A 127,157-nucleotide genomic window follows, 5' to 3' on the forward strand; every position below is an offset into this window, starting at 1 on the left:
GTCCGAGCAGCCAGACAGTTTTGTGAATAAGACCCAGTGACTCTTGCCCCCTTTTTCTCTGCCTCTCTTTCTCTCGATGGAACACACCAACAGGGTTTGGAAAATGACTTTGCTGTTGGGCCGGAGTGGAGGGCCAGACCTTGTTATTTTCTACCACTGCGGCGTTCCCTCCGCTCGCTCACACAGAAACGAATGTATCGTGGGCAGTCGCCGGAGTCAATGGGCCTCCGCAGACAAAGGAGATTAAGTTTGGCAATTTAACAGTAACAGGTGTAGTTTGAGTGTGCTCAGACCACACAGGGGTGACTGCCGATGCCCGAACCGCCGCTCTGTTTGCCCTCCTGTTGGTATTTGTGTTGCTCAGAGAGAAAGATGAAATTTGTGTTTTGAGGCGACTTCAAGGCTTTAGTTGAGAACGTGTTTGGTCTAGCTGTCCGGCACTGGCCTTTTATCATTTTCTGCTGCTTTTGAAAGTGTTTCTCAGTTTCTGCCACATTTCTCCAGTGATTTGCCAAGTTTTCTCTGAAGGGCTTCTGCAGATATCTTTAGATCTCGAGCTGTGCTCACCCAGGGGAGCGAGTTAAGGGTAAACAATGCGGGCGCAGAGAGGAAGAAAGAAATATCAGAGGGGAGCGTGGCACAGCATCGTAGCACAAATACATTTTCACATGTAGAGCAGAGACAGTGATGTTTTAAGAGGGGAAATGTCTTTCAAAGTGAATGAGTGAAGCCCTTGCTGTCCATACATTCAGTATTTTCAACCACAATAAAATCAAGCCATTCAGCAGGAGTACAAACAGAGCCACTCTGAGAGCCAGAGCAAAACAGTACATGCATTTGTTTGTTTCAGTCGTTAATAAAGCTTTTACTGAGAGCCTCAGTCCTCAGAAAAAAGCCCATTCTGGTGAAATGACTTGGCAAAGCATCCGATGGAGGGTCTGTTCAGACTGAAGCTGCTCCCACTGCCATTGTCTAGCTCTCTCTCACACACCTACGAGTCCAGAGTGAGCACACAATTTCATTGTTGCGTGAGCTGTTAATATCAGAGGCTTCACAATAGAGCCCATTCGCCATATTTGCATAAGGCACTTTTCCAACAAGGACCCAGAGAGGGCTTGAAAGCTGGCCCACTCCAGTGCCAATGGCAAAAAAATGTCAAGTGCCAATTAGGAGAGGTTTGCCACCATTCAGCGGTACCCCACCCCTGTAGTCCTTCCCCTCCCTGCTTACCCACCCCAACTCTCTCACACTCCAAGTCACCCCTGTTTTTACCACCTTATTCCAATTTCAGACGTAGCCTTCCCCTACTGACACCCGGAGACAAAAGCTGGCTCCCTCCTCTGACAGCTAATGGAGGATCCTTTCTGCTGGACCCCAAGTATTAGCACAACGAGACGGTGGGCTCTGTTCACCGATTAGTCAGCTTTCTTTGTTGATTTCTTTGAATGGAAGGGTTCAGGAGCTACGTGGCTCAACCTGTGAGATGCAGACTCCACCTGCTCGTGAATATTGAACTCAGTCAGCTGGAGACATTGTGCTGCTCTGGTTTTAGACTGGCAGGTTTCCGTGGGCAGGTGCGAGTCATTAAGGGAAGGTTTTAGGGAAAGGACGGACACAAATTAAAAGAACCTCTTTCGTCTGACATCCTCAGTGGTTGGCGTACGTTAGTGCTAACAGCATTTAGCCACCTCGCTTCAAGCTAGCCCTGTTTATTATTTTGCATGGATGCACACAGCCAAACACTGTTATGGAAATGGCTGCAGTCAGGGAGCTTTGAGTCAGCTGTTGAGGCTAAAAGAAATGCACAATAACGCTACAGTCGGATTTACTGGAGCCACGTCAAATCCGGGTTAGCTTAGCCGGTGAGTGTCAAAGTGCTGAACAGCTGTTTATGGTTCTACTGATGCTGAAAAAGCGGCATTACTTCCACAAACGCTAAAGTGCAGCTGTCAGATGCAAAGTACGTGGTGACAGGAGCGTGGATCATCATCAGGGTCCTTGCATTCCAGCAACGCTGTGTTTACACTGGGGGAAGCCTTTGGTACAAAAAGCTGAGATGTCAGATAAATACTGATTTAAAAAACAAAAAACAAAATCCCAACTGCGTCCTCTAAAATGACAAGAATGCAGGAAATTAAATAAAAAAGAAAAAGTCATCGAGAATAAAAGAAGGTAATCGTGTTTGTCCAATTGGGCCACCGTTGTTTTCCACAGAGCATTTACCTAACTTACCGCCTCCTGCCACTCAAAAGGATTTTTCTCTTGTCCCCTTTTCTCTTTCATTCTTTCATTCAATCTCTGTGTCGAGTTTTTTTTTCTTTCCCACCCTTGATTCTCAGATGGTTGGATCTGATTTGCATACATTTGCATAATGAAAGTCATTTGCATGCTCAGGGGCAGACTGTACCATGAGAACAGATTTGAAAAGGTGTGTGTGTGTGTGTGTGTGATTGTGTGCACGCATGCATACATGCATTTGAGTGTGTGCGTGCGGCTTGCCTTCGTATGCTACCGTGAACTGTACACGTGTGTTTTTAAAGATACACCACGTTTTTTAAATTTTGCCTCTCACCCTTCTGATATCCCCCAACCCCGCTCTCTGTGCAGGCTACCACCACCAGACCACTGAAGGAAAGCTGGCAAAAGGAGACTGAAAAAGAGGAGAAGGAGGAGGAGGGGTTGCTGTTGATTCTGCCTTCCCTCTCTCCTCGCCCTCCTCTGCATCGCCTCTTCCCTCCTCCTCCTCCTCCTCCTCCTCCATCCTCCATCCTCAGCAGACTGCCCCTTTTTCCTGTACAGCAAGACGCAGTCCGCGCCACCATCTTAGAGCAAACGCTGGCATGAAATGGAAGTGGGAAGACCAGTCAGTGCAGGTAACACAAACCAAAGAAAGAAAAGAAAAAAAAAACCCTCTTCGCCCGCCATGCTGCATCCCTCTCCACCAGCGCCAACCCCATCCTCTCCTCCATCCACCTCCTCGTGCCCTCGCCGCTCTTCTCCAGCAGCTACAGTCTGCGTTTTTTTTTTTTTTTTTCTTTTTTTAATCACCTCGGATGTGTTTGTTAATTGCACGATTCACGAGATGCGGCGATGGGTGGGGGGTGGGAGGATGAGTTGATGGAGGCGGAGTGTGTTTTGTATGTGTGTTCACATTAAATCACTCTGCTCTCAATGCCTCTCTCAGGAGGCTTTCAGTGGGCATCTGTCCTCTGAAGCGCAATGTTTTCTTTCCCATTTGGGAATTCTCATGCCATCCTCACATGCGTGCCCCGACATGGCGGCGGCTGCCATTTTGGAGATACGATGCAGCACAGTGGCACAGTCCGTAACCCGGTGTAGCTGAGCACTGAGCATTTTAACACAAATGAAATAGTGATTTTATTTCATAAAAAGCTAAAAGTTTCTCTTGAATGCCCCGAATAAGGTCAGGATAAAATGTCAAGGCAGGAACAGCCATCGAGTGGGAAGTGATGGTATCCATTAACCGCTATTCACATTCTCATACAGAGACACTGCAGCATGTAACAAAACACACACACAAAGCAGCAGAGAGACAGACAGAGACGGACGGAGACAGACGGAGAGCGGGTGAAATAATAGATAAGAGGTGGTGAAGAAGTGAGGAAAGTGGAGAGCTCAACAGGCAAAGCCTCGGCGGCTGGAAAGCCTCTTTTTGTGCGAGTGGCGAGTTGTTGGAGGGCAGTCAGTCCTCAGACAAGTCGAGTATTGTTCTGGCCTTGAGCGGACTTGTTGTGCTGTGGCATTATTCCGACTGGGGAGCTCCAAACTTTGAAAAACCGCTTAACCCAAAACACCAATTAGCGTCAACCAGGCTTGATTAAGTAAAGCAGACAGTAAACAATGCACACCATTGTCCCCCGCAACAGAGAGCTCCCTTTGTTTGTGTCCGTGGTGTGGAGGTCAGGGACATTGCTAATGCTAACTTACAGGTGCCAGTCTGTGGCGCTAACTGGAGCCTACTGACGCCCCCGTTGGGTCAAGGTGAGGCAGGGAAAGGAGACTGTTGGTAAACGTGGGAAAGCATCAATGGTACACCTTGGAAAAAGTGTTTAGTTTCCCTTTAACCTTAAATTTCAGCATGAGCTGATGCTAATTCTCAAACTGGGTCACGCCAAGCTTTTCTGAATTCAAATGTTCGAGGACGCGGCCTTTATAAGCAGAAGCGTCGCTTGGCTTTGCTGAAAAAGTTCTGTGGTAACTGTGTCAAACCTAAGGCACCCTAATCACAGCCAGGCCTCCATAAACAGGTGGTAGATTGAGCGAAGGGGGCTGGGGCCGTTCTCAATTTACTGTGTAAATTATGCAGAGCCCAAAACAATGCAAACAGTAGACAGTGGAGTGGCTGGCGTTGGCTAATGAGATGATGAGAAGCCTGGGAGGGCTGGGAGCTAGTCGAGGTGAGGGGGTGGGCACGTCCGGCAGCTTGTGTCTGGATCTGTGTGTGTGTGTGCGAGTCTGTGTCTGTGTGAGGGTCTAGAGGAGGCTTTGGCAGGGGAGCAGACACTGTCCTGTTTGCACAAACCCCACCATCAGCACCCCTCCTGCCCAGACTGAGTGCTGCAGAGGGAGGGGAGGGTTAGCAGGCAGCTGGGGCACCCTGCCCCCATTACTCCTCCGAGAGCACCAGCCTTGGGAACCTCTCTGGCAAGGGGTCCCCCCTCAACACTGGCATGTAGGGGCCCCCCAAAAGTCTGGCTGCAACCCCCCATCACCACCGTCCCTTCCTCCCTCTTGTCTCCCCAACCAGCACCACTCCTCCCACCCTAATGTAAGGCTGGGGGCCTGGGAAGGACTTCAAGTTCACGGCCAGACCTCCTATTGAGCTGACAGCCTGACTGTTTGCTCAATTCGGCTCCCTATTCAGGCCCGGGCTGGAGGAGGGAGTGCTGAGAAAGGGCTGGAGGATTGTGTGTGTGGGGGGGGGTGTTACTTGATGGGACACGGTAGCACTGTTATAGCTATTCATTCAGCAGAGGGAGACAAGTAAAGAGTGAGGGAGCGAGTGAAGAGGGACGGGGGGGTTTGAGTCGTGGCGCATAAATAAAAAGTGAGGAATCTGGGCTCAAAGTTTGCTTTGAGCGGTGTGCGTCTCTCTCACACTCTTTTCGACTCTTAATTACCGGCGCCTTCCACTTTTCTCTAACTACCCCCCCCCCCGCCGCCGCCGCCGCCCCCCATCCCCCTCTCCTCATCCCTATCTCACACACACACACCACACAAAACTGCAATCATTCTCATCATCCTCTCTATCCCCTGGTTTTATTAGGCCACATGCTGGGGCTGTAAATTTACCATTAACAAGCTTATTCACTGTAGTCCTCTCAACAAAACAAGACCATGATGCCAATAACTCAAAGCGACACCAATACCCAAAACTGCCTTTCATGCCACCAACCTCCGCTGTTGGCCACTCCCCGCCTCACTCCCGCCACCCCAACAAACGGAGCAATGCTAAACGCCAAGGCTATGCTTGCTAATAGCACGGATGATGACAATTAGCAGGATGCACGTTGATTTCTTGCTGCACCGGCTGCGTTACAGGTTCACCCTGCACCTGCTGACCCACTATGATATTTTAAGTTGCTTGTCTGAGGCTGTGGTGGTGGGGGGGGGGGAGTGGACTGAGGTTTGGTTGGTGGCCGTCTGAAGTCCAACTCAGCTGAGCTTAGGGTGTGTCACATGGTTCCTCTTTGTATTAGCAGCTCTTAGCGTACCAGGCTCCTGTTAGGGCCTTTCAACTCCAGCCTCAATCCCCTCAGCTGGTTCGTGGAGCTGGATTTACCTCGGCCAGATTTAGGACTCACAAGAAAATACCCCCAATAAGTCTCCTTTTTAAAAATTGGCATTCACAGTCAACCGTCTCAGATAATTGTTTTGACATTCATATGATTGGCCTCACCCTGTGACTCGAATCAAATCTGTATCTGAATCATCTTTTCTTTCTGTAGGTGAAAGACGTCGGTGCGGGAGGATCCAGAACGGATAGCTGATGGACAGCACGACTCCTCCTCCTTCAGCGGCCCCTTCCCGACTTTCAGGAGTAAACAAGGACGGCGACGACGTCTGCACACGACTCTGGGACTTTGGGACATTGCTGTTCGATACTGCTGAGTGATGCATTATGGGAGCAGACGGTTGAGCTGGACTGATTGTGGACCCGTGGTGGTGGACTGTGACTCTGGGAAAGTGAAAACCAGCAGCTGAGGACGTAGACCAGCTGGTCCAGACTTGTCACTCGTGTTTCTGAGGGTGTGGCAATGAGTTCTGTAATTATCATTAAACAATATTAATAAAGTGTCTTCAACTAATAACTAATGTAGGCTCCACTTACTGTAGCTGATATTTTGACAAGCTGTAGCCCAGTTTTGTTTGATTTGTTTTGTTATAGTTGCTAGGACTCGAAGACACGTGAATGTGAGACCCACGGCAGCAGTGAATAAAACTGCACTGCGATTGGACAGCTCCATGTGTCGGCTGACACAATGGTGAAGGAGTGAGCTGTCGTCTTTATACTCTATGCAACTGTTTTATCTTTATTTTTTATTTCTGTTCTTCTTTTATCTTGAAATTCCAGTTGGGCAGAAACCCTTTGGATTCTTTTCTTTTGTTGTTTTTTTTTTTGTTGTTGTTTTTGGAGGGGGGGGGCTGTAGTTTGTAGACGTTCCTGCTGACGTCACAAAGAGAAATGGTGGGTTTTTGTTTTTTGTCATTTTGTTTTTGTTGTGTTTTTTTTTTTTTTTGGAGCCTCTGTTCCTGTTGTTCATAGTCTGATAGAGAAATTGCAGTGGGAGTGTTGTGGCGAGTGTGTGACAGACGACAGAACGTGGTTGAAGTTTTCACAGCCGGTGTTTTGAATCTCATATTTGCAGCCTTAACAGACTTTGATTTGTCTGCGCAGCCATAAGCCACAGTCAAATGTGGACTCACACATTTAATTTTCCTGATGGCAGGAGTGTATTTGATCAGCAGGGAGCAGCTGAGCAGAGCTCACAGCTGTGTGTGTCTGTCTCTGTGCGTGCGTCCATGTTTGTACAGAAAACGCAGCACTATTAAAACCTTCCCAGAAAGCTTTGAGACGCAGCAGTTAGCTGCTTCGCTGTAATGCTACATCTTTGGGTGAGACATGACAAATACATTGGCTTCAAACACCACCTTAATTTCCTGTCCTTGACATTAAGACACACACACACACACCCAAATGCAATAAAGCAAGTACTATCAGCCTAATTCATTCTATATTAATTTTCAGGAAGTGGCAATTTTTTTTATTAAGATTGATAATCTATGCAAATCTTTTAAATATTACTTTAAACAATCTATGTCTATGCAGTGCTTTTTTGCAATTGATTCAAGGGAGACTATCTTGGTCTAATTTAGAAAATGTATTCTTTTGATAATCATGCACATCCCAGTGCTCAAGACAATTACTTATCTGCCTGGATAAGCTTGAAATTATGTTTTTAATCTCTTGCAAAAAAAAAAAAAAAGAAGAAAAGGAAAAAGAAAAGTCACTCCTCTGATATCAGTCCAGTGGCATGAAAACTATGAGTTGTGGTCTAAAATAATGAAATGGGTTGCACTAACCCCCCCCCCCCTCTTCCTTAAATGCAGATCAGATGTATCTGTTCATTCGGGCTCTTTATGTCGGAGCCTGTTGTTTTTAGACAAGCAGCAATCTTTGTGTCATGCAGTCTGATTGCTGTGGATTACCTGTTCACCACATGTGCCTTTCTGTGGAAAACTGTGTTGGAATAGTAATAAAGGTTTACACTGAAAACAACGGAAAAACCGACTTTTGGAACGCGTGTGTTTATTTTGTGTTATTTTTAAGTTGAATGTGCGTGTGATCAGGTGGGCAGATCATCGAGTGAGGTGGTGCGTTCATTGACGATCACTGGAATGTGTAAATGTGTTACAGGAGATGAGCTGAATTTAAACTCAATAAGAAATGGAAGTAAGAAATCAGATCCACCATGATTCCCCTCAGATTGAACAATTTGAAAAGACACCATCAGGGACGTGGGCTTGAGATGGATGGTCATCCTGTTTATATTTAAAATGAATCAGCCTCTGTGATGAGCAGAGAAATCAAAAAAATCCCCCCAAAATGTGCTCCTCGTTGGCTAAACCAAAAACAAGCCAATATTCATCTGCACATGTCATCAGCCGACGAAACAAAGAGCACAGTAGCATGCTCAGCCTTGATTGTGGTGCTGTGTGTGTGTGTGTGTGTGTGTGCGCACACAACACTTCCCCTGCATGATTTGCTGTCTGACACCACATATGGCAAACGCGCCAACGCTGACATATGGGCCCCTCACAATTCATTAGCATTATCATGTAAAAAAGGGTAATCCCACTGTAAAACAAATGAAATGTAACCCTTTGCAGTACAGGTTGATCACGCAGCTCTTTCCATTCAGTCCCCTCCTTTTTTATGGAGTCTCATTTAATTCAATGAAAGAGGCTTTTTATTTATTTCTTTTTTCTTTCTTTCTTTTTTTTTTTTTACACAGGGCCCTACGCAGCCCCCTTGGGTGTCTTACACGCTCGGTGCAGAACAGCGGAGGCTTTACAAGGCGCTCTCCTCTTGTTTACAGCTGTGCTGCGCGTCGAAATGAGCCTTGGTACACATAAACAGCAGCTCCATGCAAATATTACAGTGCCCTTATTAACCAGGGCAGGTTGCAATTACATTATGTCCCAGACGTTAACATCCAGAGAGCGGGCGCCGGCGCTCTGTGACAACTCCCCTCGCCCTCAGTGTTTCTTGGCGGCATTACGGTCCTCATAATCTGATTCACAGTTTTTGTCATGCTGCCAAGAGGCAAGTTGTATTAGCCAAGCACTATGGACCTTAATGAACTGAGTGCCAATGTTAAGCACACTCGAGCAAGCCAGAGTGACGGCGTACAACTGGGCTGTCATTTGCAGCCATGTTGGATCAGAATCTAAGTTATAGCTGTTGGCGCTTAAAGCTTTGTCAGGTTTCTCAGAAAGAAAAGAAAAAAAAAAAAAACACCAAAAAATGTTCAAGCCGAGTGTACAGGGAGCTGCTCCACCCGACAGGAACGTGGCTTCTTCTTCTTCTTTTTTTTTTGACATGAGACACAAAATGGCCGCTCAGCTGCATCAGATCATCGACGCTGAGGGAATCAAAATCCAAGATGGCGCCGCAATGACATTAATGCCTCCTCCTGGATAAGACCAGAGCATTAAAGAAAAAAAAAACACACACACACAAAATGGAAGGGCCGGACTTCCAGCCAGGAGTGTTTGATTGACAACTACACAAGGACTGATGGCAGGAACGGGGGCAGGCGGGCGGGTGGGGGTCCAAAGTGGGAAATGGCGGGTTTTGGTTCACGTCCAAGGTCTAGGAACTCGGGTGCTGCTCCTTTCACAAGTTCCTCAGAATCGTCATTGGTATGCAGGAATGCACCCCTAGGAGTCCATTCTGTGTGGTTTTGGAGGGAAATGTGTTTGCAACTGGTCGCTAGGACAGAGGATGTGTGTGTGTGTGTGTGTGTGTGTGTGTGTCTTTGGTCCAACTGTGGTCAGTGCCAAGAAAAAGTGGGCACCTGTCCAGATCTGTCCACCTCCTGAGCCGCCTCCTGGGTGCTGCAGTCCAGCAATTCTGCTCCGCGAGCAGAGACAAAATGGCTTCGGATGCTTTGAAGGGGTTTGTTTTTCCGTGAAACGCTCCAATTATAATAAATATAGATGATGAACAAGGAGGTGTGTGTGTGTGTGTGTGTCAGCACGGATACTCATCACAGATACATCACAGATGTACATACAGACCAATTTCTTTTTTATTTTTTTTGTTTCAACTTTAGTTCGTTCACTTACAATGATTGTTCTTCTCTGAGACTTGATTTTGTTCCTCGTCAGCATCAGCATCATCACGTACTAATGAAAATCAAAGGCTGGGCCGTGATGCGTTCAGGTGTTATCAGGCAGTTTATGGAAATGATTTCACTGAACCACAAAAGCTGCCATCGCCGTTCTTAATGTCAGACGTGCCGAGCAAACACGTCGGGAGCTTTGTCGGTTTAACAAGTGCTAGAAAAAGCTCACGGCATAAAAGAAGTGTTTGCAGGGGGACGTAAAGAGTGAGACACCTGTGTGTCGTTCAGGGTCTTCCGACTTTTACGTTTTTACAGGTTGGATTCAAACCTGTTCATGACAACACCTCCGTGTTACACGTCATGCCTCCCTTCTGTTTCTGTTGTGTTGTTAGTATTTGCACACGATGTGTTGTCACATTGATGAGGATGTTTATTTTTTCATCAGTGGCAGCTTCAGGGCCACCGTAGAATCTTCCAGCTTTAATTCCCAGCCGGCTAATGGAGGCATGTGGGCCATTCTGGTGTTTGATAGGTGAAGCTGAGGTCGGGTTAGGGCTGGATTCCGTCAATACAAAGCCTTAAAAACTTCTTCACATTTTCGTTGAAATGTATTTAAACCTGCAGTCAGATCCCGCGTCACCTGACCTCTTTTCTTCTGAGGGATTTTGAATTTTTTAACATTTCCCAGCAAAGACGGCCACAATATCTGACGGAGAGATAAAGAAAAGCTGCGCAGTTACGCTGTTGTCAGAGGGCGAACTCCCACTTCAAAACGTCTGCTTTGCACAGACCACTTGAAAAAAGCTCTTCATTTTAGAGGATGGTTTTGAGTACAAGGACTTTAAAGGCCTCGTTTAAACGTGAACGCGACCCACGGCAGCGACAATATTTCCAATCCGAGTGAAGCCATTTGTGCAGGTAACATGTAGCTCAAGACGGTGACACTAAGCTGCAAATCCACTTGTGCCCCGAAGCAATTTCTCGGAGCTTATGTGTTTCTGTAATGAGAGCAAAATACTCGAGCAGGAGAGGAGGTTAGCAAAACTGGGGCCTGACGAGTTGGACGTCCGGAACAGTGAGGATGCTTTTCCTGAAGGCGAGAGAGCCCTGTTGTGGAATGTCAAGTAGTTTGGCCGGGGCGGGCGACTGAAGCGGGAAGTGATTTGACTAATGTTTTCTCTTTCATAGTGCCCCCCCACCTCCCACCCCACACCCGCCCTTCTTCACCCCCCCCCAAAAAAAAAAGAAACTCCCCAGAAAACTTTACGGTGATGTCATTCATATGCAAAACAGGCGTGCTTTCAGTGGCTGAATGTGTGTGCATGCGCCTATGAGCGAGTGCGTACATGTGCGTGTGTGCATGTGTTGCTTGAGTGGCTGATTCCATTACTTGAAGGACCATTACACTTGCCTGTCAACAGCCAAAAGACCTGAGAAAAATTAGCAGATTAAATCACTCGGCTTCTCTCCTCCTCCTCCTCCTACTCGTCTCCCCCACCCCGTGCAAACATCCAGGCTGTTGTTTGCAGCACGGAGCTGTTTTGACAAAATCAAAAATGTAATGCATCTCCTTTGAAAACGGTATCAGTATTTGATCAGTGACAGGTCCTAATTTTGGCGACAAATCTCTCAAAAATGACAAAAAGTGGAAAACAATGATAATGGCGCAAGACACAATCAGGGCAGAGCTCCTTTGAAAGCGAGTAGCTAGGAGGTAAAATCCTATAAACAGGGGCAACCAGGGAGACTGAATCTAAATGTGCTTTTACAGTCTTGTAAAAATCAAATAACACCGAAACATTAGGGGTCCCAGTACATGTTTATTGGTGCAGGGGGGCGAGAGTTCAAATGTCGGGGAGGGTTCAACACATTCATGATTGGTTTGTGGGTTTTTTTTTTCTTCTTCTTCTTCTTATTTAGTGGATCCCCCCCGAAGAAGAAACATCAACTCTACAACAATTTTAATCCCCAAAGTCACAACACAAACATTAATCGTGATCATAATCCTGCAAAGGACCCCTGAGGTGGCACCTAGTTTTACTTCTCATGGTATGACAGAAATCCAGCAGAGTTTCTCCCCTTAAAAAAAAAAAAAAAAAAAACACAAAAAAAAGTGGAAGAATAAATCCCAGATCCCAGAATGTGGGAATGAAACCCCCTCAGGTCAGATTAGCATTCTGGGAAAACAAAATTCCCCGCTGGGGCGTTCGCCACAGACCAGATGGGTGTGTCCTGAAAATCAGCTACACAAGGGGCAGTGACTGAAGAAGAAGAAGAAGTGGAGGAAGAAGAAGAAGGTTGGAGAGAGTGGTGGAAAGAGGAGGAGGTTGAGAGGGAGAGCGGGTGGGGTGGGGGGCTGAAGAGTTAATGCCGACAGCTCAACAAAAGCCGCCACTACCACCGAGGGCAGAGAGGAGCACGGGAAAAGAGCTAAGGTCAAGGGGACCTCTGGGGGTTCAAGTTCAAGGCAACTGTCAGTGTCTGCATTTTAACCGCCGCGCCAACACATCAATGGCACCCTTCCCACACCCCCCGCAAATCCATGTTTGCTCCCCAGCATTAAATCTGCAGCCACACACAAACTAGCCATTGTCTCTGCGTTTGCCACATCAGTGCCACAGAGGGGAAAAAGGTAAAAAGCGTGGGGGCCGCCGGGGTAAGAGGTCTGAACGTGATGAGCCGTGGTCGTGGGTGGCATCGCGGCTGAGGAGGTCTCCAGAAACAGATAGAAAGGCAGATCCGGACTAGACTAAGGCCGCATGCAGCGGAGCATGTTGGTCAGATACGGCTTCCACATCTGGAACACCTCTGTCGTCCTCCGTCTGTCCAACTCGACTGATACGAACAGCTGGAATCCACCCAGATGTGGGCCAGACTGAGTATAGAAAGAGCAGCTTTCAACACAGATCGCGTTCTCCTCTGTCTTCATTTCATCTTTCATTCTTGCTCTATAATTTGATATTATCTGTCAGATAATCTGTATTTATTCTCGTCTCTCATTATGCTTTTTTTTTTTTTTTTTTGCGCTCCTTTCATTTCTGTTAAACACATCGAGTTACCTTTATAATGTTTACGATAATGGGCCAAACAAACAAAGCAGCCTGGCTGAGACAAGTCTGAGATGATAAAAGAGACGAGTGAAAACCGTGTTTCTGTTTTTGAAGGACCCCCCCCGATAAAATACTGGATAACTCGCTTTTGAACACATTAACTCCTTTTGTTTTCCCAGAAGTCGCTTCAGACGGCTGCACTCTGACTGGATGGTGTGCATCATTCCCGTTCGGCTCCTTATTGAAGCAGCTTCATGTTTCCACTCAGTAAAACACCTAACGTGTCTGTCGCACCTCACTCTGCGTTTCTTTTCCTGATCTCGTTGCACTTTGTCTTGTTGAACAGCGTCGGCTCAGATCAAGGTCTGCTGCTGCAGCTTCAGTGTTGCTCCTCACTTATAAGTCACTTTGGATTAAAAGCGTCAGGCAAATGAGTAAATGCTCAAACACAAGATGTTAAATAAAAAAAAAAAAAACTTTTCCTCCAAAATCTGCTTCATATGTGTGGCTTTGTTTCATTATTTCCATTACGGAGGGGGGGGCTGCTTCATTGTGACAACAAAAAGTCACAGAGGTCCTGACGGTCAGTTTTAAGGCCAATTTTCAGAATAAGAGAACAAGAGAGAGAGAGACCTGTGATCCTAAATCAGGTCTAGGTTCTATATCAATACAGTGAAAGTATCAAAGACCACATGCAGGTCTGCCTTTGGACTGTCATTGGACATTCAATTAGTTCAGTTTCATTAACGGTGAATAACCAAAAACACTCTTGGTGTATTAAAATGTGTCAACATATTTACATAAATAAGTTATAGTTTAGATCTTGATCTTCTAGATGGCTAAAGTGAGAGCATGTGAGCAGAAAAAAAAAGATTCTGCTGGAAGAGGAGCCTAATGAGCTTTTTAAAGATAATTATATTGATTATTTCTGCTTCTTTCTCGGGTCAAAGGCTTCACGAAGACGCCAAAATGATTCAGCATGGAAGGAGGAGATCCGCTATGGCCTTCAACTACGTCGTGTTTGTAATCACACACTGTGACACGAGTGATGGCAGCCGAGATGTGCTCCTGGTGACACAAAATAAAAAAAGCATTCACGAAGGACAAAACAAGGGCCGGATGATATTCACATCACGCAGCAGGCCTCCATGTTTGAATACACGACTAACAGGCGATGTCAGAAATGTACTGATATTGACCTTTGAACTCGTCATGAGAAGCTGCTTTTTTTCTGTTTTGGGGTTTTGAGCCTCGAAAATAGAAACATTTTAGTTTGAGTTTGGACCTGCAGAAACAAAGACAGTTGGAAATAATCACAAAGACGCCAATCTCTGCTTCCTGTTTGGTTTATTACCAGTATCCTTCTCATGATCTACATTTTTCTGCAGTCTTTAAGCAAAACAAAGAATTAGCTTGATCATAGTCTTTGGGGTTCGTGCATGATTTTGGTAAATAACGATGTTGTCAGCGTCGACTTTTTAATATTCAAGAGCACCAGAACTTTTCCCCACTGTTCTGGACAAACAATGCTGTCCATTTAATAAGCTTTCATTGAATTCATGTGAACCTTCTCAAAGAGGACTGAAACCACTTCAGAATGTCAGAATTGCACGTCTGGAAATCGGTACTTCAAATAAAACATGTCAAATAAAATAAGAAGTACATTTTCCACCAGAACAAAACAAAGTCGACAAAAGCCAGATGTCATGAGGCCACCTCCTCGGGGCCTGAGGTTACATCACCGCTGACTAATCTTGACCATGGAGCAAAAGTTCAAATCCATTTAATGAACTGGAACAACCACAAGTTGTCCCCCGTGATTTAGAGCCATTGAAAAAGAGCATATGTTTGTTTTCCTTTCTGTGACCAGGCAGAGGTCAAAGGTCAGACAGACCACCACAGTCACCCCATAAAACCCCATCGTGACTGACCACCCCCCCCACCTCTCCAACCTCGGGACAAAGGAAGGTCAATGGGGTGGAAATCAGAGTGTCCGCATCTTTTTGTCGCCCTAAAACAGACCAGACAAACCACAACACGTCCACAGCTCGACCTCTGACCCCTCCGCCCGGCGGCTGCGAGGTCTGGCGCTTGACTCAGCAAGGAGATAAATATCAAACTCAGACCATCAACCAGAGAGAAGTCCAGTCCAAAGACTTTTTCTGTATGTTTTCACACACAGATGCTGTGCGTTCCACACATCTGTTCTACCAGGATATAATATTTCTGATGTGCAAGTAAGAAACGATTTTAAAATCTGTGTGAAGAAAAAATGAATTCAAGGAATTGTTTGTGTCTTTTAAACAAAACAATGTTGGTTTTGTTGCCGCTGTAACGATAAATACATTCATTTGGAGTTGATTGAGTGGATAGTCATCAGCTCTGATTTAAATGGCTTTTACTTCATTTTAAACTGCATAAAGTGATGACTGTTATATTGTGCTTTTATCTTAAAGTGCCAACGATCATACAGCTCAGGGACCAAAGATGGACCCCCCCCGAAAAAATGGGACTGTGGCTACATGAGGCTTCCTATGCGGAGTTCAGGATTCAGATGAGGGCAGGAGTGGCGCTCCTGTGATCCAGGTTCAGTGATCTGGTCCTGGACATGTGGACTGAAGCCAACAGGGACAGAAACCTCCAACATGAGAGTGGCGTGTTGATGCCACGGACCGCTTCCTGATGGGTGTTTTCCCCCATTTGGACTGCAGAGAGACACACATCCAGGGGAAGGTGGGATTGGGATTCTGTTTGGCCCCTTGGCTGGACTGAGGCCCTCGAATTCTGTGGCAGTAAAAGCTTCCGTCGCATACGTTTCAAATGCATACGCACAAGAGGCTGAAAGTAAAGTCACAAAGGGAGGAAGGTAAATGTTTATTTCTGTCCATAAAGCAACGTCTAATTATTCAATTTAAACAGCGAAGTGTAAACCGGAAAAGCAGCGACGGTTAATGGACATGGCATCTTTTGTTATTTACTCTTTCTGGCTGTTAATGTCGCCGTCTCCCGCCTCCCCTGTCTCATTATGGGTCAACACAAAAATATGCACAAAGACACACATTACTACAACACCTTCACACACACACACACACACACACAAAGGGTGGCAGTTGCTTGTCAGACTGGTGCCATGCTCCACCTCTCCTCGCAGCTTTCATGCTAGCTCCTGGTTGCCTTGGCAACTGGCTGTGTGTGTGTGTTGGCACTGTGTCGAGTACAACATGGAGAGAGGAGACCATGGAGAGCAGCAAATGCAGATGCACATGCAAAATAACACACGCACACACACACACAAATTAATTTATTGAGATGTGAGAAGTGCAGGATTAGCATTACGCCTGGCGTTACTACACATCCACTTTAGTGGCCTGATGGTGAAATAGACCGCGAAAACCACATCGCCCAGCCAAGATGCATCGAAGCTTCCCTCTCTCACTAAATAAAAGCCTTGTTTTGGAAAAATGCATTAAAGAAAAAAAAAAAGGAAAACAGAAAACAAAAAGCTCTGATATTTTCTGAATGGCAGAAAATGCCCAATCAGTGGTAATTTAAAAGCGGTACGGGTGTAATTGGCTGCTGCTGCCTGTTAAGTGCCAGCAGTCATCTACGGGGGGGCTCATTCTGTTATTCTGTTGTGTAATCTTTGCATATTGTTATGTAAAAAAAAAATTGTATGCATGAAATTAATTTGACTCTGTAAAGGTGCATTACTGTTAAGTGTGACCACTAAAAGTGATAAATGGGAAAAGTATATTTACCGTGTTGGACTGTGCTGTCCTGGCTGTGTTCACTATCATATAGAATTATTATCTATTGCATTAGCGCCCTAGCGCCATCACAAATATAAAGTATGATATCACATCAGCTGCTCCAGAGGAGTTTAATTTAATAGATAACAAAATAAATCTGGGCCACATGTTTGTTTTCTTCTGGCCCAGCGTGAGCCAAGGCCTGAACCAGACATCCAGATCTGGAGCAGTTGTGCTGCACACACAGAAAATCTTGAAATGAAAAATAAAGTGTGCAGGCTGATGCTATAAAAATAAAGACAACAGCTGGATTTAACCTGAATGGGTATTTTTTCCTGAAGCGTTTTCATCACATTCTTCTTTTTTAAAAAAAAAACAAACAAAAAAAAAAACTTTGATCTTTTCTTGTCTTTAAAAATCCTTCAGGGGAAACATGAGAAACAGAAATGTAACACCAGAGTCATTTCCCGACATCACAAGTTAAAAAAAGGTTTCTCTTCATTTCTCTTCTGACTGGAACAAAATATTTAGACACCATCGTATATTATTAATGCTCTTATTATCCAACCAGTCCTCCGACCGAGACTGCACACTGACTTCGGTTTTCAGGGTCGCAGTCGTAAACTATGATCGCGGTCATTGCTGTGTTAGGTTGAGGAAAAGCTGGTGCTTCCTCCACGCCAGGCATTCTTTGTTGTGACAGTGAGAATAACGACACAGTAAACTTCCTGCGTTTTGTTTGTGGACTTAAAATACATCATACTCAGCGACAAAGCAGCAGAAATGTCACACAGTGGAATATGTTTACTCCTAAAGAAGGAGGGATTTTTCTCCCACAGAATGACGGCGGCAGCTTCAGGAGCTGGCATGCTGCCGAAATCAACCAGAGCTTCTTCAAGTCCACTCCGGGCTTCATTTTCTGTCACACTGCTTTAATATATACGAGAAAAGGAAACCCCCCACACACCGTGATAATATCACTGTCTCTGTGTCGGCTCTGCAGCCACAGTCGCTGCTGTTTTTCTGTCCAACCAGCTAATTGCAGCTGATTGCGTTCACCTGCTGGTCCTGGTGTGAATCAGCTTCTAATTAGAGGGTGAGGAAGAAGAGCTGCAGGACTGGCCTGCACACACAGCATCTTCACGCTCACATCCCTCTGAAGACTTTTACCCAAACTGCATTTCTATTTATATATGAAGCCGTCACTGACAGCGCAAGGCGGTTTTATGTTGGATAGTTTTTGATCGTGAGGGTAAGAAGGACTGTTCCTGGTCAGTGATGAAACGTTTCTTTAATGAAGCAGAGCTTTCAGAACTAGAATCGTCGCCTCACCGCTGTATTCTTCTGCCAAGTTGGAGGAAACAATCTTATTTTAGAGCATCCAGTAATGACAAAAAGATCTTTTTGTAGAATGTTATGATGTCACAGTCAATTTGACCTTTGACCTTTTGAATATTAAAATGCCACCATTTGAATCCTGTTCATAATTTGCATTTGAATTCATGAGTTATGGCTAATTTTACCTTTAACCTCTGCCCTCCAAAATCTAATCAGGTCACCTTCAACCGGATGAAAACGTTTGTGACGGATTTGAAGAAACTTAGTTTTACTGACTGTGATAATGTCTGATTAGTTTGGGTTTTTTTAGAGTCAAAAAATGGGAATTAGTGGAAAATAGAAAGCAACAACAAAATCACAGAAAAACAACAAAACACCAGGAAATGAAAGGTGTAAAGCAAAAAACAAAACAAAACAATTTGTACACAATTTATCAACCTAACTGTCCGTTCCTTTCATGAGTTATTTTCAAATCACACATTTCCACACTGCACACTTTATCTGCTGAACGTCTGTCAGCTCCGACAGAGGGAGGAAGTGGACGGTGGCAGAAATTCGTGTGTGAAAACATGAATATAAGACTGAAAAAATAACGGTACAAATTTGCAAAAACAAATATCACGGTTGATGCAAATCTGCAAATATTGATATGAAGATGGATCATTTGCAGATCATTCATTTTCCACTGTTGACTTTTTTAATCTCAACAACATAACATAACATAATGGATCAACATAATCCGTAATCCTCTCCAATTTCTGACATGACAAATGAGCCAAATATATAAAATCGTCCCTCAAGCTGACAGGACACTTGTGTCTGGAAATGAATTCTGGGAAACTGAGGAAATCAGCAGAAGTGAAAAATTAAAATATAAAAATGGACAAATGATAAAACGGAAACATCACCGAACAACAAAAGGAGTAGATCTAATGTCAATTTGATGACATGAAGTGCGGAATCTTTTTTCTTTTTCCGAAGCTCTAAATAAGAGCGTGAGGCCTGCGGGGCCTCCAGAGTGAGGCCCCGTTCCTGGGAGCGACGGTGTCAATTTATTTGATCCCATAAGGTTGTTGTTGTACACCTTAATCCACATGCACGCCTCCTCCCCCTTTCATTCAGGAGCTCTGATTGGATTACAACACAGCTCAGCCCAAGTGTGTGTGTGTGTGAGAGAGAGAGGCTGTAAAGAAGGGCATATGGACGGATGGAGGGAGGGCGTGCTCACAGGGATATGTGTGTGAGCTGCATTCAGCTCCTTTCACACACATCCTTCATTTTTACCACCACGTGTTCTCCAGCTGGACCGTCTATTAGCGCCATCGTTAGCAGGTGACACGTCTTCATTTCACCCATTTATTGATAATGATTGATAAAATAAACCTAGTATGAGGTTCGATCTTGTGTATTTAAAAGTTCCATTACATGAACCTTTAATGGCAAAAAAACCCCAAAAAACTGTAAATAAGAGCGCCGTTGTGTTTCCACTCGCTCGTTTCTTTTCTTCTTCGTCTTTTTATTGTTTGTTGGTTTCGGGGCTAATCAACCTCCTGCTGACGTCCAGCTGGAGCTGGTGAATCACACCAAAACAAAAGAAGCTCCACGTGATTAAAAAAAAAAAAAAAAAGAGAGTAAATAATGTTACGGTGTTTAAAAAAAAGTGTTCAAGTTCCTCGTGAAGCTGCTCTGATTCTGTGTGAATGTAAGAAAGCTGAAAAAAATGAATTAACGTAAAATATAAATGCCTCGTTTGAGAGGGTTGCTAAAGTCCCATGATGCATTGCAGGAAGGACATGGAGGAGCTGCTAATGACTGGGACAAATGAAACCAAATTAACAAAAGTGTTGGAACAATTTCAGCAACAACTCAAAAATTTTTCTTTTAATTAAAAAAAAGAAAGAAATATTTCGGCTTTTAATTGAATTTAAGTTTTTATTTGATTGTGTTTCTAATGCATTTTATTGATTTCATCATCTGGACTCACACTACAGAAACAGCTCTACCTTTTATTTTCTTAATGATCACATGGATCATCGTGGCTAAAATGGCAGAAAATAAAGCTGCAATATTAATTGGCGGTCAACTATAAAAACCATTTTGAGGCTTTTTCATGACAGATGGTGTAGGGTTTTGTTTTATCGTCGTCTTGAACCAAACAGCTGCTCCCAGCAGTGAGCACGTATTTAGATTTAGATTCACTCAAAAGGCAAAAGGAAGATTTTAACAGGTGGCAAAAGCAGCTCAGTTTTAACACTTCTCAAGGTTTCCAAACGGAATATAATCACCTGTTAGCAGGAAACACAAAGTCTCAGCTAATAGAGGAACTTTTAAAGAATTCAAACTCAGAGTGAGGAAGCGGAGGGAAAGGAATCAGTGTCAAAGCTGCAATCAGGTCTATAAATACGGCTTGTTGAAGGCAGTCGTGGCAGAGCCGTGCTGTTTATCCAGTTTAGGAGTGCGCGCAACACAAAGCTCTCACGTGGCTCGTATGGCTGAATTGTTGCATGCGGTTGCCTGGTGATAAGATAAAACCGAAGAAAAACGACGACTGTGAAGCCCCCAGCGCTGCTTCCCCTCGCTGAGAACGAAAGTGAAAAGGTTGTCGAATGCATTGTTCCTTACAAAGCCATAAAGCGCCAAGTGCTTTTACAGTGTGTGATTTGGTTTGAATCGGAGGTTTGAGCTATTGGCTGTTTATGGAAAACCTGCGTGACGCTGGATCTGTCAGGCTGCTGCTTTTGGCTGCGACCCCTGAACTCCCGAGGAAATTAACCGTGGCAACTCCTCTGTCGTCATATGCAAATGTCTGACCTTTTCTATTTTTTCTGCTCACCCAAGTAAAACAGCGTCAGTTGTTTCAGCTCAAACATGACATGAGAGCAAAGGAGCAAATGATACGATATTGTTGTACAGTATGTTTGCTTCTGGGATTTCTCTGGGACTCTCTTGTGCGAAGGTAAGAGAAACTAGGCGGAGGTTTAAATTTTTTCTGTGCAACTCCACGAATGCTCTTTTGACTTTTTGTGCCTGTTTTGAAGTCATCTGACTCGCCCCTTTCATTTATTGATTTGTCGTATCTTTAAAGGACGCAGACAGATAATGTGGTCGTGCCGCACACAACAGCTTCTCAGACCTAAAGAGCCGTGCAGGTTCTTGTTTCTTGGTTATGAGCCATTCGAGTGTATCACCTTCACCTACTTTCTGCCACATATCTGAGTCAGATTACAGCAGCAGCCGGTCAGACAGCAGTAGTCCAGACATCCCTCGCTCCCAGCGATGCCCCTCCTGGGGTGTGTCCCAGGTCTGAATAGAAATATTATCTTTCCACTCTGTTCCCAGTTGATCTCGAGACCTCCAATGGAAGGCCTCCAGGAAGCATCCAAGCCAGATGCCAAAACCTTTGCTCTCATCTTAATTACTTTGAGCAGAAGAAATAAACTGCTTCCTGGATGAAATTTGGAGTTGGTTCCTGTTGTACAGGTGGACGACCTCCTACGTAGTAACAACAGTTCATCATGAAAGTCAGTTTCACGCCCAAAAACCACACGCTGGCTGTTGGCACTTGGTAAACTGTGACTGTAAATTAGTCTGATACCGATATTACCCTCGGCTGCTGAAAACTAATCTGCCACTTGCTGCCACCGCTGCCGTAGCTCACGCCGACTTTTACAAGCTCCAACCTCCACCCCAGTATTCACCTGGATGCTCTGAGTGCTACGACCCCCCCGGGGTGGGGGGGGGGCAAGTTATTACCATCACTCATCGCCCCCTGCTGTGCTGAGCTCGGTATTTCCTTGTGAGGAGTGAAGGTCAAAGCCTCGGTGGCAAATATCAGCACTGCATGCTCTAAATTCACATAATGAGCGAGCTGTGATTAGCCCATTGACAAAAATGTTGATAATGAGTTCATCTTTTGTCATTCATCAAGCAAAAATGCCTAATTTTTTAGCCTCCCTCTGTGTTTTGTATCATTCCTGATATCAATTTTAAAACTATCTGAAGACTCCAGCAACACACAACGGATGTGTCAGATCTGTGAAAATAATCGCCCTTTAAATAAAACCCTCAACGCTGCTAAGGTGCTACGAAGCTTGGCTTGGCCTATAACCCGAAGAAGGGAAATTTGGGATTTTAGATCTTCTGTGTTCTCCGAAGATAAAGTAAAATAAATACAACCTGTGGTCAAACGCACAAGGTCTCTGTTCTTGTTTTCAGCTCCTTCCCTTTCCACCACCGACGTTTCACTCTGGGAGTCATGGCAACCATTTTCCTCTAAACCCCGCTAATACCACCTGAATGTACGAGGGCTGGGACTCACAGAGGACCCCTGAGTGTGCGTTATGCGCATTGTTGAACCACAAGACCACCCTAAAGACGCCAGGACAGGTCAGGGCCGGCACAAATGCTCCCTGACCTCCAGGATGTAACGGGGGGAGGGAGGGAGTGGTTGCTCCGAATCCAACCCTCCCGTGAAGGCAGGAAGAGGAAGGAAAAGGAAGTCGCAGTCAGTCACTTGACCTCTGCGTGTGTTTTCTGGCCGACTCCCCCGGGAAAAGATGGAAGGCAGAGGTCGGAGCGTCTTGATGGCCTCCTACAGCCAGCTCTGGTCTCGTCCAGGACAATGAACAATCAGTGGTGAGTGTTGGTGATTAGGGAGGCACTCAGGGCAGATCTGGCCTCTGGTGAACCTGCTGAACCCCCCCACAACATCATCAGCCTCCAGTCGCCTTCTCCATAATAACCCGGCTAAATCTGGAAACACATCATCTTGTTTTGACCTCCCGTCTGCGTCTGCCCCCCCCCCCCCCAAGGAAAAGAAATCAAACACAAATAAATCCTCACGTACACAAACCACCTCTCCTAAACTCTGACTGAAAAGCTAAAGGAGCCAGTTTCAATTGACCGTCTAAAGTTAACAGTCCAAGTTCAGTATCAAACCTGAGTCCTCATCAAGAAGCGTCTCCTGAAGTTTAAAGAAATCTCTGCTTTTACTTCCCTTTCTTTGTACTGAAGTCAGCGTGCTAACCAGCTAACTAGCTGTGGAGGGCACATGAGGGAAATTAATGCCATCAGCTACGTATCTTCACAAACCTCCTGATATTTGCACTTTATTGGATCAAAGGCCTTTCTTTCTATAAAATGTCTTGTTGGAATGTAACATTTCAATGACAACCAACTTAAAGTGTGGCTGATTTCTTGTCAGTAACCAGATTATCACGTATTGGGTGATTCAGTCAGTCTAAATCTGGAATGTAGCAGTTGTTTTTTGTTTTTTTTTTTTCAGCCAATTTGCATAACAATCCCCTAACTCTCATATGAAGTAACTGTGTGCAGATTTTGTAGAAATAATGTTATTATTAATAATGTTATTGGTTGATTCATCATCCAGTATTACCGTTAAATACTGTTGATTTATCTCATTTAGCTCAACGTTCTTATGTATTTCAGTGAAGACAGAAAACTTTAAGCTCTTTAGGAATGTGGGAAAAGCTTCTGAAACATTGTTGGGATGATAAAGTTAGTGGATGAATGAAATTCTTTCAAGGTTAGGAGCTTCTTTAAGGCCGTTTGACCCTCTGACACACACGTATTCAGTGGCTGGGATCTCGAGGAGCCATTATTTATATTTAAATGAAGAAATTATTTTCAAAACAATTACAGTTAGACACATTTTAGAAAAAAAATAAATAAAAAGATTGCCCAAACAGTGCCTGCTAAATGAGAAAAGGAAAAAGACAACAGCTGCTGAAATACGTCCTGCAAATCTCTGCATAAAAAAAAATTAATTAATAAAATCCAAAGTTCAAATAAAATGTCAGCAACGTCCGTGCTGTTAAAAACATCGTCAGCACTCTGTCTGGATGCTAATTAGGTGTTGCATTAAAAACAAACAAAAAAAACACAACATTGCTATAATCAGAGGTTCTTTATTGTTGAAAGCAGATGCAGCGATTACCATATGGTAACCGCAGAACGCACAAAGACGTTCCCAGGCTTTGATGGTAAAACAGAGGACGCCATTGATGCTGCCGTGAATGCGATGCACCGTAATATGCCGCATATGTTTCTCATCCCATCGCAACTCCATGGGATTAAGCCTCCAAACCAGACGCACACACACACACACACAGATATACACAGTCTATGGCTTCACCATCTCAGGGTCCCCCTAATCATGTTCCTTCCATGGGTCCCCCCTCTCTTCATTAAAACACAGACAAGAAAAGGGGGTGCAGACGGGAGCAGGGCGGTGAAGAAAGGCCGCTGAGACAGAGTCCTCCAGCCTGTCTGGTTAAGAGTGTGGGAGCGTGTGTGACGGTGTGTGTTTTTGGAAAAGGGGAGGGGTTGTATGGGAATTGACTTTGCTAGTAAACGACTTGATTGAGAGACACCCATCCGCCCTCCTCCCGTCCTCCCCCCAATGAAAGGGACGGGAGCGGCGGCCGTGCAGCAAGGGGATCTGCCGCTGCCACCGCAGCAATTTGCTGTCTGGGAGCCACAAAGGGGAGGTCAGAGGTCAAATAAGTGCACTGAGATGGAGGTGCTTTCTCATGTTAATGCCGTCACAAACAGCTCTGTGTCATTCCGGGGCTGCCGGAGAGCATGTCGGCACGCCGGATGATGGCATTTATGGATGTGACGCCGGGGGTGATGAATTACAACACAACTAATCTGAGTCTGCGGATGGAAAAGTGTCTGATCGAACCCCGACAGGATTCCTCAGTTTACTCTGACCTTTCAGAGTGTGACTTTAGTTACTTTAGTTACTTCGATTGCACATATTTGGCTGAAAACCAAAAAGAGCAGTGCAGCTTGTCAAGGTTTTCTGAGAAATGGGAAGACAATCGGGAGAAAGCCAAAAAGGTGAAAGTAGTTGAATGCGGATGTTTTTTGTTTTTTTTTGCCAGCATGCAGTGACCTTTGCTTTTTTGTTCTTCGCCAAGAACACAACAAGCCCTCCAAATGAAATGGCGTCATCTGTACCTGACCTCAGGATGACACCTGGACGCAGCTGAGCTGGTGAAAAATGTTTGATCACGTTATGATTTAGGTTCCAGTAGCAACGACCTGACGGTTTGATTCGTCGTGCCGGACCTCGGGGTGATGAGTAGAGCACCTGTAACACCTTCATCGCCACTTCTCCTGTCTGGACCACGTGAGACGCCCCCCCCCAGGGTCTGTGAGGGCCTGATGACAATGATATCAATATCGGGAATCGAATGCCATCTTCCTGTCGGCCCATCCGTTCAGCCCGTTCAGCTTCAACAACAAACAGCCGATTCCTTATATCCAAACCAAACTGTTGCTTTTCCCCGAGATGACATTTAATCTGGCTCTAATGTAGAAATGAAAGTGTCAAACAAACAAACAAACAAAGCTCCCAGATGAGCTTTCCAAATCTCCTGTCTGGGTGTATTTGTTCTAAACCATGTGAATCTGCAACGAACCAAACAACACAAAGAAGCTACAAAGTCAGTTTTCAACAACAGGAGGCCGTGGATCACAATCTCTGTCTGACACACACACACAACAAAACACCAAACACAAAACACACACATCCAGTCTTTTGTAGCTGACTGGCTGCCTCCCAGGAGGAGGCCTCAGGATCAGCACTGTCTGAGAGGCCACAAGCCTGCAGCACCTCCTTCCACCTCCACCACAGAGAAGGAGCGAGGGTGGGGGTTTGAGGCCCCTCCACATGCAGACACGATGTGTGCAGGCCGCCTGTCTTTCTGTCTCGATGGAGAGGCTGTTCAGACGCAGGCGAGGAAGCCGCTCACAGAGATCAACGCTGGAGTGTTTCTGAGCGACCGAGCTGGAATCAAACGCCGGACTGCGACTCCAGCTGGCGTCTCCATCAGACTGAGGAGCCACGGTGGGAACGGACAGACTTTCCAAAACAAGACGGGTCTAAAGCTGCACTTGCTGTTGGGTCAAGGCGAGGCGGGGTCAGTTCTTCATCATGGCTCTTGAAGTTTGACTGTATTTGTGTTGTTGTTCTTCGTCATGACCTAAAAGCACTCAGGTGTGCTGTGTTGGATCACAGCTCAGGCTCCACCCTGTGATCGTGTTACTGCCCCCTGGTGGCCTGGAGTGTAAATGCATTGACCAGAACCATCATAATCTTTTTCAGGAAAAAGAAAAGACTGAATTCTGTTCTACCTGATGGGCTCTTCTTTTAGCTTTCCTCACTCACACTTGTTTTTCCCGTCTGTGTATTTTACCTGATTTGGATTAAATATAAATCAGCTAATAACTTCCCTTCAAGCACTCATCTCACAATGATACTCCTCTCTCTATCACGACTGACAAAACACATTCATTCACATTCAATCTCATTTTTTCTGTATTATTTGCACTTCTCAACACTCGATATCCCTCCTGGGGATCCTCAGCAGCAAACGTGCTCGTCTTTGAATTTCCTGTCGGGATGTTTTATTCACAATCGAAGGCTTTGGTTTGGAAAAATGGAGCATGCAAATGACTTCATGTTCCACTGAGAGTTTAAATCAGAGTGCAACACAAGTACACGATGCCACCTGTTAAACAGAGATCTTGAGGTAGATTAGCAACAAAATAACCTTTTCATTACTGTACACACACACACACACACACACACACACACAGACGCACAATCTGATTATTTACCTACCTATTTACCTGCTGTACAGGTGTGACTGTACATGGCCAACACGCTCCGGATGAACCTGCATGAAATCAAAATCAACCCTCCTCAGTCACTGAAAGCTAATTCTCACACAAACGCACACTTACCATCAGAAACGTCACACAACAGGTAGGAGGTGGGACATGTCACGATCATGGCTGTCAATCAAACAAGCAAACGTGCAATAAATCATTCACCTTTAAAGGACCAAAAACAACACACACACATTCCAGGAGCTTCACGCTCAGCTTTTTTTAATTTATTTTTTTATGGAAAACATGACTGATGTTGCGTGATGATGGGATTGGATGAGATGGGCTTTGGGCGGGGCCAGTTTTCCCAGACCAGATCCCTAGTGGCCATTATTGGAGCTGCAACTTTAGGAATTCCTGCTTAGCTTCAGATTTCTCTTTTATTTCAGTCCAGCAAAAATTATTTCAATAATTAACAAAGATGTGGAATAAGATTTAAAGTATCTTTAAGATCAGGTTTCCTTTCAGTGCACCTGATTCTATTTTTTCAACATTTAAAAAATTTAATGCATCACTGTGTGTTTGTCAGAGTGCAGCTAAAGTTTGAATTCTACTACAAATAATAACACAATTTATTTATCTATTTTACCACCTACAAAGGATATTTTTTATTTCTGTATTTAAAATTTTGACCTTTCTTTATTGAGTGTGTGTGTGTGTGTGTGTGTGTGCAGGCCTTAAAGTTATATGAAAAGAAATAAAATCTTTCCACATTGAATGTATAAAATAAAATGTTAATAATAATAATCATGATGACAATAAGAACAACAACCACAATAATAATAATAATAATAATAATAATGTCCAGTTCCTGTGAACTTGAACATAAGTGTCATAAATTCTGATCCATATTATTCAGACGTGGTGAGTCATTTGAGTGTAATTGCAGTTTAAGCCGTGAACTAATCCAGTAATCAGCTGAAGGACAGAGAGTCTGTTCATTCTGAGCTGAACAATTACAGCAAAGGAAATAAAGAGCAGAGCAGCAGCAGCACATTATTCATTTTTAATTCATTGGATCATTTTAAAATAAAAGCTCTTTACTTTATTTTACGTCAGTGTTTCAGGTCAGAAGCAGCTGCTGAACTTTATTTTGTTCTTGTTTATCGTCTGTAAATATAAAACCATTCTGTGCTTTTCAGACTTTCAGACCTGCCACATCGTTGCATAATCAACACGTCCGATAAAAATCTGTAAAATTCTTTTCTTACGGAGCAATATTTGGTTATTTTATAGTTCACAAAGGTTTATTAATATATATACACCACAGCTATTATCAGATTATTTTAACTTGAGTAAATGAGCAGAAAGTGAAAAGTTTGTGCCATTTTTACTCATTTATCAGTTGAATTTGTGGTAAATGCAAACTTTTCTGACTTGGTTAACAAAGGACCGAGTTATTGATATTTCTGTAATAGTTTACATGCTGATATGAAAAATATAAAATAAAAAAAGAAAAAGTTTTTTTTGTTGCAACTTTCATACCAGAAAAATAAATTACACCTAAACGCAGACACATACATGGATAATACTGGATTGAAGGATATTATTCTGTTTATATTTTGTAGAAAAAATGTAATAAATTCATCCTATCCTATCCATCCAAAGAAGGTTTTCCTGTATGTTCTGTTTTATGATGATTTATAATATAATGATTCTGTTTGTGATATTGAAATGCAGTAATGAAAAAAAAAACCAAACAGAGAAGCGGGCCTTCGTGAGCAGGGTCTCCTCCCTGGGCCTTCTCATTCTGCACGAAGGCCCTTCTCTCTTTCTCCTCCTCTCTCCCTCCCTGTGTCCCCCACCCCCCGTCTCCCCCCCGTTGTTGTCTGCTGAGGGGTGTCTAATCAGGGGAGACAAGCGGCTGACGGAATGAAGATGCTTAATTGGCATGGAGTCGTGGGAACGCGTAAACAAACAGCTGCCATTTTCATTTTGCTTGTTTCCCCCCTCATCCTTCTTCCTCATGAATAAAGTGGAACAGCAACCTGGCAGCTGCAGGGAGACCGAACTGAACTGAAGGAACGAAGAGGAGAAGAAGAAGAAGAAGAAGAAGAAGATGAAGAGGAGGAGGAGGAGGAGGAGGAGGAGGCCCCGGATTGGAGATTAGCCCCACTTTAATCCGCCCTCCACCTCCTCCAGTTATGGAAGGGGAGTTAAAAAAAAAAAAAAAATCCATGCCGATATACCTTCAAAAATCTCCTTTTCACACAAAAGGGAACGCATTTCCAAGATAAGCTGTGCATGCGATTAGCCCTCTCTGGTACAAGCATGAATCTGCCCTGCAAGAGCAGAACCGCGCCCCCGAATAATGAGTCCTCCTGAGTCCCTCCACACTGAGGAGTCTGCAGGGATCCTGCTGTTTGTGTCATTATTCCTATAACATTCCCATAATATTCCTATATTCACTCTGAAGTCCGGAGGGACCAATTTTAAGATAAACTTTCCTCTACTCTTCTCCATTAAAAATTAAAATTTCACTTTGGCCCCCATTCACAGAATATTACAACAGTAAATAGCAAAAACTTAAGTCTATGTAAACAGATAATTAAAAAAAAACTTTTTAATGTGCTGTGTTTAACTCTTCTGATCATTGATTATTGATTGATTTGTCAACTCGCACAACACCAAAGACACAACGATGCTGATGAAACACAAACTGAACAGATCGACATTTAAAATCACCCTTAACCTTTGAGCTTCAAATCTTTTTATTGTCAAAATAAAAGTCTTCTTGTTTTTCTGGTGTTGGAGTTCGACTCTGGTGATACTGAAAGATTTCAACCTTGGAAGAATTTATGACCAGGAGCTCGCAGGAGTGACGGTTCGATTTCATTCAAATGGAGCTGGTTTGGATTCAACATCCAAACTTCCCATTTCCAGGGATCACAGGAATTAACCGGAACAGCCTGCGAAAGTCTCAGGTACAAAAATTGTATCAAGGGCAGATTAATCCACGTTTGGTGAAGCGTTGAAGCAGCAGTGTGTGTGTGTGTGTGTGTGTTTGTGTGGGTCTATTTAAAAACGCAGAGTGTGTGTGTGCATTCATGGTGATGAAGGAAAGGTCACACAAATCAACAACTTGACTCAAAGACTCCACACATTGCAGGAGAAACGAGAAGAATAAGGAATATGAGCAAAAAGTCTCCTTGAAGTTTTCTCCGCCAGCCCTGACCTCGCTGTGCACGTGAACCACGAGCGTGAGCGTGAGTCGCACGTTCACATTTACAAATGAATGGCTACCGGTGCTTATTAGTACGAGGCTGAATGGTGGAAAAGGTGGACGTGTCAAGGAGCCTGGCTTTCTTTAGGTGTCTCTTTCATACCATTGAGGATTTAAATCACGCCTGTCCGTCACGGCAGAAACGTACATTATTCATCTGACCTGCGGCTGCTAACATGTTCTGCTTACTTACATTTATCAGTGTGAAAAGCAGCCATTGAAGGTGTCCTCCTTTTCATTTTTACCATCAGGAGCAACGTCGGTTCAAGTGGAAGCTGCATTCTCTCTTTGTCCTGTTTTCAGGCGGACTCTTCTGTAATTTATTGAACTTCCATTAACTCATCTTTCTCTTCTTGAACTAAAATGCAACATAAAATATGATTAAAAACAATCCTTGCTTCTCGAGCTCAGGGTGGCGACTTTGCACTTTTGTGAAACATGTAATTCAACAATTTCCATATTAGCTCTTCTTCTTTGTGATTACGCTCTCATTAGCATTTCATTTTCAGTGTTTTAATCCCTGCATAAGTTCTCTCAGACGTCCATATAGTGCTGAGCTGACATTAAGATTAAGAACTGATTAAAAATGAGAATTAATTAAAGGTCCCATATTGTATAAAGTGAGACGTCCACGTCTTTGATTATAAAGCAGGTCTTGTTCCTATATTAATAAATTGAAAACATCGAAGCTCCCTGTACTCAGAGACCAAACCTTAAAACCAGCCGCCAAGACTTCTGTAACATTGTGATGTCACAACAAAGCAGTCAATCCTCTCAGCCAATCAGAAGAGAGGCGAGCAGAAACTACACTGAGAACTCTGGGAGGACCTTTAAATGCTTTCAAAGTTACCCCTCTCCTGATTGGCTGTTGTGACGAAGCAAAAAGCTTTGGGATGTTTCTTTATTGTAGTTCAGTTCTGGGAAAGTAAGTTTTAATTCCATGTCTAACGTTTATTTACATGAAAAACAAGACATGCAGGCTAAATGCATGAAATGGTTGATCTGAGGTGGAGTTCACCTGAAGTAAGGAAAATCAAGACCAGCAAGGCCGGGACAAGATCCCAGAAGCCAGAGCTGAGAGACGTCATCTTGCAGACTGCAAAGTGAATTTAAATGACGGCGATAACGGATTTTGATTTATATAGATCTGAAATCTCAGTTTATTAACGACTACAAATTATGAAAGATGTGATGGGAGGGATTCTGGACTCTGCAATTAAAGCAAAATTACAGCATTGGAGCTACGTGATTGGACGTCGGGCTGGAAAATTCGTGCCGTTTCTTTCACAGTTCGCTGATTGCCCTTGAGGAAGCTCATTGGTGGACGCGATCGATGGGTTTGAAATGGAGCCCAATCAACGAGCAAGCCCCCTCCTGCTCTGAGACAAACGGTACGTGGGTCGAACAGGGAGGGGTCGGCGAGCGGCACTCCGACTCAGCTGGAAGGATTTGAGGATTTGAGGCACCTTTGAAACGTTTCTTTGAATGACGGGGTGTGTTTTCCCTTTTTTGTTTCCCAGAGTGGTATAATTGAGAACAGCAGCAGAGAGAGACAGAGGGGCCGCCGCCGCAGAGCCGCAAATTACATCATCTGCGGAGTTGGGCTGTATTTACTGCTCGTAAGAAGGTGGTGGTTGTGGTGGCATCGGGGGCCGGAGGGGGGAGAGGAAAGTAGCACGGCCACAATTGGGCCAATGAAGCATATCACATGCATTCACTTTGCATTTGCCACTTCCTTCGAGACTTTTCTTTCTTTGATTCCTTTGAGGCGCTGCGGCACTCCTCACATGCTAATAATAGACTTGTCCATCAACTGTCCCCTCCCTGGGAGTTAATTGGCGCTGTGCAAAGTGAGCCAGCGCCACTCTGAAGTTGGGCCATCATTAGATCAGTGGATGCTGACCAGCTCGCACACACCCCTCTGATCTGCACACACTCCCCATCTCCTTTTTCACCACCCCACCTGCTCTCGCAGCACGCCCCCACCAACCTCCCCTCCTTCAACCCCGCGGGGCTGACCCTCCCTCTTGCCGCCCCCATGGCGCCGTCTCAGAAGGTCTTGAGAAGGCCGACCAGCCTCCTTTCACATCTTTCCCCCTCGGAGGGCGTTGTGATCTGACTAGATAGCTCTCTGTCCCGCCCACAGGAAGAACCAGGAGACCTCGTCCTCCGTCTCATTTCACCTTCGAGCTGCTACGGTCAAGCTCGTGCTACCTCCAGATTTCCCTCTCTGCTGCCTGTGGAAATCAGCCTGATGAGATCAGAGTGTTTTGCTTGATTGTGGTGCTTGAGTTCAACTTGTGTTGTCTTTGCCGAAATAAGAGACAGATTTAAACAGTTTCAGATGTTTGCACCTGTTTGAAACCAACAAGGCTCAGAGGACTCAGGCGCAAAATTGGCTGAATAAAGATGGATTTCTCCCACACACCCCCCTCCGAATTATAGTGAATTGGAATTTCGCATTTTTGTGCAAAGAGCGACACAGACACACAACAGTATAAGTTCTCACAAGACTGAGTACAAGAACAAACTTCTGTAAATAAACAGGGGAAAAAACAAAGAAAAGGCTAAGCCGCCTCCGTCCTTCGACGAATGTTGTGTGTCTGTGTGTGTGTGTGTGTGTGTGTGTGTGTGTGAGGGCCTTCTGTCCAGACAAACCTTTTCTTACTATGTGCATCAGTATCTATTTTTCTTCATTTATTTGGGTTCTAAACGGAAGGTGGCGAAGCATCACTATTGGCGTTCCAATTTCTAGAATATCTCGAGAAAGAAGAAGAAAAAAACAGTTCAGTGTACATATCTTTTCAACAGATCCTCCAAAGTGAGCGATAACTTCTATTTTCTTTGTCCCCTTTGGCTTATTAAAGCGTCTCCATGGTTGACCTTTGTTGTCATGGTGATTGTAATAAACAGACGGTGCAGTGTCTTTTTTTTTTGTCATTTGTAATAAATTGTCTTCACTTGAAGTGATTTGTGTGTCCTGAGCCTGATATTTCTTGCTCGTCTGTGCCGCCATTGTTGAACCAATGATAATTAAAAACACTCCCGAGAGTCGTACTGTTGCACGAGATGATATCACCACGATCGCACGCGATTCAAACCTAGATTCATCCGCCACTGAAAATAGTCCACAACAAACGGAGTATTTCGAGAAATGTTTTCAAGGAAAACATACTGTGTCCAACTCTTTTGTCAAATTATTATAACTTTTTATTCAAAAAGGAAATTTATATTCATAACCAATTTAAAGATTTTAATCTTCATCGGTAGAACAAAGGAACGTAAGCAGGGAAGATACAAACATCAAGCCGGTGTGCTGTCATTTAACGTTACATGATCTCGTATCTTTATTCCGAGTAAGAAACAATGTTTGATTGATGCACTGCTCAGATTTAATGTTTGAAAACGTGCCGTGAACGCGCAGCCACAATGTGCATTTCACTCTCCCGAGATAAGGCAGTTGTACGGAAATGGAATTGAAATGAAACAAAACATCACAATTATCTGCAGAAAACATCCAAAAATCCAGAATCAGCCTTCAAAAATATATGAAGCAGCTAAAACGTAGCATGCACAAAAACACAAAACACACACACACACACACGGCTGCATGTAAAAGAGTATAAATGTGTCCTTTTGGGGGTTTTATGTCTGTATATGAACGGGGCTGAGTTCAGAACACAAATGCCGCCTCATGCCCTCTTTAACCCCCCCTCCCTTTGCCCTGGCAGCTCTCCCATGATGCCCCTACCCCCGGCTTCCTGCCTCTAATGGCCGTCTCTGTGTGCCATCCCGGGAAGCCTGACATCCCCTCCAGAGGCAGAGGGCCCGGCGTTAATGAAGGCCATTGATGGGCGAAGAATGGCTCCTTTGTGGCGCCGGGGGCAGGCGTGGGCACCCGTTTGCTCACACACAGCTTCCCCTCTGCACACACTGGGCTGGCCGCTCAGAACTGAGTGCCAACAGCGGAGATCGAAAGACAGGAGCAGCAAAGTGCCCCCTAACTGGGGAAATGGCAGAGAGGGATGGGTGAAGCCGGGGGGGAGGGAGGGAGGGAGGGTTAGTGAGAATGAGAAAGGGAGGGTAACAACAACAGAGGAGCGAGTTGGCAACGGGGGGGGGGGTAAAAGCAAAGAGGAAGGAATAGGTGTGGATAGGCCAGAGCGAAAAGAAAGGCAGAGAAAGGAGCAGACGAGATTAACTGAATAAGACAAATTCAATTGCTGCCCAGGAGGAACGAATAAAACAAAAAAAGAAAAAAAGAAAAAACAAAAAAAGGACGTTAAGGAAATTGGGTACAAACCTCGCAAGCAAACACAGAGCGCCAAAGAAAAGAAACCCTGGAGAAAAGGGAAATTGAGCAGGAAAAACAAAGAAACGGAGGCTTGGGATCGCCCACATCATTGAAGCTGGGTGGCCCGGGAGGATGGAAAAAAACAGGGTGATGGAGGTCTCCCTCTGCCACTGTACGGCCTGTCACCCTCTCGCTGGCTCGCTCCCCTTTCGGTGATTTATAACACCTGAATTGTTCTCCTTTAACAGAGTTGTGAATGGGAGAAAAAGAGGGGAGCTGCCCGCATGCCAAACAGTACCGCTGTTATTGATAACCAAACAGATGTGTCCAGTTTGGAATGAGCATCTGACGCTAAATCTGGGCTAACGGTTTTTGTTGTCAGGCAGCCGGGCTCTCAATAGAGACGTGGGGTTACTGTGCTGTGATATTGTTTTCATTCATTTGGAATAAAAAACAAAACAAAACATGGCTGTCCAGGTGACACATCTTCTTCTCGTCGCTGTTGGCTCCATGAGAAACCCGAAATACACCTTTCTGCTTATATGCGGTTTGATGGCACCACAGCTTCTGAATTCTGAGACTTATGGAGGAGCAAGGATGGACAGAAGAATACGAAAACATTTAAAAAAAAAACAAAACAGCGACAACAAAACAAAACAAAAGAAACTGTTGTGCGGTGTCTGAGCTTCCTCGACTCAACATCACCACCTACTGGTTGGACATTCACGCCGTCAGCCACCTCTCGTCTCCCTGCTGCGGAGCACACAGCCTCCTGCATTGTTCGGCCCGCTAATTCATCCCAACAGCCCCTGCTGCTAATTTCCAACCGCTGGCAGCGTGCCATGGCCGGAAGTCGTGGCGTGCCCCCGCCTGTATCCGTGCGCCACCGTGGGAGAGCAGCGAGAAAGTAGTGCCATATTTGTCCCAGTATGTCATCTGTTTAATACGCCTGATTGGCTTTCACACCATAGCCTCCTAATTAATATGCGGCGGTCCCCCTCGCCCCGCCTCTCCTCGCCGTGCACTAAGACAAAAGCGTATTGTGTGAGCACCTCCTGTTTTAATTACGCTCAAAAGGGAGCTGTGTGAGGGTTTTTCTCTGTTTGTGTGCGTGTGTTTGTGTGTGCTGCATTTGTGAATCCATTAGCCGGACCTTGTGTGTGTGTGTGTTTGCATTTGCTGCATATGTGCGAAAACGTACAGTACGCGAAGGAGAAACTCATAAAACAAGAACATCCATCGTCATGTCGTCCCACACGTATGCTCTCATGCATGTGGGTGTCAAAGTGTGTGCGTTTGTGTGTCCTAAAACAAGAAGAATTGCACTGCCTCTGCTATGGGAGGAGCTGCTGCTGTCCTATCCCACAGGAGGGAGAAAAGTGTTGTTGCTTGTTGCCTTTATGCAAATTGGCATCCGATAAAGGTTTTTTTTGGGGAGTGCCACAAAGAGCGTTTGTGATCGGAGCGCTGAGGAGAATGGGAGAGGTTAGGAGGGGTTATGGGGAAAAGACAGGGACAAAATTCCCATCGGCAGACCCAGAGCCATCATGTTACATTCCTCTTTTCTCCTTTTCCCCCCACTCTCCGCTCTTTTCATCCCTCTCTTCCTCACATCCATGACCCGGTTATTAATTTGGTTGAGATTAGTCGCCTGTTAATTAACGCATGCCCCCCATCTTTTCCTCTCGCCCTCTCTTTCTCTTTCAATTGTATCGGATTCTGGGGTTTTTTTGTTCTTCCTCTGTCTTTTATCAGTAGCTTTCTTTTCTGTCATTTTTTTTTTTTTTTTGGCGCTGATGAGAATGAGGTAATGTGCAGTGTGAGGGGAGTAGGAGAAGAAGATTCGGTGGTACACCCGCCCTCCCCATCCATCTGTTTCCTCAGGGACCTTTTCAAACGCAGATAGCGAGAGTTTAACGATTCGGTGTGATTGATCTGAACAGCTGAATGATTCCATAATTTTATGCCATATTCACAGTCAAGAGCTGGATTCGGTGCTTGTGCTGTCTCAGTCTCCACCAAACAAACTGATGTCAAGGCAGCTGAGTCCTCACTGTTTCCAGTACCAGAGGTTTACTCTCAATCCCATTGAGTCCTTCGCCGCCTCCACACAAGTCTGATCCGTCTTTGTTTCTTTGCAGCATCGCGGTCCCGTGAAATGGAGTCGAGGGAGGAGTCGTCTAATAACATGAAGACATACGATGCAGCGAGGTTGAATAACTCAACTCTCTGATGGCAGCGTGATCTGATAAAAGCCGCTGGAGGCGATTCACAAAGTTTGATAGCGTAGCTCGAGCGAGAGGAAGGTAATGATAGTGTGTTAGCAAAAGTCCTGCAGGGTCGCGAGAGCTTGAGCAATCATTTCTGACATGTAGCAGCATCATCGCTCCGAGCTGCCAGCGGCTCTCAGATTGTGTGTGTTGGCTACATGATTAGATGGAGATCATATTTGTGCAAAGGTTAGCTACTGCTGGCTAACACTTATGCAAATAAGACCATATGGATTGAAATTGGGAGCTGGTAAATTTTGGGAAACAGTGTTGAAGTTCTTGGCATGAACAGGAGCCTGAACGTGACGGTGATGATAGAAGTCTCTCCTCCACCTTTGAGATGAGTCTGTTTCTTCATGATTCATCTATCCAGTCCTCCAACCATCCACCACCAGTCCTGTATCATCACGAACTCGGAGTTACGGGTACTGGTCTCCTTACTTTGGTCACTGAGGTCTTTTGTGCAACAGGTTGATGTATAAGATTGAGATAAGGAGAAAACACATACATAATTATGTGAAGGAGAAAATTTCAGTTTTACACAACTGTTGAAAGATCTTGAATTAACCCCTAAGTGGTTTCAATCTCAGAGGTGTAAGTGAAGGAGGAGGAGGAGACGTTGCCATCAGATGCCATCAGAGATGAATTTTGAGAGTCGTCAGGAGTCTTTGGAGACGGGAAGCAGCAGCGGAGGCCTGAGCGCCGTCTTGGCGTCTTTGTTTGAACCTTCGATCCTTCACGTCATCTCGTGTTCGAAGGGAACGGGATTTGTTCTCTCCCAGCTAGCCTGGCGTGACTTCCTGGCCGCCTGAGTCGGCTGCCGGTCCCCCCACCCCGGTGAGGCCACATGCTCCCTCAATGGACTTGCTCTATTAACGTGCCGTGAATCCCCGACCCCCCCGACCCCCTTGAGTCACGCACCTCCACAAAGGCCTGCAGCTCAGAGCCGTGCGGGCCGTGGAAGAGGCTGATTTGGTTGAGCAGGCGGACGGGTGGATTGGTGGTGGTGGGGGGCGGCTCAGGGTGGAGGTAAGGGTGTGAGGGAAAGAGTGATGGTGGTGTTGGGGGTGGGGGGGGTCAGTCAGTACGCTATTGTTCTGGTGGTGTCCGGCTTGCCCCCCTTCACCTCTGGTGTCTTTCATAAGGACTGTGTAATAACTGCCTTTGTTGGTTTTTCCTCTTGTAATGGGTCCGGGGGGAGGCCTTGTTAGCGCACGGGGTGCTGAGCCAGGGGACCTCGCAGGGACTCTGGGATTAGAGGCTGCTCCATTCTGCCCCAAATGTGATCCTGCCCCGTCACAATGGTCATTCAGCCCCTGGATGAATATGATTCCTTCAGATCTTCCTAATTGCGAAAAGCTTTTTTGTTCTATCTAAGGGTCTTAAAATTTTGGTTTGCTTAAGTCATCTAAGGCAGAATTAAAGACCCAGAATGCAGTTTGAGGATGGATAAAGAGACGTGTGAATTACAGAGTGGCACATCAATGATATAATGACCCCGAGGAATTAAAGTAATAGAGAGTCGGAGGATGAGGAGTGAGAAAAGCTTCTTATTAAAGCAGGAAGTGGCAGAAGTTGGTTTAATCTTTCTTTGGACGTGTTTCTTTTCTTTTTTTTTTTTTAAATCCTTGGGGCTTCAATTTTTTAAGCAAAAGATGAATCTTTGTGTTAAAACAGACACCAACAATGTATTTCGGTATATCTTTTAACACATCTTTGCGCCTGCATTGGTAACAAATTACTTTTGCTTTTTCCTAAGGGACTCTATGAAAATGGCTGGGGAGGGGGAGGGTCACTATTAACAAGAAACACCCCCCCGAAGATTTATTTAACTTGTTTGAAAAAAACAAAAAAACAAAACTGCACCACATTCCCTTCTAATGTCTTTAAGTTTTGCAAATGTGTTGAATCTCATGAGATATAGTCTAACCAGTAATATTAATATTATTCATCTGGGTGACAAAACGTTCTTCTGAAAAGCTTCAAACTTTTGTATTTCTTTCGTTACTAATAATTTTTTAACACTCCCTAATGCAGAATGTGTAACTACAACAAGATTTACACAGTAATACAAATCCCAATTGAGCACAAATACACAAAGCAGAGGAAGTTCAACAACTAAAACAATGATCAACTCCTACTTTCTGTTTAATAAATAGAGAATATATCCCCCCAGGTTGAATTCTGCTTGTCATGCACAGGATTTGTGGACCACAGCCGAGCTGCAAAGATGGCGAACATTTGAAATGAGCACCGTAACCGCCACTTTGGTTGATTTGGCATTCACACAGCTGGACGGCCGTTTTTCAGGGGGGGAATTCGAGTGAAGCACTTCGAAGTACTCGTGCAGCAGTCAAGGCAATTTCCCCTCAGTCAAGTGGCTGAAACCCTCTCCAACTGAACAACTTCCTGCATTTAGTCAGCATACCCCCCCCAACCCATCTACACACACACAAACACACCGATGACACCCCCTGCTCCATCATCAACCTGCTCGGTTGGCATCAGCCACCATCTCTGACTGAGTAACTGCTCCTTCCAAAGAAGGTGGCAAAAGCAGGAGGAGGGAGGCGGGGGGAATGACCGCAGCACAGAAAATCGCAGACTTCAGGCTTCAGGTTTTATTTGCTGCTGCCATTTTAAACCACACAGCATTGTTTCCAGATTTCCATATTTTTCAGTGACGATAAATTCGGAGTCGATTGGAGAGTCGGAGCGACTGTGAGAATGGCTAACGATTGTTAAATTAATGATGACTGCAGCACCAAAGTGTTGATACTGTGTGGGGTGATTGTGTAGTCAGAAGATGATCTCCTCTGTCTCGTGAACGGGATGTGAAGTGAGAGTCCAACTTACTTAGATTTTACTTTAACTCACTGCAGCTGGAGTTTCTTACCTTTCCTATCTTTGTTGCGACAGAAATTAACTTTTTTTTTTTTGCAGCAAAACTTCATGAAACTCTGGCTCGTCGTGCATCTCAGTTATTTCCACACGAAGCGATGAAAAGATGCACAAGTGTTAACCGTCAGCCGCCACTGAAGGGCTGTCAGCGTGTCAGATGACACGGTGGTTTTATGTGGGGCCCGTTGCGGCCTCCGCAGGGCTGCGAGCAGGCCGAGGGCTCCCATGGGGGGCCCCGGGAGATCCTGAGGGAGCCTATTAACCCATTATGTTCACCTCCAGAGCGGCGTTAAGGACAACAATCACAGGAGCGCTGGAGGCTGAGCCACAGGAGGCTTCAGCTGCTCAGAACAATCCTGCGTAGCCCGAGGCGCCGGCCAGCACCATTCCCATGCCGTGCCTTGCTCAAGGGCCACACGTAAAGAAGAGAAGTGATTAGGTCAAGATTGTAACGTGGTATCTTGGGTTTTACACTTGATATTTCAGTCAGGGAAAATGGGAAATGTTGTAAGATGATGTTATAATTAGGTCAGACAGCTGCTGTCATTTTAGTTTTTTTTTTTTATTTCCTAGATAAGACTGGTTAGTTAGCTTCTTTTTTTTTTTTTTGAGAAAAAAATGAAAGCTTGCCGTAGAGCATCATATCATATCATATCCAGACTCTTCAGCTCATTTAAAGATAACACCTTCAATACTTCACATCGATGAACAGAAGAAATGGTTACAGCAAAGATTTGGTCATATCACAGATAAATATCTCACACGCCAAAGTTTTAAAAATAAAAGTTTCATCTCACATGTAACACCAGATGCAAAAATCTTCACATCCTCTGTCGACACACACTTTGTGTTATTAATTAATATTGTGATTAGAAGTACAAACTGATAGAACTCATACAAATAAAAGTTGTTTTATTTTTTGTTTTTTTTTTATGACTGAACTTACAACTATCCCAAATCATCATTTAGGTGAAACTCCACAACAATTTGTTCTGCAGATTTAATTACGCATTATTATGCAGTTATTACACCAGGTGGTTACAGAATACTTATTAAGCAACAGAAACTAAAACAATTAACGTGCTGATTTCCTCCAGTGTAATGATAGCTGTGCTTAAAGTTTGAAGAGCAGAAAAATGTTTTTCATTTTTCAGTCTATAACATATTGCAGGTATGAAGCCAAAACAAGCACATCTCCAGAATAAGTATTAGACAATAGAATAATTACCATAATCATGATTATTTTTCTCTGCATTTTAATTAGCCCTATGAAGCTCAATTAAGCTCTTCAGTGTGAGCTCCTATTCAGTAAACAGCTGTCCACCTGTCTTCTTCTTTCTTCTTCCTGGGAAAAGGCTGCGACGCCCGTTCACGCCGAGGTACCATCATCAAATCCGGTAGGGGGGTCAAACGAGGCCCCCGCCGCCTGCAGAAAAGGGGCCCTCGATATGAGGGGCAATTAATGCCAAAGACGGGCAGCCAGAGAGAAGGGACATCATTAAGGCATGCTAATGACTTGCTTACACAACTTTAAAGTCAAAAGAGAACTTAAAATAAAATGACTGAATTAGAAGAGAAGGAAACATTTAGACAAACTGAGCTGCTAAAATAAAGATTTACAGTTTTGGTTGCAGGTTTTTAGGATTCGGCTGCTCATTTGACGTCTAAATGATTTTGGATTTTGGACCAAAAGGGCTTCAGCACATTCAAAGTTTTCCACAGAAACACGGAGGCCAAATGATAATTTAGTTTGGCAGCTCACCGTTTATCTTTTTCCTTTTAATCCTCCATTTGTCTATTTGATGCTCCAGTTTTAGCCGGTGATTTGGATCTTTTAGACCACAATCAGACTGATTTTGACTGATTTCACTTTCACTTCATATTTTAAAGTACAACATTTATTTCAAATTGTATTATGGTGAGGTTTTGTTTCTGTTACAAAAACAGAACAAAAGAAATAAACTTCATTATCTTGTCTTTGTCTGATTTTTAGATCACCCTGTTTGAGCCATGCCAACATGAAAGTGTCATTTTGAAAATGAACTTTCAAACAAAAGCATGCAGACAAAAGTTTTTTCAGGCTATTTTGGATATTTTTATTTAAAACTTTTTCTATTGTTTGAGATTAGTGAACAATGAGGCCAGGAGTAAAGTCAATAAATGCTTTTGATTGCATCAATTAGGGATGAAGATCAGAAAAGTTTTAAGATCTGACCAGAACTTTGAAGTCATCTGATCCAGTTTCTTGTCCACAAGTTTAATTATAAATCCCTGGAACAATCCAGACTGTAACTGTGTGTGTGACTCCTGAGGTGAACCTGCGATGCAATGAAATAACTTCTCAAAGTTATTTCCGTCACATTGCGCCCTTGCAGTTGTGTGTATTATATGATTGCCGTGTCCTGCTCTGTGCTGGTCGGTCAACATGAGACAAATCTGGAAAATGTCTTGGAAGTGGATCAATATCAAAGCATAATCTGGTGATGATCAACCTTCCTCCTCCTCCTCCTCCGTCTCAGTGGCACTAATCGCCCCTCATACACAGGCCCCGAGGAGACCATATCTAACAAGGACGCCTGTTTTCTTCGGCTGTTTGATCCCTGAAAGTGAAAGTGTGTTAATTACGCAGAGACAAACCCCATCTGGATTGGAGGCATTAACCCCTTCCTCCATGATTGCTACACAGTCATTAAGCCTTCAAGAAAAAATAAGGACTAATGATGACCAGCCTCCATCACAACAAGCTGAGACTTGATTGCAGAGCCACTTGCCTTCACATACTGTAATTACACTATATACCATAAAATTACTGAATCATTATCATGTCAACAGACTTGTGGTGTAAAATCAAAAACTACATTAATTGATCGAAAATGTAAATTTTCTCTTTATTGTGATTTAGCAGTTTTTACTCCGTTTTCATTCACCATCACTAGAAAACAATATTGACAGTTTAATATCAATTATTAAAGGAGACCCTTTGAGATATATAAAGAATTTATTTTGTGGAATTTAAGTTTCAAAATACTTTTCATTTCACAGAAAGTAGTTTCAAACAGAGAAGACAGTTATTAACAAATAAATTCAGGCCTGTTCCGAAATTGACTGAGTTTGTCTAAATACAAACGGGATCAAGGCACCACCAGGGACGTCTCTACTCTAAAGTTTAACATGAGAAATAAAATCGAAGAAAATCCCAAACCTAAACTATCAGGAGAAAATACATGCATGATAAAAACGTCATTATGCCCATGCACTGTGTTGCACGAGGAGCTTTAATTTAAAATACAGAAAATAGTTTTGCTATGAAAATGTAACTCTTCTTTTATTCGATTCTTTTTCTGTGACATGGTTTCTGGCTCCAGGTCTGTCAGTCTTTGGTTTGGTTCCGTAACCATGTCCGTGTCTCTAACCCTAACCCAACCCTGTTGTGGACGCTTAGACAGACAGGAAATAGACCCATCTGCCTCCTCACAGGCCTGAGTCACAGTGTAACGCAGCTCTAGATCATTCTCTCAGGATCTGAGCTGCCAATGACATTTGAAAATGTGATTTTTATTTTATTTTTTTTTTCAGGATAAAAAGAGAATTTGAGGATTTACACTGAAACACAAACAGACATTTGGGTGAATTCCTTGTCTTTGTCGTACAGTGTGTAGAACTCAAGTGCTAGGATGGTGTGTGAGTGGTTCTGTGTGTTCGTGTGTGTGCGTCTAGCTGCTTAGCTTCTCAGTCTCCTCCGTCCTCACAGTGGTCAGCTGGTTCCCGTGACCCGTCTCCTCCTCGGGAACCTGAGACAGAGAACGAGACAGATCAGACATTTATTAAAAAGATCAGATGAAGACTAAAGTGAAGGGGACAAAGAATAAAAATATTCACACATTTGTAGTAGAAATGGAACAAAATAACATTTCAAATGATTAAATAAACATTTTATAAAATATTCCGGTTTTCCCTGAAATGATGAGAGCCATCCATCCCCAGTTCAACTATAGCATCTATAGCTGCACGATGAGCCACATCCGTGCTGCACATTGCATTGTGGGAGAAAATCTGAACATGATGTGGAGGTGTGACATCATCCAGGACGGATGAGCGTGTGCCGCCTGGTGGTCCCATGATGCTGCTGGCTGAGTGGCATCACATCTGACTGTTGGTTTAACGGCGCCATCTTGTGGATATATGGCGCCAAATTAGCATCTTTGATTGATCAGATTTCAGCTTGAGAGATTTTTGACATCCATGAAGAACATGTTGCCTGAAGTTTCACCCAAGGATTTAAATTTATTAAAGGGAAGTAAGTCAAGACTTCCTTAATTTAAACCCAAATAAATATTCCTTCATTGTTTCAAGCTACATAAACTGTATTCTATCAGCTGACCTGTTACATGCTTCTGTCCAGGAAACGTCTGAAAACTCATCAGGAAATATTTTAAAGTGAAGCTTTAAAGAAGACGGTTTATTTTACGGCTCCTAAACTTCATTATAATTTCAGTAATTACAGAGAGAGTAATACTTCTTTTACAAGATACATATTTATTGAGATCAGATTTATTATTGGAAACTTTATTCTGACCTGCTGGGCTGCCACCGATGACACTCCGGGTTATTTTAGTGATTAATTACAGCTAATGAATGGAAACTGAACTCTGCCTTTGTTTTCTGTGTCACCGGGTTTCTTTTCAGGGACAATTTGCAGGAAACGATTCAGAAATTACAGCCTTTAAAATGAAGCTTCCGCTCCGTCTCACCTCCCAGTAGATGCTGTCCTCGAAGCAGATGGTGTCGGGGGGGGCGCCGAAGATGGGCAGCTTCAAAATGAAACCTGAAGTGACACAGACGGAGACGAGTAGACATTTAAATGATGCTGCTGTTCAGACCTCATGGCCAACCTGCCACATTCCGAAGTATTTTTCAAACCAGTCAGGAGTCAGACCACAATAATGAAAATAAAAAGAATCACATAGTGATCTATATTCATATATTGGCAGCAAATACAATGGTAGGTTTGGGTGGATAATGTCACGAAGCCATAACGTTAGGCAACCTTTTGTTGTCATGGTGACAGTGGGATGCTACATTCACACAGGAATCGAACGCTGAACTCCTGTGGTGTCATTTTCCTGTTTGGTTAACCAGCCAACCTCCTCCTGTTACTGTCACTATAAACGAACCCAGGAACAAAATGTGCTGACTTTAGTAAACGTGTTAAGACTAACCGACTATGAGGCCTCCCAGCAGCGCGATGCCCAGAGTGACGGCCAGGGAAATGATCTGACGAACTCCCTGGTCGCTTGCTGAAATTTCTCCGCTGGCCACATCGGGGAAGACGTCAGTCAATCTGAAAACACACACGCAGAGTCAGCTGAGTTCTGCAGACGGATCAGAGAGCCGAACTCATTCTAACAGTCTGAAAAAGAAAAATTCACAAACTGGAGCTCACAAATTGGAGACCTGAAGCGGCTCAGAGTAATTCAGGATAAGTCCCAGAGGTTGTTTGACAAAGTGAAATGTTTACCCTTCTCCATAAACGTCCGCCGTTGCCAAAGCGGCCACGATGGCCCCCACAATTGCACCCAGGATGCCGGGCATGCCGTGCAGGTTGTGAACCCCGCAGGTGTCCTGGATCTTCAGTTTGCTCTCCAGGACGGGCTGCAGGAAGAGGAAAGGTAGAAAGAAGCACATTTCTCTCTTTTCAATTATACAAACTGAAAAGGCCTTCTGAAAACACGCTGACGACGCTGTGACATTTTAATTAAAACCATTCCTTTCTTAGAGTCCTACAGTATAGAAGACGATATATGAAGCATTGTCAAATGTGGGATGCCTTCTGCCATCTTGGTTCTTGGGTTGCATTTTTTGTGTCCAATATCCCAAAGAAATGTGATCAGAGCTGAGATTTGACCCGTTCAGAACAGCACCGTGGAGCTTTTGCTGCTGGCTGATGCTGAAGCGTCCTTACTGAGAGGTACTTGAAGCCCAGGACAGAGATGATACCGGCCACGAAGCCCACGATCATGGAGCCAAAAGGCGTCAGCATCATTTCGCCAGCCGTTCCTGCAGCAACTCCACCAGCCAGGGCAGCATTTTGGATGTGCACCTAAAGAAGGTAAAAAAAAAAAAAAAGATTTTATCTAACGTGCTCTTATTGTGTTTGTTTTCAGCAGTTTTAACCTCGCTGTCACTTTGAACAACAAAAGTCGCTGCAGGGATGAAACCAGTGAGACCTCAGATACTTTCTCTTGGAGCCTGGAAGCTAAAGACTCACAGAGATAATTTTATATGTTGACCCGACTATTTGTACATTGACAGGATTTACCTCCGAAGCTTTGACACACCGTTTAAACAGATTTCAATTCAATTTACGCTCAAAGAAATACTTTGTTCGATAAGACGTAAAGCTGTAAGCATCAGTTTTCCTTCTGCAGACTCTGTGAAGTGAACAGCAGGAACTTTTAAACTCAGCTGGTCACATGTCGCAGTCTCCTTCGCTCCACAGCAGGAATGCATCAGAGACAAACTGGTTGTGTTGTCTTTACCATCAACAGGCCTCGTGGTATGAACGCTCCCTTTTTCAAGTCTCTGCAGTGAGCAGGATTCGCTCCGGCCTGATTGCCATCGCTGCAGGAATGCCCCTACCTTGATTTCAGGATGATTTAGGGCTGACAGCTGAACTTGATCTACGTTGATCTATGTTTGACTCACATGATCTTTCATGTGACTTGAACGTAGCTTGGGGTGACTAACGCATCATCAGATCCAAACTCCTGACAGGAAGTCAGGTCGGTGCTAAAACTTTCCCGTGGCTTTCCATCATTCCACCTGCTGCTTTTTATTTTCACCTCTCCATCTACTGCTAGCTGCAGTTTTTCAGTTCAGCCCTGACAACCTCACCATGTCCAGCTTGCCGTCGTGCGCTGTGAGGGCTGACATGGCGTAGGAGGACAGCGTGCAGGCCGCCAGGGAGTAGTAGGTGTTCATGGCCGTGCGGTGCTGGTCGTCTCCGTGAGCCGTGATGGCGGAGTTGAAGCTGGGCCAGAACATCCACAGGTAGAGGGTACCTACGTGGAGGTGAAGCAAGGAGGTCAACATCTGGAACATTTTACACCAGATATGGGCAAAAAGATGTCTTTTGCATGTAGTGGCCACAGGATGGCAGCAGAAATAAGGATATTCCACATAAATGAACTCCTGTAATCAGTAAAAGGATTTTCGATCTTGGTGGATTTACCGATCATGGCGAAAAGGTCGGAGTGATACACGGAGCTGTTCCTGTGTTTGCTCTTGTCCAGGTTCGGCCGGTACAGAACTCGGGCCACAATCAGGCCGAAGTAGGCCCCGAAGGTGTGGATGGTCATGGAGCCGCCGGCGTCCTTGGCCTGAGGCAAAGTCAGTTTAAGGCCACATTAGTTTTTTTCCCCCAACACAGATTGTTTGATCGGTCCTAAGAGATGTGTTTTCTGTAACCTACCCCCAAAACAGAGAGCACGATGAACTCATTGACGGCGAACAGCGTGACCTCAAATATCGCCATGAGCAGCAGCTGGACCGGGCTGGTTTTCCCCAAGACAGCTCCGAAGGAGATGAGCACGGAGCCGGTGCAGAAATCAGCGTTGATCATACTGAAAGAGACGAAGTTTGATCAAACATTTCTCCTAATTTTGCAGCGTTTGGAACTCAGTCAGCTGTTTTCAAAAAGGTTGGACATGTTTATTAATTAAAAAAAAACCTGTTATTCTCTCATGTTTGCATAGCAGGTCTTTATTTCAGCCTTACGTAACGTAAAACAATATAGCTCAGCTCATGTGTGAACCTGAAGCTGTCGTAAAGCCTTTTTTTGTTTTAATAATAAAGATCACGACTTCTGATTTACTAAATGATCCAGTTTCTTGAAAGAGGGATCCGTCTAATTCCAGAAAAAAAATTAAACTATAGAAACTTAGTGATCAGTGAACGGTTTGGTTTCTGTCCCTGTAATAAAACACATAGAGCTGTTGTCATTGTGTCGTCACAGAACAATTCATTTGTGTGTGTGCGGCCTCATGACGTATTTAAGATGGCTGAGCGTGAAGGCCAAGTTTACATATTTTGTGTTATTTGTGCGTGCTGCTTCACACATACCTCTCCACTCCGATGTGGATCTTGCCTCCGTGCATGCCGTGGAAGAAGCCCTGCATGAGCGTCGCCCACTGCAGGGCGAAGGCCGCAATCAGGAAGTTGAAGCCCACGCTGCTGAAGCCGTATCGCTGCAGGAAGGTCATGAGGAAGCCGAAACCGATGAAGATCATCACGTGCACATCCTGGAAACCTGCACACAGTAGAAGTGTTTTAGTTTTATTTTCCAGAACTTCTGTTGATCAAATAGCATTTGCAGATGACACTTAACTACCTCCCTCCTGCTTCTGATGATCTCAGCTCTGTTTCCTGCCTTAAAAAAACATTTACTAGTTTATAGTTAACCCATATTTTCCAAGTTACTAAACCAGATCAATGGCAAAATTGTTGCTGATGTGACGTCTTCAAATTGAGTTTGAATCCTTTTATTCCATATGCAGGAGCAGACATTAATGGTCATTTGGGCATTCTTCTGATTTTGACACTAAATATCAACTTTCACAGTAATTGGAAATAATTATTAAAGGTTCATGTTGTAGGGAAGCAGATTTCTTCTTTGATAATGTGCCTGAAGTGAGAGAATGACCTTAAAATGAACTGTTAGGACGTGTAACTTTGTGACATCATAACAAAACTATACTATATATAAGTGATGGCAGCCCTTCAGCGGCCGTTTAGATCGGCCTCGAGCAGATCAAACAGCCCATCGCTGCCAAGAACGGAGCAGCTCGGCGGCTTTGTCATTGAAAACAGCCTCCTCTCTGTCAATGAGGCCTGTTACATAAGCTTTAGGGAACATGGATTCAGCTTCAGCTCAGGCCTCGGCTGTGTGACTCTGAGGAACTATAAAGTAGTTTTCAGTTTTAGAAAGTTTTTGCTTCTAATATAATAATGTAACACACGATAACTTGTTTTTGAAACTAAGCTGGTCCGCCGTGTGAAAGGTCCTGCAGCGCCTCGAACGCAGCCTGCCGTGGCTGCTGTGACCTTGGAGGCCCTTAATTGGCACGGACCGGGACACCCGGAGGTGTTGCCAGTGTCCCCGTTGGCATTTTGGCCAAGATTCTCCAGAGTGACATCCAGGAGGACACAGTCCAACCAGACCGAGTCTCACGGTCACAGAGTGGCAGTAAAAAAACAGGAAAACAGTAAATTAAATTAAATTAATTGTTAATTAATGTTTGGTCATTGTGCTTTTTGTGTGCTATAGAATTAATTGAAATATCTGATAACAAATTTTGAAAAGTGGATTTTGTTTACAAACTCCAAAGCAAAGAAACACTGATAACTTCAACGACAAAACAAAAATGTGAAATGAACAAGATTATTTTTCGTTAGTCTCAATTACATGATGTTTTAGCAGCATTTTCATTATTGAACCTGAGACTGATAAACATTTTTCTGAGGTAATAAGTCAGGTGAGAAGCAGGGCCATTTTTCCATAGAGTTCAACACAACCCAACTTCTCTTTTCACCCAGTGATGGTCTATGTAGAATTTTAGTTTCAGGACTCTTCAGCATTGGGTTCATTTACAACGGCTGAACCTTCATTCCACTTTTATTTCCAGTCCAAGTTTCCGACAAGGAGAGAAAAACAGTCCGACTTGTGAGTCTGTCTGTTTATTGTTTCTTGCAGGTGTGCTGTAAAGATGGAGGATGTAAGTTGTGCACACGCAGCACTTAAAGGTGAAGGTGACCTTCTGATTCCTCTCCCATGACAGTGAAGGTGTCGGGTTAAAGATTATCCATCAGCGTTAAACTTAACGGCCTCCGGGCTCAGCTCCTGTTTTTCTAAACTCAGACAGTGTTTGTGTGGAAAAGCTGCAGAGTTCTGGTCTGTTACCTGAGTCAGGTGTGTCAGAAGTAAAAGTGGAAATATCACATGATATCTGAGTAAGTGACAGTTCTACCATTCTCCCATAGAGACTACGTGTTCGTGCCAAACCAGCGGCTCTGCACGATTTTCGCATAACTTAAGACGGCAGTTAGAATGAATCAAAAGCACAAAGTGCACGTGTTAAAATTTCACGTTTCGTGCAGCGATTCTCTCGCTGAGAGGACTTTAGGGTTCATTCAGCTCATTTGAATTGAATTTTTTTCACGGTGTTGTTGGACGGCTGATGTTTTACGTCAAAAGTGATCTGTGTGACATCTGAGAGGACGTGTGGGCGAACCATTAGCTGACAGCTAGCCTGCTCTCTGATTGACTTAAACTGCTCCACTTATCAGCCTGTGAATGATCAAACAGACACACAATCACCGGCCGGAGGCTGAACTCAGGGTCAGTTAACCGCAATCAGCTGAAATCTCTGACACAAAGGACGCAACAGACAGAGCCACATTAAACCGTGATGTCGTCACCAGGACTGAGACAGGAAGTTGACCTGATAAGGTGCAGGCCTCCCTCATGTTTTTAATCTTGTGTTTTCTAGACAAACAATTCGTCGTACAAAACAACACAAATATCAGTTAGTTGTAGAGTGGGAATTACTTCTCACCTCATTGTTTCCCATTAGTCTGCTTTTGGATTCAGTTACTTTCGCTCCGACTAGTGTAGTCGAAATACAACTGGTCCAAAGCCACACAGGCAGCATCAGCACAATTATCATCATCAAATAATGACCTTTGAGTTCATAAGTCATCACCTTTATGTGATAATCGCAGATTTATTGTGTTCACTTGTGTGCCGTGAAAGGTGCACATCACCTCATCAATACTCAAAATACCGAAGATGTTCAGGGTCCCTCCAAAAGAAACCCATTCAGACATCCGAGCAACAAAGAGGAAATTCAGGAAATCGCCAGACTTGTTAGGACACGCCCACCGGCTGTCAGTCATGTTTCATAAGGTTGATTTGTTGAAAATGAAGTCATGTAATATTTGAACGATAAATACGAAGCTCCATCTTTAAGACGTTATTTTTATAAATGACCACAAGGCCAAAAATTTCTTCTGAAACCGATCCATGTTGGACACAGAGAAGAACCAAGTCCATCTGGGTGGTTATAGAAACATTAAAAACAGGAACAATGTTGATTTGAAGAAGAGACTGAGACCGTAAGCTCATCAGGGAAAAGTTTCCTGAGCTAATAAATGAAGGGAGAAGTAGGGACATTTTCCCATAGACTTCAATGTAATCTGTATTGAAGCACAATCTTTTTCCAACTGCGTGCTCATTAGAGCAGTAAATATAATTGTTTATTTATGTAGTATTCAAAAATAGCAAACACATTTTTATGATTCGTGAAATTTAAACGTTTGTACATTTTTAAGCGATATTCTTTTTTGGGTTTGCTGATCGGCTGTGTTGACCCCAAAGAATCAACTTTAGTTTTTCGACAGGTGATTGGTTTTAATGGAGCGGTAATGAGCTTTTGGCAGACTGTAATAAGCGGCCAGTGTTTCAGCCTGTCAAAGTAAAAAGGCTGTTTTGTCGACACCAGCGATCCATAAAAATCAGGAAATGAACAATCAGTGGCTCTGCTTCTCCGGCAGCGAGGTGGAAGACATCTTTCTGAACACTCACTCACAAAGAGGGGGACACGTCCAATTAGGGAAAATACCGCAGCTCAGCAGTTTGTCAGCGTTTCCCAACAACAACAAAATGCTTCCAATATGAACATGCAGGCGTACTTACTGATCTGTAAAAAAAATCCCAGAGAAAACGTGTAAAAGAGGGCGAGAGTTTAGTCGCAGTAAAATGGAATCATACTTCAAAGATAAATAAGACATTCCCAAAAAACTATTAATCTTTTCGGGATCATGAGGATTTCAGTTGGGACAAGCTGACAGCTCAGTTCATACAAACACCAGTTTTCATCTTTTTAAAAGCGGCCGTTAAGCACGACTAAAGTTGAAGCTGTCAGTTTCCCGCTTCAGCTGGAGGTTGCAGACGGGAAGTCGCCTAACCTCTGACCTCTGACCCCGGCCGTCCAGACACTCACTTGGGTAGCGGTAGTAGAAGTCATTGTCATAGTCGGAGTGGCTGGAGTGGTTCCTGTCGTGCCACAGCTTGGCGTCCGTCCCCTCGTCGTACTGCACCAGCACCCCAAAGAGGATGATGATGATGATCTCCAGGATGAAGCAGGTGATCGGCAGCTTCAGCCGCATGTTGGTGGACGCGTCTGTCATGTTTTCTTCCTAACCAGGCTCCAATCAAAGGAGTTAAAGATCCGGCACAGAAAGTTAGACACACACTCAGGGGAGTCCTCCTGGTGCAGACACCTGAGGCTGCTGTGCGCTCGTGTGTGTGTGTGTGTGTGTGTGTTTGTGTTTGGAGGTAGAAGAAGGAGATCACAGACAGACACTGCAGCTGACTTACATCTGTGCTTTTGTTCAGCTGGGTCACACCTACTGGACCCGCCTCCTCTCCAAATAAGCCAGGGTCGCTTTTAGCTCCGCCCCTCAGCCACTGTGCTTTTTAAGGTGGACTTTAAGGTGAGTGCACCTTAAGAGACGGTGCTAAGTCATAAATAATCCCTGACTGACTGGATCTGCTCTGTCGTTACTCCTGAGGCATTATTAAACAGCCAGTGTTGGCTAATGTGACTTATAACAGTAATTAAAATAGAAATATGTGTAATTAAGAATTTGTTCTTTCCTGTACAGCTGAAAATAATATGCATCCTTTACTGTATTATTTCATTATTATTGTGTATGGACAGTCTTGATCTGCAGATTTTAGAGTCAGGAGTCACTGTCTGTTTTTTCTGATTATTTTCTTGAAATGTGTAAAAGTAGAGCTGTTTTGGAGAAGGGCCACAGGAAGGGAGTGTTTAAAACTGCAACAATAACAGATGAAGAAAGACAATAACAACAAAAAAATACAAATTAAAAACTAGGGAAAACGGTGCGGCCACAGTTTGGTCCTTTTGCGGTTCCCTCGCCTCGAAATGTTTCATGAATCTGTTGTCGGCCTTTTCAGGGACATCTGTTGGAAATAAAATAACAACACCGGTATTCTTTCTGTATTATCTTTCTGAGGAAACACAACAGCACAGATCATCGATTGTGTCCTTCACTGCCACACTACAGAGAGGATGTGGGCGTGATCGTGCATCAGGAGACACGGTGAGTAAACTTCTTCCTCCTGTTGCTGTAAAGTTTGATCAGAGGTGTCACTCACACCTGTATCGACCTCCATCAGTGTGTCCTCTGAACTGGAAGGAATGCTGTTATGATTTTGGGGAATTTCAACTATTACCACTCGAGACCACAGGCGTCGTCTGTTCAGCAGCCTGACTGCCCCCCCCCCCGTCCCCAACAAGCTCCTGAAGAAGCTCATGCTGGTTCTGATAGAAAGCTGACAGTCTGTGGTGGACTGGACTAATGAGGTGCAGGTGGTCCGAGCTAAAGGATCAGGTTCTTCTTTTACTTCATGTGGAATGCATTTGTTATTACTATTCGTTTTAATGGTTTCAATCTCCATATTTTATGTTTTTTCTGAACATTTGTAATGTCATCAATGAATTCATTTTAAAAATTTAATAGATAGATGTATAAAATACATTTTTAAAAATGAATTGTCATTCATAATATCCACTTTGCAATAATAATTTTCCCATTACGACATCATTATCTCTGAAGTAATATTTTTATTTGTGCTCTATCACAAGCAGCAAAAAGAAATGAAACAATTTGGAGAACCAGTTTCTGAAAAAATATCTAGTTTTAAAACTTTTTTTCTGTTTCTGCTTCAGCCATCAGTTGTTAACCTGTTTCTTCGTGCAGGTGGAGTCCTGATTGATTGAACTTTCAGCTTCTTTAAAATATTTCTGCAGACTAGTCTCAGCTTGTCTCTCCTCCTCAACTGCTCTTGTCCCTCATTGGTTCATCTCAACATTTCCAATTTCAGGTTTTGCTTAACTCAACAAGCCTCCGAGCAAAAATCAGGTTCACACACTGGTCAGGTTCGAGTCCATGTACAGTACCAGACCTCAGGCGATGTACCTGTGCGGTCTTGTAGGAAGGCTACGACGGGATCAAACAGTGACCTTTGACCTCTCTGTTAAACCTGAGTAGTCAGTAAGTCTTGTTGGAGGGAAAGAAACCTGAACTAAACGGAGTGAGATAACGAAACTATCCAAAGGCTGAAGGTCCAAACAGAGAACGAAAACAGAGGTTATTTACAATGAACCTTAAAAATGAATGAATGAATCCAACGGGATCCGAAAACAAACGTGTGGTTCAGCAGAAGCTGAACATTTTTCTGTGTGAAAGGTTTGAATGCTTTAAACCTGCAGTCTATCCTCTGAACCGTCAGCGGGCAACTCCACTGGTTGTGAAGAGGAGTCAGACGGGAAACTGTGCCCAGATCAGTAAACTTTTTTTTTTTTGATGAGTTTATGGTCTCAGTCTTTAGTTTCAGGTCTTCGTTATTAAAAGGATGAATGATGGGTGTTTTTAAAATGATGACGATCATTCGACAGAAATTAACTTTAAATGATCAACACTTCAGCTCTGCAGGTGTTTATCTCGTCACTCTTTCTTTGAGTCTCCTGCCAGCTGATTATGAGGATTAGTTTATATTCTGTTAAATGCCTGAGAGATGCCGAGAATAAGTGTCATTCCACAGCTCTCTCATCTGAGGCTGAGTCTTGTGCAAGTGCACACAATTTCATACAAGTCTCTCTGATTTACGTCAGATTATAGATAAAACCTAACAATTCCTAAAACGCTTTCAATTCCATCGTAATGTGGCAACTCTGTCCTCTCTGCGCCACGTGCTGATGTTGAATCAGTTCCACCGAGGTGTGCTTTTACAGATCCAGATATTATTTTCTAAGAAATGTTCCTGTATTTTGACTAAATTGGAACAAAAGCAAGGAAATCTGAAGTTTAGTTTTTAATAAAGCTGATTCAGGATGTTGGATGGATTAATTTACTAAAGACATCTAATCCTGCAAATCTAAGCAATTAGTGTGTGTGCACAAACATTTCTGCTCATCTCTCTATCCTTTCTCTCTCATGTCCTTATTTCCACTGAATAAGGCAGCAAACCTGGGAGCAGCACACGGAAGGGGCCAGTTTGGCTTTCACGTTAATATGAACATATTAAAGCCACGCTGTTAGGAACGGTTTGTTCATTCTAACATCAACATGCTAATACTCTCACATCTGAGACTGATGGGAAGGTCGTCTGATTTGCAAACGTTTGGTCTTGAATCTGAGAATTAGAAAAGTTTCAGTGTATCCTGGAGGGAATGTGCATGTTAGAACTGGAGTCATAAAACGCTGTTAAAAGAATCGTACAGATGAGAGTTCAGGATCTCCATTCGAGTCTGGAAGTCCAGCTTTGGCCTCGCTATTAAATATTATACAGGGAAAGGTAGGACTGCTAATAACGCAGTACATAGTTGAAGTTTGAAGTTTGAAGTTTATTAAAAATAAAGTTTTGTGTTTTTACAACACTGCTGACGGATTTTACTTTTACATTACCCCACACAGACGGAGAAAACATCCTCCATTAATAAAGGTTTAGCTGCCAAAGCGTGCCAAAAAAAGAGGATGCATCACACCACAAAATATTTAGTCGTTTTAATGTCAACCTGAGTCACCTGAGTCTGATCCTTGTGTGCATGCCAGAGATTTTTTTAATCTGCTGTGGAAGTGGATGCCTCTTGTCACTCCATCAGTGCAGCAGGCTGTCTCCTGATAACGCAATCTCCCAATCTTTGTGTGCATGTGGAGGTGGGGGGGGTTTCAATAGTAACACTATGGCGGCTACAAGAGACCTGGCACCAGATGAAACGAGATAAAAGCAGGACCCAACCTGCCTGTTACATAACAGAGATAACATACATTAGGAGGCTCTCACTAATGCACAGTGCAGCCATTATCCTGAGCTGTTGGTGCTTTTCAGCCAGCACGCTCATTTCACAGCCACTATGTGTGCAATGAAAACATCTGAAGCTTCACACATTTTACTGTGACACAAAAATTCCCCCTGAGCCTGGTTCTGCCCGAGGTTTCTGCCTCTGAAAGGGAGTTTTTCCTGCTCATCAGGGATCTGTTGGGCCTCTTTAAATCATTTTATAAGGAGTTCAGTCAAGACCTGCTCTCTGTGTAAAGTGCCTTCATGTAACTTTGTTATGATTTGGTGCTATATAACTAAATCTGATTTGATTTGAGTTTTTCCTTTCTCCCTTTATGCTGGAGCACCTGCCACGAAAGGATTAATAAAATATTTCTGGTTCTGTTTGTGTGACAAGTTCAGCGTCAGAATTAGGTGATTTACTAACCAGCCCAGAAGCTGAGTCACTTTTCTTTGGGGCCGACGTGAAAGAACAGCACTCATTACAAATGCATGATAAAATCATTGATGAAATAATGGCTGACTCTGCAGGACTCGTAGCTAACTGACAATGTGCCAGCTATGTTGCAATAGAAAAATTCTTAAAGTGGTTTTGCTGCCTGAAAAGCGGGCGAAGTAGAAACTTTGTACTGTCTTGTGTTTATTTAGAGTTTTGTGTGACAAGTGGAGGATGAGCTCCTGGTGAGCTTCAGGCGAAATAGGAAGACGGGTACGAGAAGAAAAAAAAACGTCTCAGATCTTAATCTAATGACAAAGGGCGTCCCCTTGTTTTAAAACCAACTCGACCAGTCAATGACTGCCTGATGAGCCTCAGGCTCAATTGTGGGACAGCGGGTCAAATGCTCACTGTACGGTGGCCAAGAGAGGTCAGCGTGCTGAAAACAAACAATCGTGCCGAGGTACAAACTAATTCTGACACCATCATCAGATGGAGACACAAAAAGTGCCAAACCCAGAGAGGACACCTTAGCATGGATCGATTTTTAGTTCATTCACACTCTTTATGTGTGTCTGCTTCTGCTGTGTGTATTTGCAGAACAGTTGCAGCGCTTTGAGCTCTCTGGGCCACCGTACTGCTTTCTTCTTTTTGTGTGTTCACTTATTTTTCCCAGAGAGCTGAACGAGTCCTGAACACGAGCGGACATATGTCAGTCCAATATTGACGTTGTGCTTCAGTAGGAGCAGTTTCGTCAAGGTGAAGCATCAGTGACACATTTCGTAATATCAGCAGCCAATCAGTGAAGAGCCCGCATGCCTGACTGGAGTCACATGTCGCACATCTGATACAGTAATCAGAACAACATGACAAAGTGACATAGTTCACCAATGTGACACTGAATAAGAATCTATAGCAGGGAAATCAGGAGACCTCCCAGCGATTACCTGACAAACAGATAAACACATGAATCACACAAAAAGTCGCACTGTAGAAAAATGAGACGCTCCAAACTGACTCTGCTGATTGTTGTCTGATCACAAACCAGCCTTTGTCACATGATGAACTATGAGGACGCCATAAAAATATTAAATTATTGATCCGACAAAAACACAAATAACTATCAAACATCCATAGTTCTGTATTTTACAGCAAACTAAAAATAAACTAAAAATAAAGAAGGATGTTAACAGTTTTCAACGTAAAGCTGCTTATTACACTCAAATCCAGGTTCATTTGGTGGGGGGGGGGCACTTAAAGTGAGGAGGGTAAATCTGTGGTGGGGCATCTGTAGGAATGCTGAAAATGTTCCAGGGGGTTAACATGTACCATGGGCGGGGGGGGGGGCCTTTCTGGGCTTTAACAGTGTTGTCAGAAAGTACATACTTCCACCCGTGAGGCCGCCCTCATGACCCCGACACTTGTCACTCAGTTCTTCAACACAGTCACACATGGCTGCACTGCGTAAAGTGATACGCCATCATGGCCGCAGACAGGCCCGACCTGCTCTCCTATCAGCCCCGTTCATCAGGAGCACACGGACGGGACGGACAGAATGAGGAGAGGAAGGTGTCTTTCAACGTACTTTTGTAGAACATTAAAGTGGCGTGAAAAGCGGAGTTGAAGAAATTTTCATCCCTGACCGTTCAAACTCCCCCCCCCCAAAAAAAAAAAAAAAAAACTTGCAGGCCTTCAAAAACAAACTCATCCATCATACTGAGCTGACATGTCAGAGTCAGCTGTGTTTACCTGCAGGCTGGAATAAGTCAGACTTCAGCAGCTGCACAGAGAAATCAGTCAAACAGGAAGACAGGAACAAATGGAGTGAGGACGGAGCTTCATTTCTTTAAAGGTAAACACTTTGGATACAAAAGAAGATGCTAAAGACTTTGGATTGGAACATTTTCAAAACTAGAATTTGAAGGAAGTTATGTAACTCCATGTTCTTATATGTGATGATACAAAAAATGCTTTTGCCTCATTTACTATTGCTCCAAATATGTGCTTCCCTTTTTTTTGGCATTTGGTTTGACCTTCGACCTCACGCTGAAAGGATAAGCTCCAGTGATTACAGGGATTTCCTCAGATACTCTGTCATTTTGTGTTCCAAACATATTTATGCACAACACACACAGCAGAGGGCAACGTTTGTGCTGCTCACTCACCAACGCTGGCTTTGCTGATGACAAATCGTGAAGGATGACGGATGCAAGAATAAATAAGAAGGAGTTAGAAAATGTCTTCGATCATAAAACAACAGAGTAAATAGTTTGTTGGCATCAAATAACAGACACAGAATTTATAAAGGATCAATAAAATAGTCATAGAAAAAACTTCAATTGTTTCAAGTTCAGGTTTTTATGCTTTTTGTGTACAGGTGGAACTTTTGGCCAGATTTTGTGGATTTTGTGGAAATGATTTGGAATAATTAAATTAAAAATTCTGTTTTAAAAAGGACCATAACAGCTAGACAGCATGTCGTTGTGTCACTTATGGATGGAATTACAGTCATATTGTGTTGTCTATTATTGTGTATTAATATATCGCTCTTTTTGCCCCCCCCCCTCACCGAACTACGGTGGCTGAGAGCGCTCAGCACATGTTGGAAATGAGGCTTATGAGAAGATAGATGGATGGACAGACGGACGTGGGGACACTTGGCTGCTGTCACCTCGAGGTGTTTGGGTGAATACTAATTGGAAGCCAAGAAAGAGTCCCATTGATGACGGAGCACAATGGAGAGGCAACACAAGCAAAAACAGAGGAATCCTATTATTTCATCCTTTTTCCACATTGGACCACGTTTGTGTGACCGCCGCCTGCTGTCACTGCGTGGAGACGGCGACTCTCATCACAATGCAGCCCTTGTGCCTGGGGTGTTGGTGTTGGGGGGGGGGGGCATGGCAGCAGAGGAAACTAGAGCCGACACAGCTTCCTCTCCAACTTGCCCCCCAGAGCCATGAGGGCAATAACAAAGATGGCTGAATGCACACTATAGTCCTCTTTGGCAGCAGGCTGCTGGGAAAGGTTAGAAGACACAGACGGGCCTGTTGTGCAGGTTCACTGTCAGTCCTGGATGATACAATATGCAGTTTGACAGCAGAGAATGGGCAGTACAGTGTTTTATTTCCTGAAGTAATCATGTACAAATCACAGAAATACGAGTGCTAATACTATAATAAACTGATTTTTTTACAAGACGATTTTTTTCTATTGCTTGATGAAGATGATTTGTTGGGTATGGGAGCTAAATGTGCTGAAATTTTTAATGTGCTCTGAACAGTTTGGGTTTTTTTTTTTTGTTTTTTTTTGTGTAAAGTTTGGGCCTCAAATTAAGGGTAACAGTTAGATTTTGTTGGATTGCATCTCTGAAATCCTTTGAAATAGGTGCAACAAAATCACATGATTTATTGTGAAAACGCCCTTTTCATTTCAAAATCTGTAAAAGCAAGAAAAATACCTTCAAAAGTCCTGAATAAATGATCATCTCTGACTCATTTTGTGTCAGCAGTCCGCTGTTCTGGGGAACGGGTGCTTCAATAATCATGTTTAAACGACGTTCAGTTGTCTTTTCAGTTTGTCAGAAAACAGAAAAGGGAGGAAATCACAATGAAAGGGAGCGTTTGAGACCTTCATACGGTCATTAACATCTGGAGCAGAGAGGACAACAAGCCTGTTTACACATTGTTGATGACAGAGGGGACCAGATGACCAGAGAGAGGACAGCGAGGGAGTCACAATGAACTGACAGCTGAACATTCACGGCTCAGTCAGAGGGACCAAACAGCTGCTTCTGCTCCCCACAGTAATGAAACATCCAGGAATTTTTTGATTGGTCAGTTTAGAAAACGGCGTCGTCATGTGGGACAACGGAAGAAGATGAGTGGACGATCGCATCCTCTCACCTTTGCAGGTATTTCCTTCCTTTAACTCTAACAGCCGAGATCAGGTGAGAACAAGCAGAAAGTGAACCTTTAGAAGAACTCTGTCGTGTTTTCTTATGAATTATAGGAGCTGGAAAAGTGACTGGCCTCATAATGAACTGTGCTGTGATTCTTCTGCTAACATCAAGCTGCTTCTGCTGGACTTCAGCTCTCTATTCCACCAGCAGACCAGGTAGAATCCCAACATGGTGTTTTCTGCTGCCAATGAATCCAAACCAATTCAAATAAATCAGATGGTGGAATAAATCTGAGATGAAAATGACCTGAAGCTGCATCATTTGTAACCTGGAATTATTTTTTTATTTTTTTTCATGAAATATTTCAATATTGCCCACATTTTCTTTTCACTCCTTTTTTTAAAGGTAAGACTTTACCTTTAAAAAAAGAGTTTGTAGCGACAGCCACCATTTTCCTTCTAACATCTACGGCTCGGTCAGGTTTAGGAAAATTTTTATTATTATAATAAAAGTGTGGCTGACAATGTGGAAAGGTAATAAATATTGAAAATAAAATGCTGCAATCCTGTTTCCAGCACCGACCTCCTCAGGATGGAGACATTGTCACCACACTTTTCCACAACTATAAAATCAAGATAAAAACTGTTTGAACTCATGAGGGACTTCAGAAGATCCAATAAATGTTCTGATGACAAAATTTAGCTTTTGGAATTTCTTTCACAGCCCGTGGCCTGAGCTGGGACCAGACGTGTCTGTTTAATAGTTTTAACTGTATGTGTGCCAGTTCTTACGTGTCAGAGACTCATTCACGTTGAAAGGATGTGCGATTTAACGATGGCACAACTCTTGTTGGATGCTGTTCGTCCGCAGCGACCAAGAAGCCGAAGTATCTGATTGACCCGCCTGCGTGCACCGAGGTCGTTGGCCGGAGAGGAAGTACTGTCACCCTGCCGTGCATGCTGAGAATCAAACCCAACCAGTACAAAGTGAAATGGACGAAGCTGGAGCCGGGACACATCGGGCCAGAGAACATCATCATGATCTCAAATGCGCATGCCTTCAAGCCGTACGGCCGTCTCGGGCCGCGGGCTTCTCTTCGAAAAGCTCACGCCATGGACGCCTCCTTAATCCTCCGCAGCCTACAGCTGGAAGATGGCGGCAAGTATCGCTGTGAGCTGATCAATGGCATCGAGGATGACAACGTCGTTATTACGTTGAGGATTGAAGGTAACTTACACAGTAATAAGAGCCCTGACTGCCCTGAATGGTGACTCCAGGGAGATGATGCCGTTTCTGTAGAAATCTGGTGTTATTGGTGTAAATGGAGTGAAATGTGTGTTTGAAATGTGCCCGCGGTCACAGAGGGGTGAGGATATGGGACATGGCCCATAAATACTGACCAGTTGGCCTCTGTGTCCAGGAGTGGTGTTCCCCTATCAGAGTGAAGATGGACGCTACAGATTCACTTTCCATGCAGCCAAAGAGGCTTGTTCCCAGCAAGACGGCACCCTGGCCACGTACCAGCAGCTCCACAGAGGTACGGCGATCCAGGACATAATCACCCGTTTATGTGTTGTATCAGTTTGCTGAATTGAGGTGGTCTCTCACGCAGCCTGGATGGAGGGTCTGGACTGGTGCAACGCCGGCTGGATCCGCGACGGGACCGTCCAGTACCCCATCATCAACCCTCGGCCCGTCTGTGGAGCAGAGATGTCCCCTGGGATTCGTACCTACGGACCAAAAGATAAGGATCGAGACCGGTTTGATGCCTTCTGCTTCACCTCTCAGACGTCCGGTAAGCTCAGAGTCCGTCCGTAGTTTCATGAGAAAAACCTGGAACCAAAGTGGACTGCTGGAAACAGAAAGGAACCGCAGTGTTAGAGAGACGGTCTTTATCAACCCGTCCTGACGTTCCGACCCATCGGGGGCATTTTGTCCTGAAGCGGGAGCAGCACAAAAGCTGAATCCTGGACTTACCAAAATGGAGCCTGGCTGCCACAGCTGTGTAATAAAAAAAGTCAGAGGCTGCTTGTACATTTTGTTCGGTAGACAACGTCAGCATTAACAGCTGTTTACTGTTTGTGTTGCGAGTTCGGCATGAAGCTTCTTTCCCTCCGTGTTCTTCAGTGCTAACAGTGCTAACAGTTCAGCTCAACGGCTCATACTGACTCACTAATCCCTTTCTGCTAAACAACAACACGCCAACAACACAAAGATGGCTGCTGAGTGAACAGCTGGTGGAGCTAAAATTGGCCACGTAGTGAAAATAAAACTTACAAAGAGCTTCTTTAAAGGCTGGTGATTATATCAGGATGATTTCGTTAAACGCCCTCCTGCCGTCACTAAGAGCTACTGCAGCCCGAAATGTGGATTAATCCGCCACTTAAAATAGTCCCTCATGAAGCCACAATCTAAGTAATGCTATGAATTATTATTTATTCTATTTTAGCAACAGCTTCACCCTCAATGCTGCAGCTCTAATAACTGTTTGACTATAATCCAGGAAGTTTTGCCATTGAAGTATAACTGTTAAATGGTGTTATCTTTGTTTCACAGTTGTCGTTTGTTTCTTCGGTGCTGCTGAATGTCGTCCTTGCGTTACAGCAGGCTGACCTTTAGCAGCAGATGTGTGACAGTGGGCCTGACAGTAGGTTGACAGAGGACAATAAAGTCTGTTGCTGAGATATCAGTGGGAAAATATTTGGCCCATCTTCCAACGCTGTCAGAAAAATGAGAGCAAAGATTTGGGGAAATGGTGAACAGAAGGCTCAAACTGCTCCTAAGATTCGACAGTGTTCAAATCTTAAGTTGACCTTTGCTCCTCTAACAGGCTCCGTCTTCTACGTATCGGGCTCCTTCTCCTTCGAGCAGGCGGGACGTGCATGCAGGCGTCAGGTAGCCGAGTTGGCGTTGGTCGGCCAACTGTACGCCGCCTGGCATTTCCAAAAATACGACCAATGCGACGGAGGGTGGCTGAAAGACGGCAGCGTGCGGTTCCCCATCAACAACCCCAGGAAACGCTGCGGAGGGATCCCCGAGGCGGGCGTCCGCTCGTTAGGGTTCCCCAACAAGACGACACATATTTACGGGGCGTACTGCTACAGGTAGCCCCAGATCACACCTGAAGAGTCCCAGAACACACAGCACAACATACTGTAATTTCCAGGACCTGTCCACCGACAGGACGGACACCCCAGCAAGAAACCTCACATCTGAAGCAACAGACAATTACTGACAGCAGAAAACGTTTTATATTCCGCTCAACTGATGAGTCACATAATCAGTTTGTCAACGCCGCAAGCTAAGCAGAACTTTATTCAGCTCTAAACTGGTTTGTTTCATATCGAGAAATAAGAAACTGAGTCAGCTTGGTTTGGATGGCCGTGGATTTGTCTGTGGCTGGTAAAATAGTTTTCAGTGAAGAAATAATGTGCATTGGTAAAAAAGTATAACTGCGATTAACGGAATGATGCAAACGGAAGTAGATGATGAAAAAGACACAAACAATCACAGCACACTAAAATCTGTAATGACGCTGCCCTGCTGCCTGTGAACTCATTCAAAAATAATTACATGTTATTTAATTTCTTCAATAAAGTCGTGCCTCCATCTCAGCGTATTCATTTAAAATGTGTGCATTTTTTAAATGTTGCAGCAGTCAGGATGAGCGATTGTGAGGAGTGAAAAGCAAATCATCAGGTTTAACTGACCCAACACGTCTGCGTTTCACCGTGTTCAATTTTCCCAAAGCAAAAAAAAGAAGAGTGAAAATTCGGATTAAACTAAAAAATGTCTTTTTATTTCTCTTTTTTCATTGGATCCATTTTTTTTTTTACTATATTATTCCTACTTGTACATTGATATAGTTTGTGTTCATTACGACAACAATTGGCTGCTTTGTTACTTTAAGAAACAGGATTACAGCACTTATAGAAAAAGATACAGCAGATGAGCTTGTGCTTTAGTTGCATTATCAAAATGTTTTGTTTGATTTTCTTTCATTGGTCCCAGAAGAAGAGCTGCGACTCCGGGGGCCTGGAAAGAGTCATTCAGACACATGACTGAATGTCAACTCAGATTAGGATGCTGAACGCTGATAGAAGCCTGCAGATTATATTAGCAGGTTAGCAAACGGCTGCACAAAGTCTAAGAGACACCTGAACAAAAGTCAGACCTGTCGGCCGGTTCAGCTTCATCCAGGTGAATCTTAATCAGCAGCACGACGACAACCAAAACAGCACACATCTGTGTTGAGTTATCACATCATCATTGATAAAGTTGCCCTCTTCACTTAAAAGACACAACAAAATCATCCCGTTCGCACTTCCTTGTGGTGTCTGAGGTTCAGCAGAAGTCAGTTCAACACGCACGTGTTTTGTTTTTTGTTTGTTCGAGAGTGCAGACTGCAGGAGATAAACAGGTTACAGCTTCTGTTCCTAACTGACGCAAATCCACACAGGAGTAAAAAAAACAACAAAAAAAAAAAACAAACAAGGAATCCTCCGGACTGTAAGTACGACAAGAACTCACTGCAAACTATCAGAGACAGAAGTCTGTTACAAAAATGTTAAAACAGCATTCACGGCAGCAGCTGTCGAATTCAAGAGTTCAACATTGTCACTGAACAAGATTGATTTTAATTTCTACAATCTATCACAAACAAATTGGTTACAAAATGGATGTAGATCAATTAAAGAATACAAGATGTGTCTTTTTTTAACAATCCGGTGAAGAATTGGTTTTGAAATATTTTCATATGCCTGCAGTCTGGGACAGAATCTTTCCTATCACCTGTTTCCTGTGCGCTTTATAGAACAGCCTTCATCACAGTTTGGTTTATTAATGCTAATACAGGCTAATAAAACTTACATTTACATGACTGAATCATAGATTGAATCTTAGAATTAGCTTGGCATATATGTATATGTATGCATATATACATAAATGTTTGTCATTTTATGCTGATAAATGGGTTTAAGGAAACAAAACTTGGAGTTAATGTGAATTTTTCTAATTGGAAGCAGGATTCTTCATAATTTCTGTAAATCCTTCCGTGGATATCAATATCAACATCAACTGGATTGATTTTTTGTTTTTTTGTTTTGTTTAGTTTTTTCCAAAAGTTTTCATCCATCTAAAACTTGCTGAACTTTTCAGATGTACATTGTTTCCTCCAGAATCGAAAAATACACATTTGGACAACTGTACTTTTCCAGATTCTTCATGATTGCAGGAACTGTGACCTTGACATCGCTCCCATACTAAAGATTAGTTTTATAAAAATTAACCTAATGCAAAAATGAGGCTGGAGAGTTTTTTGAGATGTGGAAAAAGAAGAAGGGTTTTTAAAAAAGGATGAAAAAAAAAACCAAAAACAAAAACCAAACAGGCAGGATGGCTTTACACATTCCACTTAATGTCCCAGAATAGTGGCGTTGTTTTCTCTGTGGATGTACCCATGACCTCCATGACCTCCACGACTTCCAGGACCTCCTCCTGCTGCTCAGGAACCACCGTCACTGTGGATTCCTGCGATGGGCGGGCTACAAGAGGCGGAAAAAGAAAAGTTCATAGAAACAAATTTTATTGAGGACTACTTGGTAAAATTTGGCAAAAAAATTGAAACAAAAATAAAACAAATGCTGATTGTGGGTGTCTGATATGATTAATTCCACCTCAGTCTTCATAGGAGGACACAAACAAGCAGCCCAACAAATTTTGCTATTTGCTATTCGCATCCATGATGGATATTCAGCAGCTAAACAACACAACAAAAACAACAATCATCAACCTCCTGTTGTTCAAATAAAGTGTATTGTTTATTATTAAATGAAATGAAAGCACTTACCTGGCGAACAGGTGATCAGAGGCTCCTCCCACTGGCCGCCAGGCAGGCACTTGATGACGGGATTCAGTTTCTGAACAAAACCCTCCTCACAGTAGTACCGCACCTTAGTGTTGGTTTCGAAACGCACACGTTTCTTCCCAAACAGTTTAGCATGGGGAACCAGGGGGGGCTCGCCGCAGGAAGCTGTGGGGCGGAGGGACACCGGTGAGACTGAGGTTATTTATGAGTTGGACCCAAAAAGCACCAGAGAAGGCCGCCGGTTTGGGTGAGGTGGACTCACAGACGCCCTTCTTGCAGGTGTAGGACAGGTGGTAGTTGCACGGGACGTCGCTCCAGTGGCCGCCGTCGTGCCACACCATCACCGCGCAGTCCTCGCCAGACAGGAAGTAGCTGTCCGGCTGGCCTCTGTACCAGTTCTCATAGAGCTGAGATGGAGAGGAGGGACGACTTAAAGCAGAGCTAAAGTAAAAACAGATTGGTGACACTGTGTTCGGCCTTCTGAACCATGATCTGAGGCTGTGACTGATTCCTCTTTCTCAGCAGAAACTGGAACTTTTGGGACTTCGTTATAATCTGGATTTACATAAATAATATGATGGACAATTGGTCACAAAACTGTTTCAGGTTTTTATTTATTAATTACTGACTGTTGTATTTAACCATATAAAACAATTTTTGCAAGCGCACTGCGTTATCTCACTTCATTATTTACGTCATAACCGTCTTCATTTCATGTTCCGGCTCTCATTTGTCTTAAAAATTTAATGAAGAGAATTTTAGCAAAAAACAAAACAAAACAAAAAAACTGAACCGTACAAGTTGGTGGTGGGGATGCACCAATGAAGCCTGTCAGCTGCCAAAAGGAAGCAGAAGATTTTGTGATTTAATTTGGTTTGACGCCGCAAAACTGGTTCTAATTATTGCGTTTGGATACACCGACACAGTGAAACTTACCAGAGGATTCCCGTCCGACCAGCGGAAGTCTCCCTCAATCGTTCTGTCATTCAGTCCGATCCACTGGTATTCTCTGTATTTGTCTAAAATAAAAAAGAAGATAGGGATTATAACGCTTCATATGAGTGATGACCTGGATGTAACAGGCCCAACTGGTCCTTATTCAGTCTAACGTAAATTAACAAAATAAAATAACACACAGCAGTCTGAGTATCAGTCTACACAATCCATGGAAACAGCCCGCACTGTCAAAAGGCAACCGCCAGAGGAATGTCTGATAGACATCTCATCGCCTTTTTGCCAGACGAAATACCGACACCAACTTCAAAACCATGACGTTTTTCCAAAAAAGAGCGACGACATGAAAGGTCATTGTTGTGTCTTGTCTGGATGAACTCGGGAGGCCTCCTTGTTAAAAAAAAAAAAACTCTTTTTGAATTTGTTGAGTGTGAACCGGAGGACACCAAAGCCTGAGATTGGATTTCAGCCTTTAAATTTTGTTTTCCATAAAAGTTACTTTTAATGACTAAGCTTAAAGCATTCCATAATAATACTGACATTGGCAAACAGCCACTGTTCATGTCCAAGTCCAGCCATGATTTATCTGGTGGGTATCAGCTTCTCTCTGTCAGAGGAGGTTACGTAATCCATAGAGGTAATTTATTATTTTAATGATGGATGATTGTGTCAAACTATTATTTTAATCATTTCAAACTGGAAATATGAATCAATGTCAGCGTTAGAAAAAGTACTGTTTCCTTTTTGAGGCGTCCGTACCGTTGATGTAGTCCTGCTCCTCGGGGGTCATGACGGAAATGAGATGTCCGCCACACATGCGACAGTGCTGCTCCGCCGCCTCCCAACTCTGCCTCTTGTTGAAGTGGCGATAGCAGAAGGCCTGAAACTTCTCCCAGCCCGGCTCACACACCTCCAGGTCTGAGACAGAGAAATAAACAAGTGACGTGGATCAGTGGGCCTCCTGCGTGTTCAGAAGAGTGCGCGTCTTCACTGTCAGATAAATGACACCGGACCTGTCTGGCACATATTTCCTCCGTAACCAGGAAGGCAGACGCATCTTGTGGATTCACCGTCGAGGCAAGTGCCTCCGTTTAAACACGGGCTCTCCAGGCAGGAGTCTGCAGACAGAAGATCACGGAGTCCATCAGGTCTCCATTTTCATGATTTCAAAAAACCATACAAGTCAATGTAGCAGCACAAGAGAAACAGCATGAAACTGTACAAAGTGACGACGTGATCGGGTCGGACTGTTTTTACCTCTGACCACCGACCCAACACACTTTTGAATATGTTCATTATAATACCTCACTGAGCTCTGGAAATAACCCCCCCACCCCCCGGAGATAGTTTTAATATCTCCAATTCTAAAAATATTAAACAAAGCAAAGCAAAGCTTATCACATTTAATTTGTTTGTCGGAAAGCTCCAATGTCACACTGTGTTCCAGATTTATCTGAACTTAATTATTTTTCACATGCAGTTTGAGTTGCACCAATAATCATTTTTTCAGACTCTGCACCAACAAACAAATCAATCTACTCTACACAATTATGTCCATGTGAAGCGGAGGCTCCAGCAGAGGGAGCTGTTGTATCAGTAATGATCCACACTGCTGAGTCACTGCTGCACTCAGGAAAGATTTCAAACTAAATTAAACTGTAATAACATGAAAGTATATCGTTCTATTCTATTTGTGTGATAAAGAAAAAAGTTATTAATGATTTATGATAATTTTATTTTTTCAAGTTAAGAAACTTTGTTAGAGCATTTTGTATTTCCAAATTAAAATACTGAAGGTAACAGCTTGTTGTGTTTTTGGCCACGATTTTAATTTAAATGTGTTGTTTGTTTTTTTTTTGCACCACAAACATTTTAATTCGTGGACATTTCAGATATTTGGTCCTTCTGCACAGAATCAGTTTGTATTTACGGAACGATCCAGAGTGGACACTAAAGATGTAACACAGAGAGGAGATTCATCTTCTCCCTGTTAATTCAAAGAGCTAATCTGTGTGTTGTGCTGAGTCAGCCTGAGGTTCCACCTGCAGCAGTAAACCTGATTGGGCTTTTTCAAAGACGGACCTTTCACACCTGCTGCTGTCATCAAACATGCAGCACTTTTTGACTTTTACCTGGAGTATCTCCTTGTCTTACAGCAGAAACTTTTGATAAGTCTGTGCGTTCCTCCTCCTCGCTGTCAGAGTTCTCCGGGTTGACGGTGGGAGCCGTGATGCTCACATCATGAGAGTCTGTGGAGGCCGTGGGACTCGAGGTTTCCCCCTCCCCTGAATGCCACGTGCATATTTCCACCGAGGGCTCGCCTGTGCCGGCCTCTGATGCATGATCTGCTGAGATGTATTAAAAATAAATATTAGAGTAGACAGGCTCTGACTCAGGATCCGGTTGTCACCTGAAGACACCTCTCTGTGCTGCTGCTTGTTGGCTGTCAGATAACAAATGATTTTCTACTACAAAAACTTTGACAGGAATAATAATTCTTTTAAAAAAACAGTGAAAGGTGCTGAACTCTGTCTGAGTTTGTGTAAGCTGTCATTTTACATCAGCCCCTCTCAACCTCTGTCATGAAAATCAAATGATTTTGGGGAATTTTCTGACAGCGGCAGTCTGCCATTTAGCTGAATGTGTACTGTGGGTGTATAATAATCAAAATAAGCAGTAGTTGTAAATTCACTGTGCAACACAGCAGCTTTATATGTTGTAGTGGAACTGAGTTCAGTGTATTTTCTCTATTCAATAAATGAATGAACTCAACCTTCAGAATAAGAGCAGGGAGGAGAAAAGCACAAATTAGATCTGGCCTCCATCATCCCGTAAACACAGCAGAGTCGGATTCACGCAGGGTTTTACTTCAGGAATATAAGAGATGTTACACAAGCTGCTATCAGCTGCTCCTCCAAATCCTCACACATTATTTATCCACGTCCGGGAAACAACCTCTGCAGCTGAAAAATGAGGCCAGCGCTGTTTATTAGCAGTCAAATGCCAAAAGCTGCGTTCCTGTTAGGGGCCACTTGAGGAAGGCTGCGTCCTTCACAGCAACTTTACAGCAGAAATACAACGTTCATAGTTAATTCCCTCCTTCAGAACGACTGCACGGTCTGCTCATTGTGTTCCTGATATGATTGTTGCTCTCACACTTTTCTAATCTTGGTCTAAATGACAAACATGCTTTTGGGGAAATAATATCTGAAACATGCTGAGATGAGAAGTGGACTGCGCTGCAGCAGTAGTTTTATATCTTTATCTTCAGTATTAGATTCAGTCAGTAGCATACATTACATTACGTCTTTTTATCATTGTGCTAAAATGGTACCTTTTTCCTTTTTATGTAACCTTGTCATGACTTATTCTGAGCTTGTTTTCACTGACTTTGTAATGATCTATTTTTGGTGTGAAATACGGCCCTGTAAATCACTTTGAACTGCCTTGTGTCGATAAAAGAAGACACATCTTTCTGGGTAAGTGTTTGATACCCAAAATAGTTTTTTGGGTTTTTTTTTGTCACAGTAATCCTTTAAACTCACCGTTAACGGTCCTGGTGGTGACCTCTACCAAGACCTCTTGCTCTGTGGAGACATCATCAGATTCCTCAGCAGCAGGAGTCTCTGCGCTGTATTCCCGATCAGACCGAGACTCCTGTGGCGTGGAGGTGGAGGGCTCCGGGTCCCAGCCGGGTGTGAGGCCCAGATGAGGGATGAGAGTGATTTTCACTTCTGAGGGAGGAGGTGCGCCAGTGCCGGTCTCACCATCAGGTCCCTCAGTGGTGTGGTCGGTCGGGATCGTCAGCAGAAGGTCCGGTTTTCCTTCTGAGTCACCTCCTGACGATTCACCTGATCCCTCGCTGTCGTCCTGCTCCGTCCCCTCGGGGTCGCCCTCTACAATGTTTTGAGTTGTGGTGAAAAATACTTCCCCCAATCCCTCCTGCTTGTGTTTCTCCTGGACGTCCTCCAGAGCGTCGGCCCCGGATGAAGTGTTGCTTTCGGGTATGAAGGTGACTACCTCTGGGGAGCTCGCTTCAACGTCCACAGACGGGGGAGACGAGGTTTCAAATACCTGGGACGCCAACAAAAAGACGAGGACAGGAGCTTCTCCGCTGGAGCCCAAGTCGTCTGTGACCGTGATGACCTCGGCTGTTGGGGTTTCTGCAGGATGGATGTCTCCGCTCTGCTCCTCTGGGTCGTGCATTGATGCCTCCTCGTCACTCCGGTCGACTGGGGTGGGCTCCGTCGTTACCATTGAGCCATCCGGAGTATGTTCATAGCCTGCCAAGATCAGGACTCATCTGATTACATTTACAAAAATGCATTTTAAACTACTTAAAAAAAGTAAAAGAAAAAAAAAAGTCCATCCCCCATTAGAATGAGAACGTCTTAGACTCAGTGATGAAAGTTTTAAACAACACAAATACATGAAGTAAAATGTGCAAGAGACATTTATTGTTTATTTATTTATGTTATAGATTTGGAAAGGACTTTGCCTCCATGCTAACATGTACTGTGATATTGAAATTCCTGTGAGGCTTAGCTGTATTTATTTTACATTCACCGTATTTAAATAAGTCTTTAAAATGTTAAGACTAGCATTAACTTAAAGCTGCGTGCATTTCTCTCATGTCCTGTGCTGATGGTGGAAATGCTTGGAATTTAGGCCTAATTATTGTTATTATGACTGTTTTATTTTTGGTAAAGTTGCACAGCGGTATTCCCTGGATACTTACTCGGATCAGTCATGGGGACCAGATCAGAAATGGCAGATGTGTCCACCTCAATCAGACTTTGCGTTACCAGGTCTTGTATTTCCTCGTCTGGTGGAGGATTTGCACTCTCCTCTCCGGACCCCTCTGCTGTTGGATGGATCGCGGATGGCGCAGTGGAGTGGACGGCTGTTTCTTCAGTGCGGGGAGACATAGTCACCACCAACACCTCCTCGACAGAACCGGCACTGGCCTCTTCTGGCTGTCCTGAAACGTCGTAAGAGGTGCTGGAGTAGACCAGCTCGGTTTCAGAGGAACGTTCGGAGTGGATATCTTGAACGGGGTCCTCTTGTGAAACAGGAAGTTCCCCCTCCAGATGCTCCTCTGAGGAGCTGTTGAAGAGCTCGTTTCCATCAGTTCCAGGTGTTCCGTTGACTCCCAGCGTGTCCAGGGTTTTGGCCTCCTCGTGAGGCTCAGCGCTCTCTGAAGATGGGGGTAAAGTGGACCCTTCATCAGTCTGAAATACATCATCAGCCTTTGGCAAAGGCGTTAGATGCACGTGAGACTCTTCATGATCAGGTGCTGGTTGATAGGACTCTGAGTAATCGGCTTTCTTGATAGGCTCCCAGGAATCTTTGGTGAAAAACTGCTGTTGATGCTCAGGGGGGGGAGTGACAGACTGATGAAGGTCTACTGTGAGCAGCGGCTCCTTGTCATAACACGTCGTCGGGGCTTGAGCCTCCACAGGGGCCTGTTGTACAGGACTGACTGTCTGGGCTCGCAGCACCTCTTCGATTCCCTCCGCTGTTACCTCACTCAGGCTTACCTCCTCCTGATCAGGATTAGTCAAAAAAACAACGTCCTGGCCAATGTCCTCTGGCTCAGTGGAGAGAAACTCCTGAGGAGATTCAGTGTACGGGCCGTTATCGCCTGGAATAAAGAGCAGAACTGAAAATGTATACGTGTCCAAAGATTTACTTAGAATGAAACAAAAAGCTTATTCAGTGTTTGAAGAATGTTTGCTTTGAAGTGAATACATACAATAACCTAAAGCAGCTGACCACACTCTTACTTCTGAAGCAGTAGACATCATGTTGTGTGTGCGCCTCGGGGAAGCCTGTCTGGTTGCTGTAGCGATAGACGGTCCTGACCCCCGGCTCGCCGCCTCCGCAGCGCTCTCTAGGTGTGACGATGGGGTACCGCACGCTTCCGTCTGCCAGCCAGCCCGGGCTGCAGTGGTTCAGTCCATCATTCCAGGCTGCGTAGAGCTGAGCAGTGGTGGCCAGCTCGGCCCCGTGGCTCAGACAATAGGCCTTGGCCTCCCAGAAGGTGAAACGCTGGGGGGCGGAGCCGTGGAACACCTCACCTTTACACGGGGATACAGGTGGGAGGTTTTAATGATCCCCAAATGTAGAGAATGTTGATAAGAATCAGCTCATCAGTCACAGAGGCTTGAACAAACGCCTGGTTATCCAGATTATCAGCGATGATTAACAATAATAAAAATGCAGGTAGCTGTTTGACCTCAGAGTCACAATAATTCTCTCCAACATTACAAACATATAAGAGCTGTAGGTCTCCTGGTTTCTGGTCCAATGTGTATTAAGGAATGCGTTTAGATCCAGTTTTTCAAAAAGAAACAAGGGAACAGTGTCCACATACTTCTGGTCTGATCAAAGTGACTTATACCTGGTTACATACAATCATGTCTTAGTGTTTTGATATGTTTCAAAGTCTCAAAGCCAAGCAAAGGCAGCTGGTGGCAAAATTTTTACCATGAGGTAAAGTTTGTGAAGTAAATCTAAAAAAAAAAAAAAAAGCCCTTATTCTCACCTTCGATATTCTCCACATAGCAGTAGACGTCATACAGCTCATCGGGCTCCATGAGTCCATAGTTCCTCACGCCTGGCAGTCCATCCATGTCACCGAAACAGCCCTCTCTCGGCATCTGAATGGGATATCTGCAGAGGGAGTGACACACAATACTGAAAAGCAGAGTGCTACTTCCTGCGTAATGGCAGCACTCGTTGGAGCTCTCCTGTCACAGCGTGCTGAAGAGTTTAAATCAGATGAGAGCCGTTCGGCTGCTCGGTGATCTATATGTCCTCACGTCCACATGCAGACAGCGTGTCAAATGTTGGCTGTCTGAGTGGTCCGCTATCAGCCCTCCAAAGCCACCGACATCCATCCTGGATGCTCCCTCGACCCCCCTGGACAGCAACGTGTCAATCATCCAGTGCCTGTTTTTGTTTTTGCCGAGCTGCATTGACAGTTTGAGCTGTCGCCAAATGTACGCTGAATATCTGAGTGTCTCAAACCTTCGACTCTGCACGGCCCAGAATCTGGACTGTTTCTACCTGAGCGCTCCACTTGATCCAGCTCCAGATGGCAGACGCAGGTCCTCACCTCACTGAGTGGTCTGAGAGCCAGCCGGCATCGCACTGCTCGTATCCGCTGTGGTAGGCGGCCATGAGCTGCTCTGGAGTGGCAATTTCAGCGCCGATCTCCTTGCAGGCCTCTCTGGCCAGCTCGAAGGTAAAGGCGTAGCGGCTGGATGCGTCACGATAATGGAACACCACCCCTGTAAAAACCAAGGACAAGAGCACCATGAGATGCTCTTTATGTCACTCTGCAAGAGAAAAGTTAGAACTGGAATACATTTGTAACGGGAAGAAAGTAGCTGGGATCAACAACGTCTCACAGAGCATCACTGTTGTTGTTGTTTGTTGTTTTTTCAGCCTGTTTCTACACAGATCACATTTATTTTAGTGGGAAAAACTAGCAGGAGCAAAACTAATCTATTGTTTGACAATAAATTCCTTATGGGGGGAGGAGAGCAGATTATCACACCACCCCTACAAACGCTCTCTTAACTCTTCTAGATGTTCCCTTAGAAAAGCTCGGGGGGAGCAGCAGCTAATAAAAACAGTAAAGACACTGCCAAACAATGGTGTCCTGTCACTGGGGGGGGTCAGAAAACACCCCCATGAATAATTAGAAAGAACCCACAACAGGCACATTTGGTGGCTCATGTGTCAAAGCCAAAGTAGAATGGGGAGTAGACATAATTCAAAGGCCCCGTATTGTAGAAAAGTAGACCTCCATGTGGTCTTTGATTATAAATCAGGTCCAGGTTCTGTATTAATACCCCCCGCTGAGCAATCCAACATAAAAATATTAAATAAAATAACAGAAAACAGAAATATCTCTTAATGGGTGTCTCGCTGAAGAAACGTCCTTGTGCGTCGGTGCAGAAGGACACTTCTGGCACTGTGAGAGTGTCACTCTGGACTCGGTATTTAATGCAATCATTGCAACACTCAGCCTCTGATGTAGTGGCTCACAAATGACTGTGGTCAGAGAATCTATACTCTATTACTTGGCTGGTACTGAACGAGACGGCCACTCATTGCACATGTTCAGTGTGTATTGTTGTGATACAGAAACAGGTGTATGAAACACAAAGCGGCCTTTTTCTTCCTGCTCTCCGGAGAGCAGTTTGCTTGACCGTGCTACGTTTTCACAGCATCCACTGAATCACACACGTCGGCTTGTCTGTTACATCAGAGCCATCCGAGTGTTTCACTGAATTATTCAGATGCAGTTTCTCATAAAGTGAAATAACACGGGAGAAAACTGCTGCAGAGTGTTGCGTTCAGACTGTTTATCTAAACAGGGTCCCTGGAGCAAATCTGCGAGCTGCTGCTGGTCTGCTCTGAACCCCCAGACAATCATCCAGCAAAGCAAAATGTTTCACTAAGAGCACACATCTTGTTGATATTTGATTACAGTGCTCTATATGAGTACACTTGTGCAGATGTCACATCCAGACTGCGGAGAAAATAACAGCACCACGATAATTCAGCAGCGGAAAGAGTTTTTTTTAAATATATCATTAGCTTCGGAGGGAGAGAGTTCATCAGTAACGAAACATTACGGCATCATAGTAAATTACTGCTCTTAAGAACTCTACATACAAAACAAATCGAGTCAGACATAAACTATTGTTGATCCTGGTCCAAGGTCAGAGCATCGATCTATTCTTGTTTCGATCCATCCTTTTATTTTTCTTTCAGGTTGCAGTAGCAGAAGGCTGAGGACGAAATTCCAGGCATCCCTCTGTTGGGAACACTTTCCAGCTCTTCCTGAGGTGTTCCCAAGATGCTTACAGGCCAGATGGGCTTCAGAGTCCCTGCAGTGAGTTCTGGTTTTACCTGCAGGTCTCCTTCCAGTTGGACGCCTCGAGAGGAAGCTGCTCTGCAGGCATCATCTGGATCCTTTTAATATAACGGCGACGCTACTCCAAGCCACTTTAGTCTGAGCCCGGCCTGTGATCTTGTTCTTTTGGCTCTCACCCAAAGCTGGTAGCACAGGTGAGGATTAAATCCAGAATTTACAAAGCCTGGACTGAAGGCACCCTTTAGAGCCGTCCAGCGGACAGCGTGCTGGATCTTTCGCTCACATACACATAAACAAAAAGATTGTGGCTGGTTCTCACCTTTGACCTTGACCTGAGCCACGTCGTCGGCGTCCTCCAGGCCCTGCTGCACCTCGCAGCGGTAGAAGCCCGTGTCGTTCTGCCTCAGGTCATCCAGTTTCAGGGTGAGGTCGGCGGGCGAGTAGGCATAGTTGAGAAGCGAGGCTCGCTCTTTGTAGGCCTCGTTCACTCTGACCCTGTCTCCACGGGCCACCAGGATCTCCGTCTCACGGCCGTGAGTCAGGACGCTCCACTTGACCCGGGGGAGGGTCAGCACGGCGCGCCGGCCGTTGGTGGAAGGGGATGGCGGCGGGTGGGCGAGAGAAACCAGGCAGGGTAACGTCAGTGAGCCACCGAGGACGGCGACCACAGGCGGGGTGCTGGGGATGGTCACGTGGAGGAGCTTCGAATCATCTGAGGAGAGACAAACTTTCAGGTCATGTTCACTACCAAGTTTACCAAGCATTTTTATGAGCAGCTAAAATTTGGACCTAATGAGGTTGTGTCACCGGGTTTATCCCCATCAATTTATCAAGTAACAGGAAGTTTAACATGTTGTGTATGAAAGAAAAAAAAAAACCCCAAAAAAGTTATCCAACAGGCCAAGTTGGATCCTTTTTAATACATTCATGCTTTATATTATCATCATATAATCATGTTTCCAGCAATTTGTGGGCTTTTTCAATACAGCGAATTATTTAAGGACACAATACAACAACAGATCTTCTGCTGAGACACTCAAGCTTAAAAATGTCTGCATGTCAGCAAAAACACAGAGTGACAGAAAATGATTAAAGAGCGACCTGATCTCCGAGGTCAAAGGTCATGTATGATTTAATGGGATTCCTGGAGGAGGGAGAGACGCGTACCTGAGTCATGGTCGGGGGTAGAGGACGACGGCAGGACGAGGAGACAGATGGCGCACAGCAGCACAGGTAGGAGCACCTCCGGTCTGTTGGTAAAAGACAAAGTGGGGGGAGGTGAACTTGAACATCAGCAAGTATTCTGAGCTCCGAACACTCCCACCTCAGAAAGGGAAAGGGAAGCACGGCAGCATAGTGGTTCGTGCTGTTGCCCTACAACAAGAAGGTCACGAGTTCGGTTCCCGGCCTGGGACTGTACTATGTGGAGTCTCCATGAAGGTTTCCTCCCACTGTCCAACGAACGCCACTGAAAATAGTTTCCATGTGGTTTGCTGATTTTAAAACACAGTTTAAAGGTCATCACCTTCAGCGAGCCATTCACAGAAAGGGTTGATTAAAAGTATTGACTTGGTTTATCGACGGTGTTTGGAAGAACGCTCCTGTCTTGAGTGACTGATCATCTGCTGTCACCGACGTGGCACTCAGGACTTCTCAGGTACATCTTTGCAATTGATCATAGCAAAGTTGACTTATGCAGAGTTTTTTTTCTCTCCCCAAAGGACTTTTCAAATCATTATTATTGTTTATTCTTGTTTCCACATTACATGCACATGTTGCTTCAACAGAAAGTACGCTGGCAGCCGTCTGGGAGACCGTGTTAGTCTGTGCAGATTGTTGTGTGACTGAGCGATAAAAAAGCAGATCAAGTCAGCGGTGCAGTATTTCACACCGGAGAGAATTGCTCTGTTTATTATGCAGAATCTTGAATCTTGAATAAGCAGGACGTGGCACAGTGTTTCCTCATTTATCACCTCGCCTAAATTTGTTCCACCAGCTTTCTTAATGAACTGAAGACTAATTCACTTCTCATTATTTCAGATGGAAGATGAACAAGCGTTTTGTGGTCAACTGAACACAAACACAATCTAACTACAGCTCCATTATGAAGGCGATCCACTGAGGTGCGAGTGTGTCTGGATGTCCTTCATGTTTTTTCACTTTGCAGACAACAACAACAATTAGTTTGAATAACAAGGAGCAGCTAACATGACGGCCTCACTCTGAATTCAGACGCTTGTGACACACACACACACACACAAATAAATGAATAAATAAATAAAGCATAATGACCTAATACTCTGAGCTGTTCATCAAACTCGGAGCAGGAAGGTGGCAGCTTGCCACAGCCAGGCAGCAGGTATCAGCAGTGTCTGTGCTGCATAAAAGATATTAAGACGACTTCATACATCACCGCTGATATCAATAAAAACACCACAGATCATCCTGCACTCACCGACTCTTTGTGGTTTCCAGCAACTTTCAGGTCATTTCGAGGAATATTTGCCCGTCATCTTATTATTACTGTATCATGCCTGTCTCCTTCAGTGCTTTTCTGTAAGTCTCTTAAAACAGTGAAGCCAAATTAAGGTAGAACAAATAAAAAAGCCACAGTGGTGCAGATGTTTAATTTGGGTTGCTTTGCAGATTTTTTTATAATCGATAACCAATTTGTAAAAATAACAAGTTTATATTTGGCTCACAGCTGTAGTTGCTGGAAAACATGAGAAAGATGATTCGTTTTTTTTGTTGTTGTTGTTTGTTTGTTTGTCATTACACTGAACATTTCGGTTGTGTGTGTGGACTGACAGGCCGGCTGCCTGTGTCCTTGGATCTTTTTCGCTGCTGTGAGTCAGACTTCAGGAGCTGCACCGTGTGAGCTGAATCCTGATTCGCACCAAAAACTCCCCGGAGGGTCGGACCGAAGCTCGGCCTCCAACTTAACTAGGTTTACCATTATTTACCACCACGGCTTCCATCCTCCACTTTATTCACTTTTCCTTCTGACATCCTGTTTGTCTTTGTTCTATTGTAATCTGGTTTCTTTGAGATCCTCCTGTTTTCTGCTGGAAGTTTTCTCCCCCCCCCTCCCTCTCTCTCTCACAAACAGCGGCTGACAAACACGCTGACCAATGACCTCAGACTGTGTTTAGAGAAGCTTTGATCCAACAAGAGAAAGAATTCACGTTACCAAAGAGCTGCATGAGGCGACTGCAAGCAGCTTCAACTGGTGGAGAGATAAAATTCTTACAACCTGACAGCAGCGGAACATGAACTGAAGCTGAAGAGACAAAAAAAAGGTTTGTCCTCCCTCGTTACCGTGCTGTTCATTCTGTGTTACAGCCGAAATACAAGGTTCCTTTGGCCATATTTGCTGGACTGACAGATGTTTCATCCAATCACACACAAAGCTAAAGATCCTTAAAACTATCTAATGTCCATCTGTAAAAAGTCAGATTGTATTGAAGTCTATAGGCCCTTCTTCTCACACAAACAAAACCCATTCATTTTTGTTTATTTAAATTTCTCTGCGTTCCCGAGTGCCTGAGTGAAACTTTTTTTTTTATTAGAGGGCCTAAATGAGTGAGAAGCTCATCTGGAGGAAGGAAACCAGGAAACCAGCATCCATTTCAGGCACCAATTTGTTACGTGTTTGCATCTGAAGATGATTCAATTGTGTATGCAGCACAAACGCAGCCAAGAAAACCGTCCTTTCCCTGGACAACAACGGATCCAGGTGTTTGGAACTCATCCAAACCCTGTGAATCCGTGAAAGAGGCCCAATCTACCAAAGATTCATTGTTCGTCAGTGATGAAATAACATGGCAGCCATTTTCAACCTTTTAACTGGAGGTACTCGGTTAGTCCAGCAGCTAATGGACCGACTGTTAAAACGAAGCAACGTGAACCTCGAGTGAATGTGACATTACTGCTGTCAAGGCTGCATCTTTGGAAGAGTTACGTTTTTCTGAAAAGAAAAAGTTGTCCAACAGCTGCTGAAGTCACGGCTCCTGAAGGACGTGTCCTCTGAAGCGGGACAGCTAAGCTCTGGACGGCTGACGATCGATGCCCACCCAACTTAACAGCCAAAAAGTCTTTCACCCATTATGGTGGCAAACGCTCCTGTTTGAGTGAAAGGAGTATTAAACTCGCACTGACACAGGAAATTAAAGTTTACTTTTGCGGGTCTCAGCAGAGATGCATTTCTAATCAAAACTGGATTAATAAGTAATCACTCAAAGGGTTTTCTAATGCCTAAATTTGGCTCCATCACTTCCACATCAAAGCTTTGAAGACTGAGATGCCACGTGGGATAAAACTGGCCGCTCAAATCATTTCACTGAACGTACCGGCACACTGGTAAATACTGATACCCAAAAGATCTCATGAAGAAAATGTTCTTTACCAAAGATTTAATAATGCTGACTGGTTATCATGATCAGCACCTTCTATTTAGGTTATCATTTATAATAATTAGACTATGGAGAGCATAACTGAGAAGCTATTCAATTAAAAGCACAAAAAATATCGGGAATAAATGTGACAAGTGTGACATTAGTACATCATTCCTCATGCAGGACACTGAAACGCTCACGCAAGGACGTTGGTTGGGTCTCATCATTTGTCGAGAGTTTTTAATACTGCAGACTGAATATATTTACATTTAAATAAAACCTCCTCAGAGTCACAGGCCAGCTTTGGAACAGCCTGTAAACTCCATATCATTTACACTTTTTGGTATTTTTACAGGACGTTCTGTACGTAGGAAGATGATACGGGCATGCTTCATCCCGCCCAACTACCTGAGAACTCTTTCTCCAACTTAATGGGCACAAAAGACTTATCGGGAACAGGCAAGAGGAAAGAATCGATTTAAATGTGGAAAAAGAGAAACCATTAGATAGGCTGATATCGCTTTTTAAATAGGAGGGAAAATGCACCTCAGTGGAAATGATTTTTCCCCTTTATGATAGTTTGAAAAGTAACTGTCAGCTTCCTGTCAGCGGTGACACCGGATATTTCCATCAGGGGAACGGCACAAATTTCTCACTGCTGACGTCTGACTGGTGCTGATGTTCAGATCCTACAATCCCATTTTCAGACTTATTAACTATCTGTCAGACTCACTCACTGCAAGACACACAGTCGGAGAGAGGTCTCTTCTGAGCTCCTTCAAAGGTAGAAACGGTTATTTCATCGTGCCATTTTAAATAAATGGAACTAATACAGAAAGTACAAAAACCAAAGGTCCTCCATCTCCACTGCAGTGAGGTGTCCAGGTGGGCGAGTCTGGATGAGGACTGGATTTATCGTCTCTGCGGACCGAGACGGATATTTTCAAAATCAGACCTGATGTGGACGTCTCACTTTTCTACATCGTGGGACCTTCAATGAAAATATGGCAGATCTCTGTTTTAAACGGGGAAAGAGAGGAGGAAGCAGAGCAGGTTTTTTCCTCTGAGGGGGGGGGGCAGAGCAGCCGAAGGACGCATCCCAGGCAACATCACAAGCAGCTGAATAGTCAATGACTTCACCTTGAGGGAAAAGGCAGCGGGGGCCATTAGAGCGAATGTTTGACCACCTAGTTTGCCAGGAAAGGTCATTTGAGGCTGGAAGTGGGGGGAGGGGCTCCGGCTTTGTGAGAGTTTGGCCCATTTGACACTTTTGCTGGTGTGTGTCGCACATGCTAACATTGTAGCACGACGTGCAGCAAGTGCTCGAACCAAACAAACATTTAAACTCAACTTTTCCGACTCGGGTTTGAAGCCCAGAGCGGGCCGCTCTGCCGTCAGTGTCACTGTCTTTCATGGAGACAATCACATGTTGCGTTGTATTTGCTGTTTTGCTGGATGGCAGCAACTTTCTGTCCACCGACTGGCTCCTTTTTTTTTTTTTTTAATGACATCACCCACAAAGACAGGTGGAGAAAAACAATCTTATATTTTCTCTCCCACCACCAGATTCATATCTGATCTGATATCTGAAAATAAGTTATTACATGTTGATGGGAGCTTTCTTTATATGCGATGACACATTGATAAATGAGGCAGATGTGCACTGTGGACTGCTGTGGCTCTGCAAATTGAGTCACCAGCCCATTGAGAGGAAGAATCTCTTTTTCAGAGGAGGCACAAAGAAAGGCGAAACGCTGCAGGAGGACAAAAACAACCGGAGGGATTCAGCTTCATAATCAGGTCGATAAAAAAAGGAACGGCCTTCTATTCTTTCATTTAATTACAGCTACTTGGCTGCATCAGTCACATGGCTGATATCTGGTCAGTTTTCAGAATAAGTGGTAAATAAAATGAAGAGATATCAGGACTTTTCACTTAATTTGTGGAATTTGTGTATCTTATTCAGCGATTTTTGTCACTTGAAATTTCATATTCATAGATCAGATATGTATACAGAGAAAGATCTTGGTAAATTCAGGGATAACTGAACAAATATAAATCAGTTTACAGACTTCAGATGGTCAACACACTTACTGTAGGTGGCACATTAAACCAGCAGCGGCTAATTAACCTTAATTCCACTGTTTACTTGGCAATTCCAAATCGACTAGTTTGGTCTGGAATAGTTAGGGCTCAGGTCTAATAAAGTGATTGCAGAATTAGTCGAACTTTGAGCTTTTAGAATCAATCCTCGGTGGATTCAATCCAGGTACGATTATCAACAATTGGACAGTCAAAACAGCCTCATTTAGACTCAAACACTGGACCCTCATTGGATCACCCCCCCACCCTCTCTGCTTTCTCATGGCTGAGCCTCCACCATTCCCTTGCCTTTGCCCCTTCGTCAGCGCCTCCATTATACCAGCCCACCAGCCCCACATTGCGCCACCTCGAAGGACTCGGTCTGCCCATCTCCAGGGGCAACCTGCACCCTCAAACTGCCCCCTCTCCTGCCCACCCCACCCCACCCCGGAAAGGAAGCAAGGAGCAGCCGGTGGGAGGGCTGGAAACAAGGAAAGGCCGCTGAGGAGAGGAAGAAAGCTCTGTGCAGCACGACTGAGGGCCGAGAGAGAGACATTCAGCTCACAGGAACGACCCCCCCCCACAGCAGCAGCCATGTCTGATCAGCTGTTAGCTGCTGACTCTGTCCGCCTGAGGGCAAAACTTTTAATAAGGCGACAAAAGCCATGAGTTACAAGACGCTGGCTGCGAGCTTCAGCAGCATTTAGATTTGTGTCTGCAACTTTGTGTGTGTGTGTGTGTGCACAATTGTGTGTCGCACCATGAAGCACAAGCTGATTAGGCAGAACTGCTGTGAGTACTGACGGCTTATTCCTCAGACATGGTGACAAAAAACAAACAAACAGAAAGAAACCCACAACGACAGCAAACACAGCACCGCTCAACTGTCTTTATTCAGGTCGAGTCACATTTCTCAGGAGCGACAGACACCATGTGAAGCAACCACCTGAACCTGGATGACCTACTGCCCCCCCACCCCCCCACCGTCAGGCATCAAGCAGACACAACAAACTGGACGAGCTCACACCGACAACACACCACTCACAATTTTATTCTTTCTATTGAGAAAGTTTGGATTGAGTCCTTTAGAATTAGAGATCTCAAGACGCAGAAAAAGTCCTTTCCTTTCCCTTCCCAGCAGGGGGGACCATTATAAACCGGCTCTTGTCTGGTGGTCTTACACACACACACACACACACACACACACAAAAAAAAGGTCTTTAAACAACCTCAGTTCATTCAGAGGACTCCGGTTCTCCTGGTTCACACAAAGCCAAAAGAACTGGGTCCCTTTCTCCAGCTCTTAAATCTTCAGTTAGTGGAAACGTAGATTCTGTGCTGCAGATAAATCACTTAACAGCTTTACACGCATTTGTAGACACAATGCTCTGTATTTTAAAGGGTCTGATCTTCTTATTATCAGCCTTCACATTTAACATCCGTTAAAAAAAAATGCAATCATGTGAATACTCTCACTGTAATCCAAATGTCAGCTTCATTTTTGTCATCTGGATGAACTTTTTTGTTTTCTATTAAAGGAGTTTGAGGAACTTCACATGTGGATTATAAAAGTCCAGATCTTCACACTGTGAGAAACAGCTGTAGGTTTTTATAGGAGCCTGACTTCATGTCGTTGTGCTGACTTTCTCTGCTTCTGTAATGCCATCGTGAAGTCAAACCACCGTTGGAGTGTTGGAGAACAGGTTCTTATTCAGGCTGTATCTCTCTGCTTTCAGAGGGAAATGAACCAAGGACACGACACTGACAGGTGCCTGGTTATTTCCATGCCATGCTGCCAAATGGAAAATCTACCACACTCGAACTCATCGCCCCGGCTGACCCCGGACAGGTCCAGACGATGACCTGGACCACTTCACCTCAGCGTGCAGCTGCCTCCCACTGGGCATCTTCTCCTTTCAGCATTTAACTCACTGTTCACAAGCGCTCAGTGATATTTGAATGATAAACAAAGGAAAATGATGCATCTGATGCATTTTTGGAACCAAATGGCTTAAAAAGATGACGCATTATTTTAACTATCCCCACCAACAGGACACAAAGCAGTTCATTAGCTCCTCCTTGAGCGGCTGCTCATACGTTAATGCACTCATAATAATAAAAACCAGTGTGCTAATATAATATGTGGCTTATAAATATCCACTTTGAGATCATATGAGATAACACTTGTGCTTTTACTCTGAAATCAGGACTTTGATGGACCAGATCAGATCCTGTCTGTGGGATCTCCATCAGTCTGACTGGATGCTGCAGCAGGTGACAGCTGATGCTGGCAGCCTCTTCTCACAAATGTCATCCAACACCAAAGACAAAACAGACAGACGGTGCAGAAACCGATGAGGGTCGATCAGGGTGTTTATGGATTTTATGGATAAAGACGCACGCTGACTGTGAGGATACGATCCAAGTAAGAAAAATAAAATGAGAAAAGCAAAAAGCCGGAGATGATCTGAGGAATGAAACAGAACTTACTTCATTTTGTCCTCAGGATCAACTCAGCTCTCGGTCCTCTGAAGTTGTCCCGGTGGTCTGCGCGGAGCCTCCGGGCAGGTGCGGCTCTTTGTCCGCGGCGGCGACGCGCGGGCACGGCCGGTGACTTGTGTCGGTCCCGACCGCCGAGGAGAGAGGAGGTGAAGAGAGGAGAAAGTGTGAAGAAGGGGGGTGTTAAAGCCCAACACCACCTCCCCCCTCCTCCCCCCTCCTCCTCCCCTCCTCCTCCTCCTGGAGCATCATAATCCCTGAAGAGGAGGAGGATTTTATGGTTATCACTTCACAGCAGAGATCCTAATTTCATATTTCTCGTTTTGCCCTTGAACTGCCCTCTTTTGGGCAAATATTCTATCATTATTAAAGCAGCACTGATTGACTTCGTGGCCACCAGGAGGCAGAGGAGCTCTGAAACAAGGCAGATTAAAACATTCAACATAAAGCACTCTAAAACCCCCCAGTGAAGGAGGCCACATGTGAACCTGGACCTTCTCCTGGATCCAGACTTCGGTTTGTGGACCAGGACAGGCCTCTTATTTAAAAACCCAACTGGTGGTGTCACGGCCGCAGGTCAGAGGTCCCGACAGCAGAAAACATGAAGATAATGTGGTTTAAGAACAGATTTCTTTTGTCGTAGTGAAGAAAAGTTCTAATTATGAGATTGCATCTCAGGTTTATTGACTTGTTTTCCTCAAGAGGTCCCAAAGCAACTCCTCAGAGAATCGGCCCCTCTCCATCTGTATCCAATGTTTGCTGACAGACAGGTGCTTCATCAGTTTGTTGTGATGATGCTGCCTTTAGATGGAGCTCCACATGTTTTGCATTCAGATGGTTTCATTTGAGAGAACACCACTGATGCTGCTGATGGACTTCATTGTAATCTTTCTTATCCCAAACTCTGCCACCACCTTTTATGTCAGGCATTCAGGATATTAGTATAATATAATATTGATTAGTGGACCTTTGAATTATAAATTAATCTGTACGCTCCACGAACCTTGTAGTCTGGGTGTAATTGAAAACAGCATCAACTCTAAGAGGGGAGGGGGGGGGACTAATTTGGACAAAAGCGATGAATTTACCGTCGGGAACCTGAATGCCTTGTGGAAATAACAAAACAAAAAACAAAAACAAAACATAAACGGTGAGGCGGTTAAATCTCATTCAGTGAGTGTTGCTGAATTTTGTTACAACTTTTTAAACCCATCATGAAACTTCTGCACAGACCGTCCGCATTATTAACCCTGAGACTCCTGAAACCCCCCCAGGCAGCTCTCATGTCCGACAGGATCAGACCCCTGAGCTGACCCTCTCTGCGCTCACTGTTTGGATATGGTTCACCTGCAATCTGCAAGATGGACAAATTCCTTATGGCTTGGCAGCAGGTAATAAAAACCGAATTATGCACATGTGGCTGATGCAGAGCGGTGACTGATGTGTGTGTGGGGGGGTAATCTGCAGAGTCTAGCTCCCAATAACTTGACCCAGGGGGTAATAAAATCCATAAAATCCATACTGTATTGTCTAATGAGGCCAACTGTGCTCTTTCAAGTATCTGAAGGCCTTATTAATACAGCAGGTGAACACTTAATCTTCTTTAGCTTCAAATGTGGAGAAAGAAAATTGAATCAATTGCACAAAATTAAAAATTAAGGAGGGTCTTTAAAAAAAAAAAAAAAAAAAAAAGGATCGTGTGAGCAGGAGATGTTTCTCCCTCACCGTGCTTTTCAACCTCAGACGTGAAGGAGAAGGTCTTTGTTTTTAACATATTAAAAACAAGAGAGCCACAGGACAAAATCCAAAGCCTCTTTGGGTTTTAAGCTCAAGCTTTCACTTACAGAGCTAATAACAGGGAATAAAACCAAATCATTCACATTATTGCCCATGGACAAGGAGATTAAAGGGGTATAAAAAGTACGGGATAATCTAGACGAGGGAATGGATTAAATCACATATTGCTTTGCAAGAGTTTTTTTTTTTTTTTTTTGCTTGACCTTGCAGAGGTCAAGGGTCACTGTGACAGTGACTGAGGCTAATTCGGCGCACTGAAGTCTGTCTGCTTCTCCACCTGACAGGAAGTGTGTGTGACTCCTGCTCCATCCGTACAAGTTATCACAGGGAGGCAGATTCTACCTTTAAAAATAAAAACACGTCGCCTGACTCAGCAAAAATAATGAAACCTGAGACACATGGGGATCATTAAACATAACCTGTCCAACCATGAGCGTCCTATAGTGCATCTCATATTTTATATATGTATACATAACTCATCAGTAGCTTACAACAAGCTGTTGCATGCGCTTATTATCAAGGGCCGTGGTATGTGATATATTACACATATTTGGACAGCAGGCATGGCAGGTTTGATGAACTTATCGGAAATTACATCTCCCTCGTAGGATGTGATGCTACAGCGTGCCGTCGGGCCTTCTGGGTTTACTTCTGTTTGTGTTTATTTATTTAATTATTCCACCTTTCATTCCTGTTTTACGTTCTACAGTGTGCTGGTATTGCACAGCACCTTTTGTGAATACTTTGCCCTTTTTTTAATTTAAACTTCTTTGCTGGTTCCCCTAACAAAATAATTTCTATCTATAAACGTAAAAAAACTACAGAAACCAGAATAAAAGAATAAAATTTGCTTTTCAGGGTCCAAACCACTGAGGGTGAGGAGGTTCTTTTTTGTTCTTTATTTGGATGAAGTGCTCCTTTCAGCACAAGCACCAGTCAGACCTCAGAGGGAAGAAGCTGCAAATCCAGTCGATTTAAAGCCTCTCTTAACTTGCTCTCTTTGTTACCAAAGGCATTTAATTATCAGCGAATTCCACTTTTCAACTAGTTCCAGATTTCTTCTGTGCAGTTTTTTCCCCCCTCGCCTGTCTTCTATTGAGAACCTGAAAACACTGCGAAGCTCACAGCTCAAGAATGTCCAGCTCAGGAGACTCTGCTGCCTGCTCTGCCAGCTCCTTAGACTGTGACCATCAGATGCTTTGGCATCCTCTGGTGTGACACTGTGGTTTTCAGCTGCCCGGTTGGTCCCCGGACAAAGAGCAGACACAAGGACTCGTCTTTACTTCTTTATGGAAGCTCTGGCAGGATGCTCCTGAATTCATATCTGTCCCAACAAAGAGCGAGCCTGCACAGATGCACACTAATCTCACACAAACGTCTCTAAAGGTCCTCAACGCTTGCAGTCGTTTTTAAAGAGCTGTAGTGTTGCCTGCGAGGTTTGGTGCATTTCTCCCTCTTTAATCAGCTTCTCTGTGCCAGCAGCTGTGTCTGGCGTGGCTTTTTTTTTTTCCCCAGGCGTGCTGTATAATTAATGTGCTGGTGTTGAATTCACAGAAGGGACACAGTGCTGATTTGCTCACCTTTAAGGACAAACACTCACCAGAGGAGACGTCGGCCGTGCAGGACGAGCACTGCTGTCATTGTTCTGGAAGCAGCTGATGAGCTCTGTGAACGGGGGGGCTGGTCATGGAGACAGCGGCCAGGTCCCTGCAGTTGTCTGCTTCCTGTCAATGTTATTTTTGAGAAATGTTTTGAGACATGAATCATCTGATCACAGTCCTGCCAAGAACAAGTGCCGGTCTGTGAAATGCTTCATCGTTAGAGGCTCCCCATCGATGCAAACCATCTCCAGAATGTACTAACATGACACCTGTCCACCACGCTGGACACACTGAAATATCTCATTCTTTTTCAAATATCTTAGCAAAATTATTTATGTGAAGAAGAATCCAGTGTTTTCCTCCAGCTGGACAAAGTTTTCACTTTGAACTCATCATCTGCTAAATGGTGTCTTATGCTCAGGACAAAATTTCAGTTTTTCCAATATTTTCAAGGTCTTTGTCTTTAACTCCAACACTAGCATGCTAACAGATAAAACAATGATGTGCATCAGGTATATTTACCTGACATCACGATGGCTTGTGTCTCAATCCTTTTCATGAACCAAAGAATCCAAAGTCTTCACATGTTGAATGTTTAAACAGAAGCATAACTTTATCCAAAGGCAAAATTACAACTCAGTTTAAATATGTTTTAAATCTACGTCTGAAACACACACATACATACAAAAAGGAGAAACTTGATGACAGACCTCAGTATCAGACACACACTTAACATTTCAGACACAACACACACAAAGAATGAACAATAACACTTAATCTTCTTTCTTGAGGTTGTTGATAAAGCTAGGTATATGCAACACACATCACTTTAAATTTAGACCATTTTGATGTTATTTACATTTGTTAAGAAAAAAAAAGGTAGTTGATGGTTTCTGGTGTCATTTAAGGCAAATTCGTCACAATATTTCAGAGGAGTGCTGGTACTTTCAGCAGAAATTGGCAAATAATTTCAAAAACCAAAGCGTCAAAATTAATATAGATAAGGAATTGTGCTCATCCATCTTTTCACTTGGCTGAGACATGAATTAAAATTAAAACCTGGTGGTTTCAGCTGATTTTCATCGAATGATGTCCCAGTAACACAACAGATAAAGACCTTCCTTCACCCGTTCGAACGTGGTCTGGTCTTTCCTTCCCTGTAAACATGACACTTTCAGTCCAGGCTGGTCTGCTCTGTGGCTCCCAGAGCCGAGGTGTTCTTCTCTATTACTGCCTGGCTTACAATTACTGTGCACTTTCTTATATGATCTAATAAGTGCAGGCACTTATTCAACATACTGTATTTAATGCTTATGGTCTCCCTCTGCTATGAAGTTGGATGAAGTGCCTCACTAAAACTTTACTGCCAAATGATTAATTGTTAGGTAAAATATTATCAACCTCACCGATACGAATTAAAACAACCAGCTGGTGACTGTTGTCCAGCTCTCAGCTGATGTGGAGCTCAATGTGGATTTAGGATTCTGGATACAGTTAAGAGGAAAATCTGTCCTGGTACGTTTACCCCAGCATTACATCAGATTTCCTGTCAAATCGGAGTCACAGTGTAAGTTGCAGCCCGGGGGGGTGATTTAAAAGCTAAAAGTTGTTACAGTTAAAATGAACATTGTAAGAATTCATTCACGTTGAAACGTGGAGCACCGGATCAGCAAGCTGAACGCAGGAAGAAAACAGACCTGGTGTGACATTGCATAGGAAACTGATGATGCCACATAAACAGTCTCAAACTCCAAAAACAGCTGATTCATTATTTCAGATCTATTTGATCAGCCACTTTGACAAAGACAACCGAGGTCAGGTCCTCTGTATATTTGGGGACGTGCAGAGTTTTTTCTCCGGCTTACCACAGAACAGCTGGACTTCTCTCTGATCTGATTAAAAAAAAATTATGTGGTGGAAGCTTGAGACCAATTTTTGTTTTCATGATGTGCCTTAGTTCCCAGAGTGAATACATGATTGCCCCCTAGTGGCAGGAGCACAGTTTAAACCAAAACAAACCCTGAGGATGAGTGCCACTGTTGAAACTGAAGGTGACAGCAAAGTGTGTGACCCTGTGGGGTATTCATTTTGCCCTACTCCGGTGGTGATGTAACATTCAGGCAGCTGAGAGAAGCTCATTCATTTCTGGTTCAGAGTTCTCAGTTTTTCGGGACAAGTAGGTCCGTCCCGTAACCCTGCCGAGGATCCTTCGGCTAAAAGCACACGCCTGCTGCGCAAAACGTTCATTTCAGGTCACTTTATTTTCTGCTGTTTGGCAGCGAGGCTCCTCTCCAGCTCTTCCTCCACCACCTTGTAGAGCTCCATTGTGGCTTTGGCGTCCTCCACAGAAGAGTGGCCCCTCCTCCCAGTCTGAGGACAGAAGATGGGATCAGCAACACAACACAATGATTCTCAGGATGGCTACAAAGTGTCAACATCCATCATTGACCTCAAAGAGTCTATTTTGATTTTCATTAAACCACAATGCACAAAAATATGAAAACAGAGTAAAACACATTTATTGAAGACTTAATAGTGCAGGAAAATTAGCAGGACCAAATTAATTGTTCATAACAGCCCACTAATCCCTCCACTGCTGACAAGTTTGTCTGTGAGGACGGATAAAGACAACAGCAGGTGATTTAAATGCACTCTTGCAGAATTTCTCTTACCTGGATGTCGCGGTTTAAGATGGCTTTGGTAAGTCTCTTCAGCGAGGCGCACTCACTCTCGGCAAAGCCGGCCCTCCGGTTGAGAAGGGGGATTCGAGACGTGTCTCTGGTCAAAGCCGCAGGGTGGGAGTAACTGAGGACCTTGAAGTCGTTATGGACGGCGTGGCCAATCACCACCTTCCCCATCAGCAGCTTCAGTATCTGCCAACAGAGAAGACACGTTAGATTCTTACAAATTCATCCTGAAACACAATTAATAAGAGAATTGATACGATTAAACCAGTTTTATTGAAAATCTCTGTTACAGAGTTCAGATGTTTAATTTTATTTTAATATTATAAAAATACTAAATTTTATGAACTATGATGTCCAAAGAACAGCAGTCAGTCCAACGCAGCCCTGCATGCTTTGTTACCTGATGCAGCCAAATTCTGAATAAAACATGATGAAGTTTGTCCCGCAGGACAAGAACTGAGGCGCAAGGTTAAAACAGAAACTGAAGGACAAACCAGGAAACAGCAGCACCAAGACAGACTCCCTGCTAATTTACATTAATGACACACACGTTAGTTTTCCTTCCTGCAGCTGCTCAGTCAATCTGATGGAGCTGCACCACAGAACCGAAGAAGTTTTCATTATCAGTTCATCTGCTGATTATTCTTTTTATCCAGCACATAATTGCATAGTTACTATGGGTTTGTTTCCTGGAGTTGTCTTAATAGTTGTGTAACACACATCTAGAGGCTCAACAATTAGTGGATTAAATGAATCAGTGTTCAAACTTAAAATTAATCAAACAGTTAAAAAGTAATCTTTTCCTTTAGGGTCCTTCTGCTGCTGAATAACCTCTCTGCTGACATCAGAAGATCTGACTCTATTTATATATTCAAATAAAAACTTAAAAAGATTTTCTTGCCCAAATGTTCAGTGAACTTCATGCCCTGCCATGACATCAGGTTGTGAATTTTACCAGCCTATGATGGGAGGGTGGACCTCGGTCTAATGTAATCAGCCAAACCCAGTAAATTCAGTTCTATTCCAGGTTGTCTAGAAGAGATCACTGTAAACTCATTTCTCCATCACTTCTCCACCACCTCTTCCTTTCTTTTTTCCCTTCTTCCTGTTACTCTATGTCCAGAATCTGCTTCTATAAATGAAATCCACCGACTGTCCCCGTGATCCTTCACAAACGTTGTTCAGTTGCAGCCTGTCAACTGTGAACATCCAACCCCTACTACAGATTTCCACTCAACTCAACCCTTACCTCCTTCCGTGCCTCGGAGAACGGCGTGGCGTTGGCCATGTCGCTGCGTCGGATGCCGCTCCATCGTGTCCGGTAGTCGGTGACAGGCATGGCGGGTTTGATGAACTTATCGTAAACCACATCTCCCTCGTAGGACACGATGCTACAGCGTCCCAGCTGGCTGATGCTTCCTTTTGGTCCTGCACCCACCATCTCACAGTCAAGAGCGAAGCACTTTGCGGGGATTGCTGCTGATGTGCCAGCGGTGGTGGGTTTCCAGCTGTTAGACCTGGATGAGGTGCCGGGGGCGGCGGTGGCTGATTTTGTGTTCATCGGCTCCTTTGGCTTCTTCGGGTCTTCTTTGTTGTTCACAGTGACGGTGTAGGAGGGGAGGCTCTGTGTAGATCCTGAAGAACTGAAGGACTGGGAAGTCCCAACTGGAAGAGAAGTGGGAGCCTTTGGATACTTTGAGAACTCTCTGTTGTGTCGTGGCGGCTGATTGTGGTTGAACAGACTCCCCTGATGGTTGTGCTTCTGTTTACCTGCCATCTGTCCCTTTTGCTCCAATTTTTGCTTCTTTCTCAGAAACCACTTGTTTTTCCTCTTCCGCTTTCCAGCCGACGCTCTCATCTGTGCTGTTTCACCCGAAGAGTACATGTTGATTGTGACGGTTGACATAGTTGCTGTCACAACCAAACACAAGTTGTACGTTTTCTCTGTGTGCATTCACAAACAGATTTGAAGTCCTCAGCAGGTGTCTGTCCTCTGTAGTCGGGTTTACACCAGATGAAAACAGATTAAACTGATCATCCTGCAAAACAAACATCATCATCAAACCCAGTCTTCTACAACTAATGTATATTTTTAACACCAATGACTTTGTTACCTACAGTTATTAATCTATTACTCATTCAGTAATGTCTTCATGTTCTAACCTGATCAGACCTCAGCAGAGCTTGATAAGAAGCTGATCATTTGAATCAGGTGTGTTGGAGCAGGAACCATCTAAAACATACAGGGCAGTGGTCCTCCAGTTGGAGACCGCTGTTCTAACCAAAACTTTTATTTATGTTTATTTATGATCCCTGAAGCATTTTTCCATTAGTTTACTTATGGTGGATGGATGACCTGAAGATCTCAAGGAATTGTAAGTTAAAAAATAAATGAAAATGAAAGGCTAATACAAAAAACAAAAACAAGCTCACAAAAAATAATAATACGGGAATTCATCGCTGTATTTACAGTGAAATGAAATCATTATTTTTCATGAACTAGCGTGTGCTTTGTCTATTTGCACTGAGCTTTCACGGCCACCGTATCCAACCTCACAGCTAAAGAGGCAGGGCACTAAAAATCAATAATATACTCAAAAGACAGTAAAATATAACACACGATTAGCACAGTTATCCGTTATTATTTCACACGTTAACCGACGAAGCCATCGATCCATTTTAACAGACGATGAACTCGTTAGCTAACGCACGGCAACGTTAGCTCCCGCCGGTCAGTGTCACGGAAAAGTTTTTATTTTTTGGCGATACGTTGATACGTTGACGCTAATAAATTCAGCTAAAAAGGAAATATGAGGGAAAATTAATTATTAAAAGATAAATAAATATATACACACAAAAAAACACCACCTGCTGCTGCACAACGTGTGGACATGGCGCTTCCGCCCCTTTTCCTCAAAAACAAACCATCTATTTCCGGGTCATGCCGCCTTCAAGGACTGTTAGTGCTCCCTTTGAGGAAAAAATTTGTAACAACAACAACAACAACAAAATAAATTACAAATAAATAAATAATTTATACCTTATTGTGGTTGCACTATTTGTTTGCATGCTTGTTTTGATTTGCACCCCCCTTTTTGTATAAATGTGTGTATTCATTTTAGAGCGTCCAGTATAAGATTTATTTTTGGAGTTTGAAGGAGTTGTATAAGGGCAGGTTGAGAGAAAAATAAACGCAGCTTTTGAGGAAAAAAAATCATAAATCATCATTTTAAAAGGTAAAAGTTGGAGCGTTATTAGATTATTATTCGTAGTTTTAGGATTTCATTTCAGAAGAGACATTTCAGATAAGCTTTGAAATGCACACGACTTTATTATCGTAACATTACAACTTCTATTTTCGTAAAATTACGACTTCAAATTGAAAAGGCTTCCGCAGGCATAGCTACAGAACAGTGCATGGTCAGTTGGACACGGGTCATCTGATTTACGCGGAGCACTTGAACGCCTCAACATCCCTCCATGTGGACGTTGACAGATAGCGTTAGCGGCTAAAGGCTAAAGGCTAAAAGCTAAAACTCAATAGCTGTTTCTGAGCTAAAAAAAAGGAAAAATAACTTATGCTATGAAGACCTGAAGTCCAAGAAAGAGAGTTTGTGACCGTAGGTGTGTGTTTTGGGGGCACTTTCGCCTCCATATTTAAAAAAAGGAAAGAAACATAAGTAGCATTAGCTCGCCTGTTCGGTTCATGTCACAAGATGAGGAGATGTTCGGCCGGAGTCTGTCTGCACAGCAACAGAGAGAGCTGGCGGAGAAACTCACCACGTTTCTGTCTCAGTACAGACATCTGTCCGACTCCTTCATAATCGTGCGTATCAACAACAGACCGTTCTTGTTTTGTTTTTGTTTTTTTTGTTTTGAAAAAAGCTTTGACTTGAGTTTCCTTGACAGCAGACGTAAGCTCGTACGAACGTAATGTCATCTGTATCTGATTCTGGCTCGAAAGCATCAGAATTTTATTGTGTTGACCTTCCTGAAATAAGACAAAGCTGCTAACTGCTGGGCTTCATTGTGGGGCTCAGCATGGAATCCCTCCGATGGCTCAATGTGTGATTGAGAAACAATGTTTTTCCACACAGTTCAGCCAGGTGGATTTGGTTCACCTTTGTTTACTCTTGATGTGTCCAGAAAAAGGTGTATCTGTGTTTAATTTAGGTATCTTAACCTGTCTGCTTCCCTGACAGGAGTTCTTCACTGAGGATCTCTGGGACACATTGCCCAGTAGCTGGCAGCCTGCACTGAAGGACCTGACGTATCCACAGATAGCCGACCTTCTGCTGGATCCTGCAAATGGAGACAGGAGGTACGGCTGGACTGCAATCAGCTCCCTTTACATGTCTGAACCTCCAATGAACAAAATAAAAGATGAGTGTGAGATAATTGAAGATGCAGAATAGCAAGTGGTTTGTACATGAAACCAAATCTTAGCAGGAGTCATTCACCTCATGAGGAATTTCTGATGAAACAGCAGTGACATGGAGTATGGCTTTCACTCAAATATAATCAAAGCCTATAAATCTTGAATGTAAAACAGTTGTCTTTTGGGCCTCTTGTGGATTTTATTGTTATTTGTGGATGCAGGTATCCAGCCGTGTGGCCTCTGTCTCTCTTGGCCTTCCGCGCCACAGCTCACGCTCTGGCCTTCCCCAGAGAGTGCCGGTGGGAGCTAGGCAGGACTGTGGGCTCGGTGAAGCCTGAGGAGTTCCAGGAGAACCAGAGCCAGAGCTCGCTGCTGGGCCACATCTTCAGGAAACACGTCAAGCCTAAGAAACAGCACGAGATCCGCAAGCTGGGAAAGGTACAGGATGGCTTTTATGGATCGCCACATGGCTACTGGTTTTTAACTTGAACTAAATCCTGCTAATTGCTTTCTTTATCCTCAGCTGGTGAAGCAACTGTGTGACCAGACTGACTGCAACAGAGTGGTGGATGTTGGCTCTGGACAGGTATGATTGATTTAAAAAAAAAATAAATAAATAAATAAAATAAACAGAACAAAACCCAGGATTTCATTCCTTGCCTGTGCTTTTCAATGTTTAATTGTTTTTTTTTTTTTTTTAGCAATCTATTTGTGAGACATTGGTTAAGACAAAACTCTAGAATCAAGTCAGAAATTACCTAAAAGGTCTCTACAAACAGGGCCATCTCACCCGTTTCCTGTCCTTCGGGCTCGGACTGTCTGTGACTGCTATTGAGGCCGATCGCACTCTGGTTGCCATGGCGTCCAGGTTTGATGGACAGTTGCTGTGGGCTCTGGAGAAGGAGAAGCAGAAAAAGGTCAGTTGCTTCAATCAACCTCTAACACACCATTATTTGCAGAGAAGGAGCATTTTATATTCTTCCTGGTTCCTGAAGCATTCATCAGGATTCTTGCAGTGTCTCATTTCAAGTTTATGTATCTGTTTCTAAAGGGATTATGAAAAACTGACATGACTATTGGTTTCATTGTTGATTGTGTTCATACTTTGTCTTTTTTGTCTAATGGACAATAATTGAGCCCGATGAGAAGAGCACGTCTACCTAGAAGTAAAAAAGATTTCTTTTATTCTTTATTTTATTTCTAGGTATTTCTTCTTGAAAGTTATGATATAAGAGTTAATTTATCACACAAGTGTAACTTTAAATCTTTGAACAACTAATCTTTAGCCACTTGGGGGCAGCAGAGGCAAACATCCTTTTAGGACAAAATGAAGCAATGTTACTCTTCATCTGACATCATGTTTGCATCAACCTAAAGAATTTAAATCCAATATTCCCTCTCCTCCTTATTCTGCACCAACTCCTCAGCGGTTTATAGCTTTTTAGCTGCTAAATGCTCCACTATTATATTCCCCTCTGAACACGTCTGCTGTGTGGTGCTAGTTTTCGTTTAATTCATTTTTTATTTAAAAATATTGAATACAACAGCTTCAAAGATTAAATACCTTCTTGCTATAGAGTTTGTTTAGTACAATCAACTCAACACCCCTCCCTTTACAAACATAGAGAAGCTTCAGTGACCATCAGGTAACAAAATAATGTGAGAGGTGTTTGGTTTGTCTATTCTGTGGAACTGTAGAATGTTCCCCATGTTTATATGAAAGGTTTCTTCTAGCCTGATGAAAACTCAGTGATTTTCAGTGTAATTACTGTATTATTTTATAACTAAGCCTAATTATTAGTATTGTATTCCATGCCAGACTCCTAATCTCACCCACTGGTGTTTCAAAGTGGCAAAAATGTAAATGTATGCTATAAGTGATAACAAATTATCTAAATAGCATCTTTTTTCTTTCTAGAATTGCTCATCTCAGCTCCCAGCAGCACATTCATCTCCACGTCACGTTGCCGGATGGGTAAACCCCAAGGCATCATGGGAGGCTTTCATTAAACAGCTGAATACTGGAGATGGTTTTAACAAAGGTCCTGAAACTCCATCGGGACCCAGCAAAAAGAGACTGCGGGGTTCTGAGCATCAGCGGCCGGTCCAGACTTGTCCATCCCACAGCTCGACGGAGCCTAACATTCACTCAAAGGACTTAGAATCATCATCAAAACATCAGCCGAGCAGGTCTGATGATCAGATGTCTGCTGATGACTGCTGCTCATGCATCCAGCCAGCCTGTCTGGAGAGAGTTCATCGCCATCAAAACGGGCAACTAGGCCGTCCAGACTTTGTCCTGACTGGTCTTCACGCCTGCGGTGACCTCAGCGCCACCCTCCTCCGCCATTTCATCAACTGCCCACATGTTCGCGGCATCACCTCTGTGGCGTGCTGCTACATGAAAATCACAACCAAAGAAAACCCCACCCCTCCAGGACTGATTGAACCCTCCACGCCGCTGACACCGTGTCAGGAATCGGTTCCTTCAGAGTTCGGCTACCCGATGAGCTCTTGGATCCAGGGACTGCCGGGGCATCAGCTGTCCTATAAAGCGCGGGAGGGGGCGTGTCACGCTGTGGAGGACTATGTGCAGAGGCTCAGGGAGGAGAGCGAGCTGCTGAGGACACACTGTTACCGGGCGATGCTGGAGACCTTCATCAGGGACACGAGGCCGGATCTACGCAGGGCAGGAATCCAGACCATAAAGAAAGCCCACTTATTACCCTTCACAGAGTGAGTAACGCTGCACCATTGTATGTGTGTGTGTGTGCATATTTATCAAAACAAATGTGATCGCATATGATCCAAAAGCAGATTAGTTTAATGGTGTTGTGGTAAAGAGGGAATCAGGTTGTCCGGACACGGGTGTCAGATGGGGAGTCTCTTTATTCACATCAGCCCTACTAACAACGTAGTCAGAGACAGAACCAACCAGAAAAACACGGGACATGCTTCTTATACCTAAGACAGGTTACGTGTGTGTGTTGTGTGGATAGCCTTCACCCTTAGTGATTGTGCAGCTCTGTGTGTGTATGTGTGGTGTCGTTCTCTGTCCTGGCACCCAGATGTCTTCTACTTGTTAGGGGCCAGAGCAGGTCCTGATGATCTGACTCTCATATTGACACATGAACAGAGACAACACCTCTGGACCTTGTCTTTCTTCCCTTCCCATATCCCCCCTGAAATCACTATAGTGATTTAAACTAAATGTGTTGATGATAAATGATAGATAATATAACATTGCAAAACTAACATGAAAATGAAAACACAAAATGATATGATGTACTGAAACATAGAAATGATATACTGAATCATAAATTGAAACTGAAAATTGATACTGAAACATCAAAAAAAAGAAATTAAATACTGGATATTGTATCAGTCCAACATTACTGTGATAATGACAACATTCAGCCGTACACAGTTGGAATACATAAGACAGTTCACTTCAGAGATGTATGGGAGAAAATTCTCTTTTGGCGACCAACTTCTCAAGTCACAGCTTGAACCGTGAACCATCAACACAACACATTTTCAGAAAAAAACTCACACACTGAATAATGAAATTAAATGGACATTAATATAATGGTGGTGGTGAAACTGATTCTTACAGCTAATACCTACGTCAAGAATATAAGATGAAAACAGCTATTATGTGTGAGCAGGTCTCCAGTTTATATGTGAGCGACTGTGTAAGCTGTTCGTCTTTGCATATACCAGCAGCAAGCAAGTCTTCATTGCACAGGCATGTGGAAATAATAAAACAATTCTAATACGTTAGCTAAACCTTCTATATCAGGAGTGTCAACATGGTACTAGGAACAGAACCTCTTTCCTAGAAGAGTTCAACCTTCATCACTCGACTGACTCCGCAATGAGCACATCAAACAAAAATCCTGAAAAATGGCTGAATATTTGATAGTTATGACCTAGGCTGATGTTAAATGAAAAATAATACAGTGAAAGTTGAAGATAATGTTAACATACAAAATTTTACTACATTTTTACATGTATAAAAGTCCTGAGTGTGAGTTTTGGATTTAAATCCGACACTGAAATTTAAAGACTTCAAATCGATCAGGACAGAAATGAAATGAAAAGAAATCAATACAGTGAGTGTTCAAAGCTTCCTTAAACAAATTCCAGACAGATATGTTAATAGTGTTTCTCAAAACAAATCTTTTTGTAAGCGGAGGTTTGAGTTATAGACTAAATAGAAAAGTTGAAAAAGGACAAAATGTCCTCCGGGCACTGAGCATCATGGGACAGGACAGTGCCCCCACTGAGCAGGGGGTTAAGTTTTAATTCAAAGTATGGAAAATAAAGAGCAGGTATTGTAACATTCTGATGCAGTTAATTTATACATTCACATACATAAACTCCATCAGTACAACAAAAGAAGGAAATGTTCAAATCCTCCAAAATAAAAGCCTGTATAACTCCTCTGTGTCTCCCAGGTACGCCCGGCTGGGCCTGGCTCGGGTCGGCCTGCCTCCAGAGTTACCCCTGGACCCGGAGCGGGTGGAGAGCTTGTTGGAGCAGCAGGGCAGGGTGGTGGTGTACTTCAGCCTGGCTCTGCTGCTGGCTCCCGTGGTGGAGACGCTGGTGCTGCTGGACAGGATGATCTACCTGCAGGAGAATGGTGAGCCATTCGACGTGAGAAAACACACTCCCAGTTCAGTCTCGTTGTATTCACTCACCCGTCTCCTTGCAGGTGTGGACAGTCAGCTGGTGGCTCTCTTCAATCCGAACTTTTCTCCTAGAAACTTTGTCCTTGTGGCTCTGAAGCCCCGTGAATAGAGAGGACACCAAGAGAAACATACATTAATCACTCCTGTGGTGGAAAAAGCAACACTTACCTTTTGATGATCGAAGATAAATTGCCCCGTCTTAACTTAAGCTTCTGTTTTTAATCGACGGTCAGATGTCTAACTTCACTGTGACAGAGAAATATGCTGATAATCTGAAGTTCTGTACTGAGAGGAACACTCAGTTCTGCCCCCACAAAGTAACTTTAACACCATCCAGACATTCGGTTTTGTTTACATCATGCACATCGCTCTGCCTGTTTTAGCACAGAGGCTCATGTGTTCGTTTGAGTTTTTGCTTTTATGTCATTTGTTTGGTTTCTGTATACACAAAATGCACTGTGTTTGCAGTTTGCCTTGTTTTTTGTATTTTTATTTATTGTTTTTAAATCTGTCCTTTAAAGCTCTACTGGAAAATCAGTGCTTGATTGTATATTTACCACAAATAAGTAAACGAAAGCAACTATAAAAATTTTTAAGGTAAGATAAAATTCAATATGCACTCGCACTGAGATTTGTGTTGCATCACAAAAATAACATTAAAAGCACATTAAATGCTCATGCAAAAAAATGCACAATGATAAATAAAGGTTCCAAACCGAAAGTACGCTGCTTGTTTATTACTCTGGGCACAAAATCTTGGCACTTTATTACCTTGTATAAATGAGTCCTGATGAGCGGGCTTGGGGGGGCTGGGGGCGTGGAGAGAGGCTGGGGGGGGGCGGAGAGAGGCAGTGCCTCTTTTGTTGTGACATATTTGGACTTGGGTTTTATCAGAAACGGACGAACCCCTCCAGGCCGTACAGCAAACTCATCTGTCTGACTTTCCGTAAGTTTGTTTTTAGTTTCACAAATTTTAGCCAAGAAACAAACATTGAACAGCACTTTAAATATTGATATTTTTTTTTTTTTTACAGTTCAGGAATCTGATACCTCTGCAAGAAAGTCAGCCATCTTCCTTTGGACTGCTGTCTTTAAATGTCATCCTCCGCCAGGAAATCAAGATCTGCCCAACAGTGGACGGTCATCAAGTCCTGGAGACAAATAGAATGAGCAACATCTCAAACGTTTGAGTGTCGAAATACTTTCCATCCAGAAATCAGGGTTGCTGTGCCAGCTATGTGCAACAAATACCCCCTCCACCCCCTCAAGTTTACACAGAAGGCACAAAATCACAAACAGATGCTGAGCTTGTTGCACAGTTCTTGATTCCTTGCATTGAATTACTCAGGGATGGGGCGGCAGCTCTGGTTCTCATTTTGTGTTAAGCATCTGGCTGAAGATCAAATTTAGCAGTGGTCCTAAATCAGTGCCTTGTTTGTAGGAACTCCATTCGTGGACTCATACTCCACCTCCAAAGAGCAGAGCGCAGTGGGGCGAAGTGTTCGCAGCACAGGACAGTTTGTGATACAACCAAAGTCAGAATGAAGCCTTCTGTCCTGGTGATTTTGGCCCTGCTGCTGCTGCTGTCTCCTCAGCAGGCACAAAGCTGGAGAGACGAGAAGCCAAGCTGTAAGCCGCTAACCGCCAGGTTCTGTCAAGGTGTGGGCTACACCACCAGCCCCCATCCCACTGGAGCTTCGGGCTTTAACCTGCAGCAGATTGGTCAGATTGTGGAAACGGCCTGCTCACCTGACGTCTCCACGCTCATGTGTCGTGCTGCCGTCCCTGAATGCGGCTCAGAGGATGACAGCCGGAAGAAACCCTGTCGAGCTCTCTGTCAGAAGGTCAAGAGGGACTGCGATTCGGCCATCAAATCGAAGCACTTGTCTTGGCCAATGAGGCTCCAATGCGACTCTTTGCCAGAGACCAACTGTGTTCAGGTAGGTGACAACGGCATCAGAAGTCTGTAAGGTCTCTTTAATGTACCCGGTCCACTTTGGTAATGTTCTCGGGATAACCCTAACCCTAACCCATCTGGACATTGATAAATCCTGACTGACTTTGAAGAGAGGAAAAAGAGCTGTGTTGCTTATTTAGACATCGCTGATGTATATTTCTGTCCTTCCAGGGTCAACCCACCACTCCCACCCCAACCCCCCCCCCCAACCTGTCAGGCAATCACCGTCCCTCTCTGCTCAGGTTTACCTTACACAGAAACTCTCATGCCTAATCTTCTGGGCCACAGCACTCAGGAGGAGGCAGCCCTGGAAGTGCAAAGTTTCGCATCATTTGTAAAAGTAGACTGTTCCCCTCACCTGAAGCAGTTCCTGTGCTCCGTCTACACCCCCGAGTGCATGCTGGGGAAAAGTCGTCCTCCCTGCAGGAAGCTCTGCGAGCAGGCCCGGTCCGGCTGCGAGTCACTGATGAACAAGTTTGGCTTTCAGTGGCCCGAAGCCCTCAGGTGTGAAGCCTTCCCCACAGACTCGTGTCAGGAGGTAAGTCTCTAAGGAGGAAAGGGGAGATGTTTACCGAGGATGCCGCAATGCAAAACAAAGTGTTCAAGTTGTACCTCACTTCATAGATTCATATTCATGAGGAAAGGGATTGGGAGTTCATTCTTTAGGCTTTTTATGATGAGCACAAATCAGCTGCTCACACCATGGAGGCCTTTAAATCAATGTCACCTGTGACATTCTTCTGTTCATTCAGGCTCATGACAGCATTGTTTCTGAATCATCCTTAACAACATGTGAGACCATCAGAGTCCCCCTCTGCCAGGACCTGCCTTACTCCAAGACTGTGATGCCCAACATTCTGGGCCACCAAACTCAGGACGAAGTAGGACTGGAAGCACATTCATTTTATCCACTTGTAAAAGTGGGCTGTTCCCCTCACCTCAAACCATTCCTGTGCTCCGTCTACACCCCCGAGTGTTTGTCGGGAAAACCTCGTCCTCCCTGCAGGAAGCTCTGCGAGCAGGCCCGGTCCGGCTGCGAGTCACTGATGAACAAGTTTGGCTTTCAGTGGCCCGAAGCCCTCAGGTGTGAAGCCTTCACCATGGAGTCCTGCGAACAAGTGAGTCCAAATTCTTTGAATCCAATCTAAAAATGGAAAAATACAGTTCAGGAATTTTGGCTGTCCATTCATTTCCGCCTAAAGATTCACTGTGGGGTGATCATCTTCAGGTGGTCAACACTTCATTCAAACTGCTCTGCTTGAAAAAGTGTGCCGATGTTGGATCCACAAATCAGCCATAGTTGCTTTTGTTTTAGAAAGGCATCGAATGTTCACCAGGAAAAGCCCCAACTTGTTATCGTTGTAACGGAAAAGATACGTCATCTGCCATCACTGTGTGTGTTTAGTTGCCTCGACAGTCTAACAATGTGACAACCGCCTGGTTCAGCAAATTAGAAACACCTTTGCACTATTGCAACATCCATCACAAACATGAAGAAATCTTTTACAAGTTCAGCAGAGAAACACCATGTTGTCCCCTTTCCTTAACTATCACAGTCATCCAGTGAAAAGTCTCTCCTTTTGAAAAAAAGGAAATCAAAGTTTCCTCCTGATGGCTTTAAATTCTGCTTCCACCTTTTTAATCAGATTAAGACTTTTTAGTCCAATGTCACTCTGAGCTGATAGAAAAATAAAACAAGTCCTGCAGAAAAACAAGGTGGTGATCGCTTTAACCATTAGCCATAATAGAAACGATAGTATTGTAGGTCAAACCAAAAGTGGACTTGGAGTAACTGGTGGACTCGTGTCTTGCTCCAGTACGGCGTGAGCAGCAGTGGAGGGATCTGCGAGCCCATCACCATCCCCGTCTGCCAGGGTCTGTCCTACAACCAGACCATCGTCCCCAACCTTCTGGGACACACAAGTCAAAGAGAGGCCATGCTGAAGATGTCCTTCTTCAACATGATGGTGCAGTCCGTGTGCTCGGTGGACATCCGCCTCTTCCTGTGCAGAGTCTACGCCCCCGAGTGCGAGGCCGGGGAAGTGCAGCGGCCCTGCAGGTCCTTCTGCGAGCGGGCCAAAGAGGGCTGTGAGACATTCATGGCCAGTTTTGGCGTTTTCTGGCCAAATGAGCTGGATTGTGCGTCATTCCCAGAGGAAATGTGTGTATCGGTAAGTGACTGAAGAGTTGTGCTCAGTAACTGAATATTTTATCAAGCCTGTCTTTAACTAACAGCTCTCTTTTTCTTTTGCAGGAAGACAGCAGGACGGAGGTGAGTTTGTTCTCTGAAATTCTTTTGACTTCAGAATAAATGATCAGTAACTTTAACTGCCACTACAGACTCTGGTACACGTCATTTCTAGTATTTGTGCAATCAAAGGTAATGTTATTTATTCTGTGAATATGTGAGTCCATTTCTCTAACTTTATGTTTTCTGGTTTCTAATAGATGTTTAGCACACAAGCCGTTCTTGCCAGGCTGAACGCTGGGGGCTACTCTGTTCGTGGCAAATGTCAGTTTATTTTATTTGACGCTATTCTATCATCTGAATGAGGATGTTTTTCTGGACTCATGAATTCTTTTATTTTCCCCGATCCAGCCCTGACTCTCAGGACCGCCCGTCTGCTGCTGGTCCTCATGGATGTATCCTTTACACATCACACCTGTCAACAGCTCTTTCAGTAAAGTGACACATTAAACTGCCTGTTATATTAGTCGTGGAAGGAATTTCAAAGCCTGTTTGGCCGCTCCTGTCAGTACAGATAGCAGTCAGCATTAGCACAACCATTTACACTGTATGCTGCCTCATTTAGCCCGGGACAGCTCAAGGTTTAGAAATAAACATGACTAACTTTTACAAAAAAATGATATTTCAGTTCACTTTTGATCGAATCCTTCTGAACCAATAGTGGCAGAGGTCGGAGCTGGTGAGCAAAAAGTTTTCAGCCTGAATGTTTTCAGTCTTTTTGAGCTCCTTAACAGCTCTATCAGGCAGACAAAACTGGAGACCTGAATGTGTTGGAGTTCTTCAAACTGCAGCATTACGTGGCCGTCGTCAGGAGGGAGTATGTGGAGAGCTACGAGAGCATGAATCCAAACTCCGTCACCAAAACCCAAATGAGAAAAGCTCTGTCTGCTCATGGTGATGTATTATTTTAAAAAACAGGCACCGTGACTTTGATCATTTTCATCAAAGATCCCATTCAATCTTTGGAATGAGCCATTATTTTCTATTCCCGACATTTTAAACTGCCCAACGTCTTCTCCTCTGTTTTTGTCTACGTCATGCAGAATTCAATTTAGATGATGAAACGTTCCGAATTCTGTGGAACAAATACGGCTCCCAAAGTGGGATCGACTACGATGATTATGTGGCCATCATGACGGAGCTTGTTATCCTCAGAGGTCAGCAGACAGGACGAGTCCTTCAGATTGTGCCGTTGATGGATGTTGTTCTTGGTCACTCAGACAATTGAATCAAACCTCCCCAAGTACAACTGTTAACCCCCCCATGAAACGTCTGACTAGTCTGCAATATTGTTTCCTCTGTCGCAACTTGTTTTCTCACGCAGAAATATGAAAGCCTTTCTTGTTTTTGGCCTAAAAATTGTCTTAACAGTGGAATTTATACTCTGAAGGCTCTTTTAACTTGACGAGCTCTCCTTCGTTTCAGAAAGAAATGCCTACAAATTAAAAAAAGAAAACAATAATCCCACCACATATTTTAAACATGTTGTACATTTTGTGTCAAGCTCAAGTTTCTATGCACAGATTATTCACACTGTTTGTTTGTTTGCTTAAATCTCAGACCGATTCAAGACCCATCTGCTGAATTTGCCATGTAACTGCCAAATCGCCAGCTTCTCTTTTAAGCAGGTGAGTTTAAAATTGATCTGCATAAAAAATATCCAAAACACTCAGAATCTATGATCAGATCTATCTATGTGGGCTTTTGCTGACATTCTATTGGATGTTGACATTTTAAAACAGTTGATGTGTCCACATGAACACTTTATGTCTCATTAAGTAGTGGCACAACAAGTTAATATTAATTACAACTGCAACAAAGGAAAAGGTGCCTAAAACAACATCATCTGCTGGCCCAATGTCTGATATCACACACATGGAAATATTGATGATCCAAACCAAATTTACTTCTGGTGCTGTATGCCAAATGTTTGTTGTAATTAATTTTCTTTTTTATCTCCAGTTCATGAAATCGGCCATAGTCTGAGGATCAAAGAGGATTTGATCTGAAGGAGTCAGAGGTGGAACATATTCAGCAGCACAGACGTTATAAACCCATTTAGCACCACCTTCATTAAAAATGAACTGTCAAGGCGTAGAATTATTAAAAGGACACTGAGCTGTGTCGTACTGATGCCTAAAGTTTGACTGCTTCTCTGTGTGTGCTTATTTTCAGATAAAATCAACATTTTGTAAAAAAGTTGCATCAAAAATACTTGATGGCAAGAATCCTTGAACCTTTTCTACAAAATTCATGTTTTTATTGAGCTAAACTAAAGAAACTGACATAACAGTGGCTGAAAGAAGTCAGATGGTTAACTGTAAACAAATTAAAGGAAAGCTTTCAGGCTCACCTGTGACCGAAATAACAATTTTGATATTACAGGACATACAGCATCATTTTAAGCCCTTTAAAATGCAATATTTGGAAATCCTACTAAAAGGAGAAAATAAATAAAATAAAGCTAATCGCAGTTTGAGTATGACCTGAGAGTGTTGAGAAAATATATTCACGGTGGTGTTCTCTGGAAATATTTGTCAAGCGCTGTCAAATTGATGTTTTCTGATTTTTTTTTTTTTTTTTCCTCAGTATATACAGCTGGGAAAATGAAAATGAATGAAATGAAACAAGTAAACAGCTTTTTCCAAAGTCATTGCCATCAGGACATCAAGGCACTAACTCGACTGACATTGATATACTCGATGTCCTAGAATTGTTTTCAGTCATTCCTGGTGTGTCTGCCTGGAATATTAAATGAATTCGCTGTTTCCACTGTGGAAGATTGTGACCACTAGATGTCACAATATTCACGTGAAGCATCAACAAATTAAACGTTATGAAAATCTGACCTCAGAAGCTGAACCATGTCAGTCTTACCTTGATTTAATGATACAGCAAATCTGGTTAGTTTGGAGACTGAAGTGCGGACGCCGAGCCTGAAGTAGTCCGGACCAAACGTGCCAGATGGCGGCCAGGACCGGTTCTGCCTGTGGCCAAGAAATCTTTTTATTAATTTCCTGCCGTTTACCTCAGATGCAAAACTCAGATTACAGCAGTGCTCTTTTATTAAACGACACATCAGGACACACTCAGAGTCCAGAACAACATCAGCTGCAATGAAACTGGAGCAGCAAATTAAACCCAACAGTCACTACGAGCCATGAATTTACTGAACAACATATTTCTGGCTCATCTTAAATTCATTTTGACAAATTGCGGCGCACAAGGACGTTTAAAGTGAGAAATCAGACTCCTCAGAGATTCTGGCCCTGTTTTAGTATCAGCAGCTGTTTATCCTATAACAACAATCCAATGTCACAACTGACAAATGGCATCATGGAGCTCAGGAGCTGCAATCGAACCTCCACATTAAGAGCTGATGTAGCTCGCTTAAATCACTTTGAACAAAAGTTTCTGCAAAATTAAACTATTGATGAAAGTGATGAAGTAATACAGCAAGAAAACGGACTGTGGCGGTCCAGACCTGAAGATGTCGCAGTCTGAAAACATCAAGAGTTTTCTGTCATCAGTCAGGCTGCTGACATTACAGCTGAAATGACTTTGAGCCACCCCGATCCAAGACAGCTGTGTCTGATCCGGATTTGGAATTCAGCTCTTTTCTGTTGAAGAAATTACACACATTCATTGCCAAATAAAGTATCGCATGTTAAAGCTCTGCAAGTTTCAGAGCTGCTGCTGGATGATTGCAAATGTGGATTCTTAAAAAGGGTGAAGTTCGGGGTCAGATTGTGGGAGGAAGAAAGGGTGGAAGAGAGAAACAGCATTAGAAGCACATCAGGTCAGTCAGACACTAAAACACAAATGTTCCATGTGGAGGGAAAACAAAACAACAAGGTATGAAATACTGAGGTGAAGCTGCAAACACCCTGAAGTAAAGTAATAAACATAATAAAGACAATATTTTAAAGCAAGACTTTTATTCCTGCTGCCCTCTACGTCAAATGAAACCAACTTTTGGTTTAAAGAGACGATTTGAAAGTTTTCTCTGCCGGTAAATGTGATTTCCTGCTCGGAGCAGACAATGGATTCCAGCATGACTGCATTTACAATAAAAGAGGAAATAATACATGCCTGAAGCAGCAGAGCATCTTTAGTGCAAACTGTGTTTTTAGTTCAGGAGAGGAAAAGAAGTGATAGAGACAAGAGCCAACGCTGACATTGTGTGTTTCTAATTATTATTTCATTAACTCTAATGTTGACTCTGCAGCAAGGAACAAAACACAAATAAAAGAACAGTGAGCGAGCAATTCTTCAGCTGAAAAATAACTGAAATGACTCATCATTATTCAGTTATCAAAGTATTTTTCTGTCAGTAGCTTTCTGATTAATTATCTCTCAGATACCACATCGTCTGTTTTCACATGGTGATCTGAATACTTTGTAATAATTAGAACTGTAAATGGTTTTCTTCACACAAACAAGCCTCCTCTGACTCTTATATCTGTATATAACGCTCATTTATAATTTACTGCTGTACAACACTAATGCAGGTTTATTGAGTGTCCTCTGCTCCCTAATGCTACACGGTGACAGATGACAGATGGAAGCGTGTCAATATGAATCATATTTACAGCACGGGTCCAGAAAATCTATCCCTCTTTCAAACATTTACATATAAGAGTGGTTACAGCGTGAAAGGCGCAGTGGATTTATGCCACGATTGGTGATGCCTGCATTTTAACATACAGCAGCTTTCGTCTCTGTGATGAATTACAACAGCCGCGTTGGAGATCGTTCATATGTACGGGTCAAAATAAGGCATGAATATGGGATTGATTTGTCACTTTCCTCCTAAATAAGAACGACTGTTTGAATATAACAGATGGTCGTTTTAGATTCAGATTCCCGAAGTGTCAACATTTGGTGGATTACCTGTCTTATGTGCCGCAATATATGAGGCAGAGGGGGAAACTTTTCAAGCCAGCGAATCCAACATCATAACCTGCTCAGAGTCGCTGAAAAAAAGTTTGATGAAATATATCTGACAAACACGAGCAGTCCGAGGCTCCCTTTTAGTCTTTTTACTTTTTAGTCCAATAAGTGTTTGTAAGCAGACGATCATACGTCGGTGAGCTTGATTAAAACAATGCACTATGACTAACTGGGCAGCGGCCTGAAACGTCTGATAAATTCTAGCAGAGCTTAAAGAACTCGGCTTCCAGCTGTAACATGAATTAGGGGAAACAATGTCTCTCTTATTCAACCGCTCAGGTTCAAAGGTTCAACCGCCGAAATGTCAAAGCAGATTATTTCAGAACAAAACCAGCGTTGCAGCAGAAACACTGCGGGTTGCTTCACATTCCCAGTCGGGGAGGTGTAACAGAACCCAGTGAAGGTGGAAGTTGGCTTTAGAGCTAGAGCAGAATTTACGATGTGAAAATGTCTCCACTTCTCACTGCCATCAATCAAAATGTATTTGTATAGCCCTTCACAACAGCCAGGAGGGGCCCCAAGTGACAACAAAACATACAGCAAGATCCAAGAAGTCACGTTAAAGCAGAAAGAAACAAGAAGAAAACGAAGAAATGAAATACGTCTCACGGTTGGATTTAGCGCCAAAGAATTGGAACACAGTCACCCCATGATGTGTGCATCGACCGTGAGATTTGTGAAACGAGTTGATGACCTGTTGATTTCACGAAGGGTTAAAACCTCCAGGCCTGAAAAACAAACGTTAAAATCTTAACATCGATTTTGAATCGTGATTTATGAACTCAACAAAAGCTTTCCTAATGAGTGTATACTCGTGGTTGAAGTATCTTCCGATACAACACGATGGTCGAAATCACCAAATGCAGTTTAAAAAAAGCAAGATGGCCGACGTCACGGTGGGCTAAAGTCTCTCTCTCTTAGCCAGCGAGTCGGCCCATCCATCTGCACTCGTCTTCGTCTGCGTAAGAAAAATGCACAATTCCTTCATTCAAAGAACAGACAGGCTTGTTTTACAACACACAACATTCCACTTTGTCTTTACACAACAACAAACACTTGTTTGCCGCCTTAAAAACTTAAAGAACTTTAACTGCGGGGCTTTCGTTGTGTTTAACGCAGCAGCTGAGCGGTGAGATCTCAAATAATCGTTTAAATATCAACAGGCAGAAAAAGAAATACCACACACACACACACACACACACACACACACACACACACCTTAATGTCAAGTGAAATCTCTCTGGATAACAAAAATCCTCTTACAACTCTGATCACCCCCAGCTGTTCCTTTTTTTCGATCTCGCTCAGCGTACCTGTCTGGTCTCTTCTGCTCCAGCTGGGCCGCCATCACCCCTCATCAGAGGTGCTGCCGCCCCCTCCCTGTGGGCCCAGCAGGGGGGAGGACGGGTCACGCCGCCGTAGCTGACCTGTTCCATTGCAGTTATGGTGTTGTGAGTTGAGCTCACAGGAGTTTTTTAAGTTAGAAGCATTTTCTGATGAAACACAGAGAGAGGTAAACCTGCCAGAGAACAAGACTTACACTGAAATGTGATTGTTGAACATTTAACTTCACGCTCTTTGGTCCCGTTTGGAGGCGAGGAGATGACCGGCACTGATCGGGGCCATTGTTCCAGCTGGAGTTGGATGGGGTTCAGTTCAGGACCTGGTGCTTCCACATCAAACTGGGAAAACCCTTCCCTGGTGGATCTGGTTTCATGCACAGGGATGTGGTTAAAAGAGAAGGTGAATTTCAAAGACAATGTGACTCAAAGAGCTTTAAATAACACGGTTATCTGTCTGAAATGTCTCAGCCCTCAGGACTGTGTCCACCTCCTCCTGGTTATATCTCTGCCTCGTCACAGCCATCTGCTCTCATCAGTTCCTCTGCAGCTCCGTCCTCCTCTGAGCACCAGGGGGCTCTCTGTATCTGTGCAGAGCAGTGCTGACATCAGTGCCGAAGATTTACAAAGACGACTCGGCACCGGGCAGCTCGGCTCGACCACAGGGAGGTGGCTGAGCCGAACCGAGTCGAGGTTCAACGCAGACGCTCACCGGCGCCATGAGCAGCTTCCACATCGCCATGCTGGATACCAGCAACACTGAGCCAGTGATGCAGCTACAGGTGGAGAGGAGAACGGTGGGGATGATGGGGGGGGGGGCAAACAGACAAACAGAGCCAGGCTTTGACAGGAGGACTTTGGGGAGGTTAAAAACAGGGAGGGATGAGGAGGACAGTTAGAGATGTCAGAAAGAGAGGACAAAGACCGGGAGAAGAAGAAGAAGAAGAAGAAAGGGCAGAAAGCTGATTAAGAGGCCAAGGAGAAGATGAAGACAGACGACGGGAAGGGTCGGCTAAGGTGAGACACGCAGAGAAGCCGAGACAGCTCAGGTCTGTTTCTGGTGGCTTCTCAGGCACACAACACTTCAACAGAAGGTTATTAAAGGTTATTAAAAAAGATAAGAGACCAGGAGAGGAAAATGACGGAGCACATTTCAGTGAAAAGAGAGATGGACAGATAGATGAAGGCAGGATCAACCGAGATGTACAGAAAGGGTGGGGGGGCTGGGGGGGGTTGAAGAGAAATGGGAAAGGTAAGATTAACAGAAAGACAGAGCAAGAAAAGAGCAATGAGGTAAAAATAAAAAGAGAAGACAGCCTGTGATTGTGGTTTAAAACACACACACATAAATATATTATTGATATAAATATATATTGATTTTTTAGTAAGTGCTACTAGTAAAGCTCCATCCTGACTCTGTCTGGCGTTGCTATGGTTGCAGTGTCAGTGCAGCCCCCCCCACCACCTCCAACAGACAGCCATGTTGTTGAAAACATTTTTTCAGCAGAAAAATCCGCATTTCGACTCCATTTCACACCAGATGGGATTAAAGCTTGTGTGTGAAAACACTAATAGTGAAAATAACAGAGCTGCAGTGCGAACAAACAAGCAAGTAAACAAACAAACAAACAAACAAAAAAATAATCAAACTGAGATTATAAGAGAAGCCCACGTTGCTGTCTCTGACTGAGGCGTTACATAACTGAGGTGTGTGGGGGCCTTTGGGTACGTTGGAGGTTCCGCTTGCATTAGATAACCTCTCCGGCTTGGATACAGATAGGAAGGCCTCCAGCTACAGCACCGGGCTGACCCACGCCAAGATGGCTGCACAAACACATGTTTATGAAACATAAACTCCCACTTCAGCCGACATATGAGACCGATGAATCATCGTAAGGACATCAGAATGTGTGTTCAGTGTCTGGGTTTCCCTTTCCAGGTGGATTTATTCTGTAGGTTCAAACGCTCACATAAAAGCAGCAGAAATGCTCCATGAAGTAAAAATAAAATGTGTCCTTCGGATGAAATCACCTCCAAACTGCCAAGAAAACGAACCACTGAAGGATAAACAATAAAGCAAACTAATAAGTTTCAGATCGCAGCTGACGACTACTGTGGCCGTTATTTTTCATCCTTCATTAACCAGCTGATTAGCTCTAGTCGGAAGATGGGCTGGCGTTTGATTGTCGAAACAAAATGTCGCCTTGCTTTCAGCAGCAGAGATCACTTTAACCTGCAGCTCTTCAAGGGCGCCTTGAAAAACCCCCAAAAAACTGTTGAGCTTCGACTCTTTTCCCTCCAGAATGAAAGCAGAGGATAAAAGCGTCTCTTTCAATTACTGGATGTCGATGCTATCTGCTTAGTATAAATCGAGTGATGCCAACTAAAGACACCGATACTGGATGAATGTTCTATTATCTGGTGTGTAAACCTTTTATCTTCATTTCAGGCAGATGAAAATGGAAACAATTGTTCGCCTTCTACGTTATACATCAAGTGTTCCAGAGGTTCATGTTACGCCTTTGCCGATTAACGCCTTACAAATTCATCTAAAATGTAATAAGCGATAAGAAATTGTATTAAATATTGTTTTCTCCTTCAAAAGGGCAAATAAATGTCAAACAGAAGAAAAAAAAATGCTTCCAGAATTTGGCAAAATGCCTTTTGTGTCATGAGTAAGAGACTTCAACAGTTTCAACACATTAGTTTTAAAAAGGCTGCCGTCAATCATTTGATGAATTTAGCCAAGCAGCTAACAAGTGAAACCAAGAAGCGTTATATCGTCTTTCAACTCAGTGACTCAGTCTGTCTGTCTTGTTTTGTGTTCCTCTTGCACTTCGTATCGCGTCATCTTCAGACATTTTCCGAAAAAGAGTTCGGAGAACTCGCTGAATGCCAAGAGCAGAAACGTTAACACTGGCTCAGTTTTTGTTTTTATTTTGAGAGTTGAACGCAGCAGAAGGCCTCAGGCATGGGCCTAAATGCCACTAAATCCATTATTCCGGAAAATTTCTCCGCTTTCCTATTTATGCTTCAGCATTATTTATTTATTTATTTATTTAGATTTCAATTTCAACCCATCCCCCTTCCCTCCACTCCCACTGCACTCTAATACCAACACGTTTCCATTAACGGCATACGACTTCAGAGCTGTTATTAACTCTTCACCTTCTATTCAAAGGACACCAGGTTACTGCCATTAAGGGGGGGGGGGGGGGGGGGGGGGGGGCTACATCCCAACATTATGACAGTAATCAGTCCAATCTGAAAAAACAACGGCCAAACGACAGCTTGAGTTTTGCTCTCTTTGAACGTCAGTAAACAAAGAAGTATCAAAGTGTAAAAAGAAAACTTCTAAAACAACTAAGATTGAAAAATAATATATTTATAATATATGGACAGCCACTCAAAATGTAGAAAAATTAAACAGAAGAATTAAAAGGTTGGAAATGGAAGATCTATCCCTGCAAGGAAATACTCCAAAACACAAACAGTGCATGACAGTGAAATACCAACGCGGCTATCCGTGGAGCTGTTGAGATTCTGAGTAATTGGTGGAAACCAAAATGTAGCAAAAAGGAAAATTAAAATGAATTCATTATGCGGACACAATCACAGAAATCCTAAGAAACGCTAATGTTGTTCCGTAACAGCTGCAGTGTTTGTAGCCAGTTGAACTTCGGACCAAATAAATGTTTGGATAATATAATTAGGACAGAGCTGACAGCCTCAGCCCTGATCACCTACAGCAGCACCACGTGTGCGTCAGTCAGCCGTGTTTGAGCACAGCTAATGAAGCAAAGAACAGCAGATGGGAAATTATAATTTGTGTGCAGGTAAAAAAAAAAACAAACCCAGGGGACGTAACGTGTATCGTATTGTTAGTCCCTCAGGATTACATATGAACAACAAACACCTGGACTGAATGATGACAACAGAAAGAAGACGAAGACAAGAGCGGCAAATTTACCGCCAGCGAACCAGAAAAACTTTGGATTCTCTTGAGCCTCTGAAGACTCGTTTGTGCTTCTTTATTCAACTTTCTGGTCTTCAGTTTTAGACACTATCCAGCTGAAATATTCACTAGTTCAATAAGAGCAAGATGTACAGCTGCAAAGCTGAATCTAAGACAATTCAGAGGGATCTACTGGACTTTACTGTCTAGAGGAAAGAAAAGTAAAAGTCAGACTGAGCTCCATCCAGCTGTTACTGTGAAAGAACTGGACTCGTTGAGCAGCTGCACAACGAACAACCTGAAAAATATCTCCGACGGAGGCCTGAAGTGGGGACATACAGCTGAGCACACATATGTGCCTACGAGGACGAGGTTCAGCAGCGCTCAAGAAAGAAGAAGGCCCAAAACACACAGTTGTTCAATCAGTGACTGTGCGACAGCTCCACGCACAAAACTCACATTATATTATTAAATATTAAATCTAATCTGGACGATCAAGACTTTTAATTTTAGCAGCTCGTACTATCGACCAGTGAACCAGTAATTCTGACCCTTTTAGAAGCTCGTGATTAAACTAATGCTTGAATGTTCCATTAATATTTATATGGAACCCGATGAGCACTGAAAGTATTTCACTTTCACTTTAAGTACCAACCAACCAGAGGAAAGGATTTTGTTTAGCATAAAGAATGAGCACATTTTATTCAGCAGACTCTGGGAGAACAGAATGAGATTAAAGGAGACAAAATTCTTAATTCACTTCATTAGATGCTTTCAAGATTACGGTCAAGGGAGAGAAACAGCAGGAGGCATTTCTTAGAATAAAATATTGAGTGGTGGTGCAGGGACAAAGTAGAAAAGTCCAAATGTTTATCAATAAGGGCATTTTTGAACTGGAAGGGCGTTTAGAGTGAAAGGATCTCCGAGGTGTGCTCCAAACAGCGTACGCCAGACAAAAAAATAAAAAAATAAATCACAGTCAATGATCCGCATCTGCCCCAGAATGTAATGGCTTCTCTCCTGGCTCGGGTCCAATCCCTCCACCCAGAGAGGGGCAGATCGGTTCCACGCTTTTTGTGTCATCCTGCTGATAATTAAACAGATACGGGTGGAAACGTAACCTTGGCAGAGGTAATTGTGCTTCAAGTTCAACAACAAATTGGGTGCTAAAGGGCTGAAAGTGCTCCATCAGATCACTCTGAGCACAACAAGCACGCTCAAAACAAACGTTTCTGTGAACTGGTAATTTATATTGTAAAATAAGACAAATACCTTCAGCTCCATTAGCAGCGGCTGCTGGGCCCCATTTCTCTTTAATTTATTCATGTTATTCTACATTAAAACTTTGTTTGAATGGTATTTTTGCGGTGTGTCACCCGGTAAATGTGTCTCTGTGAAGAGGAAGAGTACGGCTGGAGATAATCATGAAGCAATTACAGTAAGAGCACTCCATCCACTCTCATCCGGGGTGACCTGCGCCGGGCAGATAGGAGTTTGTTGTCCCACTCAAGGGCACTTCAGCAGAACGCACGGCAGCTTGTCTTTTCTGGGAATCCAACCTGTGACTTTTATAGTTTTCAGAGCGGCCTCTTCAACTGCTCAGACACCACACACCCACTCACAACTCACAACTCTCATCCGACTGCTTTTCTGACGAGTACAGGGTGAAAAATAAAACACAGCACGTTGATAATTCTTTGTTTACTGTACAGGCGTGAGAAAAACGAGTCACCGCTCAAACTATCGGAGAATCGTTTGGTGAGACGGCCAAAAAAGTGTTTTCTTGTTCATTATTGGCATTAAAGCGTCTGTCAGCTGGGGAGCCACACTGAAATGTTCAGTATTATAATATAAGATTCGGTATCCAGCTGGCTAATTATCTTCCTAAGCATTAGCAAGCTGCCTGTATTGTTGTTTTGTACATGAAATATTTTATCATTTTTGTTTTTCAGTTGTTAACGAGCTTTGATATGTTCATCTCTGAGCTTGTAGCTTCATGGGCAGATGCTGTTAGCGTTGTATGGCGCATGTTAGCTGTTAGCTGTGTCCCAGTTTTTATGCTAAGCTAACAGTTGCCTTTAAAATACAGTTTGGAATGAAAACAAAAAAGGTTTATCCCCTAAATTGTCATTCTAATCCTTAATCCAGTGAGTTCATAAGACTCCTGATAAGTTGTTGGTTGAATCAAGAGAGGCAGAATAACTTTCTGCAGCTGCATCTTCTCCAGATTACATCAAGCGATTTTGTAAAATGTTGAACTGCTTTAGATTTCTTAAACCTTTGAAATGTTCATTCATATAATGATTGATATTATTCCACATTTCCTGGCGGCAGCGTTTCTGCTCCAGCTGCTCTGGTGAATCAGTCCAGTGGTCTCCCAGTAATGACAGTCATTAAACTGGGCAGCTCCCAGTGGCCGGCAGTCAGGCACCGCTGACAGAAACAGCAGCTCTCAGCTCCAAAAGTGGGCAGAAGACGGCTCAGTGGGAGCGAGCGCCGTCTCCCTCTGATGTACTTTGAGGACTAAAGCAGATTGTGGCTGACGTGAATCTGACAGACCCGCTCCAGACGTTGGAGACGTATCCTGCACACACAGTCTGCAGAACAAATCTACAATTTCAGCCTGAAAAGCTTTAAGGTGTGAGTCTTAGAGGCCGTGTGAGAGCTCACAGGGTTTGTAATCACTTGGCAGGGCCCTCAGGCTGTCTCACAGTGACAAAGCCTCGTCTGACAGGCCCCGAGGCTCCAAACCACCTGCCTGAGGAGAGCGGCTCCTGAATCCTGAACGCCATGACGATCACAGTTCTTTTTCCTCTTCTGTTTTTGTCTTCATAGGACTTGGATAAGTTAATATCAGTGGTTTTGAGTTAAATGTCTTAATTTAGACGGACAGTTCACATCAACACAGCGTCCTTACTGAATAGTACCTACGTAACAAAGCACCTTAAAGCACCACGAGGTGCCGAGCATCGCCACGTCCCATTTGGGCACGGTTCAGAAAGACCAGGCCGTCCAACCAGGAGCCCTGAGAGGATCTGACAGCTGAAACCAAATACTTGCTTTTAAAGGTGAATTATTTTTGCTTATATTTCATCTTCATCAATCCATAATGGATCGTGTAATATGTTGAAAGAAACGAGACGGTCTAGAGATGCAACTGCTCTCCAAAGGATCTTGTTATTTTGTTCTCTTTCCACGACAAAATCTAAATCTTAGATTTAGTCGTGGCCTTTCACGGCAGGTCAGAGAATTAAAATAGGTTTATTTTCATAATATCCTCACGTCATCATTGTCTTTGCATGCTTTGCATTAGTAAAATGTCAAACTGTATTTTTCTGCTTTATTGTATTCAGCTGATCTTTATTTACTTCACTGCTTAATCCCTCGCTGACATTTAGAGTGAATCAATTATCTGCTTAGTTTAGAAGAAGAAAACAAGTTTGTTTTATTTGCTAAACAGACTCGAAGAGGTAAATCATCACATTTAAGAGCCTGCTTGATTACACAAATGAATAGGTACCAAAAAATTTGAAGTCAGTTGATAAATCATTTGATTAAGAACTAACAGTTTTGCGCCTACATTATTGAATGAGCAGCATGCAAATCCAAAAGCCCTGAGGCCTCTTCCCATCCATCAGAGGAGGAGGTGACCAGTGTCTGCTGGAAGCGTCACCGGCTCTCAGGAATAAAAAGGAATCACTGCAAAATCAATTATGTAATATCAATACTCCCTCCGTTATGTCGTCTGGTACAGCGACTCATTCACTGAAGGAGCGGTCCCTTCCAACCTGCTCAAAGACCATTAAATTAACTGGAGGCTGAACAGTGAAATGGGACGCTGGGGAAGGAATAAATTCAGTGTACGGCGTCTGAGCACAGCAGAGAATGAAAATAATTCAATTATCAGCAGCTTTCTTGAATATGAGTCATGTAGCATAAAGCATGACTGTGATATTGATCCACGAGGCTTAATGTTCCCTGTCGCTGCTACCCGCTGTGTAAGGGCTTGTTTAGATTGGATTATGATCTTTGTTTGGCATGAGCTAATGACATTTTGGCAACATAAAATGAAGGCTTTCGTTCCAAAGTGATTTCTTTTTTATTATTATTATTATTATTATTCTATTCTCAGTACCACTCAAAGTGATCAGGATTTCAAAGGCTCCGGACGAAACTCGCACACAAACAAAACTTGTTATTGTGTGAGCAAATGTTTTAGGAGGACTGATGACTTCTCTGTCGTATCTGAATCATTTTAGCCAGCAGGTGTTTCCAAATGATAAATATTCCCAATATCACCACGCCTCAGATGCGTTTTCCTGCACCGCAGCAGATCGTCTCCAACACTTACAGCTGCTTGTGTAACAAACCAACGTCCTCCTCCTGATGGCACATGTTGTGCGTGTGAAAAAGTGATTTACATTTTACTTCACCATGAACCGAGGACGGCATCGGTGTCGACAGCTTCCACTTCTAAAACAGGAGCAAAGCGATGAGAAAGAAGCCTCAGAGAAGGCGGAGGTAGGTTGTCTATTACATAATAATCCAAAAAGCTCAGACTGCTTCTCCTCTATGGGATCAGCTCGCATTTAAAATTCTGATCCGCTTCAGCTCCCATGCCCTCAAAAAAATAAAATAAAATAAATGAATAAATACCGTGGACGTACGATAGCAGCAGAATAAATAAGAAACACACACATTCACTCGCGGTGGATTTATGCACATGGACCTTTGTGCAGGTTTTTCACCCGATGATTTCACTTCAGCATATTCAGTGTTGCTGTCAGAGAAAAGATTGTTATTCTGTGAGGTATCCTGGAGCATCTCGACTCAAAGAGCAACCTGGGCTCGGAGAGAGAGAGAGAGAGAGGGTGTGTGTATCCAGACAAAGTGTCTTGTTTCACAGAAAACCAAATTGAGACACCTGCTGGCTACGACTGCCAGCCGCTGATAAAATGGGAAAAGAATGTGTTTGGCCTCCGGCACGTATGGCCACCTTGAAAAGGGCAGGATGGCAGAAAAACGGTTTCCTCGTTCAGTTCTTTCCTTTTTTTGTCCTTAATGGCTGCTGAATGAATCTAATGAAATAATAAAGCACAGTAGAAGGCAGGTTGCGCAGTGTTTTTATTACAAAAAGAACGGCGGCTCCAGGTTTTAAACAGATTACAACCAAGAAAAGAAAAAAAAAAAAAAAAAAAAAGACGAAACAAAAGTGGAGAACAGGAAAGAGCTGCTTGAGCAAGTGACCATCAGCTACAACGTCAGGATTGAAGCACTTCACCATTAATCATGCACGGAGAGGATACTCTGCAGGAAACACATGCGGCAAAGAAGTCAACAAAACAGAAACACACATCACCTCAGCACAACATCGCTGACAACGTCTGCGATAGGTAGGAAAAGGCCACAGCAGATCACAACAACATCACACGTCGACGAAAGGGTCACAGTTCACTTCCTGTCCGGGCAGGAAAGAGATCAGGAAACGTTTCTTTTCTTTTTTTTTTTTTAATCATAATTATCATTTCTTCATCTTCTTCCTCTTCTTCTGCCTCTTTTCAGTGAGTTATATGACATCTCCGTGAAGTGCAAAGACACTGCAGGGGATCCAAAGTGTCTCTGCACCCTACGATACTGTAAACAATCTACACTATAAGGCGCACAGTTGAAAAGTTGCCCAACGAAAGAGCCGCGACGTCACTTCGTAAAGGGTTTGATGTGAAGACGCATCGTCGTCTTCAACACCAACTCTCTGCAGATCTGGCATACCAACTGTCAATATACCAACTGCAGGCAGTAAAATGCTGTTTAAGTTTCTTTAAATGGGCGTTACACTCACACTCACTCACACACACACACACACACACACACAACAAAAAAACAAACAAACACAGTTAAAGACGAAAATATGAATCCATTTTCTTTCATTTTCCTAAAACATCAATTTAAACTTCCTTTTTTTTTCCAATTTAGGCACACGGTACAGCACGGTAAACTGTTTTTTTTTTTTTCTTCAATACCTCTGTTTGGTTGCTGACATCTAAAGACAACCTCCACGTGACGCAAAGGACAAAGAGTTTGTTTTTGTTTTGTTTTGTTTTTTTAATCGCACACACAGAACAGTAAAGTTACTCACTGCTGGCATCTACCTGTCTGATCGCGCTCCTGAACATTAAAGGGAGAACGCTTCCGCTTCGGTTTCTTGCTTTGTGATTAATTAAGCCCCAAAACGAAACCGTCTCCAACCCTGTCTCTCTCATGGTCGTACCGAAATACGGAGACGGTAACAACCACTGCAGAATATCTTACAAAGACGTAAGGCATGAATCAGATCAGTCACATACAGTCTGGACCTGTCGCTCTGTCCACAACTGAAGAGAAAATATGCAGAAAAACCAAAAAGAACTCAACTGTTTCTGCTTCAAATATTTTTTTTTTTCGTCCTTTAACTATTTTAAACACTGATTGTCTACATTATCAATAAAAATCTAAGGACGTAAACATGATTAGATGTAAACACTGTTATTATCCAACTGTTTTGGATCTTAAAAGATACCCGACCCTGTGTGAGATGTGAGAGAAGTACTTCTGCACATGAGATGGAGGAGGAACGAGGTAGTCCGATGGAGAGCTGATGGCGGGGGGTGTGGGTGAACCTTGATCTGCTCCGGGGCGCCACTCGGACTGAGGGTCGTGGTGGTTTGATCGATAATCTGCATGGCATAGTTCTGGCTGTCTCGTTATAGCTGATATTTTTTCTGATGTGGCAGGGAGAAGCTGTTTAACTCTGGTTGGCGCCGAAATTCCTCTCAGCTGTGACTTTTCGAGGGATTTCCTGGAAGCCGTTTTCCTGGCGAATTAGCTGTCATTTGGTCTCACACCTTTCCGGGCGGGGCCGCTCAGACGATGCGGTAATCGAACGTGTCCTTCTCGGTGTGGTCTGTCCAGTTGGACGAGGGCATGCTGCGGTACGGGTCCAGCAGGATGCGGAAACAGCGCACAATGAGCAGGGCCAGGAAGATGAAGAGCAGCAGCACGAACACGAAGGCCACCTTCTGCTCCAGCGTCAGGTAGGAAGGCACGTGATGGCCGCCGCCCGACGAGGACAGCGTGCTGCTGAAGAGGCCCTCGGCCATCCTGGGCACATCCATGCTTGATCGTCTCGGCTCCAGCTCTTTGATGGTTGCTGAAAGATTTGAGGTGAAGATGGGCTCAGCGGATAAGACCTGCATGAGAATCCAAACACACGGATTACAGATCACCTCCTCGGAGGCCTTACAGGTGGAACAGAAAACCAATACATCAGCTTAACGAGAGCGCTGAAACGGGGAAAGCCTCAAACCGACAACAACCAAACAGAATGCGTGTCCGGCGAGAAAGGCGCCGCTCTCGGCCGAGTTTATTTGTGGAGCAAAAAGGCAAAAAGCCCGCTGTGTGAGTGAAAGAAACCTCACAGGACTCCTTCCACAGTTCCAAACTGGCACTTTCACATTTTAGTTCATTTCAACATTTATTGGAAACAACGGCGCTCTGGAGGTATATATGTCGGAGGAAACTGAGCGACTCATACTCAGTGACGGCACAAACATTGTCATGCATGACGAGAGATGAATCTCTCCCCTGTGATAAGGTTGCATGAATAAGGGATGAGTATGAGCAGGTTGATGAGGGTGACTGCCTCAGGGCACCCGTACGGAAAAGGTCTGGAAAAGCTCCAGAATGACGGTGAGCCAACTAGATTGTGCCAATATAATTGAAAATTTGATGAACATGCTGCTAAAGTTCAATATCAGCTGAAATGAGGATCCAGCCTGTAAAACCAGGTAGACTCTGGATCGAGCCTTAAACCTGCCCCCTAAAGGGCCATCGGGGGGGGGGAGGGACTCCTCTGGTTGTAAAAAGATTTTTGGGTTTGGTTTGTAGTTTAAAGGCTTCTTCGTTAGAACTGGATGTTTACTTGTTAAATGACGGTTATCATTTGGAAGAAAATACACAATAAACCAGGTTACACATGGGGGGGCGTGGCTACTGTGTGATTGACAGACTGCACCATACAATCAGACAATCAGGGCAGAGTTTCGAGCAGCTGAGCTCTGCCTCCTCTCTTATTGGTGACTAATCCGATCAAACGACCAAACAACGAATGGTTCTGTGTTTGCAGTTGATTTCTGAAATCCTTTTGTTCGTTTTTGTCATTTTAATTATTAAACACGCTGAAACGGGCCTCACACACCATTTTGCCATCAGCGTTGTACTTTGATGGGCTCTGGTAGTCTAGAAAAAGCCCTCGGGCTCAGACTAGGAGCAGTTTAAAGGGGTCTGATGGATCCCTGCAGATCGCTCTGTTCTAAAACTGCATGTTTGCTTGAATCGGTTTCCATTTGGAGTCGGACAGACGGGGCTCAGATGACAGCTCATTCCGAAACACAGTTTTTGGCTGATTTAAATTCCTGCTCAGCGGGATGGTTGGTGACGGTTGTATTAATTAGATTTACTGAGGTTTAGATTCCAGCAGTTTAGACTAGTTTGCTCATCAGCCTGAGCTTCTGACACACGAAGCTAAACAGCAGCTCCGAGCGCTCTGTGCGGATCATTTGATCTGGCAAAGAAATGAAAAAATAGAAGCAGTGGATTTGTCTGTTCCATAAAGACGACTGAATTCATCAATCCACAAACAGCCAGCGGGACGGTGCACCATTTGATTTTGTTTCCCCTGCTGGGCAGATTCTCTCTTTGCTGCAGACCATTTTCTGAATTTGTCTCCTCTTTACACTGCAGGGGGGCTCCAGACAACATCGCCTTCATTAAACCTTCGACATGTGAGGCTGCTCAGACACATGTACTTACCGAACTTGAAGGGAAATGTTTGTTTTTTCCGTAACTTTGTTTTGCTAACTGGACACAGTGATATCACGACAGCAAAATTTACAGCCTGAGCCACCTGAGCAGTCACATCTAATCATCTTGGAAGCAGGTCACAGATATTTCAGATATCTCACTCACATGAAATGTTGAAATGTTGAAAATTGTCCAAATTTAAAAGCAGAAAGTGAGAATTTCTCCTCGTTGTTCTATGCTGTCAGTCTTCTCATTTTACTTTGGGAGCCACTTCTCTAAAAATGTGGAAATATAGTTAAAGTGACGATTGATCATTGGATGTATCAGGTCAAAACTGAATGGACTGGATTTAGGCCGAACAGGTGTCACTGCGGCCAAGATTAATGAAGCTCAGTCGAATTAGACGTGAAACAGGAAGTCTTAATAGGAACCTTTAAGTGTCTTAGAGATATCTACATGACAATAGGAAAATAGATGTGAGGTTTTAGGGCTCAGGCTGTGAGCGGCCTGCTTCATAATCAAAACACCCAACTATGCTGGACCTTTGAACGGCCCCACCCTCAGTCTGCTTTTAGAAATGTATGCATAACCCGAGCTAGAATGTTTTGTCCTTTGGTTACGCTTCTGTAGGCGTGAAGAGCCGTCACAGGGACTGACAGTCACTTGGGGTGGGGTGGGTGAGGGCTGCTGGATGTGACGGGCAGACGGGAGCTGTCTCTCGCTCTCTGCCTTAAAAAAAAAAGCAAAAAAGACAGATCTCTGTTGGCAACTCTCAGGAGAGAGAGAGAGAGAGAGAGGGAGGGAGGGAGGGAGGGGGGCAGCCTTCAGCCCTGCCTCGCTAATCGGCGGCCTGTAATCCATCACACTTAAAACTCAAAAATGATATTTCACAGCAGTGATTCATTGCCCTCGCTGTGAAAAAACGATAAGAAACGGTGCTGTTTTTCTTTGTCTGCTGTTTTTTTCCATCAGCGTTTGCTCTCAAATCGCAGTCGTCTTGTCTTCTTGTCCTCCAATGACACAGTGAGGTTACAGAGTATTAGCACTTTGAGCCAGGAACTACTCTGCGATTCGTTATGTAATGCACTTCAAAACAATCCTAACATTGACATCGGCAGCAGATTCACGACTAAACGCTCAGAGTTTGGATCTTTCTTTCGCAGTCACACCTCCACGTTTAAGCCTCTTTTGACAACTTTCCCCTTCCAAAGAGGAAATCTCTACCGCTGGAAGAAGCTCATCATCTATTTATGTGCCCTGCGCCTCAGCGGCTCCACGAAAAGAATTATTATTTCACTTTCTCTGGGCCTGAAATATCCTGGAGATGACAGGAATACTGATTAAATGCAGCCTGATTTCAGAAACTGACCAGATTTATTTCAGCGCACGAGCTATTTCTGTCCAGCTGTTTGAACATCACCGGCGATCGACGTGATGATGAGAGGAGGATGAAACGATGTCAAGCAGCTGAGAGTGAAATTAGAAACCGAGCCAATGATGTTGAAAAGTTCATCAAACCTCTGTGTGTGTGCTGGTTGGAACTACTGACTTCATAAAACATTAGAGAAGGTGAAATCTAGTGATTCCACTTTATTTTTCTTCTTAATTTCACCAACTGCATTCTTTAAAATGTCCTTTTTATGTTATTACATCAGTGTGGAATGGCCACTAAGTGTATACACAACACTTTTTAAATGGATGTTATCTTCAGGTTTTTAACTGAAATCTTTTTTTCTGCTGCTTGCATGTGCACGTGCATGTGCATGTGCATGTGTATCCCAATAAGCCATCACACACAGACACACACCTTCCAAAGGCCTGTTACACATTCAAATAAGTGCAGCCTGTAGAAATGATCACATAACACATTAAAGTACAATGATTTTGCAGTTGTAAAATTTAAAATAAGGAGTAAAAAATAATCTAGACAGAATGTGTGTGTCGTCTATAAAAGCTGATAAGGTCTCGTTTTATTTTTGCCTGATCCATTCGGATGCGTGCTGGAGACGCACAACCTGCAGTTCAACGCAGGAAACCTCACCGACAATTCAGTGTCGCCATTTACATTTTCTCTTTATTTATTATATTTCCTTTACTAGGAAAAAAAAAACACATGCACATGCACACGTGGATGGATCAGAAAGAAATATTCATCTTAATCAGCTCCCCCTCCGGTGCGTCTTTCAGGCACCTGCACGTCTCACCTTTAACAGCCCAAATTAAAAACAACACTAACCTGTTGTTATCAGTGTGCGCTGGGGGAAGGGGAGGCAGGAGGGGAGTGGAGCTGGGAGGAGGGGAATCTCCGTCAGCGGTGGTTCTCCATTCCGGTGGATGAAGAGCGGACGACTCTGCTTCTCTCTGGCCGAGACGAGCGGCAGAGCGCGGAGCTCCTCACCTCCTGCCAGACAAAAAGGCTCACAGAGCTGCTCTCTTCTGTGTTAGCAGGCTGAGCCGGGCAGACCTCTCCCTCCGCTGCTCTCTGTTCCTCTTCCTTTCTCTCTCCTCCTCCTCCTCCTCCTCCTCCTCCTTACGCGCAGCTCATTCCCGCAGACACTGAGGCAGGGATGTAGTGGTACCCTGTCGCCACTGGCAACCTGTTGCCATAGCAATCCTCCAGGTAGGCTATATATTGCAAGCGGATGAGGGGGGAAAAGGTGTGGCTGTTGTCATATTGATATCTGCAACTTCAGTCATGCAAAACACAAATTTGAAGATAGAATTGATTTTTTATTTTTTTTTTCAATCAGTCTTTAATCGAGCTGAGCTCTTAAAGAGCATCAGATGAGCTCAAATGTGAGTTTTGCCGTCGTGACCTTTGGACTGCCGTTACAAATCTTATCAATTTTACGAATGTTGAAATCAATCTGTGGGGAATAATCTTCAAAAATCTGCCGATGGATTCTAAACAACAAGCCAAAGGAACATCAGACTCTTCCACAGTCTCACATTTGCAAATGCTCGGTGTGGATGTAGAGGCGGTAAAAGAGTGGAAAAACAAACGCATGTTGACACAGAGTGTTTCCTGCCTCACCCTGACGGACATGAATCCCCCTCGGAGCTGCGGGAGGACGTGACGGTCTGTGAAGAGGTCAGAGAGTGACTGTGCAGAGCAGATCAGGGAAATCTGAAGTTATATAATAATCTCAGTCGACTGTGAGCAAACAGCTGCAGTGCAGCGTCTCCATCTGCTGGAGGAGACTGAGGACTGCAGGCGGTGCAACAGACACTTCATCACACATTTTATCACTATTAACTATCATCATCATCTGAATAGATGGATAAAGTATTTATCTACCTGTCTTTCTATGACTTAATGCACTTTAGCACAGCTCCTTTCAGTCCATTCAGGATTTAAACCTCATAGTTCAACATTATATTTCATCCAATACCTCCAAATGTAAAGTCAGTTAGTCAGTTAGCTTCTTTTAGCTTAGCATTCTTTCCCTATTGCTAAGCTAACATGCCAATACACCAGGTGTCAATCTTCTAATCCAAAACCAATAAGCAATGAGAGCAGACATGACGGAGGATCAACTTCAGTAATTTCACATCATAATTTCTGAATCTGGAGATTCTGACGTCCACGTTGGGTCGTTTCAGGTGCCGTCTGGGTAACAAAGGATTTCTCAGACTAACATTATTTTCTCGGCTCAGGTCGGATTAATTACATAAAAAATTCACACAAAAATGTCTTAAATGAGACGTGTTGCCCCGTCTATGTGTAACAGAGACACAACTTGTCCTGTGTTCAGTAGCTGCAGTGATCTGAACCTCCGACACCTCAGGATGAGATGACGGATTCTGCTTTTCTCAGGATAATCAGAGAAGGCAGACAGTAAAGTCAAAGTTTTACAGGAAATACTTAAAATTGTATTTCACAGGCCTGGCGTAAGAATACACACCGATTAAACACAGTACACAACACGGTTATGAAAGACTGGGTGGGAAGTTGCCGATTGGACGGCCAGGACAGCGGAGGAACCCGATTGGTTCCTGCTGTAGCTGTGTCAGTCTCTCAGCCCTCAGCTCATGTTTCAGAAGACAAAGATCAGACAGAACTGAGAGCCTACTTTTTGCCCAATTTCACAATTTAGGGCAGCTATCCAGAGCAGATTTATAAATGAAAGGTCTAAAACAAATGTGAGTCACAGCGTTGGACTGAATCCACGTCTGAAGAGGACAAACAAACCCACAGCAACTCTTTGATTTCAGCCTGTGAGATCACTCATAAACTGATTGGCTGGATCGTGCCTCATCAGAAGGCAACATGCAAGGACGATTTCACTAATAGTGATATTCATCATGAGGCTAAAGGACAGATTCTTGACAGGATAGTAAAAAAAAAAAAAAAAAAAG

At 43.7% G+C, this 127,157-nt stretch overlaps 7 protein-coding genes across 9 annotated transcripts; 3 read left to right on the forward strand and 4 right to left on the reverse strand.

The window, feature by feature from the left end:
- Positions 1–42,717: 42,717 nt before the first annotated feature.
- Positions 42,718–51,825, reverse strand: rhbg (Rh family B glycoprotein). The gene is made up of 10 exons (XM_029503319.1): positions 51,457–51,825; positions 47,519–47,705; positions 46,869–47,019; positions 46,629–46,776; positions 46,292–46,458; positions 45,360–45,497; positions 44,916–45,049; positions 44,617–44,738; positions 44,149–44,222; positions 42,718–43,188 (listed from the first exon to the last, which is right to left on the reverse strand). Exons 1-10 carry the CDS (start codon positions 51,641–51,643, stop codon positions 43,111–43,113), a joined length of 1,386 nt encoding a protein of 461 aa, XP_029359179.1. The 5' UTR covers positions 51,644–51,825; the 3' UTR covers positions 42,718–43,110.
- Positions 51,826–57,309: 5,484 nt separating this feature from the next.
- On the forward strand, positions 57,310–63,194 carry hapln2 (hyaluronan and proteoglycan link protein 2). The gene is made up of 6 exons (XM_029504384.1): positions 57,310–59,674; positions 59,773–59,877; positions 60,533–60,889; positions 61,083–61,199; positions 61,275–61,457; positions 62,493–63,194. The coding sequence occupies exons 1-6, from the start codon at positions 59,641–59,643 to the stop codon at positions 62,768–62,770; spliced, it is 1,074 nt and encodes a 357-aa protein (XP_029360244.1). The 5' UTR covers positions 57,310–59,640; the 3' UTR covers positions 62,771–63,194.
- A 1,866-nt stretch (positions 63,195–65,060) lies between these two features.
- Positions 65,061–82,210, reverse strand: bcan (brevican). Its single transcript, XM_029503851.1, has 15 exons — positions 82,119–82,210; positions 76,543–76,625; positions 75,695–76,087; positions 73,603–73,777; positions 73,030–73,157; positions 72,269–72,562; positions 71,221–72,126; positions 70,028–70,765; positions 68,615–68,827; positions 67,496–67,600; positions 67,242–67,400; positions 66,465–66,547; positions 65,791–65,935; positions 65,511–65,693; positions 65,061–65,205 (listed from the first exon to the last, which is right to left on the reverse strand). The coding sequence occupies exons 1-15, from the start codon at positions 82,208–82,210 to the stop codon at positions 65,063–65,065; spliced, it is 3,840 nt and encodes a 1,279-aa protein (XP_029359711.1). The 3' UTR covers positions 65,061–65,062.
- A 6,135-nt stretch (positions 82,211–88,345) lies between these two features.
- Positions 88,346–93,348, reverse strand: isg20l2 (interferon stimulated exonuclease gene 20-like 2). Of its 3 annotated transcripts, none has more exons than XM_029504762.1 (4): positions 93,304–93,348; positions 91,685–92,474; positions 90,421–90,621; positions 88,346–90,118 (listed from the first exon to the last, which is right to left on the reverse strand). In XM_029504762.1, exons 2-4 carry the CDS (start codon positions 92,387–92,389, stop codon positions 90,002–90,004), a joined length of 1,023 nt encoding a protein of 340 aa, XP_029360622.1. In that variant the 5' UTR covers positions 92,390–92,474; positions 93,304–93,348; the 3' UTR covers positions 88,346–90,001. The 3 variants fall into 3 exon arrangements, with proteins under 3 accessions (XP_029360622.1, XP_029360625.1, XP_029360624.1); XM_029504765.1 differs by having other exon boundaries at positions 93,291–93,331; XM_029504764.1 differs by lacking the exon at positions 93,304–93,348 and adding an exon at positions 92,599–93,247.
- A 576-nt stretch (positions 93,349–93,924) lies between these two features.
- On the forward strand, positions 93,925–100,221 carry mettl25b (methyltransferase like 25B). The gene is made up of 8 exons (XM_029504594.1): positions 93,925–94,261; positions 94,638–94,756; positions 95,035–95,251; positions 95,337–95,399; positions 95,593–95,730; positions 96,732–97,549; positions 99,274–99,458; positions 99,531–100,221. The coding sequence occupies exons 1-8, from the start codon at positions 94,142–94,144 to the stop codon at positions 99,614–99,616; spliced, it is 1,746 nt and encodes a 581-aa protein (XP_029360454.1). The 5' UTR covers positions 93,925–94,141; the 3' UTR covers positions 99,617–100,221.
- A 167-nt stretch (positions 100,222–100,388) lies between these two features.
- On the forward strand, positions 100,389–106,186 carry LOC115045294 (uncharacterized). Its single transcript, XM_029504906.1, has 12 exons — positions 100,389–100,453; positions 100,542–101,447; positions 101,636–102,002; positions 102,217–102,582; positions 103,282–103,635; positions 103,719–103,736; positions 103,913–103,976; positions 104,064–104,107; positions 104,456–104,606; positions 104,756–104,869; positions 105,273–105,340; positions 105,675–106,186. The coding sequence occupies exons 3-12, from the start codon at positions 101,730–101,732 to the stop codon at positions 105,696–105,698; spliced, it is 1,476 nt and encodes a 491-aa protein (XP_029360766.1). The 5' UTR covers positions 100,389–100,453; positions 100,542–101,447; positions 101,636–101,729; the 3' UTR covers positions 105,699–106,186.
- A 14,673-nt stretch (positions 106,187–120,859) lies between these two features.
- Positions 120,860–121,096, reverse strand: LOC115045531 (cortexin-3). The gene has a single exon (XM_029505270.1). The coding sequence runs from the start codon at positions 121,094–121,096 to the stop codon at positions 120,860–120,862; it is 237 nt and encodes a 78-aa protein (XP_029361130.1).
- Positions 121,097–127,157: the final 6,061 nt, after the last annotated feature.

This window comes from Echeneis naucrates, chromosome 6, assembly GCF_900963305.1.
Source record: "Echeneis naucrates chromosome 6, fEcheNa1.1, whole genome shotgun sequence".
NCBI classification, from domain to species: Eukaryota; Metazoa; Chordata; class Actinopteri; order Carangiformes; family Echeneidae; genus Echeneis; species Echeneis naucrates.

What these genes read in the sequence shown, in the direction of transcription:
- rhbg (XM_029503319.1), bottom strand. Translation starts at nt 51,643, where the DNA reads ATGACAGACGCGTCCACCAACATGCGGCTGAAGCTGCCGATCACCTGC. An exon ending in GCGGACGTTTATGGAGAAGG is followed by an intron (nt 44,739 to 44,915) that starts GTAAACATTTCA and finishes GTGTGTTTTCAG; the next exon opens with ATTGACTGACGTCTTCCCCG. An exon ending in AGGACAGCATCTACTGGGAG is followed by an intron (nt 43,189 to 44,148) that starts GTGAGACGGAGC and finishes TCTCTGTCTCAG; the next exon opens with GTTCCCGAGGAGGAGACGGG.
- hapln2 (XM_029504384.1), top strand. Translation starts at nt 59,641, where the DNA reads ATGAGTGGACGATCGCATCCTCTCACCTTTGCAG. An exon ending in GCATCCTCTCACCTTTGCAG is followed by an intron (nt 59,675 to 59,772) that starts GTATTTCCTTCC and finishes TATGAATTATAG; the next exon opens with GAGCTGGAAAAGTGACTGGC. An exon ending in GTACCAGCAGCTCCACAGAG is followed by an intron (nt 61,200 to 61,274) that starts GTACGGCGATCC and finishes TCTCTCACGCAG; the next exon opens with CCTGGATGGAGGGTCTGGAC.
- bcan (XM_029503851.1), bottom strand. Translation starts at nt 82,210, where the DNA reads ATGTGGGGCTGGTGGGCTGGTATAATGGAGGCGCTGACGAAGGGGCAA. An exon ending in CACCACCAGGACCGTTAACG is followed by an intron (nt 68,828 to 70,027) that starts GTGAGTTTAAAG and finishes ACATCTCAGCAG; the next exon opens with ATCATGCATCAGAGGCCGGC. An exon ending in TCTGATCACCTGTTCGCCAG is followed by an intron (nt 65,206 to 65,510) that starts GTAAGTGCTTTC and finishes CGCCTCTTGTAG; the next exon opens with CCCGCCCATCGCAGGAATCC.
- isg20l2 (XM_029504762.1), bottom strand. Translation starts at nt 92,389, where the DNA reads ATGCACACAGAGAAAACGTACAACTTGTGTTTGGTTGTGACAGCAACT. An exon ending in TCTCCGAGGCACGGAAGGAG is followed by an intron (nt 90,622 to 91,684) that starts GTAAGGGTTGAG and finishes CTCTGTTGGCAG; the next exon opens with ATACTGAAGCTGCTGATGGG. An exon ending in TCTTAAACCGCGACATCCAG is followed by an intron (nt 90,119 to 90,420) that starts GTAAGAGAAATT and finishes TTCTGTCCTCAG; the next exon opens with ACTGGGAGGAGGGGCCACTC.
- mettl25b (XM_029504594.1), top strand. Translation starts at nt 94,142, where the DNA reads ATGTCACAAGATGAGGAGATGTTCGGCCGGAGTCTGTCTGCACAGCAA. An exon ending in TGGATGTTGGCTCTGGACAG is followed by an intron (nt 95,400 to 95,592) that starts GTATGATTGATT and finishes CTCTACAAACAG; the next exon opens with GGCCATCTCACCCGTTTCCT. An exon ending in AGAAGGAGAAGCAGAAAAAG is followed by an intron (nt 95,731 to 96,731) that starts GTCAGTTGCTTC and finishes TTTTCTTTCTAG; the next exon opens with AATTGCTCATCTCAGCTCCC.
- LOC115045294 (XM_029504906.1), top strand. Translation starts at nt 101,730, where the DNA reads ATGCCTAATCTTCTGGGCCACAGCACTCAGGAGGAGGCAGCCCTGGAA. An exon ending in CCACAGACTCGTGTCAGGAG is followed by an intron (nt 102,003 to 102,216) that starts GTAAGTCTCTAA and finishes CTGTTCATTCAG; the next exon opens with GCTCATGACAGCATTGTTTC. An exon ending in TGCTGCTGGTCCTCATGGAT is followed by an intron (nt 104,108 to 104,455) that starts GTATCCTTTACA and finishes CAGCTCTATCAG; the next exon opens with GCAGACAAAACTGGAGACCT.
- LOC115045531 (XM_029505270.1), bottom strand. Translation starts at nt 121,096, where the DNA reads ATGGCCGAGGGCCTCTTCAGCAGCACGCTGTCCTCGTCGGGCGGCGGC.